Consider the following 108,674-nt stretch of genomic DNA (forward strand, 5'->3'; position numbering starts at 1 on the left):
GTCATTCCAAGGTTACTAGTTTGTCAGATGTATATGATATAGGGGTTACTTTATTTCATTTTATGGGTTACCTAGATGTATATGCTTATAATATAGTATTCATGGGCTACTAGTTGTCCTTACTATGTGTTATATATGTTTTAAGGGTTACTATTTGTCTTTAACATGGTTTCATGGTTTACTAGTTGTCCATCAGCCTTTAATATGTGTTTTCGGGTATAATATGGCATCATATTAGATATAGGCATTATACTTCAATTATTTATATGGTTTCATGGGTTACTAGTTGTCCATTAATATGACATCATATTAGACACATGCATTATACTTCTTTTATTTATATTTCTTATGGTTTATTTTGTTTAAAACAGATGTTAAAGATGTAGATAAAGAAGAAGTTTGTTCTGGTCTTCGTGGTGGTACTGCAGAAGTTGATTCTGGTCTTCTTGGTTGTGCTGCTGCTGGTTCTTCTGATTTTGTAGATAATGAAGATGTATGCATGTGGTGCTACAACATCTGCCTTAAATGAGTCTACTTCTGCAGTTAATGAATGTAGAGCTATAATTATTCATCCTATTGAGGCTAATCAGGATGATAATACTAAGGATTTTAAGGAAGTTAATCCTACTGAAGAGGCTAATCCTTCTGAGGAGGCTAATGATGATGACTTTAAGCTTGCTTCTTTGGTACCTGTTTCCAAGAAACAAGCCTTACTTTCAAAAGATCTACAGTTGATAGAAAAGAAGACTGATGATGATCTAGAGGTAAAGCCTATAGTTAAGAAGCGACGTAGGGACGTTGTTGAGAAAGATGATGATGTCAAACCAAATGTTAGAAAGGCAAAAACATCTAAAGCTTAAGCATCTCAAGGTGTTGAAGAAGTTGATGTGAAACCTATTGTGAGAAGTACAAGAGCATCCAAACCTAAAGAAGAAGCTATTGAAGTTATCAATGTTGAAGAGGAGTAAGTTACATGTATGCATATATGAAGTTCTTTTCCCTGTTATAGTTTTTGTTGTTATTGTTCCTTATATGGGGGTTACTTGGGTATCATATAGGGGTTACTTGATAGGTATATAGGGGATTACTTTCTATACTTAGGGGATTACTTGCTCATTATATAGGGGTTACTTATAGGGTTAGTTGATATTTGTTGGGATTACTTATATTGGTTTGAGTTACTTGATTGTGGTTACTTAATTGTTTATTTAAGGTTGGGGTTACTTATATTAGTTTACGTATAAGGTTATTTACCGGGGTTACTTAGTCAACTATACAGGGGTTACTTAACCCTTTTCCCTGGGGTTAAGGGCAGGTGGGTTACTTAATCAATTATATAGGGGTTGCTTAATCATTTTCATTTGGGTTAATGGCAGGTGGGTTATAATTATATAGGGGTTACTTAATTTTTTTCACTAGGGTTACTTATATTGTTTATTTAAGGTTTGGGTTACTTTTATTGTTTATTAAAGGTTGTGGTTAGAAAGGTTGGGGTTACTTAGTTGATATGTTTTTATTTATTTGGTTATTGATTTTTGTTTGATCTATTGTTTTATAGGGCTGATGAGGTGACTGTTCGATGTAGACCTACGGGTGTGTTTGATTTAATGAAAGGGTTAACTAAAGACCAGTTGAAAGTTGTTTATGCTATTGGCTTTCAAAGCTTGCATTACATAAAGTTAACTGAATTTCCAAGGGGGATGCTCCGATGGTTGTGCAAGTGTTTTGATCCCAGTAGTAGGATGTTTGTAATGCCTACTAGAGAGAAATTTCAATTAACTGCAGCTGATGTATATGAAGTTTTTGGAATCTCGATGGGAAAATTAGTTGCTCAAGTGACAGTTGTTCATTCAGATTTGAAGAACTCTTGGAAGAAAAAATATGGTTGGAAAAATCTTGAAGTTACTGTGAAGCGGTTGGATGAAATGTTGAAATTTGATCCACAAATGAAATTAGGAAATGATGATTTCAAAAAATGTTTTGTGATGTTTTCAATGATTACATTGCTAACGCCAACTTCTAATAGATTGGCTTATATGAAGCTTGTTGTAGCTTTAGAAAATGTGGACATGATTAGCCAATATAATTGGTGTCACTATGTTCTTGATGATTTGGCTTAAAATTGAGTTCATATAAACCAAAGCAGAAGTATGTTGCTAGGTGTATTTGTTGCTGCAAATGTGCTATTTTCATAGGCTTCAATTGAGAGGCAATGCTAGTCCCACTTCTTTGTTGATTAAACACTAGAGTAATGAAGACTTCAGAAATAGATTGGCTGCTGAGAATGGTGTGTATGGTGTTGGTGTATTGGATAAAACAACATATCCAATTACTGAAGTTGGTTTTGTTCCAGAGCTGGAGCCTTTTGTTGATGAGGACCAAGAGGTAGAAAAGGAGGATAAAAAGGAAAAACAAAAGGTGGAGCAGGATCTAGGGGTAGAAAAGGAGGATCAAAAGGAGGAACAGAAAGTGGAGAAGGATAAACAAGGAAAGAATGAACGGAAGAAGGGTAAAAAGGAAGAAGAGAATAAGTTAGAAAAGGATAAAAGAGAGATGAAGAAAGGAGTTGTAGTAGAAAAGAAAAAAATTGCAAATGTAAGAAAGAAAAAAGGAGAGAAAGAAACTCCTGATGTGGAAGAAAAGAAGAAAGGAGATAAAGTATCTGAAAAGAAAAAAAGAGAGAGAAAAATTGCTGATGTGGAAGAACAGAAGAAAGGAGATAATATTATTGCTGCAATAGAACCATCGGTAGCTAAAGTGACAAACGTTGGTTCTAGACGGTTTGTTACTTTTGAACTTCCAGAAGAAATTCAATCTAATGAAGAAATCAATCTAGTTGCCAAGAATGTAAGTACAATTCTGTTTTGGCTTTCTTGTTTATTTGTGGTTTCTTGATTAATTTTTCTGTTGTTAGGGGTTACTTTTTTTTATATTTCTAGTTCCTATATTGTTGGGGTTACTTTGTAGTTATATTTATATCTGATTCTTGTTTTGTTTATTTATATTTTTAGGTGGGGTTACTTGTTGTTTTTTGTTAAGGTTACTTGTTGTTTTTTCCCTAGGATTACTTGCTTCTTTATTAGGGGTTACTTTAATTTCTCTATATGTTTTGTTGGGGTTACTTTCTTTGTATTTCTTCCTTTTTTTTGGGTTACTTTGTAATTATATTTATGGTTGATCTTACTTAATTTCTTATTTTGGTTTACTTATATCTTCTTCTTTTTATATTTTTTTTATAAGATGTTGAGGAAAACTATATGTTGCTGAAGAGAGATATGAGATTACTCTGTTATCAATTTGAGCAACGTATAAATTCAACTAAGCTGCAGTCTGCAGCTGTAGAAGAAGATGCTAAGCTTCCTGAAAAAGATAGATCACCTGAGCTTTCTCAGTTGGATCCAATATTCAATGACCAATCTTTTTGGTTACAGATTGATAAGAATGTTAAACAAAGTGTTGCAATGAAGAAATTTGAAGAAGATTTGCCTTCATTTTAGCTTTTTTCAAATACAAATCCTGAGCTTTCAACTCAAACTCCCCCAAATGTACATAAAGTTCATTTTGCTAAAGTGTCTGAGCAAATTCCACCTCATATTGATTCTCCTATTTTGGAAGATCTGTCATGTGGTGTTTTCAATGATGCACTGAGGTTGACAAATGTAGAGCAACCTTTTGAAGGAGGTGGGATTGATGGAGATCAACCTTCTGAAGCTGTGATTGATGGGGTTGAGGGAGATCAACCTTTTGAAGCTGTGATTGAGGGAGATCATCCTTCTGAAGCTGGGGTTGAGGGAAATCATCCTTCTGAAGCTGGGATTGAGGGAAATCAACCTTTTGTAGTTGGGATTGAGAATATTTAGACTTCTGAAGTTGGGATTGAGCATATTCAGAATGACAATGCTCAAGACTTAGAAATGGAAGAAGCTTCTGCTGTTGAAAAGCATTTGTCTTATACTGTTGAAAAGGGTTTGCCTTCATTTGAGCTTTTTTCACATACAAATCCTGAGCTTTCAACTCCAAATTTAACTCCCCCAATTCTAAATAATGATCTTTTTGCTCAAGTTTTAGATGAAATTCCACCACAAATTGATTCACATAATTTGGAAGATTTTTCGTGTGGTGTTATCAATGATGTGGTGAAGTGCATAAATGAAGAGCAATGTTATGAAGATAGGATTGATGGAGAAGTTGGGATTGAGAATATTCAGACAAATGTTTCTGAAGTTGGGATTGAGAATATTCAGAATGAGAATGCTAATGATTTAGAGATGGAAGAAGTTTTTACTGGGGTAAAAAAAGGGGAACAATTTTTGTCTAAGACAGTCATTGGTAATGAGAGTTTTAACAATTCACAAATTCAGCTTTCTCAAATTGAGAATGAAAATTTTCAAATGGAAGTGCATCCTAAAATTGTGAACATTGTAGATTCAAATTGAGAATGAAAATTTTCAAATGGAAGTACATCCTGAAATTGTGAACATTGTAGATTCACAAAATGAGAATGAAGATTCTCAGATGGTAGTGAATCCTGAGATTGTGAATATTAATCATTCTGAAATGGAAGTACAACTAATTAAGAATTGTTGATTTTCAGATGGTAGAAGTTGTGATGGCAGAAGCTATGACGGGTGATTCTTTGTCTGGGCAGCAAATTGAAAACATAGAAAATAGTCAAATTCTGAATGCAGATTGTAGTCAAGTACAGGAAGTTTTTAATATAGATGATACTCAAATGGTAGAAGTTCCTACATTGGTTGATGTTCCTGTTGTTGCATCTGCCTCCGCTATTGATGTCCCTATTGCTGCATCTGCCCTTGTCTCTCTTTAGCATACTGCTACGGCAGGTAAATCAAAGGAGAAAGTTTCAAAAACTCAAGAGGCAAAAAAAAAAAAAAAAAAGAAATCAGAATCAGGTAGCTCTAGAAAACCTAGACAGAGGAAGGAAATAATGTATTGTAGCGTGCCTGGTCATACCGAAGAAGAGGCTCTTGAAGTTTTCAAAGAGAAGATGAAATAATTTCCTGATGGTGAGGATGCTCCTCAAAATTCTGATAGTAGTGCTCAAAATTCTGATAGTAGTGGATCTAGCTCTAATACTTATGGTCTTTTAAGCTGTAGTATTGACTATGGTGAACGTGGTGGTTATACATTACAGTTGACATCAGAATCTTTAAGGCTTAAGAACAAGAAGAAAATATATGCAATGAAGGAGTTAAGGCTTAAAGTTGTTGACTATTGCTTTGTTGAGAATTATTCTAGAGTTAAAGAATCGTAAGTATTTCACTTGTAATGTATTATTTACTTGTTTAATTTTTAAATGTTTCTTATATTTGTTTTGATAAAATTGATGGGGTTACTTGGTTCCTCCTTCTAGGGTTACTTGGTTCCCTTTTTTGTGATTCACTTGCTTTACTTATTATATGTAGTTGGGGTTACTTGGTTTTGGGTTATATATGGGGTACTTGTGTTTTTGGGTTACTTCTGGGGGTTACAAATTACTTTAGTTGGGCTTATAAATTACTTTAGTTGGGTCTATAAATTACAATTTTGACAGGGGTTACTAATTTTAATATATTGGGTTACTTGGTCAACAATACAGTGTTTACTTAATGGGGTTACTTATTTAATTTTTCTAGGGTTACTTATTTAATTTTTCTGGGGTTACTTAGTCAACAATACAGGGGTTACTTAATAGGGTTACTTAGTCATTTTTACTGGGGTTACTTAGTCAACAATATAGGAGTTCCTTAATGGGGTTACTTAATCAATTCCTTAATGGGGTTACTTAATCAATTTTACAGGGGACAGGGGTTAATTCTGGGGATTACTTATTGTAATTTACAAATAGGCTTACTAGGTTAGAGATTACTTTGTTTGGCTTATTTTAAAATTGGGGTTACTTATTCTGTTAAAGTGAGCTCATGTTGGGGTTACTAATGATTTTTGTCTTTGCTTTTCATAAAAGGGAGGTTTTATTCAATTATTCTGATGTATATCAATTGCCTCGTGAAGAATTTCAAACATTGATCCCAGGACAATTAATATCAAGTTGTGTGATGGACTGTTTTTATATTCTTTTGAATTTAGAGGAGATCTTGGCAGGTTTCACTTCTAATAGAGTTTTCTTTAGAGATAAACATATGGTAAGTCTGAAATGTTTATATTTCTAATACTTTAACAGAAATTACAGTATCTCATTCACTTATTTTTGCTTGTTTGTTCTATGTAGTGGCCTGTTCTGTAGTGTCTTGTTACTGGTGATGGTTGTGTTTATGAGAGAGATGTATATGGTGCATGGGATCATTGGTTTTTAAATGTCAGATGTACTAGATTTTTGAGTGCTATGCTGGTACAAAACTGATCTATTTTCAAAATTTCTTGCACATAAAGTGAATGAATTTGGTATGACAATTTGGTGCAAAACTTATTTGTTGTCAAAATGATCTCTTTTATTCCTGTTTTACAGATTTTTATGCCAATTTGGTATGACAATCACTATGTTGTTGTTGTTGTCAACTTTTTTGACAAAACCATTAATTATCTAGACAACAAAAAGTTTAAAATCTATGATGAGGAGTTAAGGAAATATATAACAAATTTTGATGGATTACATACTGTGTATTACAGTATTACCTATCGTTTAGTAAGGCTTTCTAATATTTTTTTGTTACATTTAATGTTTATTTGTTAAGAGAGTGGTTTATTTGTTTGTGTGTGGTTTAGGGGTTGCTTATGGGGTTACTAGAGGGGTTACTTAGGGGGTTATTGGGGGGGGGGGTTTACTTTTTTCTGTTATTCTTTTTGTTTCCTGATTGAGTTACTTGGCTTGATGTGGGGGGTTACTTATGGGGTTAATTTTTTTTCAGTTATTCTTTTTGTTTCCCGATTGGGTTACTTGGTTTGTTATGGTGGGGTTACTTAAGGAGTTACCTTTTTATGTTATACTCTTTGTTTCTTGTTTGGGTTATATGGTTTGATACGGTGGGGTTACTTAAGGGGTTACTTTTTTCTATTTTTCTTTTTGTTTCCTGATTGGGTTACTTGGTTTGATATGCTGGGGTTACTTAAGGGGTTACTTGTTTACTTTTTTGTGTTATTCTCTTTGTTTCCTGTTTGGGTTACCTGGTTATATATGGTGGGGTTACTTAAGGGGTTACTTTTTCCTGTTATTCTCTTTATTTCTTGTTTGGGTTACATGGTTAGATTTGATGGGGTTACTTGTTTACTTTTTTGTGTTATTCTTTTTGTTTCCTGTCTGTGTTTGTTATAATTATGTCTACTTTGTTTTATTTAGAGATATCTCATGTCAAGGTATATGAAAATTAAAGGCCTTGAAGATGGAGAAGATGTGATGGATTTTCCAATCCGAATGATTAAAGTTGATGGACAAAAAGTTGGTGAAAATGTAGATTGAGGAGTGTTCTGTCTTTATCACTGTGCCTCATATTTTGGCAAACCTTTTAAAAGTTATCTTTTAAACTAGGTATTTTTTAAATGGTTCTACCTTCTAATATTGTTAAATGCTTAATGTTCTACATTACTTTTCTGATGTTTTTTTGTTGTTGACTTAAATTTTTTTTATATGTTTATGCAGGCTATTGAACGCCGTCATTATCGAGCTGAAATTTGTGCTCTATTGGTTTTGTCCGATCTGAATAAGGAAAGAGAATTTGTCTTGTCTCGTGTTGAAGATTTTGTCAAAAACAATGAAGCAATTATGGCTAAAGTGGTAATAATTGAGAAGCTCATTAAACAGGCTGCAATTGAGGCTCATAAGACAGAGCTACGTGCTGATGCTGAAAGAAGAAGAAATGCTAAAGCTGATAAAGAAGCAGTTGCTTTGGTGGCTACTATAATAGCAGCAGAAGAGGCTACTACAAAAAGAAAATCAACAGGAAATGCATCTGATGCTTCTACAGTAGCTGTTGAAGAAGAAGCTGCTTTGGTGGCTGCTACAATAGTAGCAGAAAAGGCAGCTGCAAGAAGAAGATCAGCACGTAATGCATTAGCAGCAGCAGCAGCATCCAAATCCAAAGCACCAGCAGCAGCATCCAAATCCAAAGCACCAGCACCAGCATCCAATTCCAAAGCACCAACAGTTAAGTCGAATCTTCCAGCATCTTAAACCAGTACTCGAAAGAAGAATTAAAAAGGAAGTAAGAACGAAGTAGGAAAATTTAACAAGAATAATCCAACCTTTGGCCGGTTCTCCCAAAATAATCCTACCTTTTTATTATTCTACAATAATCCAACCTTTGTTACCCATTTTCTCCTAGCAACCCTAGCAGGTCACCATACCCATCAAGCCGGTTACTAAGCCACGTGTCACTTCCTTATTTGTTAAAAAAATTAAATAAAAAAAAAAACCCCACCATCATCTTCTTCTTCTTTCTCCCCCTTCCCCATTACCACCATAGTCATTAGTCACCATACCCACCAACCACCACCATCCCATTATCTCTCTCCTTCCCCTTTCCCTTCATTACCACTTCACCTCCCTTTTAACTTACCCACCAACAACACCTTCAGCCACCACAAACCTCTAGCCACCACGAACCTCCAACCACCCTTAGCTTCCCACTATCAACCCCACCGTCAATCCACCATCATCCGCATCGCCACAGCCCCACAACACCACAACACCACCAATGCCCCACCGTCGATCCACCATCACCAAAACCCGTAGTAACACCCCACCGTTCCACCTCCGCACCACCATCAACCAACCCAGAAATTCCCACTGTCCCACCTTCTGTGTTCCCGTGATGAAAATAAACCAACGCACAAACCCCCACCCACTATCCCACCTCTGCACCACCATCAACCGACCCACACCCTCAACAAACAACCAACTCACGATTGCGCCCCGCATTGGGTAGGTGGGGTTGGGGTTGGGATTTCGGCGTTGGGTAGGTGGGGTTAGGGTTTCGGGGTATGGGTGGGGGTGAGGTTAGTGGTTTCGCGAAGTGTCACCCTCTAGTTTGGTTGATAGGAAGAAGTTTGTGTTTGATTATCTTGATGAAGGAGGAAGAAAGGTGTTCATGGAGGGGGAAGAGAGGTAGTCATGGAGGAAGAGAGAGAAAGAAGTGGTCATGGGGTAAGACAGAATAAAGACTGGTGGGCTTTAAAAAAAAGGGAAAAAAAATTACCCGATCTTCAGGTAACCGGTCACTTAGGTTCGTGAAAAGATAATACCCCTTCAAGGTTGGATTATTCAAGAATAATCGAAAGATTGGATTATTTTGGGAGAATCGAGCAAAGGTTGGATTATTCTTGTTAAATTTTCCTAAGAAGTATATTTTGTCTAGAATTTTAGATTTGATTGAACTTGACTTGAACTTAATTCATATAGTTTGTTAAGATTTGATTTTTATATCTCTTTGTTTTTAAAATTAGTCAAACTTGATCTTGATACATAGTTTGTTAATATTTGAAATCATTTCTACTAGTTTAAAATTTTGTTCATTATAATGTTAGGGTTACTTAGTTTGGTTGATTCTTGTGTTTTTTAGTCATTCTTTTGTGTCTATGGAAGTTTAAGGTTTAGGGGTTACTTATTACTTCTTTGTGTTTAAGTGTTAATTAGTTTGACTGGTACAAGGGTTGGGGGTTACTTATACTTGTTTACTGGTACAACTCTTTGTGTTTAAGTGTTAATTAGTTTGACTAGTACAAGGGTTGGGGCTTACTTATACATGTTTACTGGTACAGTGTTAATTTATTCATTCTTTTTGTGTTACTGATATGGTACTTCTAGGGGTTACTTGGTTACACTACTTGGAGTTATTTGGTGCATTTAGGGGTTACTTGGGGTTCCTTGTTTACACTATTGTTCTTGGATTGGCTTTTGGGATTAATTGTTGGGTTACTAACTTGGTGCTACTAGGGGTTACTTGGGGTTACTTCTTTACACAATTGTTCTTGTATTGGGTTTTGGGATTAGTTTTTGGGGTTACTTGGTACTTTTGTGTTACTTATTTACAATTACTGAAACATATAATTTAAGTGACAAATTACAAAAATTGAAACATCATGTAAAAGTAAATGATAAATATTATGTTTACATTATTCAGAAACTTAAACTTTTGTAAAGAAAAAACCATAATAATAAAACTAAAATAGTTTTGGATTTAGAACTGGTGTGATTGTTCCAAATACTCTTGTGTCTCCTTTTGCTTGCATTGCTTTTGTTTTAGGTTGTTTTCCTTTTTCAAAGTGTCCCTTGATTCTTTTTCTTCTTCCTTTAGTGTTTGCCCTATCTGGATCGTTCACCGTTGGTATTTCTTCATCAGTTTGTTGCTCTTCTATGGTTTCATTAGATTGTTCACCTTCTTCTTGTGCTTGCTGCATTTCTAGTTGTCTTTTTATTTGTTCTGCTTCTACTTCTTCAATTTTCCTTAGTTGTCTCTCTATGAAGCCGTGTGTCTCTTTGTGGTGTTGATATTTCAGAATAAGATTATAGCTCTTTCTTGCCATCGTGTGATGCCAAGGCATGTACTTATCTCTTCCTGTTGAATTTTCTGCTGCATGATCATCTTTTTTTTTCCATACATGAGCTTTAGCTATCTTTTTCCACCTTGCTGAGATATAATATTCATGAATTTTTGTAACTGAATGCTGGTGTAAGATATGTAAACAATGATAGCAAAGCCATCCCACTTCTTCAAAATTTTTGCATGAGCATGCAACATTGTTTTGTGAGCTGACAAATGTGACCTTTTGCCTAGATGATATGTCATCTTCAATTTGCACCTCATAAAAGTAATAATTTCCTAATTGACCATGCAGATATGCTATGCATCCCATTGAATAATTGAACTCTGATTCAAATTCTCTGAAAATTGTTTGTGTGTATATTTATGATGTATGCTTCAACAGTCCATACATAGGGAGATGTGATGTTGGTTCAAAGTTTGAACACTTGAAATCTGCATCAGATTCGTTTTTTTCTATGTGATGATAAAATTCCAGCAGAAAAAAAGTCTTTACTCAGAGTTGTGCACCACTTCTCCCTATGGTTATATAACCTTTTGAACCGGGTATTTTTTTTTCAATTTTATAGGTTGTTATCATATTTTCCCAGCAAGCTTGAAATTCTTCTGTTGTTACATAACCACTTAGGCATTTATTGAATGCATCTTTGAAAGATGTGTTTCGTTTTATTGCTCTAAATCTTGAAACAACATTTTTTATTAGATGCTAGATACACAACCTATGCCTAGAGTGAGGAAATACCTGTAAGTTTACAAGGGAAGCAAAGTAATAAGGGTTACTTATTCACTAACACTGGGGTTACTTGCTCATTAATACCGGGGTTACTTAAAGGGTTTAGTTATTTAGTTTATAGATTTTGACAGGGGTTACTTATTTTAATATATTGGGGTTACTAGCTATTTTTACTGGGGTTACTTAGTTAACAATACAGGGGTTACTTAATGGTGTGACTTAGCCATTTTTACTAGGGTTACTTAGTCAACAATATAGGGGTTACTTAGTCATTTTTGCTGGGGTTACTTAGTAGTCATTTTTACTTGGGAAACTTAGTCAACCATAAAAGGGTTACTTAATCAATATTTATAGGGGTTAGGGGTTACTTAGGGGGATAGGGACAGGGGTTGCATAGAAGGTTACTGGATAGGTAGTAATGCAGTATTTACCTTTTCAATTGCCTTAGACATTGCCATGTCTTGATCTGTGAATATCGTGGCAGGCTGACTCCTCGCCATAGACTTCTTGAAAGTTGACAAAACCCACTCAAATGTTTCAATCTTCTCATCAGCTATAAATGCACACCCAAATATCACATTTTGCCAATGATTATTCCCACAATAGGGGCACAAATGAGGTTGTATTTGTTAGTTATGTATGTTGTGTTAAAAAAGGTTACATCACCATAGATGTGGAAGTCCTCCTTCATTTCTGAGTCTCTCCAATATGGTTGTTAACCTGTTAGTGTTTTGATCACCTCCCAGTTTAAATCAAAAGAAAAATCTTCTTCTTTTGCCTGTCTTTTATATAAACTGTATATAACAGTTTGTGCATCCCCCCTTCAATTTCTTTCATTTTTCTTCTTGAGATGTAGTTTAAATGGTCTCTCAAAGTATGACCTAGAAATTCTTCACCCCTAGCTTCATTAGTCATCAAATTGTAAGCTTCAGTTGGCTTTAAACCACTCTCTGCCATAAGATCAATTACTTTTGCTTTGTCTTCAATAATCTTTCTCTCTTACCTGTGTAGATTTTGCCATGCTTTTCTTGTTAACTCATGGTTGTGATTGATGACATGTTCCTTAATTTCAAATAGGCCTTCCTTGTTCTTTTTTACTCTTAATGTTTTGCATCCTGTTCTGGTTATAGGAACTTGTTTTTACTTTTTTTTTTCTGTTTTCATTTGCTGGAGGAGGAGTTTTTTGAACCTTAGGTTTGCATCTAAAGCCTTCTTTAGAACAAACAAAATCTTTTCCCTTTATTTGTTTGTTATCTCATTGAGTCCATCTGGCGGTTGATAGTCTTACTCCAAATCCCATAGGAAATGCATGCTTTTTATATATCTCACATATTTCATCCAAAGTTTGTGCTGTAAATCCTATTAGGCTTCCTGTATAGTCAAAATCTTCTTCTTGGTGAGCTTTACTTTGTTATGTCTGAATGTTATCATTTGTGCTTTCTTCTGTTAATGTGCTCTGAGTCTTTTATGTTGTGTTGTCACTTGTTTTTGTTGTTAATGTACAAGAAAAATTAGCATAGTTACAGTTATCATGGAGAACATTTAATTGAATTACAGTTAACAGGAACAACAGGTTACGTCAGGGGTTACTTAAGGTGTTACTTTATTGGTTACTAGAGGGGTTACTTAAGGGGTTACTAGAGGGGTTACCAGAGGGGTTACTAGAGGGGTTACCAGAGGGGTTACTTAAGGGGTTACCAGAAAAGTAACTAGAGGGGTTACTTAAAGGGAAGGGTTACCAAAGGGGTTACTTAAGGGGTTACCAGAGGTGTTACTTAATGGGTTACTTAAATTAAGGGTTTACTTGAGGGGTGCTAGAGGGGTTACTTAGGGGGTTACTTGCCATGGTTTGCAGGGGTTACTGGGTAATTTATAGCATAAATGAAAATTTAAATATATATTTATCTTGTAATTCGATGTTTTCTAATATGTGTTCTTTGATTTCTCTAATTTTGTTTTCAATCTCTAGATTCATTAATGAATCTTCAATTTCTTCAATTTTCATCGATTCTTGTGAATCTGGAAAATTTGGTTCTTCGTCAGCCATGTGAAAGATCTCTGAAAATTTCGAAGTGAAAACTTGAATTGTGAGAAAAATCGAAGTGTGAGAAATTTGAGAAAAATTCTGGGAAAAGTTGAGCAAAATCGAAGTGTGAGAAAGTTGAGAAAAATCGGCGGATTATTGTAGGTTTTTGGAAAGCGTGTGGGGTGTGTCAGCCGCTTTTTTTTGTTAAGAATTGATTACCCGGTTTTTTGTAAAGTTTTGGAGAATTTCGTTATTTTTGTCAGCTTCCGTTATATTGCTGAGCTGGCGTCAGGTCGTACGGTGCGGCTAGGGGCACCAAAAACGCGCTGATTTCATTAACTATTAATAACAATAAATTTACCTTTTTATATTAAACAAATCTAAAGTTGGAAAAAAATTCAATAAATAAATAACTTACAAAAGGAAAATATATTAATTAATATCAATTTAATATACTTGTATATAATTTTTATACAAATAATTTCTTATAATTAAAGTTGATGTTAGTATAAATTAAAAAATATGAGACATGCTTATGTGTCCATTGATTCATTAAAGTTTAATTATAATAGTTATTGAATTAAGTAAAAAAAAAACTTGTATTACCCGTGCATGTATGGAATTTAAACTAGTAAAGTATATACAACTATACAAGTACGTGTGTAGAAGTATAGGTGAGACTAACAAAATTAATTTTTAAAACGAAATAAGATATTAAAATGATGGTGATGTCATACAAAATTGATATGACGGAGACATCATAACCTTAAATAGTGAATAATATTTATGACCTTTTTCAACAAATAACTCAATTTTTCTATCCGTTATTGATACGATAAATGATAAAAATATGATATGATAAAGATATGATTTGATTTGATTAGGAGTTGTTAGTTGGCAAAAGATAGAGTTATGTTAAGTTGTAATCATAGCTAATATTTTTTTACATAATCATCTTTTGTACTACATTATATATTTCGGCCAAGAGCATGAATACAATAAAGCATTATTCCTCATAATTATTTGTCAATTATTAATGTCTTGTAAAGTACGAAGTACAATTTTATTTTAAATCGGCATTAAATAAATTGTCCACTTAGTTGTAAAAGAGAAAAAAAAAAAAAAAAAAAAAAAAAAAAAAAAAAAAAAAAAAACCTTTAATAAAACCTTTAAAAAAAAAACCTTTAGTATGATTAATAGTTCCTTCGTATTAATCGTATAATGTTTCTTGCTCTCAAGTCTCAACTCAATGAAACTAATTCGATTGATCTTTTAATGGTAACTTGCATTTTCTTCATCGTACAAAACATGATTTGCATCATCTTTTTCAAGACAATCTCACATCCACAAGGCCACAGCATCCCACTCACGCAACAACACTAATAATCGTTATGTGCGTTTGCACATCTTCATTTTGTATTTTTTTATGTTAACATGAAAGGCCAACGATCGGGTCTTTGCCGTCCTTGTCAGGGGAGATGTCGACCACCTCTCTTTTTGTATTGGTTCACATCTCGTAATAATTTGTTCTCTCTAATCTTTCAAAAGAACGAGTTAGGTTGATATTATTGTGGAGCGAGATTTTATCAAGAAATATGTAGGAATACTTTCCTTGAAAAATGCTACTTCTTTCGTTTTCTTTTAGTTGTATCACTTTTATAATTGTGGACTTTTAGACAATTTTAGAGTGGAGAGACATACAGAGAAAAAATAAAGAGAGTTCATGTAATAGGAGAGAGATAGAGATAACTAAAATGAAAAGTAATGCATATAAATTAAAACTTCCTTTTACAGAAATTGATGCAACTAATAAAAAACGGAGCAAGTACTATATTTTCAATTACTATATATATTACACAATGATCAAATCGAGTCAAAGATTAACGGACAGGCGACTTGTAGGACTTGAAGGTGTGTGAATTGTTGATTGTTCAAATCCACTGCGAAGTGATCACTTCACTTCACAAACTCCACAACCATGCATGCATGACTACAATAGCTAGCTACAATATATAGGTTCGATAGCATTTCATTTTTGTAATGTAAACTTAATACGAAGTATATGTCTTAATTTTAGTCCTTCACCTTTGTATATAACTCGGTTTGTAATGTATCACTACTTATATGGTAGTTTATTTCATTAATAAAATCATATAAATTTAGTAAACTTCATATTTTCTTTATATAGTCTCAAGCAAGACTACATGTATAGAGGTGTTAAAAAACTGATCCGACTGACCCAATCTAAATTCGACCAGAAAAAACCAAATTAAGGTTTCGACTTGTATGGATATAATAAAATAACATGATTCAAAATTAAAATAAATACAACTGAACCTTCTAACCCAACACAATCTCACTGAAGTCGACTTAGACACCCGAAGTGACACCTAGACATACACATGTACCGTTGTGCATAATGTCATTTATCAGATTCCCTACCCTGCTATACCAATTTCCAAGTAAAATGATACTTTCTCCGTTCTTTTTTTATTGCATCATAGGGGTTTTGGAGGCAAAATTTGGTAGTAGGAAAAAGTAAGAGAAAGTAACGTAAAAATACAAAATTGTTCATGTAATGTAAAGATAAAATAAAAAGTAAGTGTGAAAAAATAAGGGTATGTTGGGTATTTACAGTGTGAACATAGATTTTTTGTCCTAAAATAGAGGTGATGTAATATTTATGAAACTTGCCTAAAAGATAAATGATGCGATATTAAAAAAACGGAGGAAGTATATACAAAGTAAGTTGCAGAAAATGTAGAATTTATAGTGTAGAAAGTAATCAAAAGTACGAGCATATATTAATATTAATTCTTATAGGCTACACACCCCCACACGCCAAATCAACACATAATAATAGATTAATTAATTATTGTAATTTAATAATTAATGGATATAGATCTGAATCTTAAGTTACTCAAATAGACGACCAAAAACTTCATTGTCATTACTTGCACGTGGGCCCAATCATCTACGTTCAAGGTTTACATTCATTGGTTGATATAACAAAATACTTATACTTGGTCTTTTATAAATACTCAATCTCATAAGTCAATTTTCTTATTTTCTTTTACTTTTTAATTAAGAGAGAATAGTAATGGGAGATTACTAGTCCCCCATGATTAACAGATCATAATTCTTTGATTTATTGTCATTAATTAATTAAATAGATAAAATAAAATTGTTTGTTGAGTTTAAAACTCTTTTAATGGGATGTTAGAGGGTAGACATGCATGGGATCAAGATCTACCATACATGAACCCAACTCATTTTCCATCACCAATATTTTAATATTACTATCCATTTTTTTTACAACTTGTATTATTTTATTAAATGAGTTTTCAATAATTTATTTATTGAGGGTTCGTTTGGCATCGTTGTGCTTTTTTTGTTTTTTGGTTTTTTGATTTTCAAAATCATATGATATATGTCATATAATGAATAAAAAAAAATTAGTCAAACTTATTAAAATCCTGATAATTTAGAAAACTGACAAAGGGATTTGAAAGGAATGTAAATCCCTTGTTTGAAGGGATTGAAAGTGAGGATGAATTTGCTTCGGATTGATGATATTCCAGGATAATATGAATTGGATGATGAGAGTTGCCCTGCAATTTACTTAACGAAGGAAGAGAAGAGGCGGCTTAGACAACCATGGTTGAATGCGCTCATTATCAAGTTGTTTGATAAGAGACTAAGTTATGAAGTCCTAGTAAAGAGATTGAAGGCAAAATGGAGTCTCAAGGGTGATGTTGCCTTAACAGATGTTGGTCATGCACATTATGTAGTCAGATTCAATAATTCAGAAGATTATGAGTATGTATTGACTGAAGGTCCATGGATGATTGGTGATAGCTACTTAACTATTCGGAAATGGGTACCTAATTTTGTATCCGATGAAGAACCAATCAAGAAACTCATGGCCTGAGTTCGTATACCCTAACTCTCTGTCCAATATTTTGACAAACAATTTTTGTTCAAGATTGGTAAGGTTATCAAGATTGATAGGAACACGGAATCGAAGGATCGTGGACAATATGTTCGGTTTTGTATCGAGGTTGACCTCACAAAACCTTTGCTTTCGAAATTTCATTTGAATGGTAGAGTGTGACACATTCAATACGAGGGTCTGGGTCACAAGGATGAGAATTGTCCTGTTTTTGTTACCAATGGAGAGTAGGTAGATAATGGAGGTATCCAGGATCAAGGTATCTTTGATAAAAGCCAAGTGGCAAAGAAAACTTAATTGAAATTGCTACTTCGACACCTACTGCACTTCGTGGTAGTCAGCCTAATCATGAATCCATCCCAGGTGCCGATAACACTAGAATTGAAGATCCCCCCAACCTACGAGGCGTTTGTGGATTATCAGACAGAAGGACCGAGTATGATAGTGGCACATCCTCTAGTCAACAAGGTTCTGTTTCAAGTGGACACGTATCTCCCCCCAATACACAACCCCTCGTGTATGATGGCATCGTACTCTCTTCCAATGGAGACGCAAGGACCAATGAGAGCGTTGAGAGAGGTGTTCTTGAGCATTCTGCTTAACGTTCAAGGTGATTGGGCAACCGCATTGAAACACTGAAGAACGATCAAGGTGATTGGGTTTCTAATCCTCATGAAGTCCAACGCATGATTATAAGTTATTAGGCTAGTCTGTTTCGTGAAGATTCAAACCGGGCCCAAAATGTGAAGCTTTTGCAAGACTATTTTCCCACTTTGGAGAGCTCTGAGCTAGAAACGTTGAGCCGCCCATTTAGTACTTGTGAAGTATGGGTTGCTCTGAAGAGTATGAAAGCCTACAAGGCCCCTGGCCCATACGACTTTCAACCACTTTTTTATCAAAGATTTTGGGACTTGGTCTGCCCGAATGTTGTTTGCATGGTGAAAGACATACTCGAGGGTAAAAACTTCCCAGAGGGGATCAATGATGCTTTTTTAGTCTTAATTCCGAAGGTTAAAAGTCCTAAGAAAGCTAATCAATTTCGACCTATAGGTTTATGCATCATAACCAATAAGATTGTAACGAAGGTCATTGTGAATAGGTTGAAACCAATTATGCCGACTTTTATTTCCCCTACCCAATGCTCGTTCGTTCCGAAGAGGCAAATTATAGACAATGTTATGATCGTTCAGGAGATGCTCCATACTATACGAGGGAAAAAAGAGAGAAAGGCTATATGGTAGTAAAATAGACTTCGAAAAAGCCTATGATAAGCTAAGATGGAGTTTTACTCGAGATTCCTTTTTGGAGTTGCGGCTTCCTCAATGCATGGTAGACATTACTATGCAATGTATCACGTCAGCAAGTTTGCAAATTCTGTGGAATGGTGAGCCAACGGAAGCTTTTAAGCCTACTAGAGGTATACGACAAGGAACTCCGCTTTCGCCGTACATATATGTGATTTGTATGGAACGTTTGGCTCATTTGATAGATCGTGAAGTCAAACTGGGTGGTTGGAAACCAGTTAGGGCAAGTAGGAATGGTCCGGCAGTTTCAAATTTGGCCTTTGCAGACGATTTAATTCTCTTTAGTGAAGCATCGATGGAACAAGCGAAAATCATGCAACACTGTTTAAATAATTATTGTGAAGCATCAGGAAGCAAAGTTAGTGTTGATAAGTCAAGAATATACTTCTCGACTAACACTAATTTAGATACGAGGGGTGCTATTTGTGGTTGTCTTGGGATGGAGATGACAGAGGATTTTGGGAAGTATTTAGGAGTGCCAACAATTAATGGGCGTACTTCTAAAAAAGAATATCAGTACTTGGTTGAGAGGGTTAATTCAAAATTGGTTGGTTGGAAAATTAAAACTCTCTCGATTGCTGGAAAGGCCACACTAGTTCAATCCACTCTCAACACCATCCCTGCATATACTATTCAAACGGTGCGGCTGCCTAGATCTACTTGCGATGACTTAGATAGGAAGAACTGAAGCTTTTTATGGCGAAAAGTGTCGTGTTCATTTAGTGGCTTGGGATAAAATCACTAAGCCTAAGGAAAAAGGGAGCTTAGGTTTTACTTCAATGCGTGAGGCTAATAAAGCATTTCTAGCGAAGCTCGGTTCGTTTGCATTTGCTTGCTGAGCCTAATGCTATCTAATCACGCATTGTTCGGGCCAAATATTGTGACAATCGATGTGATTTGGATATATTTCGAGACAAGGCTAATGCTTCGAGCACATGGAAGGGCATTATGAGTAGCATCGACATTGTTAGAAAAGGAGTGAATGTAGCTATGGGGAATGGTTCGAAAACCTTTTTCTGGCACCACAGATGGGCTACCAAGCACCCTCTGCTCTTTTATACTTCCAACGAGCCCCCCCCCCCCCCCCCCCCTCTTCGATACAAGACGCAACCGTACGTGCAGGAAATGTGGGATAATGCAATGGGATGGAAACTTGCATTATTTGCTGACTTTCTGCCAGCACAAGTGTTAAGTGAGATAGTAGCTCATAGTGTGTTAGAGGATGAAGATGCGATCGATGAGATATACTGGAATGGTTCTCCTACGGGAGGTTTCACCATAAAGTCTTCAATTGATATTGCACGAGAAGAAGATGCCGCAAGATTAGAGAAGGCACGGGGATGGCGTTTGATTTGGAAAATGAAGATGCCGCAACGGATTCGATTTTTCTTCTGGCTAGCTGTTCAAGATAAGCTTATGACGAACAAGAACCGATTTATCCGCAAATTGACAGATGACCCTAGGTGTGCGGTGAGGAAGAAGAATCAACCGAGCATATCATTCACAAGTGCCCTGCTGCGAGGTTAGTTTGGAAAAAAATTTAGTGTTATGCATAATAGGTTTATTAATTCGAGCACCTTTTTTGACTGGATGTTGGATAATGGAGATGTTGAGCACTTGGAAAGTTGTGATGAGTGGCCAAGGGTTTTTTCCGTGACATGTTGGTGGTTGTGGAGGTGGAGGAACGAGAGAAGTTTTAACTGTCATCCTCAAATTCTGATTGCCAAGCAGGGTTTATTTTTGCTAGAGTTGGGCTGATAAACCAAGCAATGGAGAAAGACTTCTTGCTGGAACAACAGGGGGGAAAAGAAAACGTGAGTAGGTCTATATTGGCTGGAGGAAACCGGATGTTGGGTGGGTGAGCTTGAATACTGACGGCACAGCCAAAGGCAACCCAGGTTTGGCAGGGGCAGGGAGTTTAATCCGTGGCTACAATGGGGAGTTGTTTGAATGTTTTGCGATGAAGTGTGGGGTGTGTACATGTACAAGGGCAGAATTAATTATTAGCTGTGATGAAAGGCCTGATAATAGCATGGGACGAAGGACATTGCAAGATCAAACTTATGGTGGACTCGGAGGTTGTTGTTCAAATGTTGGTTGGAGTTACTCCGACTAACTCTCCACTTATTCATATTATCTGCAAATGTAAGGCTCTCATCTCTCGCAGAGATTGGGAGGTCGTTGTAACTCATTGCTATAGAGAGGCAAACCGTGCAGCTGACTGGTTGGCTAACTATGGCGTGACAGCGGAGCAAAAGTGTGTGATTTTTGAGGTGATCGATCCCGAAGAATCTCCATGCCGTTTTATTGGAGGACCTAAGTGGGGTGGCTTGGCCAAGACCTGTGCCGAGGGATCGAGGTAGTGGAGTGTAGTTTGGCTACGGTTTAGACTTGCTGTGTGTTTTTATTTCTGTTTTGTTTTCTTTCTTTTAGTTTGTTGTTTTTGGTGTGTTTTGTTTAGGGGCTTTGCCCCTCTCGTTCACCCAAAAAAAAAAAAAAAATAATTGTAGAAGTGTTCTCTGTAATCTATACTTATAACTCTTATGTATAATACGAAGTATGTTGTAACACTTGTAAGTTGTCTTCAATGGTGAAGGCCTAAAGGGTGGGAAAGTTTGTCCCACATAAAAAGCAAAGGATGCTTTTAATGACTTAATTTATAACTCATTATGTGCTTAGTGTATTGAAATATTTGGGCCTACAATATCGGGCTTGACTATGCTAGTGTATGAGTTATAGTTGAGCATATCAAAAAAAAAAAAAAAAAAAAAAAAAAAAAAAAAAAAAAAAACCCTTGAAAATGAATACATATAGCCAAAATTTGCTACAAAGAAACTACTTGTAAAAAATAATTTAAGTTCAAGGGAGAAGAGAGTGAATGACAATGTAGAGATGATATAAATCAATAATAAAGTTATAGGGGCCAGCTAACACTTTAATGAAGAAAAAAAAAATTAATATGAAAATAGTTTAATATTTTAATTGTATGAAAAAAAATATTCATTAATTTTTTTTCCCATGAATTCTACTAAAATATGTATTTGTTAGAAAATTTTCTACGAAATCTCCTACATATCATGTCAAAATAATAACATATATATCAATTTTGATGATATACAAATACTAATATTCTTCTTGCATATATACAATGCCTAGTTTTATTAAGATACACTTCATAATATTTTTCATTAACCATCCATAAATCATTTTAAGCCTTTGTAAACATTAAAAAGAAAATTAAATACGAAGTATTAATAAATTGAGATGAATCTAAAAAGATCATACTTAATTATATTTTATCTTATTTATAGATAGCAAACGAAAATTAATTAGCTTAGGGGAATAAGGAAAAAAAATTAAATGGATCATCTAAAAATAAAAGATTAGCAATGAGTAACCTAATGCATGCTAGCATTTAACATTATAAAGAAGAATTTTTAAAATAATTTTTAAAAAATTGAGAAAAGAAAAGATAAATTACCGATTGAGTAGTGAAACAAATTAAATCAACAATGACGAAGCCCATCAATAATGGGGATTTTAAAAAAAAATAAAAATAGTATTAGACTTTGTTGCCAAGGGGGCTTGATCCTATGATCAAAAATCCCTAACAATGGGCTTCAAACCACTGTGGCTGACATAAGATACAATTAAATGTGTAATAAGAATAGTATTTAGACTAAAAATATCTAGAGGCCAGCAATAAAACTACTAAGCTGCGAAATTGAGTCATGGAGGTCGGGTCTCCACACGCCGCCCCCCATGTGCCTCCGCCCTTGCATACAACTATATATATTTGTACGTATAATTCTAATAGCATACGAGATCTACTACGTTAAAAAAAATATATACTCCATTCCCGTTTCATAATAATTGCAACACTTTGACCGGCACACATGCCGATGCACAACTTTGACCATTAATAATTGTAAACAAGTAATATTAAGAAGTATAAAAACATGATTTAATGAAAATATATATAAAAAATAATTCAAAGATAACACAACAATATATGTTTTTCGGCAAATTTTGTGTGTGGCAGCTAACGCACGAGTAACCCCTAACTAGGTAACCCTTGACTAACCGAGTAACCCCTGGCTAAGTAACCCCGGCCGTGACTAGGGGTGAGCATGAGACGGGTACCCATACCGTTAGTACTAATGGTTCGGGTAACCAATAACCGATAACCAATATCACTAGAACTGATATCCATAAACCGAACCGATAAGTTGGGTACCCGGATTTCGGGTACCCGAATTTCGGATCGGTTATCGGGTACCCAATAAGATATCCGTCCAATAATGATAATTAAACTTAATAATGTAGTTATTATGATATCATTTAACACTAACTAACAACAATACCACATGATCTTGACCAAATTATTAATAATATTACTAATCATTGATATTATGAAGTAATGTAAGAGTTTAGATTTTGGAAAAATAGATTTAAGTACAAAAAAAAATTAAAAAATTGCTTATCGAATCGGATCAGGTAACCGTTAATTTTAAAATGATACCCAATAACCATATCCAATAACAAATTATCGGAACGGGTACTCGAACTGTTATGGTTATCGGATCGAATATCTTAATTTTCGAAACGGTTACGATTCGGATTTTCGGGTAGTTTTGCTCGGCCCTACCCCTAACCGACTGTGTAATCCCTAACCAAGTAACTCCTGACCGACCGAGTACCCCTGACCAAGTAACACCTGACCGACCAAGTAACTCCTTTTCTTCATCTTCTTCTTCTTCAATGGATCTCCTTCGAAACTACTCCAATGGCATCGAAAAAGACAACGACGACGAACAACAACCCTAACTCCAACCCCACCAAACCAACCCAGAAACCCAACAAAATGACAAAGAAGACGAAGATGAAGAAGAAACCTCAATCATCTCTCTCCCATCAAAATCCCACCGTAGTTAGAACAAGCGATTTCTGCGATGATTTGGTCTCCAAACTCGAAATTAGGGTTAGGGTTTGGAATTGAGAAGGAGGATTTGGAGGAGAGAGAAGGAGTTGCAAAGGAGAAGAAAAAGACGATGAAGAAGAAATTGAGGAGTGAGAGAATGATGATGATGATTGGGGAAGATGAAGAAGAAGAATGGAGGTGTTTTCCTGCTGTTGTTGGATGTAGGAAGAAAGAAAGTGAGAAGGGGGAATACGGTAGTGAAGTCAGAAGTGGGAAAACAAAAAAAAAATGGAAGTTTGTCTATCTTTTTTATATATAATGATAAAAAAAATAAAGTTAAAGTACACATATAAATAATGCAAAAGTCAAAGTATTGTCGTTATTACGAAATAAAGGAAGTATATAAAAATAAAAAATAGTGTAAAATTTTAAAAAAAAATAACTGCGTGAATCTCCCCACCCACATGGAAAAGACCGTCACTGTCCTTATTACAACACTGAACACTCCCAAATCTCACCTCTCATCTCCTTCCATTTTAAAAGAGAGACACCATTCAAGATTCAACGCATAATTTCAGACAAACCCATTTCATTTCTCTCTCTTCTTACCACCATCTCTCTCATTTTCTCTCTCTAAAAAATGGGTTTCCAAGGAAACGATTCATCCGACACCAAACCCTTCAACTTCCTCATCTACGGTCGGACCGGTTGGATCGGTGGTTTACTCGGCAAACTCTGCGATTCCCAAGGCATTTCCTACACTTACGGTTCAGGCCGTTTGGAAAACCGGTCTTCCTTGGAGGCTGACGTGGCAGCTGTCAAACCCACCCACGTGTTCAACGCTGCCGGAGTAACCGGTCGTCCTAACGTTGACTGGTGTGAGTCCCATAAAGTTGAGACTATTCGTGCCAACGTTGTTGGGACTCTTACTTTGGCTGATGTTTGTCGGCAAAACGGCCTCGTTTTGATCAATTATGCAACTGGGTGTATTTTTGAGTATGATGATAAACATCCTATTGATTCTGGGATTGGGTTTAAGGAAGAGGATACTCCTAATTTTATTGGAAGTTTTTATTCTAAGACCAAAGCTATGGTATGTTTCTTTTTTATTTGATTTTACCCCCTTTTTGTTTAATTTGATTTGAATTATATGATTGGGAATTGAATAAGTTGTGTTTGTTGTAATGTGATTTGGTGTTGTTTTGGATTTGAGATCCTATGTTGTTGATGATGGATCTTTGATGTTTTGCGTGTCAGTCGGTTTAATCTATGCTACTCGGACTCTTCATTTCACGTCAAGTACCCATGTTGGATTTGGACATGGGTGTGTACATTTCATATTTTAGTTGACTCTGACACTTGGACAAATGATGTCATATGGGTATTGATTTGATATAGGTGTTACATTGTGTTACATTATTGAGTCTGGATTGACCTTTGAATAATGTGCTTCATTGTTGATTTGAATTGTACTAGGATGTCAGATTACTGATCTAATAAAGAGGATCACAATTGAGCTTGGATGCACATTTTTTGTACTGTATTATGTGACATGGGGATTGAGATGGGAGTTGAATTAAGTATTTTTATGGATCTTGTGTTGAGTTTATGTGTGAGTCATTGAGTCCCACATTATAAGAAACATGATCAACTGCTAAAAATATGAACTTTGTGGGCTACGGATCCCATTCTTGGTTGTTTGTGAATCTTATGATAGGAATATCACTTTGGTTAGCTCCACGTCCGGTTTCCCTTGATATAGCAATGCGGATTTTTCAACAAGATCTAGATCACTCCATATAGTCAAGGAGATGGTGAAGTTTTAATTGGATCTGGTGTTTTGATGTCATTCTTAGCTTTGTTTGGTCGTATATGTGATGTAGAATGTGAGGAAATATGTCTGATGTTTAAGTTATTATTGGGTTCTAAGCTAGGGGTTGTAACCACTATTATATCTATGAGCTTTTGTGGCAACGACTTTCTCTATCAAGTATCTTATCCTGTATTAGCTTAGAATCTAGACTTAACTAAGAGTCTTTGTGGTGGTTGCTTACTTTATCTAGTATCCTAGGATTCGGTCTTGCAGTACCCTTTTGTCATACCATGACAAATTTGTCCTGCAATGTGTATGTTTTGGCCTTTTTTTGGTTTCATAGTTTCCATTCATCTTTAGTGCCATAAACAGAAAACTCTGCAAATTTCCCCACATTCTCAATCAAAATTCATATACATGTTTTCATTCCTAGTATGTAATGACAATTATTTTGTTCACTGATGCTATGTATAGACTATAAGTTGCGTGCCGTCAGGAGAATATTAAGAAAATAGCTGAGTACGTAAGAGGTTTAGACGCCATATAGCCAATATTTTATTTAGTATGGTAAATTTGCATCCCAAGAGACAATGATAAGGACTGCCTATGATAGGGATCTAAAGTAAGCAAAAGGAGAATGCAATTAGTCAAGTGAATAGATACATAAACATGGGACACAATTTTTTTGGTGAACTCATAATACTTTCTTTCTTCTCATACTTGTGTTGTACAGTAGTTGTTATATCCCTTTTTATTAACCCCCCACCCTTCCTCTCTTATTTGATGTTGTCACTTTTGAGGCTGAAGATTGACCATGAATTTCATCTCTTTGGATATATTAGTACAGAGTATATAAATAAATAATTTTAAGCTATGCAATTGGATTTGTAGTAAAAGTATGTTCATTTTTTATAAAATAAAGTTTTTATCAGTATATTATGACAGATTCAGGGTGGAATTTCAACCTTAAAAACAACACCAAATTAAGATAAAAGGGAGGATCTTTGTTTGTTACTGGTTTTTAAAGTGTCCTGAATGTCTGTGTTGAGTTCTATTGAACATATTCTGATGAGCTGACTGGTCATATGTTTGGCATAAACTCATAATTCACATATACCGTCTTTTGTTCGGACTACTCTTCAGTTATCGCATAATATTGATTATTAACCTCTACTGATGCAAGTGCACTTGTTATGGATTGTCTAGGTTGAGGATTTACTTCAGAATTACGAGAATGTATGCACATTGAGGGTGCGCATGCCAATCTCCTCTGATTTATCCAACCCCCGCAATTTCATAACCAAGATTGCCAGGTATGAGAAGGTGGTCAACATTCCCAACTCAATGACAATCTTGGATGAGCTGCTTCCCATCTCCATTGAGATGGCAAAGAGAAACCTCACAGGAATCTACAACTTCACAAACCCTGGTGTTGTTAGCCATAACGAAATTTTAGAGATGTACAGGGATTACATTGACCCCAAATTCACATGGAAAAACTTTACCCTTGAGGAGCAAGCTAAGGTGATCGTTGCTCCAAGAAGCAACAACGAGCTTGAGACCACCAAACTGAAGACAGAATTTCCTGAGCTTCTACCCATCAAGGAGTCTCTCATAAAGTATGTGTTCGAGCCAAACAAGAAAACAGCTGAAGTTGCAGCTTGATAATAGTCTGTCTAGGTCAGAACTTTTACTTCCACTCTCTAAATTGCTATTATTTGGACTGAGTTGGATTGGGTTTTGCATACTTTCTTCAATTTAGGCATCATTGTTATTGAAATTTACGAGTAATTGTTGCCATTATGTACTATGTCTATTTGTATTCTTTCTTCTCAAGCACAAAAGGAAAGGAGTGATGTTTTGTATTTGTAACAATTGGATTTTGAATAAATTAGTTGAGGCTGAGATTTGTGCCATAATTACATTTCAATATATGCTGATTGTTCGTTCGACTTATCCCATATTCTGCTTAATTTATTCTACTCTATGGTTTTGTACTTTTTGATCTCTCTCTCATGTTCTAGAAAAATAATTCGTACCTTAGTAATATAACGGAAGTTTGAGTGTTTGTTTCATTGAACATGGCAAATAATATTGCCTAGGAAGAAGTTTCTTGTAGTTTCAATATCTATGACTTGCTAATAGTTTGGTTGAGCATAAGAACTTTTACTTTTCATGGGAAGTTTCACTTATCCAAAGGGCCTAGTTAACTAATAACTTGTTCCATATTGATTATTGTCGGAAGACATCGTAAACAGAAACTCAAGTAGCGAAAATAATTCCTTATGTTTAAGATGAAACCATCGAGTTGAAAGGAAGCCCTGTCATCGTTGATTTCTTATTCGCGCTCAAGCTTTCAAGATCAAGGGCTAAGCGGCTAAGCCTAATATGGCTTTGTCTACCAGTTTATGAAGCCCAGATACGGTATGGATTCCATTAGAAAGTTCAGAGGATTATGTTCTTTTTTCAGCAAACTGTCTTGCACGAAATTCGACAAATGTAGATCTCTTTGCAGAATTTTTTTCCAAAAACCAATCTTTCGTCAGCATCATGAATACTATTATATCCAAGGTTACACTTCTCCATGCACCATCTGTGTTGAAACCATGTTGAAAGTTAACAATTGAATCCCTAGTCTGAAGACTGAACTGTCTTAAAACCAAAGAGATGCCTAGTTAGTGAATGGAAGAAGGCAATGTTCACAAATCCAGTTTGTTTTCTTGTACACCACCTTAGCCGGATGTATTCATGTCTGCCCCTGCCTCAGCATGCTATGACTGCCGATCTTGTAGTTTATACTATTGCAGAGGCTTTTGCTTAGGAACCCCAATACTTCTTACTACGAATACTCTCACTTGGAACCAAAAAGCATAAACTAGCTAGGCTGAATATCGAGCCCATATCAGCAGGTTTGAATATCAAGCTAAAGGCTTTTTCACCAGCAGAAGCGAAGCTAATGGCAACTTTTGAAGGTCTGCTTACGCGTGGCTACAGATCACAACTTTGCGAAGTTGGAGATTACACTGAAGTCCGTGTTAGAAAAACCTGAACTGATGCAGAGCCTTGAGCTACAGATCATCATTGCAGCTATATATGCAAGCTACTACGGGGAGATTGGTACCGGCTTTCAAGTACACTAACAGAGAAGCAATTTAGCTGGCTCGTGTCATGTCTGAGGCTCCAAGCATCCTAGCTGCTAGCAAAGACTCCAAAGAGGCATGAAGATTTCCACAAAGACTCCATCTTGGGCCTGGGGCGTGTATGAGATTGATCTTCTTCTTTGACTCTTCTTCTTGGGGGCGCCCCCATTGATCTTTATGATCAATGGAGTAAAGCAATCTTTATGGCAAAGATGTAAATATTTTGAACAGTAAATGGCCACATATTATTTTGCGTCATTGTGGGCAATTACTCAGCAAATGAGTCATCTAACAGCCGTTATCTCTCATGCAATACCGTCAAGTTGCAATTCTGGGAAATTTGGCTTGTTTTGAGCCACATATGATGTTCATCTTGGTTGTGTAAAGTCAAAAATCCATACTCTTTCATCCATTGTTTACGTTGTTCATCTTGTATGAGTAAATTCAAAAATCCATACTCTTTCATCCATTGTTTTTGATGTTCATCTTTTACGGCAAGCGAAATCGCCTCGATTGTTAAGTGCCATTGTTTTCGGCATATGAGCAATTGGATTGTTGGGTAAGTCGAACACCAACTATATAATTCAATTTTATTTAGCATCATTGCATTGTGGTTTTTGTTTTTCATCACATTTATGGATTATTATCTTATTTGATTACTACGGAGTATTGTAGTGTGTCGATGGTTGTAGTAGATGTTGGTGTGAAGTATTCGAATGAGTATGTAATCAATTGTGATAATACTAGTTCGATTAGTTGGACATTGATAGGATTTGGTTTTGTTTCTAGTTGTGTATGTGTTAGAATTGTAAATCCTACAAACTAGCCATGGAGAACTGCAATGATTCGCCCCCCATAGTTGGTGGGTACAATGGTAGTGTTTTGCAAGATAAGGGGGGCGGTGTTAGGTGCAGAGAGGAGCCTTGTCTGGAAGATGATGCAAATCGGGTTAGGGATGTCGGAGATGAAATTCTACCTTATGTAGAAGGGGATATCCCTCCATCTACATTATTTGTATCACCAAGGCCAAATGATGTAGCCCATAAGTCCTTCATCAAAACAGTGGAGACGGTTGAAACCACTGTGGCCAGTAATCATATTAGTATAGTCACATATGTCGAGCCTCCTGGTGTTGGAATGGTGTTTAAAAAATAGCAAGATATGAAAGCTTATTACAAAGAATATGCAGAACAACTACCAAATATTTCGGTTTTGGACGAATAATTTTTTTGGTTTATGAATTGCAAATACATTGTGTAATTATTAAATCGGTTATTTTTATTTAATTAATTATGTAAAATTAACAAACTGCATTACAAATAGTTGATATTAACACAAAAATTTGGACAAACGGGACATTCTATACAAAATTGGGATCAAAAATTAAACATTCAACATTAAAAATGGGTAGTTGGACTTTTGCATGACCAATAAATGCAACAAAAAGTTATAAAATAAAAAAAAAAACAGTAAATTGTGCCATAAATGCACAATTTCATGCAAAACTAACGGCAACAATTTTCCGTAACTCCCATTGCCAGCATCAACATGCAGGTCATATGCACAAGTGGCGAAAAAGCTGATTCACACTATGGGTTATTACCATATTGTCCCTGGTTTAATGATGAAAAAGTCTATTATACCCCTATGATTGACAAACTAAATTGATCATGAAGATCAACAAGTATTTTGCCTTCTTAGAAGTGAAGCCGAGTTTGGTTGTGAAAGGAGGCCACACTATTATGTATAAAAGTTTAAACTTCTTTGTACAGATTTATCCTAATTTTTATGGTCCAATTCAGCCTTTTAGGAAGGCCTAGCCTACTTAACCTTAATGAAGTCTCATCACCAACTTTTCCTAAGGCTTTTGTTAAGCTAAGGGTGATAATTGAACTGTAATTGATGATCAAAATTTGCTTGATATTGATATTTATGAGATTGTCAACTTAGATTACTAGCTATTAGCCAATTATATTGAACCTAAAAGATTCAACTCTGCTTCTTATGTAAGTGAGCAATCCTAAGCTAAAGCTCATTATCACCCCTTGTTGATGTTAGTTTCTCCTAGGTGATCCAATCTTTATTTTGTAGCGCGTAGTATTTATTTTTAGTGAAATTTAGCTTTTGGACCCCTAGTTTTTTTGCTACTCATTTTTCTCTCGGCTAATTTAGTGCTTAATTAATTTATATGAAACGAAGGGAAGTTACTCTGCCATAAGATATTAAGATTCATAGGAATCTTTTTCACGTGTTTTAATGACATATATGAAGCATTAATCTAAGACTTTCCATGAATTTTAATTAACGAAGGTGAAGTTTGCTAACTTATCTTTCATGAACTCACTTACTTTGTAATTACATGTTTGAATCAGCTAAACAACTATCCAAACTTACAATACTCATGCAGTCAGGCAACCAGACAAACAATGAGTATCGTATACTGTTGTTTTCTTTCATGGAAACATATATTTCACCTTAGCACCTACTCTATATTCTATAAACTTTACTGAAGTCTGGAAATATTGGAGTCTACTCATTGGGTCAGTGTCACACATTATTCACACTTACCAGATTTGATAACTTGACCAACCAACCCCACTTTAAACATGAAAATTATGGACCCCCAATTATTATATTCGACAACTAGCCAGACACATGACCAAAATCCATTGCCTTTTCACGTGGGTATCTATATGAATCTAAAATCTCAATTCTCAATTATTTATCTTCAAACCCTTTTGGATTGTAGTCTTCTAGGAGGACTCGTATTCCATGTTAGCTAGCTTAAAGACGACGAAATTATGAGTTAAGAACATTCATAATGGTATAAAATAAGTCCTTAAGCTAGTAATTTACCATTGTGTAATTTTTAAATAGTAATTTACCATTGTGAAGCTACAAGAGCTGTAACTTTGATTAAACTATGTAGCTACTAGCTACCCTTATTCTACTCTCGTAATTTCACCTCCCTTTAGCTAGCAAAAGATCTAAAAGTACGAGTAGTTATTTAACCTCACTCTTTTGTACAACTTTATAAATCAATCATTTTGTGGTACCAATCTCCTCAGGCTAAGGCATCTAATGATCTGGTCCTGTGCCGTGGGCATGTATGTCAAAATGTCCCTTTATACTAAAACAAATAAATTAATACATATAAAAAAAAATTAAATTAAATAAATAATTTTTATAAGAAAATAAGAAGAAAAAAAAAACCCCAAAAGATCCAATGAATAAATAATGACAGCTTCTCAACTATTTTATTTTCTTAAACTGTCTACCAAACATACAATACATTTTCTAGTTTGAAACAATATTAACTCTAAATAAATTAGCTTGAAAAAAGAAACACAATAAAAGCTCACACTACTAGAATGAATAATATTAAAATGTAAGAAAAGGATGCAACATTTTGCATGATCAAACAATATTTCTAACCATTTCAACTGATTTTATAACAGCATAGTATCCACCCAATGCTGCAAACATCCAAAAAGACTCTCGCTCTTCAGAGTTGCATCAATTCCGGGCGGGTAACTACCCTCAGGCATCAGTGACCATTGGTAACTGAACCATTTTCTTGTGCGACGTTAGAATCATTTGCTGGTTTCTTGGCATAGAATCTTCGATACATAGAGTCTACCTCGGTTAAGTAGTAAGTACCTGGAGCCAAAAGGGTGGTATCCTTACTCGTCACAAATTCCTTTGCTCCGTACCTGTGCTCCATAAGCTTCAAGGTTTCGACAAATTTCTCAGGTGGGAACTGCAGACGTATAATACAAGTCAGATATAAAGTCAAGATCAAATTTATATGATTAATTAACTTATATTCCTCCACCTAAAACCCTCTTTCCCGAAACCAAATAAAGGGATTCTAAAGAGGAATTACCTCATGCCTCGACTTCAATTTGTCAGCAACATTCATGACTGCTGCAATGTTGGACAAGCTGAAGGGCTTCTGCCCTTCATTTAGCCGGAATGAGAACATTGTAGCTGTCAAGCCACTTCCATAAGAGAACATTATGACCCTCTTGCCTGCCTGAAATATGATTATAGCCAAAAGCATGAATACTAAACCAAGTTAACAAGGTAAAAAGACCAGATGATATAAATATGCCTAAAGTGCTCACCAATTCACTGTATTTATTGTGAATAAGGGAAGCAAATGCTGAATATAGGGATGCTGTGTATGTATTCCCAATTTGCTTTGGTATCAAGGTGGTCGGTTGAACCTTCTTGTCATATAAGGGCTTCGCGACTTGCTGAGCAACCTATAAAGTGATAAAATCACTAAACATAAATATTCCACGAACTCTTATACTTCTCAATTAAGTTCGTTGTATCAGCGATAACACACCTTTTCAAGATCCCTGCTTTGATAGCTTTCATCAATAGATAGATTGGAGAATGGGGACAGCTTCTCCCCAGCGTCTTCATTGATGGAGCTGCCAATCAATGATGCAAATATTGGTAAAAGAGTACAATGGTGGGAAGTCAATAGCCCTTTGTTAGACAATTTGACATAATCCCAATAACAATATGCACTACATTATAGTAAGAAGAGGATAATACCTAGCATTTCTCAAGAAATCATTGTACACCAATCGGGCAAAGCTCTTTTGCACAAGCTGTGAAAATAAGAGATGGGCATCATTTTAAGTCAAATTTGCAAGTACGCTTGTTTTGAACATCAGTTATTTCAAACATAATTTCATCAGAGGTATACCTTGTTGTATGGAGAATGGAATACAACGTATTCGGCGTCATCAATAGAGAATTTTTTGCCTTCGAACTTCTCATACCTACAGTTGGAAGAATAGTTTAGCTTCACAAGCTTAAAGGTAAAGTGATGGACACAATGTATTCTTAAGGGCAGTTCAAGATTCTATTAATGACTCACTTGCTGCAGAAATGTTTGTAGCAAGCATCAACCGCCATGAGATAACAAGTTTGTGACAACTTCCCATCAACAACCTATGGCAGAACACATCAATAGATCAGTTTCACTGAATGAATGAGACACAACAAAGCCACGAAAACGAAAAATCTATTGCACATCTCCAGAGAGCATCAATTAACAAACATGAGATATATGTAAGCTTGAGGTATTTAGCAAACACTTGAGTAATATTATTCTCCAAACGTCATATGCTAGACATTGGCACCATTTTCTATCCCATCTTAGTTAAGTTGTGTCAAGAGCCTGAGACTTACTGGATATTCACTGGCTAGGTTGGGCTTGTAAAAATCATAAACGTGAGCCATATGGCTGCCCCTCAACTTGCTTTCAAAAGCGATGGGGGCATCTGGGCCCACAAGCATTGCAACAGTAGCTGCCCCTCCAGTGGGTCTAGCTGCTCCCTCGGCATAGACCTGGTAAAGGAATGTATTCACAAAATCAATAAGATTGAAGATTGAAAGTTAATACCAAATGAAGTGCAAATTAGCTTGTATTCCACATGAAGTTGCTATAATAAGGTTTTTAAAATATGTAATTTTAAAAGAGAGAGAATTTGAACATACCGCACTGTCTGTGCATACAACAAGGCCATAGCGTCCATCCCACGAACTGCTCTCCACCCAGTTAGCACAATTAAATAATGCAGCAGTTCCACCATAGCATGCATTGGTTGAGTCAACACCTTCAATGTCTGTGTTTCCATGTTCCTAATCATTTTTTAACAAAAGAACACAAAGTTATGTTCAGACATGAGGGATACTGTTTCCTTTTCCAAGATCAATTATAGTAAACGGATGCTCGAGAAAATAGCACATGCATATTAATGCCCTACAACAATTTAAATTGCGCTCAAGAAGGTGCATGCACTGTGAAATTTAGCAGCAGCCCTCCTCTCCTGCCCACCTCATGCCCCCAAACAAGTATAGTTATTTGTATATTTTTGTACATAATTATAAGATTTTTAACTGTCCAAAGGAAGCCATAAAAAATTCTAATTAACACTACATGTAGCTTCTGAGTGAAGATAGTGCTTTGTAACAATCCTAAATATTTAGCAGCTACTAACTAGGCAGAGCTTATTCCTCAAAACAAGCAGCAGAAATGCAGAGCTATACTCACAAAAAAAACCAGATATAAGAATAAATATGAAACAGAGATGACTATGCACTTATTTCAAATAGTACCTCAAAAATTTGCATCAAGAATGTCTTGATAGATTTGCTCTTGTCCAAGACAGTCTCGCTGCCTACTTCCAGCCGACCAATTTGCTTGGGATCAACATGATATTTCTCTAGGAGATTGTTCACAGCTGTCAAACTACAAGTACAGAGATGATCAGAGAGGTACCCATCTCATACTATAAAGTTATGATACAACAAAGGTTGACAAAAGCTCCACCTTCAAGTACTTAAAATTATAATAGACAATTCAATAATCCTTCCAAACAACATAATAGACTTACTCAGCTATCCACACCTTCTAAGTATCAAGAGATGATATCTGTAGACATATCATCTCTCAATTTTCCACAAGAGTTCCAAATTTTCGGATATTAAGAAACTAACCATAATTTCTAAGCAAACATTTTTAACAGCAAGAGAATCAAGTAAGGTTCTCTTTTGTACAATTTCATATGCAAAATAAGATTTCGCAGAGAAAATAAGATGTTTAAGAAATACGTTCATAATCTCATACTATAAGTCAGAAAAAAAAAATGTGGAATAGAAAATGGTCTAATACAACCATCTTCCTTAGAGGTTCAAATCATTCAAAGACAAATGATGACTAATACAATCAGTCAAAAAAAAAAAAAAAAGGATGACTGATACAAAAAACACACTCACTAGCTGATTAATTGAACTCCAACATGTGAAATACTTGATACAGAGTAAATTTTAGATATATTGATATATTGATGCAACAATTGATCATAGACTATAGAGGTAAGTTCGAACATAGGTTTCAAACCTCATCGATATAATGTCTTCCACATCAGTACAGAATGCCATACAATCTTGTCCGAGTCCGATGGTGTACTTTCCTTTGCTAGCCCCATCATGAACCTCCAATGCTTCCTGTTTGACATGCAACATCAATAACCAAAATCTATGATGACATAACAAACAAGAAACTCCCAAAAACAAATGTAACTTATGAGTTACTCATATGACATTAAAATCAACATCTATAACATCTTAAAGTCATGATCCTTAACTTTAAATCCAGAAAATCACTTCAAGATTAAATTTCCAACATTCAAGGAAAATTAGAAACTATCCAGCAAGAGTTTCTCTGATTTCCAAAGAGTTGACTTCACAATAAAACATAAACATCTTAATCAAAAGCTTAAAACTAGTTAGATTGGGCAAATTCTCAATTGGGTATTTAATATCCAAGTTAAGGACCCCATCATGATCTCATTAACCTACCAACTTAGGCCAAAGTATCTAACTTTCTGAAGCTTTTTAGGCCAAATTACAAAATGATTAATTAAATCATATTAAATAGTATCAAAAAGCTGATTAATTATTATTTGTTCATTCAAATTGATTTGTCATATTTCTCACGGTTCAGAAAAACCATGAAAAAACAATTGTCATAACACCCAAAAAAATAAAATGAAATAAAATAACAAATATGCAATTTATTTTTTTTGTTTTTGTTTTTATTTGTTTATATTTTCGGTAATCAAGCAAAATCCCGCAATCAAATTTCTCCAGCACATTTCCATTCACGATGAACTAAAATAGCTTCTGGGAAAATCCCAAAATCATAGAAAAACTAATTTAATTGTACAATCATAAATAATCATTAACCCCATTACACAAAAAAAAAAAAATTATTAATATGGGAAATTTTAATAGAAATTTCTGTGAGAGTAGGGATTATATGATGGATTTACCTGTTGAACACAAGTAGGAGGGAAGTAGATTTCCATGGCAAGAATTCCTACATTCTTTACTGAAGAAGCCATTATATTTTACAGATGAAAAAAAAAAAAGATTTCTTCTCTCAAGTTTTCTGCAAGTCTCTTCCTCGATTACAACGACAGTTGAGAGAGAGGAGAGAGAAGATCGGAGGGTCCGGAAAGATTGGCAAAGGAACAAAAACAGGGAAGTTAGCAAGAGAGGTTTTTTGTTTTTGAGAAGTGAATTTTGGGTGCCTTAATTTTGTGCCTTATATAGACTAGATGTATCAATGTATCATCATGTCTTCATGTATGTTATTCACTTAATAGTCCATGACACCTACTACTACTAACAAGGAAATTCCAGGTAGATTTTTCAAGATTTATTATATCCTTTATAGGGAATTAGTCCCAACTCGACAGTCAACACTAAAACGATTTGCAGTAAATATTATTATGTAATTCAAATTTGACTTGTTTTATAATTTGTTACTAGTGTGTAATAGACGGTTGGGATTAAAGATCTGCGGATTCAGGTTATTTTTAAGTTCTCGTTTCATCTTTTGGACAAATAATGTTTATTTAGAACTAAAAACTTTTGATTTTAGATTGACCTAAAGAGTTAGCGGATTTTGCAATGTATTGTGTTCCAGTACCACCAATTCTCAAATATCAAAATAAATTTACAAAATAAACGGAATACTAAATAAACAAAATATACTTTTAGACGATAACAAATGGAGTCAAAGACAACCATACCAATGATGTCTAAAAACCATGTTAAACTTAACAACTTGTGCTCCAAAAAAGTTCCATAATCTTGTGTAATTTCAATAGTAATTTGATTTCAAGTCGAGTTTGACCCAAAGTATCCTAGATTTTTTATTTTTTTTTATTTCTGATTACTTGAGTTTCATATTTCAGAATATTGGTCAAACCCCCTCCGTTTGGGTTAGGTCTGTGCGTTCAATTGATATTTAATTAATAAGAAATGATTCACCAAAATTACTTCATGCTACAATAATAATAATAATAATAATAATAATAATAATAATAATTATTATTATTATTATTATTATTATTATTATTATTATTATTATTATTATTATTACATTACGGAGTAATTGTTTAAAAAAATGACTGGAGTAAAATAATATTCAGTTATATTCCTTAATTTGGAAAATATAAAGAGTACCTTATGCGATCTTTTGCTTAAAATAAGAATATACTATGTTAGTCTCATGTGTTGCACGAATTAGATACTCCATAGTCCTTCTTCTTTATTTGAAAAATGTCAATATGACCTATTTTAGTAATAGTTAATATATAAAATCCGTAATATGAACAAGATTTGATACAAGTGAATACTTAAAATATTCAAAAAATCTTGTGTGGACCTAGTCCACAATAATATTATTGTGAACCCGAGGTTTATACGCATGCAACTGACGTTATATGGAACATAGTGACCCGGCCTAATTTTAAAATAGCAACCTTATTATTAACATAGTAACCTTTATCAAAACTTGTGTGACATTTAATATTAGTCTGAACCTAAAGTACGACGTTATGTTAAATATAGTGACCCTATTTTAACATAATAACTTTTATTATTTATATTGACCAGTATATAAAAATTTCATTAAGAAAATATAATAACCTCTTATATCCTATATAAAATCACAATAATTTTTATTTCAACACAATAACCTTTATTTTAATATAGTAACTTTTTTTTTTAATTAATAAAACAACTATAGTGTCTCTAATATTAGTGGTCCACAATAAATTAGTGTGGACCATGTCCATTAAAGAGTTTGTATAAAATATTAACTTATTGATGGTGGTAGAAAACTTATTTAAATTAAGAGAAATTCTACGCTTAAAACATATATATTGTCCATGATCGGTAACTTTTTTGGTTTTTTTTTTTTCAATATTTATATACTACATATACTTTGTATGTATTTTTTTTTTTTTAATGGGTAAGAAATATTTTACGCAGCCTTCAATTAATTAATTTCAACATATGTCTGCTAGAATAGACTTCAACTAATTTCAAGATATGTCTGCTACAATGAACTAAAGAAAAAGAGGAGAAGGAAGTCAAGAAACACATGCAATTGATGTTACATATGGCTTGGTTAATTGATGCTAATAAGAGGTGATAACAACAATAATGAGAATACATGTACCCTTTGTTCTCTTTTGAAGTTTTGATTGATGTACCGTGTGTTTTGTTTATTTTTACAACAATAATGAGAATACATGTACCCTTTGTTCTCTTTTGAAGTTTTGATTGATGTACCGTGTGTTTTGTTTATTTTTACGCTCTCCCGTCTCCAATATATTTTTTTAAATATCAATATCTTTAACTATGTATCATAAAAAATCAAGCCCTTTTCCTAAATAATGCTACCAAAAGATTTAATTCCACAAATGCCGTCACTTTTTTATAAATTACTACTTTACCGTCTATGTCATCGGTTCAACCTCTTTTTCATATTTTTTATGGTTTTTAGAAGTGGCAGTTTTAGGTATTTATAAAATAAATAAATAAAAACTTGTGAACAACCATTGAAACACCTTTTATATTTTGAATGCAGATTTCTACTGTTAATCTAACCATTGAAGCACCTTTCTCTTCTCCATTAAAGCAACTTATGTGGTAAGTTTTTATTTTTAATCATCGAATATCAACTTCACAATCTACTGTTAATCGTTAATCTATTCAATTTAGGATTCTTCTATGGTGAATATATTATTAAATTATTGGTTATAAGTAATTTAACTACTGAAGTATTATAACCAGAAATCTCGTTTCTATTCATTCTTAAGGGTAAAGAATTCAATTTGATAATTGAGTCAAATTTGGTTGCTAATTTGTTGCTAAATCCTTTAATTTTAGAACAAAACCATGAAAACAGAATCATTCCCAACTTCGAACAAAATCAAATTAGAGAACGAAGAGAATGAGGATTCTTCGAGTGAAGAAGAAGATGATAGTGTGGTGATTTGACCTGGCTCTATGTACATTTGGGGTTTTGAGTATGAGGAATAGCCGAGGTTTTTGTGTTGGGATGATTTAAGTCTATTTAGGTTGAAGCCGAAATAGAGAATGAACTTGCTGACGTACCTTTTGGAGAGTTGCAGAAGGCTCGTTCCGATAAAAAAAATTATAGAAGAAACCGCTACTTGAAGGAGCGGTTTTCAATAAAAAAAAAATCGGATTTTTTTCCACTTGCTTACGTGGTCAGTATTTAGGGAATTTATAAAAAAATGACTGTAATTTGGGAATTGAGGCTTTTGACAAGGGCTCTAAAAGATCCTTATACTACTGTAAATAATGGATATATTTTTCAAAAACGGGAGGAGTATGTAATTTTGCAAGAATGTCAAAATTGTCAACTACATTGTAACCAGCAAAATTTTCTTACTTTAATGTTATAATTAAATTATCATCGTTTATCATATGAATAGTATTGACTATTGAGTGTTTTTTTTTCTTCCTAACTAGAGCTCAACACTTTCGGGTGTTTTTTTTAATTAATTAATTAATTTATTTATTTTATTTTATTTTTATTTATTAATTTATTTAGTATTTATGAGTTAGACACTTTAAAATTAGGGGAAAATGCTATAGAGACTCCTAAATGCTCTCACTAGTCCCCACTAGACCTGGCAAACGGGTCGTTCAAATCAGGTCAATTCGAATTTCGGGTCAACACTTCGGGTTAAGTTCGGGTCGGATTAATTTTTAGGACCAATTTTTGGGTCAATTTCGTGTCAGGTCAATTTCGGATCGAGTCAATTCGGGTCGGGTCAATTCGAGTTGGGTCAGTTCAGGTCGGGTCACCAAAATAAATTCACTTTAAAAAAATAGTTGGAAAAATAAAGTAATATCGTTAAGAAAATAAAAAAAAATCATGAGTACCAAAGAAAGAAGCCCTAAAATAAGTAATTCACCATTTCATCCTATTCACTTCAGAAATCAGGTCACTTCGGGTTTAAATCTGGTCAGATCAAGTTCGGATTTTGGGTCAATTTTGGGTCGGGTTATTTCGGGCATTGGGTCATGTTCAGGTCAACTCTATTTCGGATCGGGTTTGGTTCGAATTCAGGTCAATGATTTCGAGTTAACTTTTGGATCACGGGTCGGGTCAAGATTGCTAGGTTTAGCCCCCATACCCTTAAAAGAGTATTTTGAAATTGAAGAGTATTTAGTGGTAATAGAAATTTAAAAAGAAAAATGCATGTATTTAGATGGACGTACATTGATTTGAATAATAAACAGACTGCGCTTATGTCTTGGAGGAAGACTTTTCACCATTATTAACTTTTTAAATTTATTTATTTTGGACACGCACAATATACTTTGATGTAGAGTATATCGAAGAAATAGCATTATTAAATCTTTATGAGACAATCATACACAAAATCTATACCATCATTGATTAATTTTTTTTTACTATCATTATTACAAGTAGATTTTTCGTTATCGTAATTCAATATCAGGGAGCTCATTAGTACAGTTATTTTGAGTATTGTGTAGCGAATTTGAATTAGTGATGCAATCATATAGGCATATAGCTAACATTGAAGATATGTTGTCATCGGAAAATATATGGGTAGCTTTAGTTTACATCATCGTCACCAACTTGACTCAATACAAAAAGTATTGAAATACGTCCTTAGTATTAGATCTGATATCTATCTGTTTTTTATAATTATTGTTATTTTTATGTGTGTAGAGAAACTTACGAATGCCAATAATATAAACAGATTTAATCCATATATCTTAAAAAAAAATCCACCCTCAATATTTTCTTGTATTACAAGTTGCACCCTCTTGTTGAGTAGAGTTCGTTGTTCCTTCTTTTCTTTTGTCCATTCTTGTAATTCTTCACATAATTTTTTTCTTTTGTGGAAAAGTTTTTTTTTTTAAGCGCATTTTATTATCACTATCACAAGGATCCATCTATTAATACTACCCCTGTTTATGAAAGTTCGAGTAATTTACTATTTATGTTGTCAAAATAAAATGATTTTGACACACCTTATGATTTATACAATATTATTATATTAAAGATATTGGGACTGAGATCATGTTTGCTAAATTCCACAAATATTTGATCATTCATCACCAGATTGCTCCAATCACAAGTCAATTATTCATCATAAACTTGGTGTGCATTATTATTAAAATAAGCTAATTAACTTAATCGTCATATGATTCCCTAAAGATTTCTTCAATCGATAATAATTTTGTTATTTAAGTAATCAATTGATACATGCTTCCTTCATAATTTATTTTATGCGTTAAAGGCTCTAAGGATTTCCCTATTGCTTCCAAGCTAATTGAATATAGGAATTTGAATTGGATTCTTAGTAAATTATATTGACAACTTGTAATTATCCCAATAAACTAAGTTATTTTATTACTCCGTACTATATTAGTATTACAATTACACTATCAACGTAATGTAAGGTTTTAAAGTACTAATAGAAACTTTTTCATTGTCATTAATGATAAGATTAATTATCCATAAGGATTTTCTCATAAAATAAGCCTATCATCCTACAAGCATTGGCCACATCACGATTGTGCATTAAATTTTTTAATTGTGCTTGGAAGGTTTCTTCCTGGCGGACTTGGAGTGGTTTCTAGTGTTAGTTTTATTTATTGCACTTAATTTGCTAATAAAATCATGGGCCTCGTGGCTTTATAGTCAATAGATCAATACTTCTACGGGGGCGCCTCTTTTTTTTTTTTTTTTTTTTTTTGAAAAGTTAAGGAAAAAAAAATACTAAGAAAACCCCTTGGCCCTTCATACTCCATCTGCTCGTTAACCCATAAGTTCGACAATTAATTATTAATTTAAATGTATATAATCTAAAAAATTGAAAAAGTTGATATTTTGAGTCAACATTAAAATTAATGCAATTACAATAAAATTAATGGCATTAATTTTCACATATTATTAATTAATTTCATAAAAAAAAAGTCAAAATTATGAATACATGAAAGATGAATGAAGTATGAATTTAACAACATATTGATGTTATGCTTTGTTAATATATAATTTTAACCATTAATATATACCCGTTCCAAATTTAAATATTCATTTTTATTTATATGTACGTCGTTCAAGTTATTTTATAAACCGGAAGCAAGTTAAGACGAAAAAAGTGGGTGAGTCGGACTCGCGGTGAGTCTAATATATCTGACAATAATAATCTAATATTTGACAATAATATTTTAATATATGACATTAATATTATAATATCTGACATTAATAATTTGAATATAATAATCTAATACAAGTATCTGACATTTGATTATTAGCTAGATTATTAATATCAGATATTAGATTATTAATATCATATATTAGAATATTATTTTCAGATATTAGAATATTAATGTCATATATTAGAATATTATTGTTAGATATATTAGATTCACGGTGAGTCCGGTATTAGGCAAAAACTTCTCCGGTTAAGAAGCAAAAAGTTGCATGATCTTCATTCCTCGTGGTGCACGTGTTGAGAGGGTTCACATATGACATAAAATAACCCCATTAGTTGCAACATTATTCTATGATATAAGTAGTGAGATATGAAATGCCACGATCCCCTCGAGAGCACTACATGCAACAGCTTTCTTCTTTTCAAAATTTGATATACAAAAATTATACGAAAAAATATAGTTTTATTATATGGTACCTTCGCCTAATTCATTTCAACAAGTTGTGGCTTTGTTATATTTATATATATATATATATGCTGTCGTTCGTAAAAGTTCATTCTATTTAAAAGATAATTATCTCATTAAAAAAAGTCAAAATAAGAATTGTTTTTTAATTTAAATTTTATTTTATAATATTGATGGAAGATGTATTGTGTAGTTTATAGTTTGAACCATGTTTTGAAAATTGCAAAAAATATCTCGAAATGATTTAAATAAAGTTCTCTGGAGTTTATTCTCCGGGGGGGTCAACCTCTTTCAAATATACAGCATGGATTTTGGCAATGCAATGATATATAGTTTCCATAATAATAATTGAATTAAAAATTCAATATTTATGTTAAATTTTTGAGAGAATATGAAATGGGTCTAGGCAACGCGAACAGAAGAGAGTTTGGTCTACAAATAAGGCTAAGGAGATTCCATACCAAAAACCAATTGGCAATAATAGGAGTAACTCCTTTACCTTATAAAGTGGAACTAATTGGGAGAATATAGAATGAGCCTGGGCAACCCGAACAGGAAGGATGAGAGTTTGGTCCACAAAAATTTCATACTAAAACTAATTGGCAATAATAGGAGTAACTCTCTACTTAATTTTTTGATGCAAATAACTCTCTACTTTATAAAGTAGAACTAATTCTCCTCTTTTTCCAATGTGGGACACTCATAAGTGGACTACAAGTCTACAATGGGTTTCAACAATCTAAAATAACATATATTTCATGTTTAGGAGTTGCACATGAATAAAATCTAATACTCCCTCCGTTATTTTTTTTTTATTTTTTTTAAATGCATCAATTTCCTTTTATGGGTGTTTTTTTTAAATGTATCACTTCCTTATTTGGTAACTTTATACTATATTTTATCATTTTTCTCTCTTACTTTAAACCCCACTTAAATTATTTTATCATTTCTCTCTCCTTCATGGCCCCCACTTATATAATAAAAAAAATTTACTCTCCCTCACATTCTTTCTCTTTTATGGTCCCCATCTAACTTTTACTATAATAGATTATTCACACACTCACAATATTATAGAGCCACAAGGGCGGGTGATGAGAATCGATCTCAAAATCGCCTGAAATTGAGAGGGGGAGCTCTAACCACTTGATTTATCCCTCACTCTTTGCCAATTGCCCTTATGCTTGTTATTATTATTTATTTTTTTTTTATTTTTTTAAGGAATGCTTGTTATTAATTTAATGTATGTGTATATGGGCAATATTATTTTGATGACAAACATTTAAAAAAATCGGATGTAATAAAATATTATACGTCTACTATACAGTATCCTTAAAATGATCAAAAATAAAGTTACCCTGTAATGAGTGAAAGTACCCCGTATATATAAGTTACCCTGTTATAAATAAAAGTTATTTATGATTTATTGATAAAAGTTATCCAAAAAAGTCTAAAAGTTACCCTAAATTCAATAAAAATTACCTCGATATACAGTAACATTACTGTACATCGAATGTATACAAAAGTTTTTGTGATGACAAATATTTAAAAACATTTTGATTAGGAGTCTATAATGAGGAGAAGATCACATATTGTTCGCCAGATTAGTTTACGACACATAATGAATTTGTACGACAGGTTTATGAGATATCAGGACCTTTTTATTTTTTTATTTTATTTTATTTTTGGTTGGTAACCGGGCCGAAACCTCTCAAAGGTTCTTCCAACTCGGGTTAGCGGGCTAGACACTTTGGAAGTTAGAGGGAAGTGTAAGAGAATCCGTACCCCAAAGTGCCTCTAGTGGGGTTTGATCCCACAACCTTAAAGTTGTGAGATACAAACCTTACCACTATACCAAGCTGTGCTTGGTTATGAGATATCAGGATATGTGGAGGAGTATAATTAACTAGGTCGTGGTATATATACATATACTACTACGGTCTACGATTTTGTTCTATTAATCTTTACTTATGAACTTATCTTATTTTAACTTAATTGAACTTATCTGATCTAAATTCAACTGAACTTTTCCGAAATTATTAGACCTGAAATAAGTGAAAATAAGGTGAACAAATAAGCACTACCTCCCTTTTAGAATAAATGCAACATTTTGACTATTTGTCTTTTGATCAATACAACACTTTGAACATTAATTTTTGTACACAACAATTAATAATAAAATTTTAAATAAGACTTCTTGAAAATATACATCGAGATCAATCAAATAATATATTACATATAAATGTTTAAAATTTTTATACATATGTTAAAAGTATAGTCAAAGTTAGATAAATAGTGAACAAAGTCAAAACGTTGCATCTATTGTGAAACTGAGTTCATATGTTATACTTCGTCAATTCCTCTAATATTACAATAATATAAAAAGAAAGAAAACATGTGCAAATAGAAAGTTGTTGCTATATTTATAAAACTTCCTAAAAATGGTAATTGTTACAACATATTAGGAAAATGTAGGAAGTATTTTTTTTATCGAATATTTAATTTGTTATTGCCTTTTGTCATACCAGTTATTCGGCCCATGTGTTCGACTCATGTGTTCTAACTAGGAGCTTAGCCCATGTGTTTGTTTCCCAAGTCGTAGTTGGCTAGAGACATCTCTAACAGTTATGTGGGTCTTGTAGCTTACACTTCAACATTATGTGTTTGTCACTTTTATGAATATGTGCAGGGCCGAGCCCAACAGCTCATGGCCTTACAATTTATAAAGGCCCAAAATCCGTATACTTTAAGTTCTAAATAAATCACAAGCTAACGGCAATACAAATTATAAATAGAGTGAGAAATTCGAACCTGCGATATAATATCTATAGACCCTAAATCTTATTCACTAATACAAGACCTCATTGATACTTCATATCTATAATGTAGTTAAATTTCAAAATACAATTTATACTTTCATTCAAGTAGAGTTGACCCAAGATATTATTCTGAGAAATTGACAATTGATGCAATTGAATGATACTTTCTCCGTCTACAAGGGGATTTTGTTTCAAGAATCATATGAAGTCAATAATATTTTATCCACACATTTCAAAAGATAAACGTATTAAAACCAAAATTTCATGATCATACAGAAATAAAAACTTCAAAAAAATATCCAATATCTATATGATGAGTAACAATATTCGTTGATATAACTTTGAAAGCTCATAATTACATAAAAAGTAGCAACTTCTTAAATTCATTTAAATTTCAATAGATTTCTGATTAAGTGCTGTATATCTCCACCTCTCTTTCTCAACAAAATCTGCATCCAAAAACTTAGAAACACATTTCCATAAACTATACACATCTTCAAAATTTGATAAGAAACTAATATTAACTGTAACAACTGATATGCCACTTTCATAACTTTCCTTTTTCTTCCCTTTGAATTTTTTCCTAATGCTTTCTTTAGTCCCCTTCATCAAAACACTTTCCTTCTCAACTTCATACCTCTCAGAGAACCATACATGCTTCAATAATCCGCAACCAAGTGAAATATCATTCCTATCCGCGAGTTTTTGGACTAACATTGGCTCAACCCTTTCGCCTTTCCAATCAAACATGTTAAAGGCCAAGGAAGAGCCTCTGTCGAAATTCACTCTAGGACCGTAAACTTGTACAAGTTGTACCCCTCTTTCGGAATGTGGATGATAAAGAGCTGATAATGCATTAATTAACCAATTAATCAAACATCTTACCCGACTACCAATTATGACTAGGCCTAACATGTCTGCTTGGTCTAGTCCCTTACACTCAACGTCACACTCTTGCTTATTTCCCTGATCTTGTTCATCTTTTGTATGTATTAGGCTCACAACTCCAGGGGAAGATGTAAAACTCGAAACATTTATTGTTGGAGAGATCGATTTCTTTACGAGTAGGCAGGCAAACCCCGAGGGATCTTCACCAAAGACTTTATAAAATGTGCAAATAAGAAAATCAGGTTGAAATAAGGACAACCCTAAAGTGTCCATTTCCTTAGGATTAAGGGCACTTGCATCAAGTAATACATGCCACCCATTTTCCCTTGCTAAACTTATCCATTGATAAGAGTATCTTGCTCCACTTACTCTTGATTGAACAGGAAAAACAAACAAACCTTTGTTCATTTTCTTGTTTTTATTATTCTTCTTAACATTATTGCCTACCACAATTTCTTCTAGTTTGTTACAATGAATCTTCAACTTAGGCCACTTAAACTCGGCTTGCGAAACTCGAGCTCCCCTGCCTTTTGAGGTCTTAATCATAGCTTCTACACCTTCATTTTCATGATCATATACTGTAATAAGATTCTTATTAGATTGAAAAGGGTATGATTCAGCCAAAACCCCAAAAGCGGATGTTTGATTAGCAGTAAAAAACAAGGAGTAATCATCCTCAGTAACATTCAAATACCTCATAATTCTTTCCTTGATCTTACTCTCAATCATTGATGACATTAACACTCCATTCGCCTTATGCAAAATATCGAAACTTGTTAGTTTCGCGGTATAAGAGGAAGAAGAGGCAACAAACTCACCTTGTTGTTGTTGTTGTTGTAAGGATGAGAAGAGGGCATGACCACTATAATCAAGGCAAACATGGGAAGAAAGGAATAAATGGCGGTACTCGTTGGCGCGGATTTCATCGGCTTCAACGGTGGTTAAGTACCGAGGGAATGATCTAGTGAAACTCCGGAATGATTCCGGTAAAGTAGGGATTGAATCAGGGTTACTGATATAGAGAAAAATAACGCGGAATAGGGTTTGTAATTTTTTGTGTGTTTATTGCTTGTGATAGTACAAATATTTATACACAGAAGTATCCTGTAAATTAGGCAACTACTACCAAGATTACAGCCTAAATAGTTGCAGACTAAATTGCTTAATATTTAGTCCCTTTGATTAAGGAACTAATTATGGTTATTTCTACACTCCCCCTCAAGTTGGGCATTAGGTGCTCCAATGCCTAACTTGCGTAATGCCTCATCGAATGCTTCACTGTTGACAGCTTTTGTCAGGATATCAGCTAACTGATCTCTTGATCTCACAAATGGAAGTTTAATTATCTTATCTTCCAATTTGTCTTTTATGAAGTGTCTGTCTATCTCAACATGCTTCGTTCTGTCGTGTTGAAATGGATTTTCTGAGATACTTATTGCTGCTTTGTTATCACAAAAGAGTTTGCATGCTGTTTTTTGTGGAAAACCAATTTCACTCATAAGTTTCCGGATCCATAAGATTTCAGTTATCCCTTTTGCAATACCTCTGATCATTTCCTGTAATAATCATGTCATCTACATAGATGATTAAACAGGTAATTTTCTCTTTTTCTTTCTTTAGAAATAAAGTATGATCGGAATTACTTTGCCTATATCCAAACTTCTTCATAGCTTTTGTGAATCTTCCGAACCACGCCCTAGGAGACTGTTTTAGTCCATAGAAAGCCTTCCTCAATCTGCATCCTTCCCTATCTCTAAAATCATGAGAATATCCAGGAGGTACCTCCATATACACCTCCTCGTCAATTCTTCCATGAAGGAAGGCATTTTTCACATCAAACTGGTACAGAGGCCATTCCTTGTTTGCAGCTACAGAAAACAGAACTCGTATCGTGTCAATTTTGGCTACAGGAGAGAAAGTTTCTGAGTAGTCTATTCCATATGTCTGAGTGTATCCCTTAGCAACCAGTCGTGCTTTGTATCTCTTAATAGTTCCATCTGCTCTGTATTTGATGGAGAATACCCATCTACATCCCACCTTCTTCTTCCCCTTTGGTAAGATGCATTTCTCCCAAGTCTTGTTTTTCTGTAGGGCCTGATTCTCTTCTTCCATAGCCTGCTTCCATTTTTCATTCTTGACAGCTTCCTCCACATTCTTTGGAATGTCTGCGGAGTATAAAGAGGCATTGAAAGCTATGGCTGTGTTGGACAGATTTTCAGTGCTGATTCTTTCGATTGGATATCTCGACCGTTGGTCCTCATATTCAGGATCATATCTCCTTGGTGGAACTCCTCTCGTACTTCTAGGAGGTAATTCATACCTGTTTTGTTCACTTTCATTGGAGACAGGATTAATTTCAGGCATATTGTAGGAAACAGGAGAGCTTTCAAATGGTACCTCTTCTGATGATGGAATGTCATCAGATGGATGCTCATTTGGCGGATCTGGTGGAGACTGAAGGGGAAGTGGGACTACTGCTTCTGGGGTAGCATCGGTGGTATTGCCTACTTGTGTTGTAGGATTTGGGTCCACCATTTTTGGATATGTCAACCAGCTAAGGTCATCACTCAAATTCTCCCCCTGAGGACCTAGCTGGGTGTAATAGTAAGTTTGTTCAAAGAACTCACAGTCTAAGGTGGTGTAGACCCTTTTTTGAATTGGATCATAACAACGGTACCCTTTTTGATAAACCCCATACCCAATAAAGACACATTTAATTTCCCTAGGTTCGAGCTTATTTCGAGCCCGTTTTGGTAAATGAACATAGACAACGCACCCAAAGACTCGTGGAGGTAAAGAATGGACTGATGGGATGGTGACATGAGAGGATAAGGTGTCAAGAGGTGTTTGGTAGTCAAGCGGTTTACTAGGAAGTCGGTTTGTGAGATAGGTGGAAGTAGCAATGGCTTCTGGCCAAAAATAGACCGGGACATGGGATTCTAACATGATAGCTCTGGTTATTTCAAGAAGGGTTCGATTTTTCCGTTCGGCAATTTCATTTTTTTGGGGAGTGTCTGGGCATGTGGTTTGGTGAATCAGACCATGGTCAATAATGAATTGTTCCATGTCTAAGGTTATATATTCCCCCCCATTGTCCGATCGTAAAATTTGTGGGTGAGCATGAAACTGAGTGCATATCATATGATAAAATTTAACAAAGACATAAAACACTTCAGATTTATGTTTTAAGAAATAAACCCAACTCATACGAGTACAATCATCCACAAATAAAACAAAATAAGAATAGTTATGGAATGCAAATTCAGGCGCTGGGCCCCAGACATCGGAATGAATCAAAACAAAAGGTTCAGAGGCATGACTTAAACTAGGATGATAAGTATGTTTATGACTCTTAGCTAAGACACATGCTTCACAGTTCAATGCTACATCAATATTTTTAAAAGAGGGAAATAAACGTTTTAGGTAACCAAGAGAGGGGTGACCTAGCCGACGATGCCACATCCAAAGTTGGCTTTCCAGTGATCCATGAGCAAGCAAAGCGTTACCCTGTTGAGCCTCCTCATCCACATAGTACAAACCCCCTCGTTCAGTACCACACCCAATGATCCGTCCTGTTAGAGCATCCTGCACAATACAACCAGAATCCGTTAATAAGACAGTACAATTAAGCTCTTTAGTCAACTGACTCACAGATAAAAGCTTATGAGTAAGACTGGGAATTAAAAGACAATTATTTAAATGTATATCTGAAGTAACATCAATAATCCCAGTCTTGGTAACAGGAATATATTCCCATTTGCTGTTTGGATTTGGTTTCGGTGAAAGGTTTGGGTGGCTTTAATATCTGATGGATCACTCGTCATAGTGTCAGTGGCTCCGCAGTCAAAAATCCATGGAGTGATTTTATTACAAACAAAGCCAAGAGGTTTCGGGCTTAAGTCATTGGGCTGTAAGTTTTCGGTTTGGGCTTCCAAACAAATAGGACCGGTTAGAGGAAGATTGAGAGAGTGAGTTTTGTGGGCTAAGTTTTCTTCCCTTTCCTCACTTCTCCTAGCCGACATATGTAATCCTCTTTCCTTCTTTCATCCTCACTTTCTATTTTCTGAATCTCACTTTCCATACTCTGCTCCCTACTTTCCTTACCACCATTTTTATCGGTGACATTTTCTTCTTCTCTCATGCCCAAAATTCCTGTGTTGCCTGAGATGTTGTCTGAAATGTTGCCGGATCCGGTGCTTTCTGGGTTCGAGTACACGGCGACACTGGCCTTGCTTCCGGCTCCGGCCTTGGTGGCGGCCTTCTTCTTCGTGTACTCCTCCCACCATTCTGGATACCCGATAATTTCGAAACACCCTTTCTTGGTGTGTTTCGTTCCTCCACAATGGGTACATTTTAGGTGGGTTTTGTCTTCTCGCCGGAATGAGGATTCCGACCGACAATTAGCAACGAGCCTGCTTCCAATTTCTGAGGGATTTTGTCCTGATGATGAAACGCTGGTCATTATCCCGCGAAGGGCAATTTCCCGTCTAATGAACGCGTATGCTGCGTCAATTGATGGAAGAGGGTCGTGATTCAGTAAGTCCCTCTTCTCTTTGTCTAGTGAGTCGTTTACACCGGCCAAAAATTGGTATAATCTTTGCCTCTGTATAAACGAATTAAAGAGAGTGATATCTTCTGGGCACTGCATTGGATTTGGCATTCTCCTATCCATCTCTTTCCAGAGGGTATTCAGTTTACTGAAATACACCTCTAACTTTTCGTTTCCCTGCTTCAAAGATGCAGCCTTTGTGTTCAGATCAAAGGTCTGTAATTCGTCCCTCCCACTACTGAGTAAGGTTTCAATGCCCTTCCATAGATCTCGAGCATATTTATAATCTAGAAATTGGTTCACTAGATCTCCATCAATGTTTTCGATGATCCAGGAGAGAACTAATGAGTCCCGTTGTGCCCATTGTGTGTGCTCCGAATCGTCCAATGGTACGGGGTTGGCAGTGATGTGATTGATCCTTCCCCGACCACCAATTTCTATTTGCATCAGTTTACACCATTTTGTGTAATTCGTGAAGGTTAATTTTTCGGCCACACGCACTGTTTGTGATGTGCCGGATTCTGGATTATTTTGTGTTTTGTTCATTTTCTGGAATAATTGGAACATTTGTTCCATTTGTTCCATGGAAATTAACTGGTTGTTTGGTGGTTGTTCGTCCATCGCAGGTAAGTTCTCCGATAAATGATGAGGAAAAACAAGGTTTCGTTTCCCAAATCGAACCTTACGGCTCTGATACCATATAGAGAAAAATAACGCGGAATAGGGTTTGTAATTTTTTGTGTGTTTATTGCTTGTGATAGTACAAATATTTATACACAGAAGTATCCTGTAAATTAGGCAACTACTACCAAGATTACAGCCTAAATATTTGCAGACTAAATTGGTTAATATTTAGTCCCTTTGATTAAGGAACTAATTATGGTTATTTCTACAACTGAAGTGTGTATTTGGGTAAAGAGATGATGTAGTTGCAGTTGCAAAGTCATAGTGAAAAGTCGAGGAATCAATGTTTGCTGAGTTTTGATGATCAAAGGAGATTGGGAAACTATTTACAGGATTTAAGCAACAATAACATTTGCATAAATTTGAACTTAGTTTTACATTTGAAGATTTCATGCTTAATTATTGCTATTATTTTGATTTTCCTCTGTTTTTTTTTTCTTTTTTTCTCTTCTTTGTTCTTATAACCAATCATTTTATGTTTTTTCTTATCAATTATTATAATTATCTATTTTGTCCTTTTATTTTAGAGCTTTATGTGTAACGTTGATTAAGTCAATATGGTTGCCGTTTGACTTTTGGAATTTATTGCTTTAGTGGAGAGCAATGTTTTGAACCTTGACTTGATGAATTGATTTGCATGATTGTTCTACGAAAATGCTAAGTATGTATCTTTTACACGTCAACTCAGCTCACAATTTTTAAATTATTTCACACTTAATACACGTAAACTATGCGACCTTAATTCTAGGTACTTTAAGAGACAAATTTTAACTTCCAAATCACAACGTTAATTTTATGTCAATTGCATAAAGTACTACCTAAACGACGTATTTTTTTTTTTTTACTTAAATTTGAATTTAAAGTGAAAACTTCTCCCATCTCATAGGATGACTACTTAGCTTAAACTAGGTAATTGAGTACGAGTACTTACTTTTACAAAACCCGAGAGTTAAATTTGAAGTAGTGTATGCCGTGTTCGTTTGGGAAAATTGTACTTTGTAGTTAATCGAATAGTTAAGTGGCTGATACCATGCTGATGAAACAGAAGCATCATCATAACTACATTTGAGAACTTGTCATGAACGTTATACGTTAGTCAAATACAAACATAACTATATGTGGTACCTAGAGATTTTATAATTTTTAGTAAGAAAAATGATGAAAGTTTAAGGGTGTTGTTAAACGTCGTTCACAAATTACAAGGTGACACTCGCATTTTTTTATTGAATTTCCTAATTTGCCCCTCATATATAAATTCTTGGAAAACCGAGTTACGAAACTCACAAGTCATTTCTCAACCCCGACACTCTCTCTCTCAAACTTTCTCTCTCTAAAAAAAGGCAAGAATTTTAAAAAAAAAAATTCAGAAAAAAAAAAATTCAGAGGAAAAAAAAAATCAGAAATTCATTTTCAAAAAAAACCAAAGATTTGAAAATCAAACGAAGAACGTACGAAAACCAATCAAAGCAAGAATCCGGGTATGGCGGACGGGAGAGGCATTAGGCTTACGTACGGTGGTCGTGGGGGCGGCATTTCCGGCGGCGAGCAGGTTGGTAATACGTTCTTTGTTGCTGTAATTTAAAAGGGAAAAAAAATTCTGAAAAACCCAGACTTCCGCCTGAAATTTCCGGAAGTCTGGGGAACTTCCGGAAATTTCAGGTGGATGTGGGGCTTCCGCCTGAAATTTCCGGAAGTTCTCCAGACTTCCGGAAATTTCAGGCGGAAGTTCTGGGTTTTCCGTTTTTTTTTTCCTTTTTTTTCCTTTTCTTTTGTTTGCTGAAGGTGTTTTATTTTTTTGTTTTTTTTTTTTATGTTTTTTTTGTTGAATTTTTTTTTTCTTTTTTTGGGTGAAGCTGTTTTTTTTTTTTTTTTTTTTTTTTTTTTTTTTTTTTTTTCTGTTTTTTTTTGTATTTTGTCTTTGTTTGTTTTTTGTTTTTTTTTCTTTTGTTTGGTGATGGTTTTTTTTTTGTAATTTGTTTGTGTTTGTTTATTCTTTTTTTTTTCTTTTGTTTGATGAAGCTATTTATATTTTGTTTTGTTTTTTTTTTTCCTTTTGTTTGGTGATGGTTATTTTTTTTTTAATTTGTTTGTGTTTGTTTATTCTTTTTTTTTTTCTTTTGTTTGATGAAGCTATTTATATTTAGTTTTTTTTTTTTTTTTTTGTTTTATGTATTGTTGTTATTATTATGTTTATTTACTTTATTTTTCATTTATTGTTATTGTTATGCATTGTTGTGATGTTTATTTTTTTTATTTGTTGTTATGTTTATTTATTTTTTGTTTTCATTTATTGTTATTGTTATGTAATGTTGTTATGTTTATGTAATTTGTTTTTTCATTTATTGTAACTGTTATGTATTGTTGCTATTATTTTGGAATTGGAATATTAACGATTCAAGGTTGATATCATAGTTGTGTGTGTAAGTATTAATGAAATTATATTTTCTACTTATTTAATGCAGATTGAGGGTTCGGGCGCTCGACATGCAAGATCGAGACGTTTGAATGGTGAGGAGGGAGTTAGGTGGTGCAGGACCTTCGGAGGCACCGTTTCACCGTGAGCAGCAGTACGGGTCTGCTCGTACTTGGTCGGGGAGCATCAGTCAGACATGAGCGCCCCCATGTACTCGTCGGGTAGAGTTCCTGTATGTGACGAAGAGGACGACGATGAGCGAGCTAGTCATGCTAGTCGAGATTCAGAGTACGACCCTCAGGATTACCGTGCTGTGTATAGGGGTGACCATGGGAGATATGGTAGTAGTAGTGAACCAGGTGAAGGTTCTACCAGCTCGTCTGAGTCGTGGGTGGTTCGGGGGCCGATGCCAGGTGGGCCTGAGGATGGTACTGTCATTCCTAGTTTTGGGGGTCACGTGGCTGCATATCTATGGGGTGGGCAGGAGAGAAATGTTCTGCGGTGTTTGAGCAGGACACAGTTGTGTACTGAGTTGGGTAACTGGCGCGCTCGTCTTCCGCAGGAGCACCTGGAACTGATTGATGGCAGTGGTCTATCTCACTTACCCGGGATCATGTTCCGGCGATTTGACTGGCCCCTGATTTCTGCTTTTGTTGAGAGATGGCAGCCAGACACGAACTCGTTTCACATGCCATTTGGGGAGATCACGATCATGCTGCATGACGTGTATCATATTCTAGGGCTCCCGTTGTGGTGCCGTGACTCCTCTTCGAGCCCGCAACGGCAAGATAGTGAGACATGGGTACAAGCACGTTGGTACGGTGCCTACACCGAGAATAATAACCATTGCGTTGAACCAAGTAGCAATGGGAAATAAATCTTGAATTGCAACCATCCAATGACGAGCATCAACCGCCCCACCGTCCCATCGAATACGCTCCACATTTATCTGAAGCCTTCCAAGCCCGTAAATCCTCTCGTACAGGGATGGATAACCAAGGACCTCGTTAGCGATTGTTTCTCGAGCGTCATACCATCGGCCTTGATCACCAAAGAAGAACTCGACGACACAACGAAAGCCGCAGTTACCATCGCCAATGACATCTTTCCACCCTGTGATGAAAGGCAACATCGGTCCGGGAATCAAGTGTCGATACCGGCTTTGGGTGATGTCTGATTCATCTTCTGCAAATATGTAGGGTTTAGTTATTAGTACAAGAACTCATGAAAAACGATTAAACCCACAATACCAAAATCATACCTCCTTGTCGTTGACCAGAGTGACTGTTTCGGCGATTCACATGTTCGAAATAAGACCGATCACGTCTTGTATCGTTGTTCCTCTGTCGACCACGCACCCTATGGTTGATATGAGGTTCTTGGAGGTTATCATGATCCGGATGTAGCTCTTCCTCAATGATGCGTGTCACATTTCGTAGAACAACATTGTCACTACCAAGTACCTCGTCCATCAGATTTCGAAAATGTGTGGCGTCCTCGGTCGCGTCATTACCGAACGCTGTTCCGTCATTACCATTGCCAATAACCAAAGTCTTCCAGAACTGGTGAATTTGCCTACTATACAAGCCCGTCTCTCGAGCTAAAGACTCATGTATCTGACAAGCACATGGCAAACCATGGGTCACCCGCAATGCACATCCGCAACGCTCATACACCTGATAACTCAGATCCCTCATCCTTTTCGTCTCCTTGTCGAGAATCTTCAAACAATGCTGAGACACCTTGCCGTTAATAGGTGACAATGGCAATTGTCGGTACTTCTGACCAATCTTCGACCTAGATGCCTCCAAATCATTACGAATAGCGATGATCTGATTACCAATGTGACAATGAACTCGGGCCCATACGGTATCCAAAGAACCTGCACATTACCAAAAAAACGTTATTATTCACAACAAACATAAATACAACAAAATACATACATCAAATACAACAACCAAAAAAGAACCTGTCGAAGAATCAAACCACATCTTGACGGCCGAATGCTGGCTCTCAACTCTACATGTGCTTGTGTTGCCAAAATGAAGAACTTGGTTAGTCTAAAATGTCACAAACTTCGTTTTATGACAAAGCCAAGTCCTCTCAACATACTCTATCACCTTTGGATAACTTGCCCATTTCAGTTTCATCATCTCTACAGCAGCCTCATAATCCTCCTCGGTTGCAGCGTCCATCACACGTTTCCATCTCCCGTTTTTGAATGTCGCACCAACCTTTTTGCTTTTGAATATATCAGTGACACGAGCCTCAACATCTTTGTTAATATGCCATCGACAAAGTAAGTGCGAGGTCCCTGGAAACACTTCCCTCAATGCCGCAACTAGGCTCATCTCACGATCAGTCAAGAAAACCGACAGTTCCTTATCAAACCCGATCAAGTCTCTCAATCTCTACAAAACCCATCGATAGCTGGCCGTGCACTCGTTGCGCATGAAGACGTAACTGACGAGGAAATTTTGATTTGTCGGTGTCACACCAACTATCTCTAAGAACGGCATTCCATATCGGTTGGTCTTGTATGTGGAATCCATACCGATCTCATACGGGTACGTCCGTAGGATGTCTATCATGACTAGATGCGCCATGAAGGCGTGCTGTAAAACGCCATTATCATCAGACAATACCCAGTACACATACTGACTCTGTCTAGCCAAATGTAGAAACTGCTGAACAACTCCTCTCCCATCTGACATCTCGGTTCTGAAGTCATTTCGGCAGTTGTAGATGTGTCTGATGTTTGGATGATCCTGAGGAAATTGCTCGGCAATAGTCGCCATGATGTTACGCGGTGCTACCTTAGACTTGGTCATGTTACGCACAACCTGCTTCGCTTCCGGGCTTAACCCGCTTATTTTACGATGCCCCTCTGGATACGCAATCATTGGATGGTTGTGGGTCCCAGTTACATCATTTTTCGCCGTGATAAACCAACAGTCGTCAACAAAATTGTAAGATATCTTGATGTAGAAAGGACAACCATTGGCTTTGGTTTTCGTGTCCTTCCTTATTGCGTTCTCAAGATCTCTCGGCTTACTCCTGCGTCCCCGATCACATCTTAAATATCGATATGGTCGACCATCCCTCTGTCTGTTGAAAGACGATTTCACCAAAATAAATCCCAGATTTATTGCAACAGCATCCGCCCAACTAACTGCTTCATCAAACGTTCGAAAAACCTTGTCTGTCACGAAATTTGCACTATAATCCACCCCGTCACCGCCTTCTTCATCCTCCGAATCCTTTAACAATAAACCAAACAAATGAGGCAAATATTAGTATTATAAATTTAATAATAATACTAATATTTTTATTAATAACAAAAACTATAATACTAATAATAACAACCTTAATAATAATAATAAAAATAATAGTAACAACAATAGTGATAGTAATTACAATAACAATAATCATGCTAACAACAACAGTAACAATATTAATAATAATAATAATACCAATAATAAGAATAATAACAAAAATGATAATAATAAAAATAAAAATAAAAATAAAAAATTCGATAATAATAATAATAATAATAATAATAATAATAATAATAATAATGATAATAATCATACTAACAACAACAACAACAATAACAATAACAATAACAATAATAATAATAATAATAATAATCGTACTAACAACAACAACAACAATAACAATAACAATAATAATAATAATAATAATAATAATAATAATAATAATAATAATAATAATCGTACTAACAACAACAACAACAACAACAAAAACAACAACAACAACAACAACAACAACAACAATAATAATAATAATAATAATAATCATCATCGTACTAACAACAACAACAACAATAACAATAACAATAACAATAACAATAACAATAACAATAACAATAATAATAATAATAACAAAAACATTAGAAATATAAACATAATTAATAATAATAATAACTAAGACAATATAATAATACTCACAAAAAAAATCAGCAAAAATAATGTTATGAATTTTGAAAGAATAAAAAAAAAAAAAACAAAAACAAAATTTTGGACTTCCGCCCATTTTTCCCGGATCCCAGGGGGGAGATCCGCCTAAAAAATCCGGAAGATCTTTCTGGGATCCGGAAATTCCAGGCGTATGTGGGGATCCGCTTAGAATTTCCGGATCCTTGGAGGATCTTCCGGATTTTTTAGGCGGATCTCCCCCCTGGGATCCGGAAAAAATGGGCGGAAGTCCAAAAAATAAAATAAAATTAAAAACTACGACTTACAGATTCTTCCGACGACTGCTCCGGCGTATTAAAGTTGTCGTCGCTCATCGTGAATAGTGGGCCCCAACTACCACACTCGGGATTTTTTAAAAATTGGTCGGAATTACCGTACAATGGTGGTCTCGGGTTTTTTGGTGGGTCGGGATTTTTTAAAGACAAGTGGGGGGTCGGGAATAATATTAAACTTTTTACTAGCTAAAGTGAGTCATGGTGGAGCCTTATATGGAATTAAAACAATCAAGGGCAAAATAGTCAATACACATAAAAATGGGAGCGTCGTCCTGTAATTTGCGAACGACGAATAGCAGTTCACAAGTTTAAGGGTTTAGGTGGTTTGAAATATATTATTTTAGAGATAATGACAGACAATAATTGATTGTAATCCTAGTGAGCAAGCAATTGTAACAACTAACCGCCACTTTTATTGTAACATTTAATTTTTTCACATTCGTGCCATGTAGGTGAATTGATTGGCAAGGTTTTGGGTAGTGGCGCGATTCTCATTTACATCACTATTTTGTGTAACTATATAATTTCGATGTAAAAAAGTATAGGTTGAACAAATACAAGTTAAATAGGAGCTAAAATAGCTTAAATTTGACAATATAAATGGCGTGACGAGGACAAATTATCATTGATGATAGCTATTAAAATTTCTCTATGATAATCTAAGGGAACTATATACTTCATAGTTTCAAAAAGGGTACATATAGTTTAAAAATTTTAAATTAAAGTGTTGCATTCATAAGTTTTAAAATTTTAAATCAAAATGTTGCATTCATGAAACAATCGTGAATTACAAATTTACAATAACTTTTAAAATTGAGGACAATATACACTTTCCTGTATCTGAATTAGTGTATTAATTTGACTTTTGTATTATTTACATATTAACTTTGACTTTATTTAATATCATTTTTTACTATGTAAAACTTTACTCCGTAGTAGATTAGTCTATACAAGTATATTTCTATAATATCAAAATTTTTAAATTTTTGATAATAAATAATTAAATTATTTAATTCTTTTGAAAAAATTAAAGACACTAATGACAATACAATTTAAACTAATAAATAAAAACATATTCCGATCCCAATCGACTTGAAAGGTGGAAACAAAGGTTAGATGCTTAATACAAATGTCTCTCTCCAAAGTCTTCGTAAGTCTTCCTTTGTCCTCTCACTTAATATCTTAAACACTTCCATGAATGAAATTTTAGTAAAGACACGTATATAAGCGTCCACATACATTTATTCTTCTTTCAAGTGAAATTTTTTTTGGATACTTCTGTCTAATAATGTCGTTTATCTAGTTGCATTATTATTACTTGCATGTAATACGGAGTATGAAGTTTCCTCTTCCCTAAATTAGTCTACACAACTACTTTTAGGTGAGTAGAATATTTATTTGTCTTTATTTTGACATTTCATAAATTGGCATTGGTGCTCTAGTCTCATTGTCTCTAATCACAAGGATGAGTGCCCAAATCAAACTAAGGAGTGCCAAAATCATTTATCCTTGACCAAGCTACATAGTACTCGTATTATCATAGTCGGGTCATTTGCCATCTTGTTCTCTACTTATCTATCATGATCTCAATGATACCTTATATATATTTATTCAAATCATGTTAACATGTGCTTGGAGGATGAAAATTCATATATTTTCTTACTATTAAACGAATTAAACCATTATATTAACTTTTTTTTTTTTTTTTTTTTTTTTTTTTTTTTTTTTTTTTTGTTTTTACGGGACTATAGTAACTTAATATGTGATACTTTTATCTATCTCAATGCTAGTTTAAGAATGAATAGTATTATTGTTATGATATATGAGAAAGATTTGATATGATTTGGTTAGGATACTTAGTTGGCAAAGATAAGTTATATGTTAAGTAGATAATATTCTTAATATTCTTGCCATAATTATCTTGTACTCGATTATATATTTCGGCAAGAGCCATGAATGAAGGCTAAGCAAATATTCTTGATTATTGTTTCACATGGTATCAAGAGCCATAATTTCTTAACCGTAATTTATAGCAATGGTAGGTGGTACACCGCCGCCACCACCTCCACCACCATCAAAAATTGAACCAAACTCCCCGTTTTACCTAGGTTTGCAAGATCGTCCAGGTGATTTTATAACCCCGACTCGCCTTAAGGGCGATAACTATGATGATTGGGCTGCCGATATTCGTATGGCATTAGAAGCACGACAGAAATATGAATTTTTGGATGGCACAATAACTGGTCCGATCCCTCCTTGTACTCAGTCGGATTGGAACACCATTAATGCAATGTTAGTATCTTGGATAACTAACATAATTGATCCGGAGTTCAAATCCACCTTAACTAAATATCGAAAAGCCAAGAAGCTCTGGGATCATCTCCAACAGCGCTTTACTTTGGTTGATGATCCGCGAATTCATCAATTAAAGTCCTCTATTGCGCGGTGCGAACAGATGAAATCCATATCCGTTTCAACATATTACGTACGGCCAATTGAATGCCTTGTGGGAAGAGCTCTTTCGCCATGAACCAATTATTTCATGTTCGTGCTGTTCAAAGTGCAATGTAGGTGAATTACACGTCCACAGACGAGAGACAGCTAAACTCCATGAATTCTTAATGGGGTTATACTTTGAGTACTATGCCTAATTTCTTGCTAATATCCTTTCACAAAATCCCTTGCCTTCTATTGATAGAGCATATCAATTAGCTGTTCAAGATGAGCGAGTTCGTCTCGCCAAAGCCATCCCCGACGAGAAGCCTTCGGAAGTAGTGGGATTTGCTCTCAAAGCCAACACGGGGACTGGCCGTGGGCGTGGAAGAGGGAGCGACAGTTCAGTGTGCTCCAAATGTCAGAGACCCGGTCATGATGCCTCGAATTGTTGGAGTAAACCGGTGTGCTCGCATTGCAAGAAACGTGGCCATGATGTAAGTGGCTGCTATGAGCTTCATGGGTATCCAGAGGGATGGTTTGATCACCCCAAGACCTACGGTGCTGATCGTGGGAGGGGGAGTGCATATGGCAGAGGGCGTGGCTCAGTGAGAGCTAATGCTGCAAGTAGCAACAACATTGGGGCTTCGAGCAATGGTAGTGGTTCCTCGGAGTCAGAATTCTTCTAATCAAGTATTTACCCCTGACCAGTGGAAAGCAATTGCGGGATTCTTTGGTAACACAAAGATTCCTGACAACCGTTTGAATGGTAAGTTTAATACCAAAAAGTGGATTATTGATACCGGCGCAACGCATCATGTCACTGGCGATGAGACTTGGTTATTTGATGTAACCAAGATCATGCAAATTCCCGTTGGTCTTCCCAATGGAGGAACCCTGCTTGCAAAGAAGAAAGGGCCGATTCGATTGTCGACCTCAATTACTCTTAAAAATGTGTTATATGTTCCGCAATTGAGTTGCAGTTTGCTTTCGGTTTCACAATTAATTGAAGATTTAAATTGTGATGTAAAATTTAATTCTTTTTTGTGTGCTATACAGGACCAAACGGGATGCTGATTGGAACGGGAGTTAGGCAAGATGGACTTTACTACTTCGGAGAAGCTGACTCAGCACAACATATTTCTGTGAATGGAGCAACCTCTTCGTTGGAGCTATGGCACAAAAGGATGGGGCATCCTTCAGAACATGTAGTAAAGTTACTTCCCCCTGTAGTTGATTTTAAGGGTAGTTTAAATAAATATTGTGAGGTTTGTTTCAAGGCTAAGCATCCTAGGGACAAGTTTCCGGCTAGTGATACATTGTGATTTGTGGGGTTCCTATAGACATCCTTCGTCTTGTGAAGCTCGTTATTTTTTAACTATAGTTGATGATTATTCTCGTGCCGTATGGGTTTATTTGTTGGATGATAAAACGGAAGTTTTCCGTATTTTTATGAGTTTTATTGCCATGGTTGATCGTCAATTCTCACAAACGATAAAAATTGTGCAAAGTGATAATGGTACGGAATTTTACGTGATTATTTTTCCGCTACCGGCATTTTATTTTACACTTCTTGTGTTGGGACACCACAACAAAATGGTAGAGTTGAGCGAAAACACAAACACATTTTAAATGTAGCCCGTGCTTTACGATTTCAAGCTCATTTAGCGATAAATTTTTGGGGAGAATGTGTTCTTGCCGCTGCACATTTAATTAACCGGACCCCAACTCCTTTGTTACAAAATAAAACACCTTTGAAATTTTATTTGGCTTTCCTCCATCTTATAATGTCATCGATACTTTTGGTTGCTTATGTTTTGCTTACAATAAAAAAAATGAAGGGGGATAAGTTTGAGAGTCGTAGTAGAAAGTGTGTTTTCTTGGGGTATCCATTTGGTAAGATAGGGTGGTCCTTATATGATCTTGAAACGCGGGAATTTTTAGTGTCACGGGATGTGAAATTTTTTGAAAATGTTTTCCCGTTTATTGATGCAAACATGGTGGATATTGAGCTAGTGAGGGTTGTCCCTATGTATGATGATGTCGTGGTAGACGACGATTTTATTGATGATGTTAGTACTGGGGATACGACACAACAAGGGTCTCTATCGGGCGATGGATGCCTGGCCGACCAGCAGGGCTCTCCCATTGCCCAGCCCGCTGGCAACCAGCGCTCGAGTAACAGCAGCAGCCGAGGCAGCAGGGCCAGCCATAGGAGCAGCCTGCACAGCCGAGGCAGCAGGGCCAGCCAGAGCAGCTTGTGCAGTCACAGTACCGAGCCTCAAGGCAGCCAGCAGTCAGCCGAGCTTATTGACTCAGCAGGCCCGGATGAATTGGGAAGAGGTTTGCATGTTAAAACTCCGTTGGTTCTTTTACGAAATTATGTGACTCATACTGTTATTGCCAAAAGTCCATCTTCGCCTCAAACGCTTTCGCAAAAAAAGTCAGGTACCCCGTATCCTATAGCATACTACATTAATTATGATAATTTTTCTGTCAATTACCGTCAATTTTTGGCAGCCATCATTTCGGGTAATGATTCGACATCTTTAAAGGAAGCAATGAGGCATGAAGGTTGGCGGAAACCAATGTAAGAAGAGATCCGAGCCTTGGAAGATAATGGGACTTGGACATTGGAGGAGTTGCCCCCCGGTAAACGTGCACTTGGTAGCCAATGGGTCTATAAGACCAAATATTTATCCAATGGTGATGTTGAAGGATTGAACTCAACATTGGTGATTTTTGGCAATCATCAAACCGAGGGCATTGACTACAATGAGACTTTTGCTTCGGTAGCAAAGATGACAACTATTTGAGCTTTCTTAGCGATAGCTGCTTGCAAGAATTGGAAATTACATCAGATGGATGTACATAACGCATTTTTACATGGTGATCTTAACGAAGAAGTGTACATGAAATTGCCCCCCGGGTTAAAAAGCAAGAATCCAAAATTGGTGTGCCGATTGATATTTTTATGAAATGTTCATTTTATTAGGTATGGCACAACTATTCTATAATTATATGGGTAAATGTTCATTTTTAATGTACTAAATGTTCAATTTTTTTTTTTTGACTTGTTCACTTTTTTATTACTAAATGTTCTTTTTTTTTTTTCTTTTTTACGTGATCATTCTTTATTACTAAATGTTCATTTTTTTACATGTTCATAATTTTTTTTTACTAATGTTCATTTTTAAGGTCGTGGTCCAGCAATTGTATGATACATGGTAATCATGTTCATTTTCAATATACTAAATGATCAGTTTTTTAAACATGTTTAGTTTTTAGTACTAAATGTTCATTTCTTTTACGTGTTCATATTTTATTATTGAATGCTCATTTTTCTACGTGTTCATATTTTTTTACTAAATGTTCATTTTATAAGAAGTGGTGCAACTATTCGGTGCAGCTAAGACTTATTGTTATATTATGAAGTAATATGTTTTGCCGTGTTGTATCATGTCATGTATTATTGTGCTTTCCCAAAAATATACGATTCAAGCAGAGCATGTAAACTAACGCTCTATGTTTTTTTTTCCATATTGGATTGTATTGTTCCAAGGAATTGGCTCAGTAGTCAGCATAGTTCCATTTTATCCCTTCCTTCCCACATCTTTACCTGTTTCTTAATTTTGTTTGTCACAATTATCATATTTATTTTGTGTGCTAGGGATGCATATTACACTGTATTAATTTTCTAGCATCACTTCCATATATAGTAATTGGTATTATATCGAAGAAATGTTCCCACCATTTTTCTCCCTCAATATACCTTTTGTTATTTAATATTTAATATTTTTTTCCCAACAAAATTCCTCCTAAAAAATAGTCATAGATTCATGTTTCAAAAGAAACGAGTAAGACTTAATAGGACGAAGGGAGTAGTATTGTAGTAGGTGGTTCAATCGTTGTAAAACCTAAGTTTTGTGATATATCATGGATTCATGGTTAGCATTTGTACCCACCTAGAAGAGATAAATTATTTACAAGTGTATACTTCGTAGAAAAAAAAAGGAAAAATTGTTTACAAGTGTAAGAGAAGTGAAATCATCATATTTTGATGGAATATCCCTGAACAACAGATCGAAAAAAAAAAAATTACTACCTCCAGTTCGTAATATATTCAACTTTTGCTAAAACGGATGTTTTACATTAGATGCAACTTTCCCATTCTTTTATTTTTCAGTAAATTCTTTTTAATGAAATTACTCAAATACCCTTCCTCAAGATATCATATTCACAATTAAGCAACTAAATTAGAATTCATTAAAATAATAATTTAACTTAATTAACATAATTTTTCTCACCAAATTCAATTCACCCAAAACAAAATACAACCAACAATCAACCTAAACTCAAAAACTCCATTCAACTTCCATCCATGTTCATCTTTCACAACTCCTCCGACCACCACCTTCAACGTCATCGGCCACCACCTCTGACCACCATCACCTTCAAGATCCCCGCCTCCGCCTACGGTGTACTTCTCTCTCTCTCTCGCTCGCAGATCCTTGCCCTTCTTTCTCTCTCTCTCTTCCTCTCTTAATCAAATCTTTAGATTTGATGGTTTAGGGGTGGTTGGGCTTGTATTGGGTGGTTTAGGAGATTATTGGGGTGGGTTTGAGTGGATCGGGGTGAGTGGTGGAAGGTTTCGAGTGGTTTAGGGGGTTTTCGGGGTGGGTTCAACATGGATTAGGTTGGGTGAGTGGTGGTGTGTTCAAGGTGGTTAGGGGGTTTTGGGGTGAGTAAAGGTGGGTTCGAGGTGGATCGGGATAAGTGGGAGATGATTTCCGATGGTTTAGTGAGTTTCGGGGTGAGTGGTGGGTGGTTTCGGGTTGGTTCCGGGGTGGTTCAGAGTAAGTCAGGTGGTTTAATTTTGAGGTGGTTCAGGGTGAGTGGAGGTGGTTTCGGGTTGGTTCAGGGTGTCAAGTGGGCGGTGCCGATGAGGCTGCGGTTAGGCTATGGTGGTGGCCTGGTAGGGTAACTGTTGTTGTTGGTGGTGGTTAATTTATTAATTATCTTTGTTTTCTCTCCTACCCTTAATTGCATACTCTTTAATCAATTAATCTACTATTATGAAATTTTGTCTTGGAATCCGCGAGAGCTCCAAAGTTGCATATAATATGATCCGGAGGTAGTATAATTTTGGCTAAAGGATCATGAATCCCACCGGTGAGTAGATTTATCCTGCTCTAAATACCATGTTATACTCATAGGAAAATTAAGAGAAAACGACTTAAACGCTTTTACCATTCATCACAAATATATATATAGGCATACAACTTAACCTAATTTGCCCAAAACTCCTAACCAAAAGATAAACATATATATATCTACTTTACATAATTATATTCTAACATAGGGAAAAGCACAATATTACGAAGTACATGATATGACACGACAAAACATACTACTCCGTAATATAATACAAATGAAGTGTAGTAATGTAGACACACAAAATTTTTGGGTAGTCTCCTGACTAAACAAAGTTGGTTGGTCCCTCATTTTGAAAATTAAACATTAAGTATAAAGAAAATGAACATTTATATTTTTAAAGAACATAAAATCTAGAAATAAATATCTAAAAATTTGAAAATAAATATTTCATTACATAACAATGAACATTTTTCAAAATGGATAAGTACCTCCAAATAATTTCACGAGTTAAAATACAAATAAATGACTCCTAAGTTCAAAATCAAAAGGGGTCTTCATTTTAAATTCTCTATTGTTGCACGAATGAAAAATTGAAAATATTGGAATTTCACAATGAGGATAATATCTATTTTCTTGAGCTTCAATCAGTAACAAAATTTGAGCTCAAAGGAAAGAATTCCAAAGTAGCGAGAATAGAGGAAAAAATTGAACAACATTTCATTTTCCCTTTTACTTGTTCTAACGAACGACCAATATTACTAGACTTAGCAAATTTCGTTTGTTAAAACTATGAATGGTCGAAAACGATTTAAACACACTCGTTTAATCATTTTCAAGATCCTAGTTGTTATTATTATAAGACGAAACACGAGATTTCTAGACCCGTTTCGAGCAACATGAAAGGGTCTAATTTTTAAAAAACAAACATGTCATCGAAGCCATCCAATATTGGGGGCTACGATACTCGAAAATAAATGGGGGCTCGAAAGCCCAAAAGATAACCAAATTACATCAGTTCTAACTAGTTTTATGCAAATCTTGAAATCATAGTTTTATAAGTGGATAATAATAACTATCGATTATTGTTATCATTGATAAAACCAATTTTGCAACTTAAGCATGAGCCACAAGAACAATTTCATGCCATTATCAAAGTTCAAAGTTTCAATCCTAATTTTAATGCATAATTGTTGTTCCAATACTTCAGTTAACATTAAAATAGACAAGTATAGTCCATATGAGCAATAAAAAAGAAATAAGTCCTAGCACAAAATCGAATGAAGAAAAAACATATATGCTTGTGTAAGCTCATACATGACTCGATACTTGACTACTTCACATGAAATTTGTATGTCATAACAACATAGAACAAACAAATTCATGAATAAAAGTCAAATTGAATACCCCTAATTTCAAAAATTAGGGTTCTTCTTTCGATTTTTCCCATTTTGTTGATCAAATTCAAAGTTTGGTACAATACCAAGGATCACGATTTACTTTCCTTAAGTTCATACGACAACCAAAAATAGAAAGAGTCCGGAAAAGACGAATAAAGAAGAAGGGCACGAGCTGCAGATCGTGTTCTTCCACAATTGTTCGTTGTATAAGTTCTATGAGCAACTCATAGAGTTACGCGAGACAGCTGCGCGCAACTTCCAATGTTGCGTGCGACACCTTAGCGCAACCCTCAAAGTTGTGCGCAAATACTGGTCAGTCCAAATGACCATTTTCCTGGTTTCTGTTTTGTCTTCTCAACCAAACGTGTTAGTTCGTTGAATTCACGCCTCGACAGGCTTTCTCGCGAAGTTTTTAAAACCTTCAAAAACCTTTTTTTTGCTTTGCATCTAGCAATTTCTTTTCTTCTTTGATAGTTTATTGCATCATCCTGCATGCACACCGTGCTTTGTGCCTACCCTAAGCATACGTTTTGGATGTTTTTCGTGAAGCGTCTTAAAATGTCCCGTAGTGGTGCTTTACGCAAAAGCTCCCATAGATAGTTTGACATTTTCCTGTACTGCCCTTTTAGAAATATCTTGTTTTTCGTATTTTTGGCGTCCATAACAAAAATACCGCGTTATCATACAGTGTAAAATTGTATGGCGTATTGTACAGCGTAAAATTATATGGCGTATGTGCTACGTAAAATTGCACTAGCAACATGATCTGCCTCCCGTTCGAAAACGGTAGAACTTCTGTTTCTGTCATATATTAGGCGTTATCTTAAACGAGTCGACGAGCACGCTGAACCATCAGGGTCAGATGCCCCCCGTTGGAAGCAAATACGGTTAGCTAGGAAGCACTCTAGCTTTACCAGACAGTTAGGGTGTCCGTCCACCCCCTGTATAAAGAGCGACCCCTGCTAAAGCCGTACCTATTTAGACATGTGCCCCCACTCCTAAGACGCGTGTTTTCATCTTGTGGACAAAATTGCTGAGAGAGTTGCTGATTTTCTCCTCTCTCACTGGATTTGGATATGTGCCTCTAATCCTGAGACATGTACTTCTATCTTGTTGACATCGAGTATCTGTTTTTGCAGCGTATGTCAATCTTTTATTCAAGTGCTAGCTACAAATGCCAAAACACCTTATTTTATCATCTTTACTTTGTTAAAACCATGGACTAAATTTTAAATGACATATCGAGGGACTTTAGACCGCCGATGACATATTGAGAGGTCATCACCCTCTTTATTCTTTTTAAACCCGATATCTTCTCATAACATGACATCACCCAGAATAGCCTTTATTTGTTAAAGCGTTCTATTTTAACAAAGGGTCAATCTAGACTCTTTAGCGCGTTAAGTTTAAATTATTTTATTTTAAACTTGGTAGCTACTTGTCTTGAACATTCTAGAATCGAGGATAGTTTTGACATTCTCAACAACTGAAAGATTCCTTATGTTTAAGGAAGTTCGCAAAATGAGTCTTCCTTGAATAATTTGATCATCGTCTATTCTAGACTCGATCAAAGTGGGGGCTAATTGTATGCACCTACTTTTAGCCTCCTGTCCCGACAGGAAGTGCGATGATGTTACAAAAACTCGTTCTTCATGCTAGATCAAAGTTGAAGTGTTTATGGACTCTGAAATGCTATATGAATTAAGTTATAACCTGTATTTGAGACCAAATTATCTTAGAGCCTAGTACGATTACTAATTAGGCCTAAAACGTGCTCATACATGTTTAATCATGAATATTAATGAACTTAAATGTGTCATATGCAATGATTAGATCAAATAGATCTTACATTGTTGAAAATCGAGCCAATCAGAATATTTTACCACCAAATATCCATTCAAGACCTATATATACAAATAGCCCTTTCAAAGATCTTTCCAACGGTATATTATAAGCCCAATTCCGAGTTGAAACGAAGAAGTTATCATCAAAATACTAAACCGGGCCCTAAAACCGACACCCTTACACTCAAACGGCCATATCTTTTGATCCATAACAGATTTTAACCTAATTCTAATGGCATTGAAAATTAACATTTAGAGCTTTCTAATGATATCTTATTTTCCTTAATCCAACTTTGCAATCAAAAGTTATGAAAGTTTTAAAAACGTGTTTTTGTATAAGGCAAACCGCACCGCGTGCAACTCCCAAAGTTGCGTGCACCTGCCGCGCGCAAGTCTTATAGTTGCACTCGGCACTCCAGCGTGACTCTGAGAGTTGCGCACGCCACCTGACACCGCGTCTCTAAAACCCTAAGCCTACGTTCCTACACCTATAAATAGGGGTCTTCGTTAGCCCTAATCACAGTAGAAAAATCAGAATTAAAACCCTAGCATTGTGAAATCCCTAATCTCTCAAACCCTCTTACTATCATACTACTTTTCTCCTCTCTTCTCAAATACTCTCCAACCCTAATTTATTCCATTGAAGCCTTGGAGGAACGAAGAAGAAGGAAGGTCCATAAACATCCAAAACAAAGATCAAGCAAATTAAACAAAGGAGAATAGTTAGTTTCCTGAGCACTTAGACAAATCACTTTTCTTTTCCTGCTTAAGTAACTTTAATCAACTAATTAGTGTTGTTTGATCACTTTAAAAAAACTTTTAATTAATTAATCTCACACAGTATTCTTGCTTTAATTAAATACTGAAATTGAATAATTAATTGTTGTTTATCACTTAAGTCAAGGCGAATCTTGTTTTACTTCTTGGGCTAGGATAGCGATTCCCCCCTAAAGGGAACATCATTTTAGCACCCCTCGCTCCCGAACTCATTTCTAGTTTAGTAGACCAATTTGGGCATGGGTAAACTTATGATTCATGCTAAATATCCCTTGAACTCTACTTGGGAGAAAGGCGTGAACGAGGTTTATGAGTTTTTCTAAAACTCATTGACGACTCCTTACTAGTTTCTTACAAAAAAGCGTAATGATAGAATCAATTCTAATTCAAGATCCCCCAAACAGTCAGGAATTCAAATCCTAACATACCTTCAAAAGTGTAAAGTGCTAGACTTTTAAAGGGCTATGAATATAGAGGAAGTGGGATCTCCAATGATGGACATACCCTCCTCACAGATATAATATAATATTTACGTAGTATAATGATTTATCTATAGTAGATCGTACCACCATATATAGACTCCGTAGCTATTAATAAAAAGATAAACTAACGAAAAAGCTTGAATAGGTCTATTTGGAAAGCTTAAATAGATGTATTCTAGATGAATACAAAAAGTCAACACAACCTAAAGTCTTAATTATTGAATATATTCTTAAATTATAAGGGAAAAAAAAATTTCCATACCCAATAATAAATTTTTTATGTATTCAACCCCACATATAGAGCTATTTTTATACTCCCTAACAAGTTAAGCAAAAACATGTTCAATTTATGATCCTATCAATTGTTGCAAACTCTGTATGAAGCTACTAATATAAGAATCCTCAAGACCTTCAGTTAAAATAAACTCTCTCCATTTAGCATGATTAGCCCTTACATCTCTCCCAACTTCACTATCTTCTTCCATCACCAAGGAGACCGCCTTATGGACGGCCTCCTTGGTGAACAAACCATAATTCTTTCTCTTCTCAACTTCGACCCCAACCTTCCACTCTAAGCTCATCATCCGCGCACTGATGAACTGGTCGATTGCTTGAGGCATCAGCACGACTTGACATTCGCTTACCATAGCTTCGGATAGAGATCCTGCACCACAATGTGTAATAAAACATCCTACCGAAGGATGTTGTAAGATGAGCTGCTGTTGCACCCAACCCCCATGAATTAGTCCCCTGCCTTTTATTCTTTCCGCAAGTCCTTCTGGCAATGCTGATTCTATTGTTTGGTAATTCATTGGTGGCTTTAACGCTGCCAAAAATGGCCTACCTGCAAAGATAATGAAACTTATAGCCAATTATAATCTGGCAAAATAATAATTATGTAGTATAAACTAGGAATATAGAATTATTGTTTAGAGCTTGTAACAAAATTTTTTATTAAATTAATTTAGATCTCAAATTATGCCTTCTTGAAAATTTGGGTTTTTTTTTAAACTAAGTTTATTGTCTCTCTCTCTCTTTTTTTTTTCTTTCCTTTTTCTTTTTCAGTAGTTGCTGATAACTAACGACTAGTTTTACCTGACATCTTTGTGTATAACAAATATTAACCAACTAGAGTAGCCAATACACATATCTCACACTACAAACAAACTATAGTTGAACAAGATCAGTATTAGTGATCCAACAAACAACACATAATCGTTAAAAGGTACTCCCTCCGTATATTTTGAAGTGCTTAATTGGAACTTGACACACATGCCATACAGAATTTCGATCAATAATATCTTTAATTTTCAATAAGTATAAATTACAAATTTACAGTAATTGAATATTAATAATCTATTCATTGAGATGATCCCAACAAGTATTCATAACACTATATTTTTTACTAATTATAATTCACAAACTGTAAATTATGATTTATGAATAAACTTTAGCTTAATCTTCATTAACACATAATCAATCTATTTATAATACAATGAATAAGGTTTCCTACCCTATCTTAAATTCTAGGAAAAACCTAGATAAACTAGGAAATAATAAATCCTAATATTATCCAAATTATTCATAAATATATCTTAATACCCTTCCTCAAGTTGGAGCATGGCAGTCATAAATGCCCAACTTGGAAAGAAGATTATCAAACTGAACTTTCCCGAGTGGTTTTGTGAACATATCCGCCAATTGAGACTTGTTTGACACATGTTGTGGAGAAATTAGACCTTCGGTTATTGCATCTCGAACAAAATGACAATCAACTTCTATGTGCTTAGTACGTTCATGGAAAACTGGATTCTTTGCAATGTGCAAAGCTGATTGACTATCACAAAATAGTTTAATAGCTTTTGGATGTTGTACACCCATACTTAATAATAAAGCCTTAAGCCACTTTAACTCACAAGTGACCCCAGACATGGACCTGTATTCTGCCTCTGCTGAAGACTTCGAAACTGTGTCCTGCTTTTTAGTTTTCCAAGAAATCAGTGATTTTCCTAGAAACACTAGCCAACCGGTTAAAGACCTACGAGTAAAGGGACAAGCGACCCAATCCGAATCACACCATCCTTCTAATGTGAGATTGTTGTCGGAACGGAGCAAAATCCCTTGACAAGGAGTACCATTCAAGTAGCGCACAACCCGCAAAGCTGCTTCCCAATGCTCGACTCGCGGAGCCTGCATGAATTGTGACAAAATATGGACAGAGTATGCTAGATCTAGTCGAGTCACGGCGAGATAGATTAGGCGGCCAACTAGCCGGCGGTATCTCTCGGGTTCTGTCAACAACTCGCCATTGGCTTTAGCAAGGTTGTGATTTTGCTCAATTGGAAACCCACTAGGCTTCGCACCCAGCAAACCTGCCTCAGAAATAATATCCAACGTATACTTTCATGACACAAAAACAACCCTAAGGAACTACGAGCCACTTCAATCCCTAGAAATTATTTAAGAGCTCCAAGGTCCTTCATCTTAAAACAATCACTAAGATAGGCTTTAAAAATTTTAAAGGCAGCGGAATCATTCCCAGAAATAATAAGATCATCCACATAAACTAAGACATTAATTTGAGAATTGCCGTTAGTGTATGTGAACAAAGAATAATCAGAGTAAGATTGCAAGAAACCATACTTTTTCAAGGCCGAGACCAACTTTGCGAACCAACAACGGGGAGCTTGTTTGAGACCATATAGAGACTTTCGCAATCTACACTAAGGAAGGATCCGAGCACTCGAACCCGGGAGGCAATTTCATGTGAACTTCTTCGTTGAGATCTCCATGTAAAAAGGCATTATGAACGTCCATTTGATATGTATCCCAATTTTTGGAAGCCGCTATTGCAAGAAAAGCACGAACTGTAGTCATTTTGGCTACTGGCGCAAAGGTTTCTTCATAGTCTATTCCAGCTTGCTGATGGTTCCCAAAAACCACTAGTCTTGATTTTAATCGCTCAATGTCTCCATTGGCCAAATATTTGGTCTTATAGACCCACTGACTACCAAGAGCTCGTTTCCCAGGAGGTAGGTGCTCTAGGGTCCATGTACCGTTGTCCTCTAGAGCACGAATTTCTTCTTCCATAGATTTGCGCCACCCGTCATGGCGCATTGCTTCCTTAAATGATTTTGGGTCTTTGCCTATAATAAGTGCTGCAAGAAACCTTTGATAATTTACAGAAGAATTGTCACAATTAATATAATGTGCCAAAGGATAAGGAGTACCTGAGGAGTGATCGGAAGGAAGAGAGATAGTATTTTTAGCAAAAATCGTATGTGTCACAAAGTCACGATGTTTGACATTAGGAATTTTGTGTCTATGTCCACGACCCAACTGCTTAACGTGTAGCCCATCATCTAGGCTACTGGACTGTGCTGTTGCGGACTGTGTGGGTGTATCTGTGGTGCTGGAGCCTGGTTGGGCCGAGGGAGCTGGCGAAGGACCAGTCTCAGGTGAGTCCGGAGGCGCCTTTTCAGTACTTGGGCCAGTAGGAGCAGGTCCACCAGGCGCTGGCTCATCAGGCGTTAAGCTGCTGCCGGCCTTTGCTTGAGGGTTAGCTTGTTGGTTGGGCCCAGTAGAAAGTGGAGCTGGGCTATGATGTTCTTGAGATTTTCATGAAACTTCAAAGCCATGGTTAAGAGCTTCATCCACTTCTTCAAATATCGACATTGCAAAATCCTCATGAACATGGTGATCATCATATTCGTTATTGTGAATGTTCACTACCTCCGGGCTACGAAACGGAAATATTTCCTCAACAAATTTGACATCTCGAGAAACAAAGAATTCCTTCGTATTCAAGTCAAATAATCTCCACCCCTTTTTGCCAAACGGATATCCCACAAAGACACACTTTCTACTGCGACTGGCAAATTTATCCCCCTTAGTTTTCTGATTATGAGCGAAACAAAGACATCCAAAGGTTCGAATAACATCGAACGAGGGGGGATTGTCAAAAAGAATCTCAAAAGGTGTCCGATTCTGTAAGAGAGGGGATGGGGTGCGATTTATCAAGTGAGCAGTAGTAAGAACGCATTCCCCCTAGAAATAGATAGGTAATTTAGCTTGGAACCTCAAAGCTCTTCCCACATTTAAAATGTGTTTATGTTTTCTTTCCACACGACCGTTTTGTTGAGTGGTACCCACACAAGATGTTTGAAACAAAATTCCTGTTGCTCTAAAATATTCAAGTAAGGAATTAAATTCGGTTCCATTATCACTTTGAACTATTTTAATTGTCTCTCCAAATTGATGATCAACCATAGCAACAAAGCACATAAACATCCGGAAAACCTCTTGTTTATTAACTAACAAATAGATCCATACGGCACGTGAAAATTCATCAACTATGGTAAAAAAATAACGTGCACCACATGAAGAAGAGTGTCGATATGGGCCCCACAAATCACAATGAATTTTTTCGAATATTCTAGAAGCATTATTATTACTTAAAGGAAACTTATCTCTCGGATGTTTAGCATACATACATACTTCACAACCGACATTTAAATGAGTTTTATTACCACTAACGTGAGGAAGTAATTTAAGAATTTTTTCGAAAGGATGACCAAGACGACGATGCCATAACTCCAAATTTGATGTAGCTTCGACTCGTGACACAAATTCCGGTTTGCTAAAGTAGTAAAGACCATATATCCTAATTCTCGTTCCAATCAGCTCCTTCGTTTGGTCCTGTATGGCACAAATATTTGAGTCAAATTGGACAATAGTATGCAAATCATCATTAAGTTGAGAGACGGAAAGCAAATTGCAATTTAAGTGTGGAACATAAAGCACTCCGGCGAGAGTTATTTTGTCCGATAATTTAATGGAGCCCATAAGAGTGGCCACCACCTTAGCACCGTTTGGTAAACCAATCGGGAAAACGAATTTATGTGAGTCAAACAACCAAGAACTATTACCCGTGACATGATGAGACGCTCCAGTGTCAATAATCCAAGAGGTAGCGTCAAACTTACCAGTCAATCGATGTTCGGGAATTTGAGAATTACTGATAAGGCACGCAATGGACTTCCATTGGTCTGGTGTGAAGAGGCTGCTTGCAGAGGAGTTGGGCCCAATATGATTTGGGGGTGGGCTGGCAGCAACATTCGCACGAGGTAGCCCACGCCCCTGCCTCTTATTTTCTGGTCGCCCCACAAGATCAAGGCAGTGGGTTTGTGGATGCCCCTTCTTCTTGCAATGTCCACACACGATGTCCACCCAGCAGCTGCCGGTGTCATGCCCCGTCCTCCGGCACCGTGTACAGCGTGGTTTATCTGAGTTCCTGGCTTTAGCAAGCGCTGCCCCAGACGCGTCCAAACCAGCGTGAGCAGCAAACCTCGTAGCTTCAGGGGTGGTGGGAACCGGATCCTCCTTGGCCGAGCGAACACTCTCTTCTTGGGCCACCAACTGGTAGGCTCGTTCTAGAGATGGAAGAGGATCTTGTGAAAGTATTTGGGTGCGCAAGGAAGAGTATAGATCGGGATTTAAACCCATTAAAAAATCATGAAGTCGAGCTTGTTCTCGGCGTTCTTCGTGGGCTTTCCCGGCAGTACAAGAAACGCAACAATCACAAGAAATTAAAGGCTCATGCCTATCCAATTCCTGCCAAAGAAGATGTAATTTGCCATAGTAAGTAGAAACAAGCATAGATATGGGTTGCTCGCACTTTGCAATCAAGGAGCGAAGATGTTGAATACGGGGGCCATTCGTTTGTGCGAACCTATGTCGGAGATGATCCCAGAGAGTTTTAGCCTCCCTAAATTTAGACAGGTTGATCATAGAGCAGGATCGATGGTATTGGTGATCCAGGAGATGAGCATGGCGTTAATCGCCGTCCAGTCGGACTTTGTACATGGGGGTGATGGAGTGGTGATTGTGCCATCCAAGAATTCGAACTTCCTTCGAGCTTCTAATGCCGTCTGAACATCAGCAGTTCAAGAATCATAATTATCGGTTGTTAGACGGGTGGGAGTAATGAAGTCTCCCGACCGGTCTTGGGAACCAAGGTAATATGGTGAGTTGGGTTCAAGTTTGGGTGGTGGTGGATGTGGTGTATCATCACCGCCAACCATGATTTAGAATTTAAGAATTAGGCCTGATACCATGTAAAATTATGATTTATGAATAAACTTTAGCTTAATCTTCATTAACACATAATCAATCTATTTATAATACAATGAATAAGGTTTCCTACCCTATCTTAAACTATAGGAAAAATCTAGATAAACTAGGAAATAATAAATCCTAATATTATCCAAATTATTCATAAATATATTTTAATACAAACATTGTTCAAAGTGGGTCAAATGAATAATGAAAAAAAAAAATCCTAATAAGACACTTTTAAAAAAAAAAGAAAAAGAAAAATGTGTTATGCACAGTAATCTTTTTAAAAGCTTCTTTTTAAATTAAAAGCGTCTAATCAATACAACTATACAAGTACATTTAAGACCAAACTAGTCCCATATAAAAGAAAGCACATCCCATTACCCCATTGAATTTAGAAAAATGACGAATGATTAGCAGATTAGGGCTACATGTAAAGTTCAAATAAGAAAGCATTAATAAAATAATAAGGAGTAACAATTAATCATTAATTATACATCCTAAAAAAAATCCTTAAAAAATTAATCATTTTTTATTTGATGCGCACACACACAAAAAAAAAAAAAAAAAAAACAAAACAAAACATTAATTACACTGTTATACGTATTTTTATCACAAATCCCCAAACTTACCTATCGTTTTAGAAAATGTGTTTGATGTTTATATATAATCTAAGATATACATATATGCTATATGCCTATATATCATTACCCATTATGTGTATTCGGAAGCCAATCGAGCAACAGATTATGTTGCAGCAATAGGCCATCAAATTGCTAATTATCTAAACATTGATCCTGATGTAGACGCTAAATTTTCTTATTAATTTTTTTTAGATAGGTATAGTCAAGTCTTACCTAACTTTAGTTTCTTAAAAAAAAAAAAAAAAAAAAAACCTTTGTTTTATCAAGAATAAAAAATGCAATGTCCTCATTTTTCTAGACAAGATATGTTTTTTCAACACTACATAGTTTGTTCACTTGTTCCTAGCAGTAATATTACTAGTATGGCATATCCTTATGAGCAATAAGAACAATAATAAGTAAAATATTCAAAATCACAAATTAAATTTAAATAAAGAACGTACCTGTAAGCTCCAATCCAAGAACAAGCTCTTGAAATTGGTTCAAATTCAGAGCGCATTCACTTCCAAGTGCACAATATATAACACTAGACGTACGAAAACTATTTAGCCAATCATCAAAATAATTATCAAGTTCCGAAGATGGCCGTTTAGGTACCATTGGCCCTGCTAGTAACACTGGCTTACCAAATATTTTCTCAAAAAATTTACAATACTCCCCTTCCATCTCCGCACAAGTCTTAACTCCGAATGCGTCGCATTCTCGAAACGAAACACCTAGCCTCTCAGCTAGTGTTAGTCCTCCTAGACCGAATGGTGTCTTAAGGGCACCCGCAATGATCTCAGCCTCTTGGGGGAGCATCCTGATTGATTGTGACGGAAACTCTGGTGGTGGTGTCAATAGATCATCCGCATTAGGGTGATATCCTGGTATTTTTTTGTATGGTGCAAGATATGCATATCTTGCTATGTATGCTGTGATATAGTGCATGGCTTTAAACCCGTGTTTTCGGCCTAGTTCGGGCATCCAACAAGTGAAGTCGTAAAAAACAATATCGGGTTTGAGACGGACTAGATGAGACTCGATAGTGTCACGTGTCATGTCCATGGCGGTCATGATGAGAGGGCCTAATGAGGCGGGTACATCGTTGGTTGTCTCGGCCCCAGGAGGGAGGCCTTCGACGGGTGGGACGGGGATGGGGATGAAGGTAAGGTGGGTTGGGTAGTGGTTGTGAGAAGCTAATTTTGATTGTGTTTTTGGTGGGAGAAAATAAGAGACATTGTGACCTCTTTCGGCAAGTTTGTTGGCTAAGCGGAGAAAAGAAGTAAGGTGGCCTAGTGCAAACCATGGGTAAAATGTAACGTTTAGAATTTGGTTGTCTTTGTTTTGTGACATTTTGATTGCCAAATCTCTATTTGATGTTTCACCAATTTAGTTTGAGCTTATGCTACTTATATCGACTGTGATTCTGAAGGTCAGCAACATTGTAGTGACTGTTACTTTAGACAATTACGAGTGTTCGAGATTGTAAGAGACTAAAATAAAACGTATTACTTGAGACAAAAAGAGTACAAAATATAAAAAAACAAAATAAGAGTGGGCAGTGGCATTGTATATCAATTATCAAAGGGCCCAGTAATAAATTCATACAGGCCCAGCAAATCGTTTCACATGATTTGTGGCTATTGCCTTGACGCGTGTGCCATTTGCTACCTATTAGCTGGAAAATTTAAGTGACAATCAATCTTTCATATCAAATTAATTGGTATTCATGGCCATTTTCATCAATCATGTTCCTCTCTTTGTTAGGTTATAATCAAACGTTGATTTGATATTAAATTTGGAATCAAAGTCATCTACTCCGTATCTCACAATTTATGCACCATTTGTTTATTTCACCAATTGAATCTTACAGGTATATTGATAAAGATTGTATCTTTCTATCTTGAAATTAGAGGTTCAATCTCCGTTATAGACACTTTGAGGGTAAGGATCCTTTACTCTTTCCTCTCACTCTCAAATTGTCTGACTCAAAAAAACCGTGAGAGTTGAGTTACAGTCAGGGTCCTTCTCCCTTATCTTTTAAAAAAAATATTGATAAAAAATAAATTCAACCTTGCATTCTTATACAGTAATATCTTTTGAATGACTAAATCAATAATTTATTTTTACTATTCATTTAGTTTTTTCTAAATTGTATACTTTCTTTTAATTATCGTGCAATACATAATTACAAATAGATTATTAGTTTATTATCTACTTTCGCACTACATAATTATAAATTGCTAACAAACTCCACATACAATTCGTAAGAAATATCTTCACAAAGTCAATTCAACCACCTAAGATTCTATGATAGTTTAAATAATATTGTATTATAAAACGGATGAAAAATTTATTATGAGGATTTGATACCTGAATATTTGTTTGAGGCAGCAGCAGCATTTGTTTTCAATTTTACATGTGCATTTATAATTGAGGACATGGCTGCATTCTTAGTGTTTGAGATGTATAAAGTCTTTAAATAATATATGTTAAGGTCATAGAATTTTATGTCTCTTGTTTTTTATTCTTTGTTTGATGTTAGTGTAATAATCATCGATACTCCGTAATTAATTAGTAAGATCAATAATTATGATTTATCGATTGATCTGTTGTAGTCAATCCTAATTATATTGGCTAATTGTTAGATTATCTGTCTCTAATCCATGTTTTGAATAACCATTCTTGCACGATTTTTTTTAAAGTATATTCATCGATTTTTATAGTAGAAAAGACATCGTTAGTAATTCAGTTGATGTGATTTATATACTCGTGTAGTCGTGTTTATAGAGGTAAATAATCTAATTATCTAATTAACTAGTTCTTGATTATTGCACCAAAAAAAAAAAAAAAAAACTATCTCTTAATTATATTTGGATCACAGATTCACTCACTCACGCTGTGATATTCCAATTGAGCCAAGCCCAAACAGTATATTATTTGAAGCCCAAAAAAACTCTGATTTTGACCCAATAATGAAACAATAGAAAAATGATTTTACTATGTATTTTTAATTAATTTATTTTTTATATATAATTTTTGGTACAATCAAACTTTTCAAGAACTAAAAATATAAATTCAACAAGATCTAAAGAAAATAATAAATTATCTCTTAATTAATTTCAAACAAGCAATTGTTTGAGACTCTTAATGAAGCTACTAATATAAGAGTCCTCAAGACACGGGCCTTCCTTTAACAAAAACTCTCTCCACTTCACACGATTAGCCGTGCCTCTTTAGCAACTTCGTTTTTTTCATCCATCACCATTAAGATTGCCTTATTGATAGCCTCCTTAGTGCAATATCCATCTTCCTCTTGTTTCTCAACCTCGACCCCAATCCACAACTCTAAGCTCATCATTCTTGCAACAAGGAATTGATCAAGTACTAGAGGCAAAAACACTAGTTGACATTCACTACTTATCATAGCTTTAGAAAGAGACCTTGATCCACAATGTGTCACAAAACATCCTACCGATGGATGTTGCAAGATAAGTTGTTGTTGAACCCATCCATTGTATACCATTCCTCTTCCTTTTGTTCTCTCTTCAAACCCTTCTAGCAAGGCTAACTTTATTGTTTTGTAATGTGTCGGCGGCTTTAGAACTGCCAAAAAGGGCCTACCTGCAAGGACATTAAATTTCAAAAACTTAGGCTATGTTCAGTTGACGTAGGGTGAACTAGGTCGTTGACTAATCCTCCCTAGAGTAAAACAAAATTTATAATAAACCTATTTACAAGTATAAAGGTAAGTCAAGGGTCGAACCACTAGGAACGGTTATGCTTAAGTCTTTCCAATATGCGCCTAAGCTAGATCGAAGTCAAGGGTGAAGAAAAGAGTGACTAATACTAATCAACTACAAAAACAAAGAAGCAAACAAATGAAACACTAGGGAGTGGGGATCAACAAGTAATCATGACAATTGCAACAACTTGGGAAGGTTAAGCTAATCAATGGTTGTGAAGACTAATGATAAGAGCTATTAATTGGGATCAAAGAGCTATCTCCTAATCGTTAAGCTAGGTTTCCTCTATGAATAACAAACTAGGAGAATCACAATTCAAACCAATCAACAATTGCAAATCCTAAATCAAGTGGTCATGTCATTAGGAATCACAATGCAATCTAGCATAGTTCTCAAGGCCTAATCAAACTACACACATGCAAACTTACATTAATCACTTTAATCTCAACAATCAATCAACATAATTCTGAAATCCATCGCAAGCAATTACTCATACAAATTTCACCCAAACCCTAGCAAAACAACTACTCAAGAATCATCATCTAATCAACAAGCAAGTAATGAAATCAAGAATCAACAAAATATGAAGAACAACTAAACTAATCAAGATTCAATCATCAAAACCCAATCAAACAAACATGAAATTAAACAAAGCAACAAGATGAGATAGAGTTAGAAATGCTCATTGATAATTGAGAAGATCTTCAATAAAATTGTCACCCTTGCATCATCAATCTCTCAAATCACCATTTAAATCTCTCACTTTCTCTCTCTAAATCTACTCCTAAAACTAAACCTAAGACTAGAGAGAAAAACTCTCAACTAAGCTAAAATTATGAGGAAAATAATGTCTTAAAAAACTTCTCACAAAAATCAGTTACAATAGGTATTTATAAGAGGCGGGAAATCGAACTCGAGAAAATCCGGAAACCAGGGAGACGCGCCCGCGCAAGATGGTTGTGCGCCCGCGCATGTGGGCTGCGCGCCCTCGCTTTTCCGGGTTTCTTCGAGTTCCTCGTAGCTTCATGCGCTTGCAAATAGTTCCTCGTGCTCGCACACAATGTCTTCATGATAGTCAGTAAGCATGGAAGATTCAAATGGACTTGAAGGTGGGTTCAACACCATGGTTTCATGAGATCGCAAGAGCTAGAACTTGGAGCATGTCACTTTGTTACTTCTTGAGTTTTCCCAATGCTATACGCTTACTCCAAAGGCATCTTCCAACTTAGTAAGCCACCAATATCAAGACCCGAACCTCATACAATACCTACAACAACGAAAATAGAACAAAAGAAGGAGAAACACTAGAAAATCCACAAAAACACAAAATAAGAGAGAATAAGGAAATTAAAGAGAAAAATGAATAAAACTAAGCATATATTAAGAAAGAAAGCTATAAAAGGAAGGTAAAAACAACCTAAAAACTCATCAAATGAGTGCCAAAGTGGCATTCATTAAATTCCCCCAAGCTAAACTTTTGCTCGTCCTTGAGCAAAACAAAAGCAAGCAAATGAAAATGATGAGCTTATTCAAACAAACAAAAGAAAAGGGGAGATGAGAATATACACTAACTCACTTTCGTATGAAGCACGATCAATTTTAGCAACTAAAGACAAGCCATTTAAACCCCTAGATCGTCTTAGAGGACGAGTGATGCTCTCGTAAGGGTTTCCTAAAAGTTTACCCCATAACTCTCCCAAACCAAACAAACAAGGCAAAGCATGAAAAGGAAATCAAAAGAAAAGTAAAGAAAACATATGCTCTTGAAAGGACTTTTACAAATGTACAAGCATAAATGGATGCAATTATTTCTAAGCAAATAAGGGAGTGCACGTTTCAAGATATCCAAGGTTGATTGAAACATAAAATATGTTAAGCATAGAGAACTAATAAGACACAATTCGCCTTCATCCCAAACAATCTTACCGCATTCTCCTTACTAGTTTCAAATCCACCTCTGGTGAGCATCTCAATGATTCCTCGAAGGAACCGGAAAAGAAGAGATTTTAGGGCTACTCGACATCTTGACTATGCAAACCGCTCCATAAGCTTGACTCCTATATCCCTCCACCGACTTATGACTCAACCACAAAGGTCAAAAGGTCTTTGAAGGGTTGTAACGTATGGGCAAAAAGGGCAAAGGTAAGCTAAAATTTTAAATTTGGTGGTCTACCTAAATTGTGAAGAAAAGGGTGATTAATCCTTAGCACCATAATCAATTAATCACCAAACAAAAACACCAACACTCCCAAGCTTATTCAAAGCAAAAATCACAAACATATATACAAAGAGCGTAAGAACGCTTCCCCCTAAGCTTAAATAGAGCATTTTCCTCAATGCTCTAAACTAGGGAGATCATACTTACATCAAAATATTTTTGTACATTTCAATTTTTTTCTTTTTTTTAAAGCATTTGCATTTGCATTTGCTCTTTATTATACTTTATTGCTTTGTCCTCGCCTCTTTTAACTATGGACAACTATTTCAACTTGCATTCACCTTTATTCATACACTTTATATACAACACATACTTGCTTAGCAATAGAACCAAATAACCATGTTCATATTCCCATAAGCACCAACAAACTATGAACCAATTGCTTCACAAAAACCAAAGATGGAACAAAAATGAAACAAATTGCTCAAAAGCTAGTAATATGGCTAGAAAAGAGGGTATAAGGCTCAAATGGTTAGCAAGAAGGCAAATGTAAACCCAAAACAAAAAATATAAAATCGAAACCTACTAAAGCAAAAATAACCACCCCGAAAAGATGCCTTTGTCCTTCCAAAATGCTTCGGTCATGATCTTGGGAGATAAAAGTCAAGTTTTAGATAAAGTAAGCGATAGTCAAGGATCCATGTGCCGGTCAAGCAGTAAAGGTTGAAGGCTAGAAAACAAAACCTCGCATGGTTGTAGCAAAAACTCACTATTAGCTTCAAATCTACTATAGGAATCAACACCTTCTTACCACAAACAAGTAGACTAGGGCTTTAAGGTCCCAAAAGTTCTAGACACACTACCTTAGCATACTCTATCTTAGAATCAACCAAGCATAATCTCAAATTGTGCACACCGTTACCATTTAAGAAGAAAAGCATTCAATTGTACAAGTCCAAAAGTATTATATCCAAAGCAAGAATAAAACAAAACAATTTTCCTTGATAGAAACAAAAATCTTTTTGAAGTTTTTCAAAATAAAGAACATGGAAATGTATATACAAATGTGCATGACATATATGAATCAAAATTCCACCAAACATGATAAAATACCCTCCCCCAAGCTTAAATGAGACAACATGCTCAAACATTTATCAAATAATCCATAGGAGGGGAAAAGAAAGAAATCAATCCAACAATACCAACATATGTCCAACAAGTCACCAACCATTAGAGAAAGAGCAAGGAAGGATATAACCGTATGTAGGTGGGTGTAAATACCCGCAAATGACCCAATTAAACCTTTCAAAGCCTATTTTCTCTAAAATTGAATCTTATTTTCCATATGCTAGCGAAAATAGGAGTCAAACTTCCTTGATTCTTGATTCAAACCAATGCACCAAAGTATATCAAGTTATGTACCTAGCAAGAGGCACACAAACATTTCCATGAGAGAAAATCTATACTAAAAAGAAAAGAAAATGAAAGCAATAAAACACGGGTTTTTTCCTAAGAAAAGCTTGCTTAAGGTCCAAGTTTGACCACTCTAGTAAATAATATTGCAACGAACGCAAGATCTTGTCAAATGCACTACTACACATCTAGTAAGGTAGTAAGTAAGAACATGACGGGAAGAGGGCGTGCAACAAGGATAGTGCATGCAAAGGAGGAGAGAGATGCCGAGAATAAGAAGAAGCAAAGGAAAATTCAACAAAAGAAGAAGAAGAAGAAGAAAAATAAGGCAAACTCTTCTCAAAATGTTTTTGGGTGGCAGAATCACCTTTTTCCTCAATAATTAATGAGTGGGGAACATGAAAACATCAAAAACAAGAGGGTCCCCAATAGGCTCATTGACAAAAGAAGGGAGGGATATAGGATAGGAGGGGATATGGTTAAATTTCCTTGAAAAAGGGACATGAGAAGAATGGATAGGAGCAATTGTCTCACAAATGAACTCTTCCTCACCATCATTCCTCTCGTCACCAATAAGAGCATGGAAGTCAATTATTGAATCTTCAAAAGAAAGACACACATGATCTCCATCTCCCTCAAATATCCAACTTCCAAGAGAAACTACATCATCCTCTCTATCACAACAATGAACAACAACTCCCTCAATATCCTTAAAGCCCAAAGTCTCAAAACCATGCATGAATGGATGCAAATTCATTTCAAACTCATCTCTCTCCCATGAAGCATTCTCAATGAACTCATTCAAAAGGCTATGATTTTTCATTTGAACCTCAAAGAACATTTTGGACATAACCTCAAACGAGTCCAAATCCTCATGGAAAGAAGAATCACAAACATGCATATGAGTCTCATTACAATCAACATAGGAAGGGGAGTTTAGATTCACAAAATCATCATCATCATCACTCTCAACTCCATTTCCTTCACTCCTATGCTCACTACTAGGATCCTCACAAACTCTTGGTTGCTCAAAAACATCATCATCATCCTCAACACACACATTGGATTTGGAATTTTCACACACAAGCATCAAAGATGACAATTGGCTTTCTAGCTGTCCATTTCTCTTTCTTGCTTCCTCAATGCGCTCCTCACTCCTTTTCATCATCTCTACTTGATTTCTTATAAATTGAAGAATCAACTCCTTATTAGGTCCAAGATCATTATCAAGCTCAATATGTCTAGTTTGAGTTTCAAAAATATCAATAAGAGACTCAAAAGGTGTAGAAGGTTGAGGTTTAACAAGGGAAAGAACTTCGCAACCATGGTTGGAAGCATCAACATTAAAATCATGATGAGCATAATCATCACATTGGGGAGAGGGGGCACAATCAATCACGTGAGATTCGTCATAAAGGGAGCAAGGCACATCACAAGAAGGCATGCTAAATAATGAAGAATATTGAAACACACCATTAGCATCAATTTGAGCATGTACCTCATCATTATGAACAATAGGGGAAATAGACTTGAAAACGTTCGTTCTAGGTCCACTAATGGGATCATGTGTCAAATCATGGGAAGTCATGCTAACATTTGACAAATCCACACATTGATCATTAATATTAGAATCATGATTACCCCTACTATAGACATCCCAAGCAAACCAAACATAGAAATCCCAAGAATCATCAATTGATAATGCTCTAAATTCATCATTATACATACTTTCAACAATATCCCTAGTTTGCTCATTCAAACTAAAATAACAATCTCACAAGCCTCCCAAAGACTAAAACAATTGTAGTCCAAAAATCCTTCAAGTATATTAAAATATTCACAAAAAGGCTCACTATCAAATTAAGGAAATGAGAGACATGCCATTTTATTTTTTATTTTTTATTTTCAAAAAAACAAGCAATAATAATCAAATAAAAGAAAAGTATATACAAAGACCTAGACTCAAGCAATCAAAAACACTCAAACATAGACACCGTTCCCCGGCAACGACGCCATTTTGACGTAGGGTGAACTAGGCCGTTGACTAATCCTCCCTAGAGTCAAACAAAATTTATAATCACTTAACAAACCTATATACAAGTATAAAGGTAATTCAAGGATCAAACCACTAGGAACGGTTATGCGTAAGTGTTTCCAATATGCGTCTAAGCTAGATCGAAGTCAAGGGTGAAGAATAGAGTGAATAATACTAATCAACTACCAAAACAAAGAAGCAAACAAATGAAACACTAGGGAATGGGGATCAACAAGTAATCATGGCAATTGCAACAATTTGGGAAGATTAAGCTAATCATTGGTTGTGAAGACTAATGGTAAGAGCTATCAATTGGGATCAAAGAGCTATCTCCTAATCGTTAAGCTAAGTTTCCTCTATGAATAACAAACTAGGAGAATCACAATTCAAACCAATCAACAATTGCAAATCCTAAATCAAGTGGTCATGTCATTAGGAATCACAATGCAATCTAGCATAGTTCTCAAGGCCTAATCAAACTACACACATGCAAACTTACATTAATCACTTTAATCTCAACAATCAATCAACATAATTCCCAAATCCATCGCAGGCATTTACTCATACAAATTTCACCTAAACCCTAGCAAAACAACTACTCAAGAATCATCATCTAATCAACAAGCAAGTAATGAAATCAAGAATCAACAAAATATGAAGAACAACTAAACTACTCAAGAATCATCATCTAATCAACAAGCAAGTAATGAAATCAAGAATCAACAAAATATGAAGAACAACTAAACTAATCAAGATTCAATCATCAAAATCCAATCAAACAAACATGAAATTAAACAAAGCAATAAGATGAGGTAGAGTTATAAATGCTCATTGATAATTGAGAAGATCTTCAATACAATTGTCACCCTTACATCATCAGTCTCTCAAATCACCATTGAAATTTCTCACTTTCATTCTCTAAATCTACTCCTAAAACTAAACCTAAAACTAGAGAGAGAAACTCTCAACTAAGCTAAAATTATGAGGAAAATAATTTTTCAAAAATCTTCTCACAAAAATCGATTAAAATAGCACTAGGCGAAAATTGTAAGTGGGCACTGGTTTAAAACCCCCATATAGCACCGGTTTTGAACCGGTGTAGATTTGAGGGATGCCCAAAAAAAAAACTTTAGCACCGGTTCAAAACCAGTGCTAATAACGTTTTATTCGCACCGGTTCTCACAAAACAAGTGCGAAAAATGGCCCAAAAAAATTAAAAAAAACTTTTGGCACCGCTTCTGTTCCAACACCGGTACGAATAATGGCCTAGAAAATTTTTTTAAAAAACTTTTGGCACCGGTTCAAAACCAAAATTGGTGCCTAAAATGCCCCAAAAAAATACAAAAATAAAAACTTTTTTTTTTTTTTTTTTTTTTGCATTTTTTCACTGAAATTGATATAGAAACACTAACATATATAAAGTTACATATTTTCGTTAAAAAGGGCTGTAATATTACAATTTTCGTCTTATAAGAAAAATAAGTAGTACCTTCAATTGTGATCACCAAAATGCAGATTTGATTTATCATGTAAATGATGGAATTATTAGGCACATTACAACGACAACCTGACAGCTTTCGAGTTTCAGGAGATCATATCTGGTTTAGACTCGAAAACTACAATTACTTTCAGCAACAGAAGATGAGCATGTAGGTCTCTATGTTGATATGCAGGATCCCATGGACTCCCACCTCTTTGCCTCTTATTTTAGAGCTTCTCTTTCTCACTGGACCCGACTAGTTTATTTTTTGCTCCATCACCTTAAACAACCATAATTGAATCTTTTTTTTTTTTACACTAATTATTAAAAAAGGCTGATTTGGGATTGTGGTGGCGAGGAGATTAAGGAGCTGTTGCGATGTTGTTGGTGTCGTGAGGTGCAACGAGGAGAGAGATTAAGGGGCTGCTATGGTGCGAATTGGTGATTGGCAGGGCCAGAATTGCACGACTGCTGTTGGTGGGCGACAATGGTGGTTTGAGGCAGGGGAATCGATGTAAAAGGTGCTCGGTTTGGGTGGCTGAAAGTGTGGTTGGCAGTGATTGGAGGAAGCAGTGGTGGTGCAGGGCTGCTATCAAAGGTGGTGTTGGCTGGCAGTGGTTTGGGCTGCAGAGTTGGAGAGGGTGGAGATGGTGTTGGGTGTTTGGCGTGGTCGGTGACTAGGAGCAGTATGGCTGCAATGGAGCTGAGGGAATGCGAGCTGGATGTGTAGCGTTTTGGTGTAGGTGTTTGAGTGAGGGAGCAGGGGAGCAACTTAGTAAATGAGTGCTTGAATTAAACCTCGAACTTTGGAGTTCCGAACATGGCCTCAAATTAGAACACGTACCTCGACCCAAGTGCATACCTACACACATCAAGAAAACCGAGAAGAGAAGTAAAATAAAAATAAAATGAAAATAAATAAAGAAAAATGGAAACACATGGGGAATAAAATGAAAATAAATAAAGCAAAATGGAAACACATGGGTATAAGCATATGTCGTACAGTATTCTGTTCATTTTAATTCTGTCTACACAATCCTTCTTCTAAGAATAAATGATTCAAGATACAGAGATAATTGAAAGGTCTAGGTGAAAGTTGAAGTGTAGGGTACTCACACTAAAATGAAAATTCAAAGTAACATAAATACAGCTACTATGCTATGCCCAGCGAGAGGATGGCAAAAGCAACAAACAATAGAAGAATTGTAGATAATGTGTTTCGTCTATATCCTTCTTAGATAACAAAAATGATGAAGGGTAGAAAATGCAACTCAAATTTAGAGTCGTCAGACAAAGCAAGAAAAATCAAAAAAGAAAGTGTCAAATTCTACTTGTTAAAGAAACGCAGCGGAGAGAGTACTCCAAAGGGAGAACCCATTGAAATTAGAAAATCTCCTCTCTTATTTGAATATGACATCGTGATCTCTGGAAGCTCCTAAAAAAAGAAAAGTAAGTCACCTTGTCATTCTCATGCGAATGTGATTTGAACATACAAATCAACACTGAAAGAATCACCGGGCTTTAAGACTTCACCTCATGAAGTAATGAGGGTACTTGAAGAAAAGTGATATACACGTTTTATACATAGATTTATCCCGACTTTTCATTACATTCTTGCATGGTTTTAGGATCTTTAGAGCCATTTTCCGCTAACATTCTCTTCTCTAGTGTGTTCGGTGTGTTTTTATAAGTTTTACAAGAACTTGGAGTTTCTTGGATGATTCGGACACGTTTTGAACGTTTATGGAGATGTTGGTGTGCAAGAATGAAGAACCGAGCTAAACATGAGCCAAGTCTTAGAAGAATTGCAAGAAAACACTTTGTTTCTACTGTGCCCAGTTGGGCATTGTAAGCCCGGTCAGACCGGGCACAGAAGGACTTGTTGGTTGATGATTAATTAGAAAGGAAGAAGTTGTTTTAAGCTTTAATGCCACGCGCCCGATCGAGCAGCCCATGCCCGGTTGGATCGAGCGCTGAGGAAGAAGGCAAAGAAGAGCTGCGCTTGTTTTACTCCCACCTTCCCGATCCGACGGTGCTCGCCCGGTCAGACTGGGCAGTGTGTTGCGGATTTCGGTTTTCTTATTTTTGAGTTTTTATCCTAGTAAGGGTATAAATACCCCTTGTAACCATCATTAGAAAACATATAGTTAATTCCTTAAGTTTTATTTTTCTCTCTAAAACCCTAGTTTATTTCTGTTAAGCATTTTAATTATTTCATTAGATTTGATTATTGTTCATTAACAATTTGAGTAATTTCAATTGAAGCATCATTGGTATTCATCTCTATTCTTTTCTCTTTCAATTATTATTGTTTTCAATTATGTTTTCTTTGATTATTTTTGTTATTGCTTATTTTAATATGTGTGAGTAGTTTTTATATTCCAAGATCTAGGGTAGCCCAATTATGATTGATGCATGAATTGATTCTTTAAATTCTCTAATAACTATTGCAATTGTTTATGCTAAATTGATTGTGATTATGCCAACACTAGATTAGAGATAATTAGTATTGTTATTATTCCATAGTTTCAATCACAACGAGAGTTGGATTTTAACGGAATTGAGTAAATTAATTTAGGGTTTGAAATTCATCACGAGAGTAGTTGAATTGATAATTGGGAAGTGAAGTAAAGTGTTTAATGTCTCTAATTTGCACGATTCCATGAGAATAGGCTTGATTGTATGTTAGGGAAGCCATTGATACTCGAGAGAGGTCCTTGGTATTGATTAGGGTTTACTTTTCCCCATGTTAATTGGAATTGTATACTAGGGGTAGATATATAATTACATCGATCGTAATTGTGGTGATACTTGATCTTGGATGTTTTAGCTCATTGATTTATTATATTCGTTTGATTTATTCTAGTTTTCCATACTTTAGCTCTTAGTTATTTTACCATTGCTTGATTCTTGCTTGGTAATTACTTGAGTCTAGATAATTTAGGTGAACCATAGTCTCTGTGGGATCGCCCTGACTTACCCTGCTGCATAATTAGGAGGAATAGTTAGGTTATTTTTGTTAGGTACGCGACACGCCTATCAAAAAGCAATTCTAGAAGCAACCTGAGCCATTATATTCACATTCCTCAGTCTCTCAATCAAAGATGTAATTTCACTCTTTTCCTGAAAAAAATTTGGTTCAGTACTAGTCTAGAGAGAGGAAGAAGAAGACACTGAGTCCAATCATATATCAAAACAACAGAGTTTAGGGAATACTTCCAATAGTTCCAACATAATAGCAAAGAGCTTATCACGCCAAAGAATATCTTTTTCACCATACTTTTAGATCAATGATAGAAAGTGATTAAGAGCAGCCATTACAACTTGTCTTTAACTCAAGACAGACTGGAATCAATTATTGCACTACCAAAGAGAAAAATGATTCTTACATTAAAAAAATATGTATCATCTTAATTTAACAACCAATGTGTTCTATGACTTCTATCTTCAATCACCAACCCCCTCTACCCCAACAAAAAAGAATTTTTTCTTTTAAAATAGCAAAAATGCCCTTATATATGATCAAGTTTACAAACATGGGATGTATTCATCCTCTCAATGATATAGGTAGCTGGTATATATAAAGGTAAGAGAACTAACATGGTGGTTTAATTATGAATATCTTGTTTAGTGTGAACCTGTACACATGAATGATCCTCCATTTTACTTAGTTCTTGCCAAAGATCCTCCATTTCATTTTCTTATATAGTATGTAGTATGGAAATTGTTTGACTTTTAAATTAATTCTTCTTAAACCAATAGAACCCAGATATCAACATTAAAATCAAAACAAAGAAATTCCAAAAAATTAAAAGCTAATAAAAATAATATTGAAATTTCTAAATTAACAAAACCCTAGAATATGCAAATATATTTCAGAACTAATAACCTATAATAATTTGAAAACAACAACAATAACAATGAAATTGCCCAAATTTTGACCTAACACCTGAAATCAAAATTGTAACCCTAGCAAGAAGAAAACGAAATTGAGGTAAGAAGTTAAATAAATAGAAGTTAACAACGAACCTGGTGGCCAGTTGTTAGGCGGTGGTGGTGGAGCACAAGGCCGGTGGTGCGTGCGACTTGAGTAGACAGAACCAACAATGGTCGACGGTGGGCACTTGCAAACACATCCGATGGTGCTTGAGACAATTAGAGGCTGGAACCCAACACTATTAGCACCGACCACCGCCACCATAATCACAAAAAAAAAAAAATCAAAAATCCTATCATCTCACATTCTCACCTTTAAATTCAATAAAAATTTCAATTGTTCATCATTAAATTAGAAATAAAAAAAAAATCATAAGACCTAGATTTCAAATCGAAGAGCACATACCTCGAATTTGTGATTTTTGAATCGATAATTGATTTAAGTTTGTTGTTGTTCTTGTATTTGAATCAAATTGACGGCGGCGGCGATGGTGCTTATCGAAGGAGAGAGAAGAAGTTTGAAGAAATGGTTGAACCTCCATTGTTGAACCGAAGGAGAGAGAGGCAGATGAGAGAGGAGGAGAGATCGAGGAAAGATAAAGAAAGAAGATTATATAGACCTTTTTTTTTACAATAACATTCGAACCGAACCGGTGCAATTAACTCATTTTTCGCACCGATTTGGTTAGATCAGTGCGAATACTCTTTCCTTCAATCCCGCCTATTTTTTTTCGCACCGGTTTTTAAAATTCGGTGCGCATTTGGCGGTGCTCATTTAAGTTTTTCTACTAGTGTAGGTATTTATAAGAGGCGGGAAATCAAAGTCGAGAAAATCCTAAAACTAGGGAGACGCGCCCGCGAAAGGTGGTTGTGCGCCTGCGCTTTTCCGGGTTTCTTCGAGTTCCTCATAGCTTCATGCGCTTGCAAATAGTTCCTCGTGCGCGCACGCAATGTCTTCATGATAGTCACTAAGCATGGAAATTTCAAATGGACTTGACGGTGGGTTCAACACCATGGTTTCATGAGAGCGCAAGAGCTAGAACTTGGCGCATGCCACTTTCTTATTACTTCTTGAGCTTTCCCAATGCTATAAGCTTTCTATAAAGGCATTTTCCACTTACTAAGCCACCAATATCAAGATCCGAACATCATACAATACCTACAACTACGAAAAGAGAAAAAAAGAAGGATTCACTAGAAAATCCACAAAATCACAAAATAAGAGAGAATAAGGAAACTAAAGAGAAAAATGAATAAAACTAAGCATTTATTAAGAAAGAAAGCTATAAAAGGAAGGTAAAAACAACCTTAAAAACTCATCAAATGAGTGCCATAAATGGCACTCATCATCAGTTCATTTTATTTAAGTTGATATTAGCTTAATTCTGAAACAATCAAATTAGATTAGATATGATTGTATTTTTTAATTTACTTTAATTTATCCTTTAAGATTTTTGTATGTGTAACTTAAAAAAAATATGAAGTCTTCATATTTGAAAAGTGTATATTATTACGAATCTAATGACATCTCATTTTACAATTTTTATTTCATGGATTAGTGTGAAAATAAAGTCAAAATCTTGTCAAATTTGAACTGAATCAGAAAAATCAGATCATTTGAACTGAACACAACCTTAAAATTTTAATCAATTATATCTTAGATCCCGCCATATAAAAATCGACCTAATAAGAGGTTTGGATGACACGTGCCCCATTATTTTTTTTTTAAATACCATATATATATAAAAAAAAAGTAGAACATCATAAGATGATTTACACATTAAATTGACAATTAATTATTAGTTCTCCACCAATTTAATAATCTTAGATTTGCATGCGCATGTGTGAATAAAGGAAATGGTAAACACCCTTTTTTTACAAAGACCATGAACTTGCATGTGTGATAAAATCATAAAAAAGGAATGTAAAACGCACCTGTGAGCTCGAGCCCTATAACAAGGTGTTGAAAACTGTTGAAACCCATTATAGCCCACTTGTGAGTGTCTCACATTGGAGAAAGAGGAGAGATAATTCCACTTTATAAGGTAGAGGAGTTACTCCTATTATTGTCAATTGGTTTTAGTATGGGATCTCCTTAGCCTTGTTTGTGAACCAAACTATCCTCTTCCTTGTTCGGGTTGTCCAAGCCCATTTCATATTATTTTAAAATTTAACAAAAATGATTAAGTTTCATAACAAATTCACTCCCAAGTGCACAATAAACGACACTTGCAGCATCATAACCCTGAAGCCAACCATGAATATGCTCATCGAGTATTGATGACGGGAGTTTCAAGACCATCGGCCATGCTAGAAGCACGGGCTTACTGTATAGGTCAAAATCTGATCGCTAGATAGACCAGGTTTAGTAGGATACCAACTAGACTAATAAATATGCAAATGCTGATATATACAGGTTCAAGGAATGAAGATAAATGATTAAAAGAAGAAGAACAAAGGGGGAAGGGAGAGAGAGAGATAGACGATATGATGAGGCAGAAAACCCCAAGAATAAGGGTAAAAACTACGGGTGTCGTTGAGTCCACCAATCTACTAATTTGACGATTACGTATAAGTACAGTGTAGGTTGTAGTTTGATACGAATGAATCTGTAATTCGATTGCTAATTGCTACGGAAAGTAAAACTTAGGGCTCGTATCATGTGTTTTTACAATGGTTTTCATCCTATTTATAATAGAAGTGTAATACCTTGGAAATTTCCTTCTTTTAAACTACTCATTTTACTCTAAATAAAACCCTTTTTTAGGAAATAACCAAAATATTACCGCCACCGTGATAACAGCTAAAGCTATTTTCAAAGTCACACAACGAAAGATTAAAATAAAAACCAACTTTCAAAATAAAACTTGAGTTCACAACCTCAAAACAAAAGTAGAATGAAATCGTTCACAAGTTGGAACCAATTCAATCATAGCCCTTTAAAAACCAATTCAAAATTAAACTGAACAAAGCTAGTCCATAAACAATAAACCAACGTTAAAAATATAAAACTAAGAAAGCATAACAAGTAACTCTCTGCACTTATTTCCTTCATGCTCTCCATGCTTCGAGTACCTGTCACTTTCTCTTTATTTCAATCCCTCTACTCACCATATAAATGGGTCATAGTAGTGCCAATTCAAAGGAAAGCCAAACACCAACACAAAAGTACGAATCAGCAACAGCTGAGTACATATGCACCACACTAACATGAATATCCTAGCATCAATAAAAAAAATAATTTAAACATGCTCGCCATAGAATCACAAGTCAACTTACCTTTGACTCATAAATAACAATATTAATTATTAAATAATAATTTTGGATTAATTATGCATCGAACAGGTTTCCTTCCTTAAAAATATCCCATTAAATATTTAGCTTCCAATTAGGGAGCTACCCCAACTGGCACCTATTATGTCACCTTGTGACGGAATTCCAGCACATTAATGATAAAAGAAATTACATCGTCCTGTACCCCTACAGAAGCTATGATCAAATATAAAGTCACATAACTCCCCCCATGTGTTTATAGTCAAGGTATATACGTTCCAAGAGTTTTGGTGCGTATCCTCTTACACTTTACGTGATTTACCAATTAGGGAGCAGATCCTTATCTGCTATAAATAGAGGAAAATCCTCATTTATTACTCATTCATAAATACAAACACAAAACCCGAGCAATATTAATTGCGGAATCTCTTTGAATCAGTGAGAAAAAACCCATTTACTTTCAGCACTTTTACCCATCCGGAATCATACTAACTTGATCGTCGGAGGTGGAACTCCACCCAACCGGAGGGTACAACCCCCGTCACCAGAGACGAGCTGAAGAATCTCATGACAAGTTTCAAAGGGGAAATAAAGGACATAATCAAGAAGTCAACTGGCTCAAACAAGGGTCAGTCGGCCAAGAAGCCTTCTCCCTCCGGGAAGAAGCAGATTAAAGACCGGGTGCCTACTCCTTACCTCAAACCCAAAGGGGCGGATGGACCCCTGATCGACCTCTCTAAACTTCGTTTCCCTGAATCAGGGTAAAGGAAGGTCATCCGGCAAGTACAGCCGGATGGCTGGAAGAAGACTTACTCTGACGCCCGGATGTTCATCCAGGAGAAGAGAAGTCAGCAAATGTCTGAGTCGGCCTCAACGTCAACATATCCAGACAGTTTCCGCAATACTTCCATAAAGCATTCGGAAACAAACCAAGGGAGTCAGTCACGCGGCATGTCCGTACGCACTGCCCCTCATATCATCCAGACGGCTCGTATGTGCCCCAACAGCCATACCTGCCGTATGGAGCATCATACATGCAGTCGTCCCCCTTTGGAGGACTGGCGGCACATCAAGTCCAGCCTATGGACTGGCAGCTCCGGTTGGTTAACCTTGGGGAACAGCCTTCGGCTTTCTCCCGGGAAATAACCGAGGCGGCACAACCGTCCAAGGTTAAGAACGTGTTGGTCAGTACCTACGACGGTATCACTAACCTGGAAGACCACCTAATGGCATACACCAACCTCATGTACCTACAGGGGTTGGATGACGCCGCCTGGTGCCGATGCTTCCCGGCTACATTGAAGGGCATAGCCCAACGATGGTTTGGCAACCTACCGACTGGGTGCATCAATAACTTCAAGACGCTTGATACCTGTTTGTGTCCAACTTCTCCATGAACATCCCTGCCAAAAAGACAAGTCTCGACCTAGGGGCTATCCAGCAGAAAGACAAGGAGGGACTCTGGTCCTATGTCAAGCGGTTCAATCTGATGAGGATCCAGATACAAGGATTTTCTGATGAATTTGCATACACAGACTTCTTCAAGGGTTTGAAGGATGGGTCGACCTTCAAGTTCGACCTGGTCCGTAAGAGGGTTGCTACCCTCCAAGAGGCTTTGATGGAGGCCGAAGCCTATATACAGGCGACGAAACTCTGTGTCGTCAAGCACTCGTCGGAACCTAAGAGGTCCGACAAGAAAGAAAGCCAGCCTACCCAGCCGGCCAAAAAAGAAGAAAAGAAAAGAAAAGAATTATGGGCAGCGTACCGCTTTGGTCAGCCGTCCCAGAAGAAACAGAGAAAGTTGGAACCGTACGTCCCAAAATACGAGTTCAACAAGGACTTTTCCTCCATCCTCATGGAGATTAAAGACCGGTTGGAAATTGAAAAACCGGCTGCAATGAAAAGCTCTGTTAAGAACCGGGACAAGAGCAAGTACTGTCAATTCCATGAGGATGTTGGCCATGACACTAATGGTTGATATAGTCTCAGGCGGCTATTGGACCGTTTGACTAACGAGGGGGCTCTGAAGTCCTATCTGGTGAAGTCCAAGGGTAACCCCGAAAACAACAGTGGACAACCGTTAAAGAAGCCGGCCGTGAGCTCTGATACTGAAGAAGACCACATCTTCACCATAGTAGGCGGCTTCGCCAGCGGGGTCCTACCATCCGGAGCACCAAGGATAACATCCGGAGGCTGTTCAACTCAGAGGATGAGGGCCAGGCGTCAAAAGACACCTTCCCTGAGGTCTTCATCTCTGAGAGGGGCCAGGGTATGGTCAGGCGGCCCTATGATGACCCCATCGTCATCTTATGTAAGGTTTCTAACCAACGAGTTGGCCGGATCCTAATTGATACCGTGAGCTCGTCTGACCTGACCAGCTACCAGTGCTTGGCCAAGCTCAAGTACAAGCCTAGCAGTATGCACAAAGCTCCTCACCTCCTAGTCGGCTTTGGGGGTGGAGTAGTGCATCCGGTGGGTAGGATTGACCTACCCATCCGGCTAGGGGAGAAAGGGGAAGGACGACACATGGTCGTCAAATTCTTGGTGGTCGAGGAATTGACCGCCTACAACCTTATTCTGGGCCGTCCAACCCTCAATGAGTCCAAGTCTGTCATCATCCCATCACTCATGCTGATCAAATTTGAAAGGGATGACGGATCAGTAGGCTTCCTGAACGGGGATCAGAAGACGGCAAGAGAGTGCTATCTCTCAGACGTCAAGCCGACTGCCCATACAGTCGGCCATAACGAGGAGCCTATTGACCTCGATGACAAAGAAGCCGCGCGTGATCCCAAAGCAACCGACAAAAAGAGAAAGGCGGACCAATTGGCCCCTGCTAAGAAAGAGAAATAGCAATCACTGACCGAGGAAAGGTCGGATGACTCCTGACCCTGGCCGGCTGGTGAGAGCATTGATGTCGTCCTAGACGACAGCCGGCCTGACAGAACTGTCAAGGTTGGGACGGTTGCTTTTGAAAAGTTAGGAGCAGGCTTGCTCCAAGTACTTACAGAATTTAAAGACATTTTTTCCTTTGAATTGGAAGAGATGCCAGGCGTTAGCCCGGATCTAGCTGTCCACAAACTTGTCGTGGATCCCAAAAAGGGATCATGGCGAGGAGAGATCTCAAGCGGCAGCCGCCGAGGTCAAAAAATTGTTAGATGCCGGGTTCATTCGGCAATGCTACTACCCGGATTGGGTAGCCAATATTGTTCTTATCAAGAAGCTGAATGGTACCTGGCGGATGTGTGTAGACTACACAGATCTGAACAAGACATGTCCGAAGGATAGCTATCCACTTCCTAAGATCGACAGTCTAGTCGACTCTACAGCCGTTTGGGTTAAAGAATGCGCCTGCTACTTTCTAACGAATGATTAACATGGTTTTCATCAATCAAATTGGAAGGAATGTAGAGGCGTATATTGATGACATGATAGTCAAATCCAAGCTACAGGCGGATCACCTAACCGACCTCCGAAAAACCTTCACCACCCTCAGGCAGCACAAGGTCATGCTTAATCCCAAAAAGTGTGTCTTTGGTGTTGAGTCTGGGAAGTTTCTCGGATTCCTAATTGATCAAAGGGGCATAGAGGCTAATCCGGAAAAAGTACAGGCGGTGATTGACATGAAGTCACCCCGCACTGTTCGGGAGGCCTAGAAGCTTACCGGTTGCCTGGCGGCATTAGGAAGATTCCTCAGCCGGTCAGGCGACAAGTGCCTTTACTTCTTCCAAGCAATCAGGAAGAGGTCTAGATTTTAATGGGGAGAAGAAGCCGAGGCGGCATTTCAGAGGTTAAAGCAACACTTGCACTCATTGCCAAGGCTAGTGAGCTCCCTCTTACAGGAGGTTCTCCACATGTACCTAGCCGTCTCAGATCACTCCTTCAGTGCTGTTCTCCTTGCTGAGAGAGACGGCAAACAGCTCCCGGTGTATTTCATCAGCCATATACTAAGGAATGCTGAGCTCCGGTACCCAATAATTGAAAATTTTGGGCTGGCCCTTTACAAAGCAATCAAGCGGCTGAAGCCCTACTTTTTGGCTCATCCGGTGATTGTCTATACTGATCAACCACTCAAGCGCCCAATGACTACCATAGAGTCATCCGACAGAATGATCAAGTGGGTTGTTGAAATACAAAGCCTGGAGACAACTTTCGAACTTAGGCGGACAGTGAAAGGTCAGGCGTTTGTCGACTTCATTGTTGAAATGACTAGGCTGGCATAGCCGGATAATAATGACCAGTTTGGAAGTTATTCGTAGACGGAAGTTCTATCATGAACAACTTTGGTGCAGGCGTAATTTGCAAATCTCCGGAAGGGGATACATATGAATATGCACTGCGGTTCAAGTTTCAGGCTTCAAACAATGAAGCTGAGTATCAGGCCCTGCAAGAAAAGTTGACGCCTGCTCGGACTCACAACGATTGTTAGCCAATTCAGTGGTGACTATGAGGCCACCCACCCGGCAATGATTAATTACCTGCAGGCGGTCAAAGATGAGGCCATCTAAGTTAGGTGCCCCGGTTAGAGAACAATCAGGCGGATGCTTTGTCCAAATTGGAATCATCCGCCACATGTGATACACTTAGGTCAGTCTTATGGGAATTCATGGAAAAAAGAAGCATTAAACATGATCCCATTGGAGTTCTTGACCGAAGCTCTACCTGGATGGATCCCATCCGAGAGTACTTGGTAGACGGCACTCTGCCGGATGCCCCTTCAGAAGCGGCAGCGCTGAAAAAGAGAGCTCTAAGCTTCGAAATGTACAAGGGGGAACTCTTTCGGAAGGGTTACCTCCAACCGTTGGTGAAGTGTGTTACCCCAGAAAGGGGAAAAGAGGTGCTAGAGGATCTGCATGCGGGCTTATGTGCTTCACATATAGGCGACAGTACTCTAGCAAAGAGAGCCAGGCGGCAAGGCTACTTTTGGCCTACTCTTGAGGCAGACGCCATGAATTTGGTGAAGAAATGTGACAGGTGCCAGAGATTTGGCCGACTCATACACCGTCCGACAACAGACCTGACGGCTATCTACAGCCCGGTTCCATTTGCAAACTCGGGCATGGATATCTTGGGTCCTTATACGCCTGCCACAAGCGGGCGAAGATACATCCTGGTGGATGTAGATTACTTCACCAAATGGGTCGAGGCAGAGGCGGTCAAAGGCATCAAGACAAAGGATGTCATCTCCTTCATTTGGAGAAACATCATCACCCGGTTTGGGGTCCCTATGTCCATGGTATTTGACAATGGCCCTCAGTTCGAAACACCTACCCTCAAGAGTTGGTTGGGAAAGCAGGGGATCTCACATTGCTTCGCATCTGTTGGCCATCCCCAAGAAAACGGTTAAGTTAAAGCCTTCAATAAACTCATCTCAGATGGCATTAAAAAGAAGATTGAAAGGGCTGGTGGTCTTTGGGCGGATGAGTTACCTCACGTCCTTTGGGCCATCAGAACAACTGAAAAAGGGGCAACCGGTGAAACCCCATTTCTCATAACATACGGCACTGAAGCCGTCCTGCCAATTGAACTTTATGAGCCAACACTCTGAGTCATGCTCTATGACGAAGAGGCTAATTGGGAGGCCATGCGTCTTGCATTAGATTCACTCTCGGAGCGCAAGGGCAATGCCGCCTTGTGTCATGAGATATACCGTCTGAGAATGACAAGGGCCTACAACAAAAGAGTACACAAACGGCCCCTCAAAGTGGGGGACTTTGTGCTACGAAAGATGGAGGCAACCGGTATGGAAAATGAACAAGGAAAGCTAACCCCTAATTGGCAGGGCCCCTACCAGATTTTTGAAGAAGTTAGAGGCGGCACCTACCGCCTGGAAACCCTAGACGGCAGGCGGCTAGCCAAAACCTGGAATGTAGATAACTTGAAAAAGTACTATTTCTAAAGATTAGTAATTTTTGTAAATAGAGTATATTAATGAAAAGAATACTTTATTTCTATTGTTTTTGCATTTTGTTTTTGTATAGTACCATGTGCAATGCACAACCGGGAATCCTTCAAGTCCCATGTGCAATGCACACCCGGGCACCTTCCAAGTCCCCTGTGCAATGCACAACCGGGCACCTTCCAAGTCCCATGTGCACTGCACAACCGGGCAATTTCCAAGTCCTATCTGTGCAATGCACACTCGGACACCCGTTTGCTCAAAATTGAGGATTAAGGCTAAGTGCCTAACTTAGTTCTTCAAAAGTTCAAAGGCCAACATATTTTAAACCGCCTGCTCTAACCATCAGCGGGCATCCGGCGACGCCCATTTGGGTGAATTCATCGAAGAGAACATCTCCCTTCCGGGTGGTACATTGTTCTACGTGTCATGAACTCAAACGGCTCTAACCGACTGGGTTGAAGATAATCCACGTCCGTTCGAATGACCTATTGAAATTAAGATACACACGGCTATTTCCCCAAGGTAATACAAATGGTGAAATAAATCTTGATCAGCAGCCGGCTCTTGCCAAAAAGCATTACAGCCGGCCTTAGCTACCATAAAGAAGATCAAAACTTGTTGACTTCATCACACACCCAGTTATTGCCCTAAGGTAATATAGACGGTGAATTATATCTTAGAACGCAGCCGGCTTTTACCCAAAAGCATTACAGCCGGCTACGTTTCTCCAGTCACACCCGGCGCATTCTCTGCCGCCTGCTCCTCCCCTGCACCGGCCCACTCCTCGAAGGGCGCCGACTGCTGAAGCCCGAGTACTTGAGCATCAAATACTTCTATTGCGTATCTGTACCTCAAGTCGAAGTAGGCATAGTCGGTATCCGGGTGGATCATGGAACATGCCATCTTCAAGCGCGCTTCACAGTCGCGCTCATTCTCGGTCACCAGCCGGTTTTGCTCAGCCGACAGCTGGTCCAGATGCTCTTTCTTGGTCTTGACCAGCTCATCCTTGGTCTTGTCCAGCTCTTCCCTTAGTCGGGTGACCTTATCCTTCAGCTCAGCCATCTCCTTTTCAGACTCCTTCAAAGCATCGAGGTCTGCTTTGAGTTGGTCGATTTGGAGTTGTCGGTCGGCGGAAGCTTGGTTGGCTGTGTCAGCAGCAACCGTAAGCTCCCGGATGAGTTCCTCCTGTTTCATCTCCCTAGCTTTAGTTTGGATTTCAAGCATTAGGGAGTTGTATTGACATACATCAATTAATTTGGCTGCCCGTTTCTAGGCATCCCTTACCTCCTCTTGCTTCTTCCACAAGGGGGTCTTCATCCCATCCACCCTCATCAACACCTACAGAGTCAGTCGGAAAAGGAGTTAGTACCAGCCATAAACAAACCGACAAATAGTAATTTTTCCCAAAAGTACCCCATCCGATATTCAGCAAAATTGCATGAAATTATCTCATCTGGTATTTTACCTCAGCCAACAGTGAGGTGATGCGGTCAAGGTTGACCTGGTTGATACCAGGCACTGCCACGTTCTCGGACCAGGTGAGGGTCCTCAACATTCTCTTGGCGTAATTTTACATATCCGGCCAACGAGAAGCGTTATTTTCATCATGAGAGATATTGGTTAAGTAGTGGGCATAAACAGCCCCTATATTCAGTCGGTTGTCGGAAGACTCTCCTGACTGAGAAGCATGATACTTGACTCGAACTGGCCCAAGCTGCCAGGGGGGGTCAAAAGGGAAATCCATACCTTGGTTATCAGACTGAGGGGTGCCACCACCCCCAGCCGCATTTGGACCGGATGCCACAGCAAGCACCCGGCCAGAAGGAACCTCAGGCTCCTTAGATCCGGCCCTAGTCGGCCCCGAGTTTAACCCCAGGCCTTGCAGACTTTTGCCCGCGGTTGTCTATCTATCAGGAGCCGGCACTTCACCGGCTGAGGTTGGTGCAGGGCCGCTTGAGATCCTTCGCCTTTGTGGGGCAGGCTGAGGGAGCTCCTCCCCGGTCTCCTCACCATCTGCCTCAGGGAACGAGGAATGTTCTGGCTCCCCGTCTGCAAAAGATAGCAAAAGCAACGAGTTAAAATCAAAGTTGTTTTCAAGGCATATAGACGGCATAAGATCAGTCGCTGCTTACCCCGCCGATCCAGGCCGCCAGTTGGACCCGTTTCTGTTCGAGTTGCTCCTTCCTTATTTCGGCTGCTGATTTAGCCCGTGTTTTCTCTAGAGGAGTCATATTGAGTCCGGTTTCTGTAAAACAACAAAGAAACATGTAAAATCATTCAAATACCATACAAGCGGCACAACATGCCGGTTAAGCAGTAAACCTACGTTTGTCCCAAAAGGTGCTGAGACCACAGGCGGAAAGAAACGCCTCGTCTCTGAACCAGTCTGGATGAGGGACCCAGAATTTGGGGACAATGATTTGTGTCCCATCATCCATTGGCTGGGTGGTTTTCTTGAACAACCCCGGCTCCATTATTTCATCCCAAGCCTCAGACAGTACCCGGGGGAGGGCGCATTTCTTTCCCAACAGAACCGAGTTCTTGTTGTAATGGCGCATCCGGTGATTAGCAGCCGTAGATGGGGAAGAGACGTAATAAAACTTGCTCTTCCAGCTTGTCCACTTAGAGGGCTTCTCCAAGGTCATCATATATTCCGGATGCGTGGTCAGTGTGTACCACGCATTCTAGCCACCCGGTGCCTTACTAAGGTAGTGCATATGTGGAAATGCCTCCCAGCTAGGCTTTATTTCCTGTATCTCACAGGTGGCAATGTACCCTAATATGTTGACCTAGGAGTTGGGTGTAAGCTGCCAGACCCCCAGGTCATAGCCTCTTAGAATGGCTTTGATGCAGCTATGAAGGGGAAATCGGAGGCCGGCTTTGAATGCCGCCTCATAGCAGCCGAAATAATTATCGGCATGTTTCAGGTCGTCTTCTCAGACGACTGATGCATCAGCAGGCGGGACGCTGAGCTCCCAGCCGGCCCCTACCGGGTGCTTTTCCAAAAAAGCCGGGAGGGTTGCGTTTAGTGTCATACATCCCGGACGCTCATGTGCGCCTCCATTGGATTATTTATCAAAGGCCAATTGTATGCCTCTTCGTCATCCACTGGGGCATCCGACGTCATGGTAGAATCAGAAGACCCTTCTTCATGATCGGTTTCCCCACCGCCAGAGCTCCCGGATTCCTCAAGAATCTCATCACCAGGCTTACTTGGGACGCCTGGTTGGTCAAAAGGAACATCCTCAACCGGAGTTCCGGTTGAATCATCTGACTTGTACTCGGGATCAATAGCCGTTTTCTTTATCCGAGCCATTCTGTCCTGCACATGAACAGACACGGTCGGATTCGTAGAAGAGTAAGGGTGGTCCAAACACCCCCAGACGGCATCCCCAGTCCTAGACTCAACCGTATCCGGTGACCGGTTGACAACTGCCCTATTCAGTGCCGTGTGTGTGTTAGGAGAGTCCATTATTCTCTAACAACCTATTTAACCGGTAAACTCAAAAGGTTACAAGAGGGCGAAGGTGACACCTTGAGTTTATGAAGACGTTTGTGGTAGACTTGGTTGAAATCCTAGTGGGTTGAAGATTCCACAAGCGGAGCAGTTCGGTTGCGTATGAAAAGCTGAGGCACAAAACAAACAGTCAGGCATTTTGGAAGAAAATCACCCAAAGATACCCCAGACGATATCAAAGAAGCTTGCTCAAAGATACCGCAGACGGTATCAAAGAGGCTCGCTCAAAGATCCCACAGGCGGAATGAAGACCGACTGTGGGTCTATGCAAGGCAGATTATGAAGGTTGCTTAGAAATGCCCCAGATGGAACATTTCCGGCTGAGGGTCCATTGAATGGTTTTACTAAAGACTTCTCAAGGATACCTTAGACGGTATCCGTGAAGAATTGCTCAAAGACCCCCCAGACGGTCCAAAACCGTTTGTGGGTCTAGCTTTAAAATCCCTTGTAACAAGATACCCCAGACGGTCCATAACCGTCTGTGGGTCTATATTTGAAGATCAGTTGTTTGAAGATGCCCCAGGCGGAATATTTCCGGTTGAGGGTCAATTAAATGCAAAATGATGAAAACTATTGTCTGAAGATGCCCTAGACGGCATGTAACCGTCTGTGGGCCTATTGAACAAAATCCCTTGAAGACAATTACACAAAAATACCGCAGGCGGTATATAACCGTCTGTGTGCCTAAGAAATGCATCATTGAAAGGTCATTGTTTGAGGATACCCCAGAAGGTCCATAACCGTCCGTGGGTCTATTTTTTAAGACCATGGGTAGAAGACAACTTAGACGATCCAAACCGTCTGTGGGTCTACTAAATGCAAGATTTAAAAGAGCTTAAGGTGCCCCAGACAGTGTAAGACCGTCTGTGGTTCTACTTAAATCAAGAGTCAGACGATACCTGAAGAAGTTGATTAAAGAAGCACTCAACCAATTTCCGGATGCGATTGAAAGAGGAAGCTGGTTGCACAAATAAGCAGCCGCTATCAGAGCTCTCATGAAATTTTTGCAAAGTTTGTAAAGTGAAGAGGAGAGAGGGGTGTGCCTCTATTTATAGGCAAGCCCAGAAGGCGAATCGCCACCTTCTGCCTCAACCTTTCAAAATTCAAACTTCAGAGAAAGAGGCGGGAAGCAGACCAACCGTCACTTCCCCTTCGTATGACACCTATCACAGGTGACACGTGGCAAAGCCACGTCACACCTGTGAGGGGAAAATGTTTAGGGTAGAAATACCCTATGCCACGTGGCCCAATAACATGACGACACATGGCAGCCCATTAGAGGCCCAACGGGATCCAATCGGATGTTGACACGTGGCATTATAACCCTAATTAGGGAGCAGATCCTCATCTGCTATGAATAGAAGAAAATCCTCATTTATTACTCATTCATAAATACAAACACATAACCCGAGCAATATTAATTGCGGAATCTCTTTGAATCAGTGAGAAAAAACCCATTTACTTTCCGCACTTTTACCCATCCGGAATCATACTAACTTGATCGTCGGAGGCTTCAATAACATAAGAAAAACCCATTATTCTCTTGAGGGACTCATAAATCCCGTTCATCATGAAAATTGTATCAAGATGCTTCAATAACATAAGAAAAATAATTTCATGTGTTAAAACACAAATAAAAGACTCCTAAGTCCAAAATTAAGGGGTCTTCATTTTAAATTCTCTATTGTTGCACGAATGAAAAATTGAAAACATTGGAATTTCGCAAAGAGGATAATATCTATTTTCTCGAGCTTCAATCAGTAACAAAATTTGAGATCAAAGGAAAGAATTCAAAAGTAGCGAGAATAGAGGAAAAAATTGAACAACATTTAATTTTCCCTTTTACTTGTTCTAACGAACGACCAATATTACTAGACTTAGCAAATTTCGTTTGTTAAAACTATGAATGGTCGAAAATGATTTAAACACACTTGTTTAATCAATTTCAAGATCCTAGTTGTTATCATAATAAGACGAAACACGGGATTTCTAGACCCATTTCGAGCAACATGAAAGGGTCTAATTTTTAAAAAACAAACATGTCAAAGAAGCCACCCAATATTAGGGGCTATGATACTCGAAAATAAATGGGGGCTTGAAAGCCCGAAATATAACCAAATTACATCAGTTCAATTATGTCTTCAAGAATTTCCTAAACTAACTAGTTTTATGCAAATCTTGAAATCATAGTTTTATAAGTGAATAATAATAACTATCGATTATTGTTATCATTGATAAAACCAATTTTGCAACTTAAGCATGAGCCACTAGAACAATTTCATGCCATTATCAAAGTTCAAAGTTTCAATCCTAATTTTAATGCATAATTGTTGTTCCAACACTTTAGTTAACATTGAAATAGACAAGTATAGACCATATGAGCAATTAAAAAGAAATAAGTTCAAGCACAAAATCGAATGAAGAAAAAACATATATGCTTGTGTAAGCTCATACATGACTCGATACTTGACCACTTCACATGAAATTTGTATGTCATAACAACATAGAACAAACAAATTCATGAATAAAAGTCAAATTGAATACCCCTAATTTCAAAAATTAAGGTTCTTCTTTCGATTTTTCCCATTCTGTAGACCAAATTCAAAGTTTGGTACAATAAACAAGGATCACGATTTACTTTCCTAAGTTCATACGACAACCAGAAATGGAAAGAGTCCGGAAAAGACGAATAAAGAAGAAGGGCATGAGCTGTAGATTGTGTTCTTCCACAATTGTTCGTTGTATAAGTTCTATGCACAACTCACAGAGTTGCACGAGACAGCTGCGCGCAACTTCCAATGTTGCGCGCGACACCTTAGCGCAACCCTCAAAGTTGCGCGCAAATACTGGTCAGTCCAAATGACTATTTTCCTGGTTTCTATTTTGTCTTCCAAACCAAACGTGTTAGATCATTGAATTCACGCCTCGACAGGCTTTCTCGCGAAGTTTTTAAAACGTTTTTTTTGCTTTGCATCTAGCGTAAAATTGTATGGCGTATGTGCTACGTAAAATTGCACTAGTAACGTGATCTGCCTCCCGTTCGAAAACGGTAGACCTTTTGTTTTTGTCATATATTAGGCGTTATCTTAAACGAGTCGACGAGCACGCCGAACCATCAGGGTCAGACGCCCCCCGTTGGAAGCAAATATGGTTAGCTAGGAAGCACTCTAGCTTTACCAGACAGTTAGGGTGTCCGTCTACCCCCTGTATAAAGAGCGACCCCTGCTAAAGCCGCACCTATTTAGACATGTGCCCCCAGTCCTAAGACGCGTGTTTTCATCTTGTGGACAAAATTGCTGAGAGAGTTGCTGATTTTCTCCTCTCTCACTGGATTTGGATATGTGCCTCTAATCCTGAGACATGTATTTCTATCTTGTTGACATCGAGTATCTGTTTTGGCAGCGTATGTCATTCTTTTATTCAAGTGCTAGCTACAAATGTCGAAACACCTTATTTTATCATCTTTACTTTGTTAAAACCATGGACTAAAGTTTAAATGACATATCGAGGGACTTTAGACCGCCAATGACATATTGAGAGGTCATCACCCTCTTTACTCTTTTAAAACCCGGTATCTTCTCATAACATGACATCACCCAGAATAGCCTTTATTTGTTAAAGCGTTCTATTTTAACAAAGGGTCAATCTAGACTCTTTAGCGCGTTAAGTTTAAATTATTTTATTTTAAACTTGTTACCTACTTGTCTTGAACATCTAGTGAATCGAGGATAGTTTCGACATTCTCAACAATTGAAAGATTCCTTATTTTTAAGGAAGTTCGTAGAATGAGTCTTCCTTG

General features: G+C 36.7%; 6 protein-coding genes across 6 annotated transcripts; 1 reads left to right on the forward strand and 5 right to left on the reverse strand.

The window, feature by feature from the left end:
- Positions 1 to 23,797: 23,797 nt before the first annotated feature.
- LOC110719436 (bifunctional dTDP-4-dehydrorhamnose 3,5-epimerase/dTDP-4-dehydrorhamnose reductase-like) lies at positions 23,798 to 27,198 on the forward strand. The gene is made up of 2 exons (XM_021898382.1): positions 23,798 to 24,522; positions 26,449 to 27,198. Exons 1-2 carry the CDS (start codon positions 24,070 to 24,072, stop codon positions 26,905 to 26,907), a joined length of 912 nt encoding a protein of 303 aa, XP_021754074.1. The 5' UTR covers positions 23,798 to 24,069; the 3' UTR covers positions 26,908 to 27,198.
- A 4,411-nt stretch (positions 27,199 to 31,609) lies between these two features.
- On the reverse strand, positions 31,610 to 36,525 carry LOC110719437 (hydroxymethylglutaryl-CoA synthase-like). Its single transcript, XM_021898383.1, has 12 exons — positions 36,242 to 36,525; positions 35,308 to 35,414; positions 34,524 to 34,656; positions 33,903 to 34,046; positions 33,594 to 33,752; positions 33,280 to 33,353; positions 33,106 to 33,181; positions 32,952 to 33,007; positions 32,737 to 32,824; positions 32,510 to 32,650; positions 32,269 to 32,418; positions 31,610 to 32,142 (listed from the first exon to the last, which is right to left on the reverse strand). The coding sequence occupies exons 1-12, from the start codon at positions 36,311 to 36,313 to the stop codon at positions 31,930 to 31,932; spliced, it is 1,413 nt and encodes a 470-aa protein (XP_021754075.1). The 5' UTR covers positions 36,314 to 36,525; the 3' UTR covers positions 31,610 to 31,929.
- Positions 36,526 to 46,029: 9,504 nt separating this feature from the next.
- Positions 46,030 to 48,193, reverse strand: LOC110719438 (molybdenum cofactor sulfurase-like). The gene is made up of 2 exons (XM_021898384.1): positions 47,358 to 48,193; positions 46,030 to 47,241 (listed from the first exon to the last, which is right to left on the reverse strand). Exon 2 carries the CDS (start codon positions 47,207 to 47,209, stop codon positions 46,163 to 46,165), a length of 1,047 nt encoding a protein of 348 aa, XP_021754076.1. The 5' UTR covers positions 47,210 to 47,241; positions 47,358 to 48,193; the 3' UTR covers positions 46,030 to 46,162.
- A 6,852-nt stretch (positions 48,194 to 55,045) lies between these two features.
- On the reverse strand, positions 55,046 to 56,551 carry LOC110719164. Its single transcript, XM_021898068.1, has 3 exons — positions 56,279 to 56,551; positions 55,571 to 56,191; positions 55,046 to 55,494 (listed from the first exon to the last, which is right to left on the reverse strand). Exons 1-3 carry the CDS (start codon positions 56,298 to 56,300, stop codon positions 55,046 to 55,048), a joined length of 1,092 nt encoding a protein of 363 aa, XP_021753760.1. The 5' UTR covers positions 56,301 to 56,551.
- Positions 56,370 to 58,928, reverse strand: LOC110719165 (protein FAR1-RELATED SEQUENCE 5-like). The gene is made up of 3 exons (XM_021898069.1): positions 58,574 to 58,928; positions 56,811 to 57,569; positions 56,370 to 56,720 (listed from the first exon to the last, which is right to left on the reverse strand). The coding sequence occupies exons 1-3, from the start codon at positions 58,619 to 58,621 to the stop codon at positions 56,370 to 56,372; spliced, it is 1,158 nt and encodes a 385-aa protein (XP_021753761.1). The 5' UTR covers positions 58,622 to 58,928.
- An 11,888-nt stretch (positions 58,929 to 70,816) lies between these two features.
- LOC110719440 (UDP-glycosyltransferase 79B30-like) lies at positions 70,817 to 79,020 on the reverse strand. Its single transcript, XM_021898385.1, has 2 exons — positions 77,877 to 79,020; positions 70,817 to 71,516 (listed from the first exon to the last, which is right to left on the reverse strand). The coding sequence occupies exons 1-2, from the start codon at positions 78,766 to 78,768 to the stop codon at positions 71,020 to 71,022; spliced, it is 1,389 nt and encodes a 462-aa protein (XP_021754077.1). The 5' UTR covers positions 78,769 to 79,020; the 3' UTR covers positions 70,817 to 71,019.
- Positions 79,021 to 108,674: the final 29,654 nt, after the last annotated feature.

The sequence above is a fragment of the Chenopodium quinoa genome, unplaced genomic scaffold (genome assembly GCF_001683475.1).
Source record: "Chenopodium quinoa cultivar QQ74 unplaced genomic scaffold, ASM168347v1, whole genome shotgun sequence".
NCBI lineage: Eukaryota > Viridiplantae > Streptophyta > Magnoliopsida > Caryophyllales > Amaranthaceae > Chenopodium > Chenopodium quinoa.

What these genes read in the sequence shown, in the direction of transcription:
- LOC110719165 (XM_021898069.1), bottom strand. Translation starts at nt 58,621, where the DNA reads ATGAGCGACGACAACTTTAATACGCCGGAGCAGTCGTCGGAAGAATCT. An exon ending in AGCAGTCGTCGGAAGAATCT is followed by an intron (nt 57,570 to 58,573) that starts GTAAGTCGTAGT and finishes TTATTGTTAAAG; the next exon opens with GATTCGGAGGATGAAGAAGG. An exon ending in GAATGCCGTTCTTAGAGATA is followed by an intron (nt 56,721 to 56,810) that starts GTTGGTGTGACA and finishes TGGGTTTTGTAG; the next exon opens with AGATTGAGAGACTTGATCGG.
- LOC110719440 (XM_021898385.1), bottom strand. Translation starts at nt 78,768, where the DNA reads ATGTCACAAAACAAAGACAACCAAATTCTAAACGTTACATTTTACCCA. An exon ending in TCTTGGATTGGAGCTTACAG is followed by an intron (nt 71,517 to 77,876) that starts GTACGTTCTTTA and finishes TTATCTTTGCAG; the next exon opens with GTAGGCCATTTTTGGCAGCG.
- LOC110719164 (XM_021898068.1), bottom strand. Translation starts at nt 56,300, where the DNA reads ATGTGGTTTGATTCTTCGACAG. An exon ending in GTGGTTTGATTCTTCGACAG is followed by an intron (nt 56,192 to 56,278) that starts GTTCTTTTTTGG and finishes GGTAATGTGCAG; the next exon opens with GTTCTTTGGATACCGTATGG. An exon ending in CTCTGGTCAACGACAAGGAG is followed by an intron (nt 55,495 to 55,570) that starts GTATGATTTTGG and finishes ACATATTTGCAG; the next exon opens with AAGATGAATCAGACATCACC.
- LOC110719436 (XM_021898382.1), top strand. Translation starts at nt 24,070, where the DNA reads ATGGGTTTCCAAGGAAACGATTCATCCGACACCAAACCCTTCAACTTC. An exon ending in ATTCTAAGACCAAAGCTATG is followed by an intron (nt 24,523 to 26,448) that starts GTATGTTTCTTT and finishes TGGATTGTCTAG; the next exon opens with GTTGAGGATTTACTTCAGAA.
- LOC110719438 (XM_021898384.1), bottom strand. Translation starts at nt 47,209, where the DNA reads ATGATTAAGACCTCAAAAGGCAGGGGAGCTCGAGTTTCGCAAGCCGAG.
- LOC110719437 (XM_021898383.1), bottom strand. Translation starts at nt 36,313, where the DNA reads ATGGCTTCTTCAGTAAAGAATGTAGGAATTCTTGCCATGGAAATCTAC. An exon ending in TTGTATGCACAGACAGTGCG is followed by an intron (nt 33,753 to 33,902) that starts GTATGTTCAAAT and finishes TTCCTTTACCAG; the next exon opens with GTCTATGCCGAGGGAGCAGC. An exon ending in ACCTAGCCAGTGAATATCCA is followed by an intron (nt 33,354 to 33,593) that starts GTAAGTCTCAGG and finishes GTTCTGCCATAG; the next exon opens with GTTGTTGATGGGAAGTTGTC.